This window comes from Tenrec ecaudatus, chromosome 9 (assembly GCF_050624435.1).
Source record: "Tenrec ecaudatus isolate mTenEca1 chromosome 9, mTenEca1.hap1, whole genome shotgun sequence".
NCBI classification, from domain to species: domain Eukaryota; kingdom Metazoa; phylum Chordata; class Mammalia; order Afrosoricida; family Tenrecidae; genus Tenrec; species Tenrec ecaudatus.
The window spans coordinates 127545621-127689799 of NC_134538.1; the positions used below are offsets into that span (position 1 = coordinate 127545621).

The 144179-nt window shown below is 44.9% G+C and overlaps 1 protein-coding gene across 1 annotated transcript; it reads right to left on the reverse strand.

The window, feature by feature from the left end:
• Positions 1-10027: 10027 nt before the first annotated feature.
• NRCAM (neuronal cell adhesion molecule) lies at positions 10028-114799 on the reverse strand. The gene is made up of 26 exons (XM_075558558.1): positions 114587-114799; positions 108369-108569; positions 99815-99920; positions 98284-98480; positions 97108-97230; positions 93295-93465; positions 92703-92759; positions 90527-90638; positions 85637-85821; positions 82827-82958; positions 73674-73817; positions 71406-71517; positions 69172-69338; positions 68740-68887; positions 66532-66656; positions 64473-64574; positions 58198-58395; positions 58034-58104; positions 56821-57046; positions 56288-56403; positions 53641-53845; positions 50687-50809; positions 50020-50196; positions 31534-31665; positions 28257-28335; positions 10028-11676 (listed from the first exon to the last, which is right to left on the reverse strand). The coding sequence occupies exons 2-26, from the start codon at positions 108472-108474 to the stop codon at positions 11436-11438; spliced, it is 3555 nt and encodes a 1184-aa protein (XP_075414673.1). The 5' UTR covers positions 108475-108569; positions 114587-114799; the 3' UTR covers positions 10028-11435.
• Between the last annotated feature and the right edge of the window lie 29380 nt (positions 114800-144179).

The window sequence follows — 144179 nt, forward strand, 5'->3', positions numbered from 1 at the left end:
ACGCAGGAACACTTTGTTCTAACAACCTGGCTTTCTGTGATGCTCACCATCTGGACATGATCGCTGAAGACAAAATGGGTACATAAGCAAATGTGGAGAAGAAAGCTGATGGTGCTTGGCTATCAAAAACTATAGCATCTTTGGTCTTAATGGCTTGAAGATAAACAAGTGGCCATCTAGCTGAGAAGCAACAAAGCCCACATGGAAGATGTACACCAGCCTGTGTGATCACGAAATGTCGATAGGATCAGGTATCAGGCATCAAAGACCCAGAACAAAAAAATCATATCAATGTGAATGAGGGGGATGCAGAGTGGAGACCCAAAGCCCATCTGTAGACAATTGGACATCCCCTTATGGAAGGGTCACAAGGAAGAGACGAACCAGTCAAGGTGCAGTATAGCACTGATGAAACATACAACTTTCCTCTAGTTCTTGAATGCTTCCCCCCCCCCACTATTGTGACCCCAATTCTACCTTATAAAACATGGCTAGACCAGAACACATACAAGGGTACAGATAAGAGCTGGAAACACAGGGAGTCCAGGACAGATAAACCCCTCAGGACCAACAATGAGTGTAGTAATACCAGGAGGGTAACGGTAAGGATAAGAAAGGGGGAACCGATTACAATGATCTACATATAACCCCCTCCCATGGGGATGGACCACAGAAAAGTAGGTGAAGGGAGACATTGGTAAGTATAAGACATAAAAAGTAATAATAATTGATAAATTATCCTTGTTCAGAAGGGAGGAAGGATGGGGGAGGGAAGGGGGAAAATGAGGAGTTGATACCAAGGGTTCTAGTAGAAAGAAATATTTTGAAAATGATGATGGCAACAAATGTACAAATGTGCTTGACACAATGGATGGATGGATGGATAGTGATATGAGCCCCAATAAAATGATTTTTTTAAAACTTCATATTTTGATGTTATTATGTGCCATCAAGTCGGTCCCAAGCCACACTTCCCTGCGCACAACAGAACAAAACGCTGCCTGGTCCGGCGCCATCCTCACAATGTTCCTACGCCTGAGCCCACGGCGGCAGCCACTGTGCCAATCCATCTTGTTGAGGGCCTTCCTCTTCTCACTGCCCTCACACTTTCCCAAACACAATGTTCCTCTCCAGGGACTGGTCTCTCCTGACAACCTGTCCAACGTTTGTATGAAACAAAGTCTCCCCCTCCTTGCCTCCAAGGAACACTCCGGCCTTAATTCTTCCAGGACAGATTGGTTTGTCCTTTTAGGAGTCCGTGGTCCTTTCAATATTCCTCGCCAGCACCACAATTCAGTTGTATAGATTCCTCTACAGTCTTCCCTATTCAGTGTCCAACCTTCACACGCATATGAGGCGATTGAAAATACCATGGATTGGGTTAGGCACATGTTAGTCTTCACAGGAACATCCTGCTCCTAATTCTTTAAAGGGGTCTTGTGCAGATTCACTTAATGCGATGTGTCCTTTGATCTCTTGACTGCTGCTTCCATGAGCATTGACTGCTGATGCAAGCAAGACAAAATCCTTGACAACTTCAACCTTTTGAAATTTTTACTTAATAAAGGTTTCTATGATTTTGTTGAAATACTTTTCCAGAATAAAGATACGGATCACTGAATCATCTCCCAAAGTTCCCTCTGCTGTTCTCCCCACTCCCCTGCTCCCAGCCCACACAGTCACTTAGCCTGTTTTCTGTCCTAGTTTTTCCTGTTCCAGTGTTTCACAGATATTTGTTTTTTCTTCTTTCATGCAGCTGGATGCTTCTATGTGACCCGCATCAGCCATCCATTCCTTTTAATTTCTGATTTTTATTTCATTGCTATGACTACAGGCATGATATCTCAAAATGTGTTTATTCACCCATCTCTTGATAAGCTTAGTTTGCTATTATAAGAATATTTTATTCTTTTTGTCTCAACAGATTAATCATTTTCCCTTCCTGCTGTGGGAGGAGAGTAGGGTGTAGGTGAATAGAGGTTCCTCACATTGGGGTGCATCAGTCACCCCTTGGTGTGGGGGGCTAGCTGAAGGTCAGATGGCGGTTCCCATCCCCAGAGTTGTTGATTCCGTAGATCTGGAATCCGCTCTAAATTTACATTTCTAGTAGATCCGTAATTCTGCAGGGCTTGGGAGCACGCTTTCAAAACCAGTGTTTGTGGAGTATTCTTGAGGAAAACGGAGACCTGGAGGGTCAAGCACCCTCTCACCCAGGGCTGAATTCACTGTCAGCCCCGGTTATCCTGGCCCCCCTCACGAACCTGGGCGGGGGCTTTCTTCGCACAGTTTAAATATCCTTCACATCCCACAACTTCACTTGTTCAGCACAAATTCACTGGTTTAAACATTCCATGATTTTCAGTAAGTTTACCAAGTGGTGAAGCCATCACCACAATGCACTTTGAGAGCATATCCATCACCCCAATAATATCCCTCTGCCAATTGACAGTCCGTCCTTTTTAATCCCGGCCCCAGGCAACCACTCAGCTCCTTTGCCTCTACAGCCTTTTCTGGGCATTAAAAAAAAACAAAAACCCTGAATCATCGAGTATGTGATCTTCTGAAACGGGCTCCCTTCGCTCGGCATGTTTTCGTGGGGCCTCCAGCCTGGGGTGTGCTTGGAGGACTTTGTTTTTAAGTTCTCAGATAGTATTCCATGGTGTGCCTTTTTTCTCTATCCATCCATCAGTTTATGAGCATTGGGGTGCCTTCCATTTGGGGGCTATTGTGCTTAGTTTTCTATGAGCACTGTGTGAGCATAGGCTTTCATAGCTCGTGGTATGTGCCTGGGGAGGGGGGCCTGGTGGCACAGGGCTTCCTTGTTGAGCTGCTAGCTGCAAGGTCAGGAGTTCAAAACCATCAGCTGCTCTGCAGGAGAAAGACATGGACTTGGAGTTTTGCACTTTATCCTTATTTGTGACATTGTAAGTAGGAGTCAAACTAGTTTTCTAAATGTCTGCACCGTTTTATGTTTGTCCCGAACATGCGTGAGGGCTCCAGGGCCTCCAGAGAGGGGCTCCCGGAGGAGGAGTACAGGAAAGTCTGCAACCGTCAGTGGCCGGCGGGCAACCTGTGTTCAAAATACTGCGCGTGAAATGCTGTCAGCACACACGCACGCACACGCACACGCACGCGCACACACACGCGCGTACACACACGCGCACACACGATTATGGCGATAAGTTGTTTCTTTACACTGCTTTTAATGTTGGTGCACATCAGAATCATCTGGGGAGTCTAAATAATCCTGATACCCAGGCTGTACGTCCATACAATGAACAGAGACACCGGGGAGGAGGAGTTGACATCGGCGTTGTTGAATACCTCAGCCCAATGTGCAGACGGAGAAATTCTGCCTCAAAAAGAAAGTTTTTCAGTCATTGAGACAATGGGCTAAGCAATCCCAGCTGAAGATACTTGTTTATAGAGGAAGCCAAGTGAGGGGGCGGGGGGAATGGTTCAGGCCAGCGGTTCTCAACTTGTGGGTCGTGACCTCTTTGGGGGTGGAACAACCCTTCACAGGGGTCCCCTGATTCCTAACAGTAACAAAAGTACAGTGATGAAGTAGCAACGAAAATAATGTGATGGTTGGGGTCACCACAACAGGAGGAAGGTTGAGAACCACTGTTTTGGGCTAAAGAAAGAACCAAGAATGCCCACCCTGGTCAATAGTACGGTTACCTTCACAGGGAGCCTGGCGGTGCAGGGAGTTCTGAGTTGGGCGGCTGATCTCAAGGTCAGCAGTTCAAATCCAAGAGCTGCTCCACAGGAGAGACACGAGGCTTTCTGCTTCGTAAAGATGTACAGCCTCAGAAGCCCCTAGCGGTTTTCTGCTCTGCGAAAGATTTAGCGTCTCAGAAACTCACTCCGTAGCAGTCAGAGATGGCTGATTATCTTCATTGACTTTCCCTGGTATTCTCTCAACCTTCGGTAGCGTAAGTGGAGGAGAGGTACTCGAGCGAGCGGCATGTGTGCAGTGCAGTGTCAACCATGTCAAAGGTGTGTTTGTTTGACTTGGGGGAGCCTGGGGCATGTTGCTGCATCAATAGGAGGAGCCCAGTGACATTCCTATGTGGCGCAAGTGGTAACACACGACTACAAACATGAAATTCTAGCCCACCCAGAGTTGCTTTGGAAGAAGGCCCAGTGACGTACCTCAAAAACAAAAAAAACACCCCAGGTATTCAAGGAACTAAGGAACACCTGTCTACTCTGACACCTGGGGTCACCGTGAGTTGCCGTGGACGTGACGCCGAGGAGTGGCGGTAGGAACAATTTCACCAGAAGCAGAGATACTTGGTGGATAAGGATCCACCATGGAAGAGAGAGGTTCCCAGTCCCAGAGCCAAGGATGGCCACAGACAGGGGAGGATGGAGCATGGGGGCGGCCATGCAAGATGATGGGGCAATTCCCATCAATAGCCTGTCCCTCCCTCCCCTTCGATGAGTGAGGACGTCTTATCATTTTGATGGGTGGGCGTTGGTGGTACAAGGAGGCACAGGTGGATGTGTGAGGAGAATGGAAATAGTCATGGCTGAGTATAAAAGTTTCAGTTCACCTGAGAAAAATAGGCAGGATTGAGAATTGTTTAAAAACCCCGTTAAAAACCCACACCCCAGCTGCTGAGCACGACTTCCCTGACCTGTTGGCCGAGACCACCAAGCCTAAGAACGCTATTTCTGCTTCTGCTCTCCCTTGCCCTGTCAGCTATGGCTGTCTGTCTCCCTGTACCTCAGGTTCCCCTTTACAAGAATAATCCAATGCGACGATATACCTGAATTTAAAGGGACACCAATCTCTCCCATGCGCTCTCTCGTTTTCTAGCGAGGAGGCGGAGAAAGTGGGCATTAGGCTTGATCGGAGCCATATGGTGCTACTAAAGGCAGTTAGAATTGACTGAAGGACAAAGGAGTTTAGGGTAAAGCGGAAGTGTTGTTGTTTTAATTTCCTAAAGCAGAAGTGTTTTTAAAGCTCTGCACTACAGAAGGTATGTTAGGAGGAGGGGGATGGGAAGAAGAAAGAAGCTGGAGGGTGGAGGGAAAGGAGCGGGAACAGGGGGTTTAGAGAGAGGCTGAGGACAGACAGGGTGGTGGCTTGGCTGATGCCATAGTGGAGGAGGGTCAGGAGGAGCGGGATGCTGAGGTGGAAAGGAGGAGATCATGGAACCAGTGACCGGTGGATGATCCATGCGGGAAAGGGAAAACCGTGTCTCTATTTCCTCACCGACTCCTTGACGCCAATCGGTTAGCATACTCCACCCGATCGTTATTAATCTCGTCCCAGGTGACGTCTTCTCTTCCAGCATCGTGCAACATTGCCATCTTCATTAGGTCGCTCCGCATCCTATGGCTTGGTTAACTTTACCCTTCTTGAAAGGGGCTCCTAATGGCTTCCACCTTTTCTCTGGCTCCTGCTCCTGTCTTTCTTTCCAGGTCCACCTGCCTCTTCCTGTCCATTGTGCTTGGGAATTTCTTAAGGTGCAGTCCTTAGGCTTTTTGGTCATTTCTATCGTCTTTCCATAGTCTCTCACTCCGGCCTCTTGGTTTGTATTTCCACTCACCATCCTGGAAGTTCCTCTTGAGTTTTAGGCCAATATATCAAGTCCTCTGAGTATCTCAGAGGCTTTTCAATTCCGTCACTTATGAAGCTGGATTTACAATTTTCCCTTAAATCTGGCCCTTTCCTGATGTTCCCTTCTCAGGGAATGGCAACTCCATGTCTTTACACAGGCAAGTCAGAAATGCCTATATCTAACCCATTACTCCTGTCAATTTACCTCCGAAGAACTTTAGAATCCCTCTGCTTTTCTCTAATCCCAGTGTTGGAATCCCGCGTCAACCTTGATGATCTCGTCTAGATGAAATCAAGCAGGAGAAGGCTGGCCTTTAGGGGTTCTCTTCTCGTTCTCTCTGGCTTCCTTCCAATCTGTTCTCCAGATTACAGCCCAGGATTTATTTCCCCTAAAATACACTTCAGATCTGACCGTTCAATTCTTTCTTTCCTTGAATACTTACCAAGCCCACTGAGTGGTCCACAAGAGGTGGCATGGCCTTCCCTGGTGCCTGCTCCAGACACTCTGGCTTTTGCCTGGGCAGCAGCTTTGTCCTGCTTTTTCCTCCTTGGCTCGAGAGCTTGGCCAGTGCCTCCTCTAGGAAGTCTTTGCAGCCCCCCGTCTGGGTCAGGATCCCCAGACTGTCCTGCCCTTCAGAGTCCTCATCTTGGTTTGAGACCACACATCCATGATGTGGTTATTTGATGGACCCCTCTCTTCTCACACCAGACTCTGAGCTCCAGAAGGCACATCTGGTTTTGTTCATCCTGGTATCCATCCCACTTCCCAAGCAAAGTCAGAACGGGACTTTAGAAATCGCCTGTTGTCTATCATTGTCAAGTTGAGCACATGGAGGTGGATGATGAGGAGGCTCACAGCCACACAGCCAGTTAGTGGCGGAGTTGGAGTGGGAATCCGGCTCCTGCTCTCGTTCAGTGAGTGCTCTTTCCAGCTCAAGTGAAACAATTAAAGTTTATTGTGCCAGCCTGGCCGATAAACACATGTGGGATTAATTGAAGGATGGAGGGATAAATGGCTCAGTGAGCCTCGCCTTTCTACTTCTCGGGTTTCTTACTTTGTGGTGGTCGGACCAGGGTGCAGCTGCCTTAGCCAGTTCCCTGCTTTAGCTGGCAAGGCTCACTTCCTGCAAGACATCCCTGAGGAGAAGCCACATGGACCTACCCCAATGCAGCCCTGGGTGCTGGCGCAGCCATGTGGAGATCCCTGTCAGTGCTGAGATGCTTACACATTCACGGACTCGGCTTTCCTCCTGCAGTCAGTGTCATTGAGTGTTTTGTGAGACAGAGGATTACTTTATGGATTGGTGTTGGACATATGGGCTAATGTTGGATTTGTGGGCTTGGGCAGCACTGGGTTGATGTGCACTTAACCTTTATATTAAACTCTCTCTTACACACATGGGTTTCTGCGGATTTGTTTCTCTAATGCATCCAGACGTGCACATCAAGCTAGGAACTTTGGAGCTGTTTAATGGACGCGCTCTGGATAATATTCTCCTGGCATCGCTAGGTTACCATGCTCGCTTTCCAACTAAAGGTTGGGGATTCAAGACCACCCAGTGGGGCAGTGAAAGAGAAGTCTGGTGATCTTCCTCGAGATCAACCACTGGAAACCTGGAGCGCAGTTTTCCTGGGACACACGCGGAGTCACCATGAATCTGAACAGACTTGGTGGCAACTGGTAGGATTCTCCCCCTCCCCTATTTTTGCTCGGGTTTTAAAATTTAAAATAAAAGCCGTTAAGCTCTCTTGGTTATGCATTTGAATCTCAAGTCATTCAACTCTCGATAGCAGTAGATTAAAAAAACCTGATTCTGGAGAAAGGGGTGGGGGCAAACATTTAAAGGATATGCGTCGGTCCCTCACCCTATCAACGTACAGGAGTGGCAAGGATGCCCGGCAGAGCCAGGAGCCTCTCTGCTGCTTCTCGTCTTCCGGACAAGTCATCCTCTGTGGCCACCCAGCCACGCTCCAGCTCAGAGTGCCTCGAGCTTACTCTGAACGTCACAGAGAAACATGCAACGTCTGTTTCCCCGGCTCAAGCAGAAAATCGTCTTGTGAACTCTTAGGCCACAACTCAGTACTGTTTGGGGTACAGACATCCGTCAGGGATCCTGTTGAGTCGGCCCCAACCACAACACACAACAAGCAGCCCAATCCAGTGAGTCCCACGAATCTCTGGTGACCCAGGGTGTATGAAAAGGGGAGCTTGCCCTGTGCTCCAGTCTCTTCAATCTGCAAGAGCATTATGAAAGTGGAGAATATTGTGAAACAACCAAAATATGACAGAGGCACAAAGTGTACACATACCGCTGGGAAAACTGCCCCAAGAGGCCTGCTCTGGGCAGGGTTGCCGCAAACTTGCATTCTGTAAAAAATGCAAAATCAGCAAAGCGCAGTAGCGCCAAGGACAATTAAATAAGGTCTGCCTCGTATTCCCCCCCCCCCTGCAATAAGTTTTCCTTTGCCCCTATTAAAACCGTGGGAGCCCTCTGGTGGTAACTTGTAGGAAATGCTCACAGAGGAGGAGGGATTTGCTTCGTTTGTTGCCTGCAGATGAGGTGATTTAAACCCCAGGATCAGCCTACTGGATAGAGCAGAAGTGCCCCAGAGGGGGTCCAAGGCTGAAATGTTTTCAGTCTCAGGGCACATGTAACTGCGCCCTGGCAAGCCGTCACCGCTGATCGCTTAACCACAGTGCCACCAGAGCTCCTCGGTGAGGAGAATGCTCACTCCGTCCTGTATTCTTCCCTTATCTCCAGAAGCTAATCTCAGAATCAGCCCTTAGAGCAAGCCAGGGCCAGTAGGAACCCTCCGAACAAGACGGCTTCGATGGAGCCTTCTCACTTTGTGCTCAGCCCTGCTGTCTCCAGAGCTGTGCCTGATGCCGCTCTCAGCCTCTGCGTGCTGAGTCTGGCCCACAGAGAGGCGTGGTGGGAGGTCTCCGATGGTGACAGAAATGCCCTCACGACACGTCTACACTCTGTGTTGCATTTTCCAGTTCACGTATATGGCATGATGTTAGTTATCAAGGTCAAATGTAGGCAGAGGAGCTCTGTGGCAGCAGCAGATCTCCACGGACAGAGGGCTGGGGCCAGCACAGGGGCAAGTCAGGGGCAAGTCAGCAGAGGGGCAAGTCAGGGTTGACACATGCAACCTATGCAGCCTTTAGCTGTTCAAGGACCTGGCAGGCAGGAGCCCACGAGAGGAGGGACGGTAGAGCAGGGGCAGAAGGGAAGATTGGCAAATATCCACACTGTATCCGAAGCAGGAGAAATCAGGAATCCAAGCAGCTCGTGAGTAGGAAGGGGGACAGCCCAGAGACACAGGAGCGAGGGGTCCGGGCTGATAGCTGGTATCAGGACAGCCAGCCTGTGGCGTCGGCTTCAAGGACAGGGGACACCTGGCTTTCAAGGAAGCAGCAGGCTTCCGAGATCCTTCATCAGAGAAGCTCAGAATCTCTCTTTCCGATTGATTTTCTCTAGCAAAAGTACGTGCCCTCATTTTATGTTCTGTTTCATAGTGTATTCAGGTCTGTATTTGATTTCCTTTGCATTTTAAAATGCATGACCTTTAAAAATGAGAAGAAAAACCAAGCCCACATGAGGAAATGTCAGTGTGAGCACGTTAGGAGTCACAAAGCGATCAAGACTGTTTAATAATGAGTTCTCCATGGCAATCCATTCACGTTCCACACACTTTACTCGGGACATCCACACTCCACTAGGGACAGGAGAAATTACAAAAGAGAGAGGGACTTTTAAAACCACGTTTCATGTTTCGTACAAAACTGGTTGCACGATCACAGAAGGGGCCTCTTCATGCACCGGTAAGTGGAGCGTCTGCCATTAGGAAGAGGCAGCATTCTGACGGCTCCTCCAAACATTGGCCAATGGAACTAACGCGCATCTCTGCGCTCTCGAACGCAAGGCAAGACGTGTGTCTGCTTGGAATTTCCAAGGGGCCGGTTGGTTTGGGAAAGATGAACATGGAGACCTAGAAGGGTTTGGGGTCAACTGTACCTGGAGTGACTTCAAACTGTGCTTGACCTACATATGCGAACGATGCCTGGTCACTGAGCCTCCTGCCCCCCAGGCAAAGCTTTGAAGGTTCCCTCTTCAGAAACCAGCCGTTAATGCATAGCACAGTTCGCCACTCGTTTCCCAGCAAAAGGGAAAATAAAAACAAAAACAACCCCCCACAGTATTGTAGATGCCTTCCAATCCCATGCCCTCTGTCGACTAGCTTACTTCTACAGTACAGCATAAACATTGCTTACATGTTTGTATGTAACACCTATCAGCACACGGCATCTACACTTCCAGTGTATTTACAAATTCAACCGGATATCTACATATAAAAAGCTTCCCTTAAAATCAAACTTGATGCAAGTTCTGAGAAACCAGTTTATTGGCAAATGAAACTGAGCATTCTTTCAATCATAGGTTGTTATAGAGTTTCATATTTGGAGGTAAACCATTCGATAGAGCTCATTCACGACTATGATCAACCTTATAGATTTAATTTTGCAATGGCGGATGTCGTCATTTTGATGGTTGGCCTTGTGAGCGCTTGGTCGACTTCTCAGAACTTTGCATACGCACTGCGGACTGCTACAGAAGGCACCTGGAGCTACCACACGGGGAGGTAAAGACTCGGAGACGCATTGATTACTGTTCGCATGCTGTTGCATACTTTATTTTCAGAATAACTTAAACATTTTGTTCTCTGCCCAGTTGACATCCTTCTGACAGATTCTGACTTGTTTTAATGGAAACCATGAGGCTCTAACATCGTGCGCTCTGTTGATGATAAAGCCTTTTTTTTATGCTATGGGGACAAATGCGCCTTAAAAGAAATGGTCTTCTTTCTTGTTTTCATAGTTCTTTTATTTATCTCTCCAGCATTTCATTTTTTATTATCCCTGTTTTATTAAAGTTACTTCTAGACCATGAGAGTAATCTGGGACTTGGAGGTGGCCATCCTGGCTACGCCAGAATGCAGGATGCTATGGAATGTTTACGGTCTGAAGGCTCTGCATATTTCCTGCCCGGTGTCTTCTGGAATCATTTTTTTTTGCCGTGGAATTTTAGTAGTGTGTTTCAGACTCTTTCAGTGTGGCCCAAGTCTCAAAAATGCACTGCAATGCACACCGTGTCTGCTTCGGAGCCCTGGGACGTAGAGATGCCGTAGAAGTGGAACGCTGTACTGCTGTATCACCTGATGGATTAGGACGGCTACAACATCACAGGAGCAAGGAGCAGGGCACAGCGTCTAAGTAAGCGTCAGCAAATGGAGCTGTCGTCATGAACTCTTTTAGCAAGCACATACTGTACATACTGTTCCTAGCAGTCTCCCCGAAAGACTAACAACAGCTAGACATCAAGTCACCAATTCCACAGCAATGTCCACAAAGACACTGACGCTCTAGCAAATCTACAGTAACACTCTTGACGCTGAAAACGGAATTCATAAGTAGGGGTTCAGCAGAGGACAGGAAAACAAAGCATCAAACCATGTCTCAACAACATACACAGGCATGTCCTTTAAATGAATAGCGTTTTTCATGCATCATATTGAACTGCATCCTTAAGAGGCAATGACCCGGTCTGTTGACGATGATGCGTTGTCAGTTCCGAGGAAATGAAACATGCCCCTTTGGGACAAAAACGTGTGCACTCTGTACTCCAGTTCACATTCGCGTATCCTTCGACTGAGTTATGTCCTTGCTCTGGTCTCATAGTAATAACATACAGTAGAAAATATATTTTCTCTCTCTATGTGTATAGTATGAGAGGCCTGACACCCAAGTGTTTAAGAGAAACCTTCTAGAGAAATGGGATATTGGCAAAGGGCTTAGCAGTTAAACAAAGGAGTTCATGGCGTTGACAGGAGAGGGCGCCTCTGAGCTTTCGTTGCCTTCGGCTGGTTCGGCCTCTCTCTTCCCACTGTACTGCCCGATGAAAGAGCCGTCCTCGTTGAACTGGCCGTTCACCCCCTCCCCGTAGTCAACGAGGCTGCCGTCACTCTCCTCCTTGGTGCCATCGGAAGATGTCCCACTTCCATTCTTTTTGTTTTGGGGGCTTTTGTGGTCTTCTGCATCACTGGAAAAAGAGAGAAAACACTTTTATCAAGACTGGCAGTTAAGTAAAGGTTGTTTGTGGTTGGATTTTTTTGATTATGCGTGCAAATTATGATGAAGCATGTGCAGTCTTGAGCGCCTCCCGCTACATCGAATGGTGAGGTTGCCTCCGATTACTCGGGTCTGACTGGAATGGGAACCAGGTGCGCATGTCTGATCGTGAAGTCTTCAGCAGAGGGGGTGGCTTCCTGGTGTGCGTGTCAGTTTCGGCGACAGCCTCTGACTGGGGAATGAAAGCTAGTCAGAAATAATCACAGCTCTGCCAAAGGAAGACCTGGCGGGAAAAACATTTATGGGAAATAGAGAAGTTGGTATGTTAGACTGTTGAAGATCTCAGATTCCCTGCAGATGAATGGACAATGATTGTGGTTAAAACATGAAGTATGGACTATTCCCCCCTGAACTGAAGGTGAAGCAAAACCCTGCGTGGTGCATGGTTTCATTATTGAATGCGGGCCGGCTCACCGACTGCAACCTTACCTTCCTAGAGACCTACAGATTCCATTAAAAGGATGCGGAAGAAACAAAGGAAAATTGCCTACGAAGAAAAGCAAAATCCTTAGACTGATAATATACAATATTCCTTTTTCAGAAAGAATTTTAGTTATTGGGTACAGACTTGGTAATTTGGAAAAAGACACAATTTGACTCAAGAGGCCAGATTTGGACTATGTCAACATAGTCTGTTGACACACCAATATATTCTAACGAGCGAGCATGATTAAAAACATACAAGATATTTTTGGGCACTCATTTCTACCTTTTTATTTCCCTTTCTTATATGTGTTATATGGCCTATTCATGTTAGCCAAGTCTCTAAGGAGTATAACTTAATAATACTTTTAAGGATGCTACGTATTTATTTTTCTTGCTTATTTGTTGACTCCCCGAAGCACAATCTTCGGAAGTAGAAGAGGAATCAGCGTCTTTTAGATCCCCCACCTGGGCAGCTACGTTAGCAGAGACGTACATTCAGCTATTCTTTAATAGGTAACATTCAATGGAAAACAAAATGTAGAAGGGAAACAGAGACAATGGCAGAATCTAATAATTTGTTTCATTGCATATTATTAAAAATGCAGGCAAAATAAGAACCATATACAATTCTAGTATAAACAATAAAATAAAAGACAGTGTTAAAAAGAGGCCGCCTTAGTGATAGAATCTCACCCAGGAATTAGTGTTCAGATCGCATTACTTCTTTCACTTCAGAGAGGGATGTTTCTTGCTGAGGTACAGATATTTCAAGGTACACAAATATTTTGTCCTCTTCACCTGTAATTCCTACTAGGATTTTCAATTTTTGTCTGAGGAGAAAATCTCAAAACTGGAATATAATGCCAATAGACAGACGTATGCTGACAAAAAAATTAACTGTGTCAACAATAAACAACTTCTTGCCACAAACTGAACCTATGATCATCTATGATAGTCTATGATATTATCATTTATGATTTAATGCTTTGTGTTAACTTGGCTGGGCGAGGATTCTCAGTGATTTGGCAGTTAAGAACTAGTGATCCTCAATGATAAGATCTTCTCAAGGATGTAACCTGCTTCCAATATAAGTAGATATTGTGGAAATGCTTGTTTGCTTTTGCTGGATCTGGATCCTGCATCTGGTTGGTCAGTCTTCTTTGGACTTGACTAGGGTTCTGTCTGATTGCCTGCCAGTCCTAAGAGTCATCAGTAGCCTGCCCTTTTACCTGCCAACCTTGGATTCATTTGCCTCTGCAGCCATAGCCTGACATGCTGACTTCGGATTCATGCACTTTTGTAGCCAGAAGCCTGTTGCCTGACCTGCCATCCTGGATTCATCAACCTTGGAGCTATGTGAATCAGGAGGAGTCTCGAGCCTGACATTTGTCCCATGGGCTTGGACCTTGTCTGCCTCTACAACTGTATGAGCCCTTTCCTTGATATAAAACTACTTCACCGGATTTGTCTTTCTAGAGGACCCACCCTAGGAAACCATCCTGACTAGTGAACGCCTGGGGAGGAGTCACTGCATCTTGTGGTTACCTGTGCTTGGAATACTTCAGGCGACATTGCAGCCAGTCTCCATTTTATTACACGGAGCATTTGTATAAGGTTTAATCCTTATCTCCTAGGTTTTCCCTGAATGATTCCCTTGGAAAATTGTGCATGACTCAATGAGAGAGCTAGATTCCACTGAAGAGTTCAACAGCGAGTAGAACTTTGTCATTGGATTCTAGTCATTGCTCTTATTCTGTTTCCTAGAACTAATGTCTCTGCTACAGGAATTCCACTTCTTTGATCAAGCCAATTGTCTATCCATCCATTTACTCATCCAATACATGTTTATTGAGTGCCTATTCTAAGACCAGTTTTGTTCCGGGCCCAAGACAGATCAAACCTCCGGCCTCACTGAGCTTACATTCTAGTGGAGGAAAATACAGACAATGCTCAGCATAATAAAAATATTAGGTATGTAGTCTGTTAGAAGGTGGTTAGCTTACTGCCACTGAGTGAATTCTGGCTCAGTACCCTATAGGACAGGCTAGAGCTGCCCCTGTGGGTTTCTAAGACTGCAACTCTCCAGGAGTAGAAAGTCTCATCTTTTTCCTGTTGAGCTGCTGGTGGTTTCAGACTGCTGACTTTGTGGTTACCAGCCCAATGTGGGAACACCATACGGCCAGAAGGCGATTTCTCTCTCTATTGCCATCAAGTCCGTGCCGACTCACAGTGACCCTCTCGGACAGGGTCGAACTGCTCTTGTGAATTTCTGAGGCTGTAACTCTTTTTTTTAAACTCATTTTATTGGGAACTCGTACAATTCTTATCACAACTTGTACATACAATCCATTGTGTCAAGCACACTTGTACTTTTGTTGCCATCATTTTCAAAACGTTTTCTTTCTACTTGAGCCCCTGATATCAGCTCATTTCCCCCTCCCTTCCCACACCCCCCTCACTCATGAACCCTTGATAATTTACAAATTATTATTTTGTCATATCTTACACTGTTCGTTGTCTCCCTTTACCCACTTTTCTGTGGTCCTTCCCCCAGGGAGGAGGTTATATGTAGACCCTTGTAATTGGTTCCCTCTTTCTAACCCACCTTCCCTCCACCCTCCAGGTATCGGCATTCTCACCACTGGTCCTGAAGGGATCATCTGCCCTGGATTCCCTGTGTTTCCAGTTCCTATCTGTACCAATGTACATCCTCTGGTCTAGCCAGATTTGTAAGGTACAATTAGGATCATGATAGTCGGGGGAGGAAGCATTTAAGAAATAGAGGAAAATTGTATGCTTCACCGTTTCTACCCTGCATCCTGATTGGCTTATCTCCTCCCCACGACTCTTCCGTAAGGGGGTGCCCAGTTGTTTACCGATGGGCTTTGGGTCTCCACTCTACATTCACCCTCATTTACAATGATATGATTTTTTGTTCTTTGATGACTGATACCTGATCCCTTCGACACCTCGTGAGCACACAGGTTGGTGTGCTTCTTCCATGTGGGCTTTGTTGCTTCTGAGCTAGATGGCCACTGGTTTACCTGTAAGCCTTTACGACCCCAGACACTATATCTTTTCATAGCTGGGCACCATCAGCTTTCTTCACCACATTTGCTTATGCACACATTTGTCTTCAGTGATCTTGTTGGGAAGGTGCACATCATGAATGCCAGTTTAATAGAACAAAGTGTTCTTGCATTGAGTAAGTAGTTGAGTGGAGGTCCAATGTCCATCTGCTGAGGCTGTAACTCTTTACCAGAGTAGAAACCCCCATTTTTCTCCAATAGAGAACCTGTTGGTTTTGAACCACAAACCTTGCAGTTAACAGTGCAATGCATAACCACTAGGCTACCAAGGCTCATTAGTATTATGGAAAACACTGAAGGGAGAAAAGAAGATTGCAGGCTTCAGGGAAAGAATAGAGGCTTGGGATTTAAAAAGGAAGCTCAGGGAAGGCCTCATTAAGGAATCACTTCTGATCCGAGACTTAAGAGTTGAGCTATCCAGGTGGATAGCTGGAGGAAGAGTGACCTGGACAAGAAAAACACTAATGCAAATGCCCTGAGGTAGAAGTAAGCTTAGCTTTTTCTAGGACCAAGAAAGAACGTGGTGTGGCTGGAGCTGAAGGAGTAAGAAAGAGACTGTATTTGGAGTTGGGAGAGTTAACAGGGCTTGATTAAGGCCTTGTGGACACGGCAAGGATTCTGACTGTGATGGGAGATGGGCAAAATTGGTCTCCCCATTCACTTACATATCATTTATTGCTGCTTTTGAATTACAACAGCAGAGTCGAGTCGTTTCAGCACTTGACGCTCATAATGTCTAGAATATTCACAGGAAGAATGTGTTAACCCCTCATCTGGGGGTTCACCAGAGATATTACTAGAACAATCCAGGCATGACTTGGTTACAGGGGAAGAGCAGAGACAGTCAGATTATGGATGTGCTTTTGAGTGGACAGCTACCAAAATTTTCTGGTGGATTACATGAAGAACGATAAAGAAGAAGACAAGAGAAGGATGAAGCCAAGTCGTTTGGCTTGACAATGGTAAAAGAGGAAGTGATCTTATTCTCAGATGTTTGGGAGAACTCTTGTAGTTCTGTGTTGGACATGTTCAATGTGACATGCCAGAGAAAACACTCCCTTAATCACTTTATGATGCTAGCATTGATAGATCCACTCAACAAGGGTACGCTGAGAAAGGGAAATTACAGGTGAATTTCATCGACAACTACAGACCCAACAATCTTAAACAAATCATCAGTAAATAGAATTTCATTATCCGCCAAGAAGATGATTGCCAGCTTGGGTTTATTCCAGCACTGCACGCTTCACATTAGACACAAGTCCATGTACTATACTAAATTCACATAATAGAGAAATACGAAAATAAGGACAAAGAAAATATACTAAATTCACAAAGAAAATGGTTTGCGATCATCCCAATAGCTTTACAGAATGATGGGGCCAAGTTCAACACTCACTTAAAATCAACAAAATTTAATGCACTAGGTTCTGAAAATAGAAAAAAGTTGCTGCTGCTCTATCATCGTGGGCCTTGGAGTTGACTCCCACTTGGAGTGACCCTATAGGATACAATAGCACTCTCCACTGGGCTCTCCCAGGCCGGAATCCTTACAAAGTGCACAGCCACAGTGGCTGTGGTAGTTACATAAGCTGCTGGCAATTTGAGAGGATTCTGAGTGAAGGGGTGGAGTCTGGCCTATCAATCAAGATATAACCAATAAGGCCTCTGTGTGAGCGTAGCCTTCTCCTGAGAATTCTGGGAAATCCTGGTATTTCTTCCTTGGAGGCAGGAGACACTTCTTTCTCTCTGCTCACATCCTGGGAGATAAAGCAGCTGACAAGACACGTGGATCTACCCTGATGCAACCCTGGGTGCTGGGGAAGCCACGTGGAGACCCCTACCAATGTTGAGATGCTTACAACGCCACTGGATCCAAAGACTTTCTACCCACTGGCCTGTGATCGTCCTGCATTCGGCGTCATTGCTTGTGTTTCATGAGTCTGAAGTGGACTTTATAGATTCGTATCGGACATAAGGGCTAATATCACACTTATGAGGTTGGACTGGATTAGGTTGGGATGCTTTCTTAATGTACGATTACCCTTTAGATAAAACTTTCTTATACACATATGTGTGTTTCTATGGAGTTGCTTCTCTTGTCTCCTGGGACTAACGCAGTGGCCGGTGAGTTGGAACTTCTGACCTTTCTGTTAGCAACCTTGCAGGCAGTGATGCATGATTCCATCACCATGCTCCATGGGAGAAGTGGCTTAGTCTGGCTAGTATGTAGATAAACCTGAGAGGGGCTCACAGACACAACATACCCCTGCCAAACTTGCCCACTGCTAGTCTCACAGGGCCTATCCTTTTTTGCTTCTCTATTCCACTCTCCCAGTATCAGGTCTTTGGGCTGAAAATGGTTAAGGGACTTGATGGTAAAGTGAATTGGAAGTTCCAGGCACCTTGGAAGAAAGGCCTGGCTACCTACTTTGGAAAAACTCGCTGTTGAAAACCTTATGGAGCACAGTTCCACCTTGACACACACACAGAGCCTCCATGAGGAGGCGTCAGCTCAACAGCAACTGAGAGCCCAAGTAGAAGGAACTATATTCACCGATTCCAGCGTATTCTGCAGGATGAGCAGGGGAGCAAAACAACTCTGAATTAAATGCTATCAAAAAGCAAGGACAATTCAGTCATTGTTACTCAGAAGCAAGAAGGAGCAACAGCATGTAATTGACAAAAACGCTCCAGTCACTCCGGAGTGTAAAATTGTTTAAATTCTCTCACAGTGTGGTATTCAGCGGATCTTGACCTTGTTATATTTAAAACATAATTATGAGAAAATGTAGCTGAGTCGATCATCTCTTTTTCAATGACACCATTTCAAAACTCAAAAAACAAACTTACTGCTGAGTTGATTCCGACTCGTGGTGTTCCTATAGGACAAGGCAGAACTGCCCATGTGGGTTTCCAAGGCTGTAACTCTTTCAGGGAGGAGAAAGCCTTCTCTTTTTGCTGTGGAGTGGCTGATGGTTCTGAACTCCTGACCGTATGGTTAGCAATTCAACCCATAAGCACTATGCCAATAGGGCTCCAAGTAAACCATAAGGGGCTGGGGTGGGGAAGGGCAAACTAAGGCACAGAAGAATAAAGATCTTACAGTGTACACTGATGGTCCTTTAACGCATTCAAAACCTATTTAGCAGCAAAATCAGGTTTTACATTCCTTAGGTATTGTTTGAATACCAAGATAATAGAGCTATGAAAAATTGGTCTTGATTTTAATCCTTTGCCAACAGATGAATTAACAGAAGATTTAAAAATTTTAATCTTGTGGATTATTTTTGTGCATCACCATTCCTGTTAAATTCTAATGAAGCATAATACATCTACACACTAGGAATAGAAAGCAACTGCATTATTGTGACTAAAGAATCTGCAAGAAACCTAGAGTAAGGCTCATCTTCCACGGGGAGGAGGTGGGGTGCGCGGGGGGTGGGGGATGCTGAAAGCTTTCTCTTTGACCTCAGAAATAATAGTAAGGGTGATGGCTACCATCATTCCCAAACATTGTTCTAAAAGACTATCTGTCATGAGCAAAAGAAAGACTGCACAATATGATAAAGGAAGAAAAGTGTCATGATTAATAATGGATATGATTGTGTCAATAGAAAATCCAAAAGACTCTACAGGCAAGTCTCAGACCTAATAAGAGTTTGCTAATGTTGCTTGAGAAATATTGGCATACAATGGACTGAAAAAAATGGGGTAGAACATATGGTGTGGGCCAAATTGTATTTCTATCTGAAGAAGAAGGAAACAGGACCTACAGCTTGCCCCATGGGTCAAAGACCTAACTGTCAATCTCAGAACTATACAGATCATCCTTGAGAACACAGTGACAAATGCACAGGCCTTGTCCGAGGGCAGGGACACACCATCGAATATCGCAGAGGGGACACACACAATGGGTGCCGGGACCAATTCAAATAAGAGACTATGTGCATCGAGAGGCTCCATCAAAATGGGCGTCCATGGGCTGGGAAAATTGTTTCTGATGCTCCAATGGACGAGGGACTAAACGAAACTCTACAGAAAACTGCAACCCTTCAAAAAGAGAGAGATGAATAACCCAATTTAAAAGTGGGCAAAGGACATGACAAGACCGTTCATCAAAGATGACATACAAATGGCCAACAAACATAGGAGGAAATGCTCATTGTCACTAGCCGTCCAGGACAGGCAGATCAGAGCGATGACGGGATACGAGAGACCACTTTATACCAACAATGGCAATGCATTCAAAAAAGCAGAAAATAACGAATTCTGGAGAGGCTGTGGAGAGACTGAAACCCTCGTCTGCTGTGGTGGGAATGTAATTATCTGCAACCACCGGAAAGCAATATGGCGCTACTTCAAACAAACGGGACTGGAAATTCCATATGCTCTTAGCCATCCCTCCACTGTGCACGCATCTGTCCTAGAGAAGTATGAGTCATAACATCAACAGACACATGCACGCTCATGCTCATCAAAGTACTGTGCACAATAAATAGCAAGAAGATGGAGACCTTGTAAATGCCCATCAGAAGACGTATTGAGAAACTCTGGTAAGTAGAATACAGACAATACAATACTCTGCATTGCGAAGAATCAGAGAAGAAACCGGAAGCACTTCACGGCATGGGCGGACTTGGAGAACATTCTGCTGAGTAAAGTGAGCCTATCCGGACAAATATTAGATGAGACCATTGTTATAAGAAAATTACTAAGATATAGACTTTTCATACCAAAGGGAATGTTTGGAGTTTGCCAAGACGGAGGTGGGCAAGGGTGGGAGGATAAAGCAATGGACTAGACTGTTGATGGGTGTTAACTCAAGTGCAATAGAAGACAGCAGTCCACAAAAGGAAGAAGAGCAATCCAGGATGGGGGCGGGGGTGTTGACGAGGAGTTTAAACTGTTGAATCTAAAGTTAATGATCTGAAATGTAACCCCCACCCAAATGATAATAAAAATTGTATCGGTTAGTCATATATCTGTATATCCACAGAAAATTTAAAAAAGTGATTGTAGTTTTAACAGAAACAAATCTAACAAAAAGATGTCTAAGAACACTGGGAACAAAAATAATGAGCAAGTTTATGCCTTATTAAGAACGTCACAAATGGCACTGAATACTTGAGTAGAAACTGCTGTGCACATCTTCACCAAGAACACTAAATACCATTTTTAAAAAGCATTATGTAAGAGCTCTGTGAAATAAATGAATCTCAGAGAGTTATTAAAGAAGATTTACATAAATGGAAGAATACGATAATCTATGATTAAAGTATGGTAAATATGTTCATCTTCCCCATAGTACTCTTTAGATTCAATTTCTTTCCAGTAAGAACCCAAGGTTCTTCTGTGGACCTTGACAAGTTTATTCTAAATTTTATATGTACATGAAGAGGGCCACAGGAATCAAAGGAACTCTTGACAAGAACAAAGTTAGAGGACTTGATCTACAGGTACGAGGACAGATTCGATTCAGCGTTGGCAGCTTACTGCAAGGCCCACAGTTCAAGCCCACCAGTTGCTTTTCAGAAGAAAGAAGCCTGGTCCTATAAAGATGTTCAGTCTTGGCAACCCCGGGACTCAGAACCACTATGAATCAGAATCGCGACGAATTAGAATTGACACAAAGGCCGAGGGGTTTGGTTTTGGTTTGTGGTATCACGATGGAGTCTCTGGGTCATGGAAATGGTTAATGTGCTCATCTGCTAACTGATGGGTTGGAAAGTTGAATATGCACAGAGATGCCATGAAAGAAAGGCCCGGACCTAATCCACTCAAAATAGAACAGAACACAGTTCTCTGACACACATGCATTGGAATGTATCTGATAGCAAATGGGGGGTGGTACTAATACAGTGTGGTTTTGCTGCAGAGATGGACAAATTGACCCCTAGGGTGCACCACGGGGCTCTAAAACAGACTTGTGTGTAAGAGCAAAGGTAGGAGCTCTCTTTTCTTTTTGACTTGATTCCCACATCATACTTTTATGCTATGATAACAGGAATCTTTAAAAGTGAATTTTTGTTTGAGCAAAAACGGAAATAGAATTTATTTTCATATAAATGGTTTGTTGAGCAACAATACCGAAGTCTCTTATTAATTGTGATCTTTGTCTGTAGATCCACGTGGGTTTATCTATACACAGCCTATCACTCATGGATAATGACCAGTGAAGAAGCAAGTCCCTCGGAAGCACCTTTTCCAGCTTGATTAATGGACGGGGGCAGGGCGTGGTGACGTCATGGGCCACCAGCCGCACTGCTAACTGCAAGGTCTGAAACCACAGGAATACGCTGGGCCTTTCGACTTCTGTAGCAATTGGCCGTCAGGGAAACCCACAGAGAGAGAGCTCTACGCCCTCCTGGAGGCAGGCTACGGGTCAGGTTTGGCCCAAGGCCGTGAGTTGAGTCGAGTGGACGAGAGGGTCCACGTCTGAAAGAGGAGAAGTAAGGCAATGGGGTGCTCTGGTCACGAAAGGGGGCTCCCCAGGAAAAGCTGTTAAAAGGCAAAAGCCCATTTGTAAGGCTAGTTTTTGGAAGATGTCATGTGATACACGACTATACTTTACTGAAGAGAACGGCTCAATGGGAACAAATGACAGAAGGTACCACACAGCGCCAAACACACATGGTTTCTGCTCAGCAAATATTCAGTGTCCATGCTCTGACACCCCTCTTCTCTCCATTCTAGGCCCACATCTCAGAGGAAAAAAAATCTTTTTTCCCTTCAGAGGCATCTGGGTAACATTTATCCACACTTCGAACTTTCTAGATGTGAGGAGTGCTGTGGAGGCCTGTGGATGCGCTGCACTAGCCCTTGCCCTTCTCAACTCAAAGATGCTTTTATGATTAACTAGAAAACAAATGGCTTTTGGCACTGTGATAAGGGCAGTGGCCTTGTCACGTTCAAGTGCGAAAGGGTAGTTTCCCAAGTGTGAGGTTTCTGACTGTTACAGAAGATGATTTGAAAGGCATACTAAAGGTTTATTTAGCTACATTGTATGCAAAGTTTTCCAACAACAACAGCAGCAGCAGCAGCAATAAACACACCGATGTTTTTATGACGTGATGAATGTTAAGTTAAAAAATTCAAAGTCATAATATAGTTTGTATAATTACAAAATATATGAATGCTTATATTCATGAAAAAAAGATGATTGTGCTGTCTGCAGACATGCTCCTATCATTGTAATAGAGCAACTCAGGTCCTGCATCCTTCCTTCCACTGGGAAGACTTCTGGCACCACCTCCTTGTACGCTGCTTGCTGGTGTTGACACCGCGACCCTGCTCCATGGGTATTCTGGGCAGAGCCTGTTCCACCCAGTGCTCACACGGTTCTCTTTGCTTGCTGCATCCGCACTAGCGCACACCATCCCTATGAGAGGCTGCATTCTATTGGGTTCTGCATCCTGCACTAGGGCACACCATCCCTATGAGAGGCTGCATTCTATTGGGTTCTGCATCCTGTACTAGATTACACCATCCCTATGTGAGGCCATGTTCTATAGGGTTCTGCATCCTGTACCAGATTACACCATCCCTAGGTGAGGCCATGTTCTTTTGGGTTCTGCATCCCGCACTAGAGCACACCATCCCTATGTGAGGCCATGTTCTATAGGGTTCTGCATCCTGTACTAGATTACACCATCCCTATGTGAGGCCATGTTCTATAGGGTTCTGCATCCTGTACTAGAGCACACTATCCCTAGGTGAGGCCGTGTTCTATAGGGTTCTGCATCCTGTACTAGATTATACCATCCCTAGGTGAGGCCGTGTTCTGTTGGGTTCTGCATCCCGCACTAGAGCACACCATCCCTAGGTGAGGCCGTGTTCTATTGGGCTCTGCATCCTGTACTAGAGTGTACCATCCCTATGTGAGGCCATGTTCTGTTGGGTTCTGCATCCTGTACTAGATTACAGCATCCCTAGGTGAGGCTGTGTTCTATAGGGTTCTGCATCCTGTACTAGATTACACCATCCCTAGGTGAGGCCGTGTTCTATAGGGTTCTGCATCCCGCACTAGAGCACACCATCCCTAGGCGAGGCCGTGTTCTATAGGGTTCTGCATCCCGCACTAGAGCACACCATCCCTAGGTGAGGCCATGTTCTATAGGGTTCTGCATCCTGTACTAGATTACACCATCCCTAGGTGAGGCCATGTTCTATTGGGTTCTGCATCCTGTATTAGATTACACCATCCCTATGTGAGGCCGTGTTCTGTTGGGTTCTGCATCCCGCACTAGAGCACACCATCCCTAGGCGAGGCCGGTTCTGTTGGGCTCTGCATCCCGCACTAGAGCACACCATCCCTAGGCGAGGCCGGTTCTGTTGGGCTCTGCATCCCTAGGGCTTGGCATAGAGGGGGTGCTCAATCAATACAAAGGGGCTTCAAATATTTGTAGGAAAAAATTCCATGATATTTTCATTCTACTTCCCATGAGCTTCTGGAAGCCCTTTCATACTGGATGGCTTATGTCATTATAAAATTAACAATTTTGGAAATAGAGGGAATTATAAAGAAATTTCTAAAACTTCAAACACTAGAACCACCCCCCAAAAAGCCCCCCAAAATTCAAATAGCTTCTTATGCCAGACACTTATGCCAGACAAGACACTGGCATATACTCTTTCCTTTTTCTTACCCTAAGAATAAAGTTTGGTGAGTGTCATTTATTTTTCAAGAGCAACTGTTTCAGGTTTGTCCATTCAGACAATACCCATGAAATGCCTACAGCTCTGTCATGGTAGATAAGTCTGTGATAATTCTACCTGATTTTTTGGTAGACATCACCTTATGCTCTAACGATGCTTCTGTTTTGTTGCCATTCACAACCCACACACTCTTTCTGAAAGCCCATTATTATTTATTCTATCACAAGCCAATTCATGTCTTTGAGCAGAATAGATAGATCTTTGTATCTATAGATATGAACAAATGTGACACATCTTAGCATCATTCAAGCCTTATGAGCATGGATCAACATGCATGCAACAGGACCACATTCATAGGAGTGACAGAGTCCCATGGTAAGAACCTTCATGTATGCAGTCAGTCATGAGTTCAAGTACCATGGGCAGATGGTTGGTGACCTAGGTTCACTCTGATTTTTAAAACAATGGATCTAGAGAATAAGACAGTACTTGTACAGTTGGTTGCATTGTGTCTCTGATTTTTTCTATAGGTTAGTAAGGAGGCAGATCCTACTGTCTGTATAATTAAAGAAACAAACAAACAAAGGTGCAGGCTTGCACCAGAAGGTAGGTGCTTGGCGTCGGTGTTGGAGGAAGCACCGCATTATACAGCATTGGGTGTGGTGGAGTGGGGGGGGGCATTGATGATCTGTCTCTCTTTGCACGATGTAAAAATCCCCTGGCATGGAGCCAACTAAGGAGAACGGCTTTTCTCCACAGGGTGGAGGGGGTACAAATCACAAACATTCACAATAGCTCTAATTTTGTGTCTGCATGTGATCAGCATATTCACTTACTTATATATTTTTGAAATGAAAAAGAGGAAGAATCAGCACCTCATACAGAGCTCAGCACACGATGCAGGTGCAAAGTGGAGAAGGGGCTCTGGTGACTTGGGGCTGGTAGTAAAGGTCACACGGGAAATGACAGAAAGAAAAAGATGCTGCAGCTAACAGTTGGCAGCTGCCCAATAATGGCGACGTGGAAGAAACTGAGGGGTCTCGGAATTCTTTAGGCAGGAAAGAAAGAAACCAAAGGGGAACCTCTGAGGTGGTGCCAGGAAATCATAGCATGAAGCCACATGAGGAACAAAGGCGGGTTAGGAATTTGCGGAATTGATTCCATTTGTAGACTTGTCCTGATGAACCTTGAACTTGGTTAAAAAAAGTCCACCAAGATATGTTTCAAGTTTAAGACATCCCACCCAGCCACTACCCTTGAGCTAATTCTGACTCCGTGATCCCAGAGGACAGACTAGAACTGCTCCTTAGGGTTTCTGAGACGGTTCTTTTTATTTTTTTAATCGTTTTATTAGGGGCTCATACAACTCTTATCACAATCCATACATACATCAGTTGTGTAAAGCACATTTGTACATTCATGGCCCTCATCATTCTCAAAACATTTGCTCTCCACCTAAGCCCCTGCCATCAGCTCCTCATTTTTCCCCGCTCCACCCTCCCTCATGAACCCTTGATAATTTATAAATTATTATTTTGTCATACCTTGCCCTGTCTGATGTCTCCCTTCACCCAATTTTCTGTTGTCCATCCCCCAGGGAGAAGGTAACATGTAGATCCTTGTAATTGGTACCCCTTTCCAACCTACCCTCTTGCTACGTTCCTAGTATCGCCACTCACACCATTGGTCCTGAAGGGATCATCCACCCTGGATTCCCTGCATTTCCAGTTCCTATCTGCACCAGTGTACATCCTCTGGTCTAGCCGGATTTGTAAGGTAGAATTGGGATTATGATAGTGGGGGAGGAGGAAGCATTTAGGAACTAGAGGAAAGTTGTATGTTTCATCGTTGCTACATCGCACCCTGATGGGCTCATCTCCTCACTGAGACCCTTCAGTAAGGGGATGTCCAGTGGCCTACAAATGGGCTTTGGGTCTCCACTCCGCATTACCTGCCTCATTCACTATGATAAGATTTTTTTGTTCTGATGATGTCTGATACCTGATCCCTTTGACACCTCTCGATTGCACAGGCTGGTATGCTTCCATGTGGACTTTGTTGCTTCTGAGTTAGATGGCTGCTTGTTTACCTTCAAGCCTTTAAGATCCCAGACGCTATATCTTTTGATAGCCGGGCACCATCAGATTTCTTCACCACATTTGTGCATTTTTACAGGAGTAGATCATCTTCCTCCCAAAGGGCACCTGGTGGGGTTAAATGTTGACCCTCTGATGGACTCACCCAATTCTTAACCCACCACACCATCAGAGTTCTTTAAGGCACCCAGTCACACCTGAGTTCCCTCCACACTTCCCAAATCAAGGTGATCACCTGCGTGATCAGTGTTTTTGCCTCACACATGAAACAATTAGGTTTGCACTCAACTCAGCCCTAATCAAAAGTCTCTCCTGAGAAACTCAAAGCATAAACTAATAAACCAAAGACAGCTATTTGGAAACAATTCACAAACATATCATGTATGAATTAACATTGAGACCAAAGACACACACACACACACACACACACGCATCTTTATAACCAAAAGGATGTGAACATGGTGATCACGAGGTTGGTAACCTACCTCTTGCTATGTACTGCTCTGAGATCCAAAATCCTAGTAAAAGTCGTTAGGAGAGAGCTTGTAGAGGACTTGGAATTAGAACTAGAGACGAAACTTTCAGAGACCACCTAGTCTTTGAACAACGGGTTCATTTTGCAAATGGAAAAAATAAATAAAATCTAGCCATAGCCACAGCCAATGGAATCACAGATAGTGGCCAACTTACTAGTAAATAGTCTCTTCATTCCAAGCTAGTTCCAGTTCCGCCTAGAATTTTCCCCAGGTTTGACTGAAGTCGGCAGCACAGAAAGTCACAGAAAGTGTGCTCAGATCCTGGTTTCCCATGTGAGGTGAGCAGCACATGGGCAGACGCATTTGAGCATGACAAGGTAAGGAGGGTCCCAGAAGGTCTCCATGCACTATGCCAAAACATAATTTTCCAGGCTATTATTTTAAGAAATTCCATTTCATCCCAATAAATAAGGGAGTGGTGTTCATAACCTGCATGCAGTTTTAGCTACAAGAACACTACATATGAGAAGTTATGTCCTAATTGCCAGAGCATCTGTTATGGAGGAAGATGATATTTTCTAACATTAAATAAGCGAGGCTCTCTAGTCAGCCAGTGGAAGACCTGCAGGCTGCTCGAGGGGGTGACGAAACCTAGTGGTGGAGGGGCTGGAGGCTGCTGCGTGACCCCTTCAGACACCTTCAGCCCTGGAGTTAACACTTAACATCATCTTATTTCACCTAAAAGTCTTCGGGCAAAAAAAAGATAGTCTTGACATGCCCTCAGGACAAACTTAAAGGGTTATATTTTATATCATGAACAGACTTATAGGAAAAAAAAACCAATACAGGTGCAAAGGCATGTTATAAATAGAAGAATCATTTTGGGACATGTTCCAATCTTTTAAATAAATGAGCACATGTCTTGTTTTTGTGTTTAAACATGCCTAAAGGAATCATTCCTCTCTTTTTTGGGACGACTTATACAGAGGCACCAATACCTTTGTCTGGAGGTTGTGTACCTTTCTTTTCCTCACTATTTAGTTTTCAGGTCATGTTAAAAGCTTTTCTTGGCGACAGAGCCAAGCCAAGAAGGCCAGAGGTCTTCAAAAAGTTCGTGGAGAAAATCTACTATCTTCTCATTTCATTTTTTCCCAGGAACGTTTCAAAGCTCTGTCGTATATTATCAGTTCTGAGTTAATACATCGCCTGGAGGGCTGTGATATTTCTTAATAAGTAACAGCTTCTAAAAACAACCTGGTAAGCATTAGGTGAGTCATGGGCAGGGGGGTGGGCATTTGTTTTAGAAAAACTAGCTTCAGATCCCAGTTTGAAAACCTTGTTACCACTAGCTAACGCACTGCGTAGAAAGGACAGATATGGTTTCCTCTGGAACACAGGTTGATCGGGTTTCTACATGTTGTTTTGATCTCATGGCAGCACAGGTGACGCACCAGCTTAGCCAGGCTAATCGATACAGCGAGGACCCCTGGATCATGACTAAAATGGATATCGATTGTTTCTGGTATAATGAACAGTGAGAACGCTTGAACTGTGAGGAATGTGTAAACACTTAGAATGGAAGTGTTTCTAATTTAAAGTTCTGAATAATACTTGAGGTAAATATCCCCTGCTGGGCGGATGCTCAGCATGCTCCTGGCTGAGCCCGAACTCCTGAGTCCGGAGTATGTCTGCGTGGAGTCCCTTACCAAGCGGAGATGGAGGAGCGAGTGCGAAACATAGGCTAACCTGTATTCTCCGAAGGTCCCATCATCTTCTTTCATAGGCTGTATTTCAGGATCGGCGTGGGCATCTTCCTTTTCTTTTACTGAAAATTTCAAAAGGACATTATTACTTCTGATATGATTTTCATCTGTCCTTACTCATTCATCGATTTTAAGAGCTGACTCTTGGAGATTTGCAGCAGCGGGGAAAAAGTGCATATATAGTTGGAATTATATAACAATACTGCATATATGATATACCTACTCATACATTTTGATGCTTTTGATCCTTTGGGGGCATTCGAATATTTATAATAAGTCAGCTTGTCTTACTGTGGTGGCTTGGATGGCGCTGTGATGCTGGAAGGTATACTATTGGTATTTCAAATACCAGCAAGTCAACCAGGACAGACAGGTTTCAGTGGAGCGCTCAGGCTAAGGCAGATTGGGAAGAAGGAATAGGCAAGCCTCCACTGAACAATTAGCCACTGCACACCTTTCTAAAAGCAGCGCATCTCTGTCTGATGTGCGCTGTAAGCAATGCCCTCAGGTTGGAAGGCATTCAAAACCTCCCAGGGAAGATGCACTTTCTCCAAAATGTCTCCAAGTTGGCGACGCAGAGGGAGCATAGTTTCATGACCTTCATTTGTTGATAGGGCACAACTCAAAATGAGAAGCAAATTCCATTAATATATAGAATGTGGAACTTACGAAGCAAAGTCTATGGAAATTGGAAATGTAAAAAATGGAATAGAACATATAAAGGTTGATATACTGACTTGAGTGAACGGAAATGGGCTGGCATTGGCTATTTTGAATTAGACAATCATATGGCTCCCTAGGCTGGGACTGTTCAGTTGGCCAGCAATGGGGTCACATTCATAGTCAAAATGGGCATTTTAAGGTCTATTTTGAAGTACAATGAGATCACTAATAGGATAATATCCATATCCTTACAAGGAAGACAATACCACCGTGATTCAAATTTACGAACCAACCACTAAAGCCAAGGATGAAGAAATTTACCAAACTATGCAGTTTTAAATTGATCAAACCCGTACTCGAGATGCATTGATGATTACTGGTGATTGTAACAAGGAAACTGGAAGCAGGGAAGGAGGACTGGCAGGTGGGGAATCTGGCCTCGGTGACAGAAACGACACTGGAGATGGCATGATATAATTTTGAAAACCAAATGACTTTTTGTTGCACATAACTTTTTTCCACAAAGTAAATGGCCACTTTCTACATGGACCTCCCTGAATGGAGTACACAGGGATCAGATCAGCACTATCTGTGGGCAGAGATGAAGAAGAAGGTCAATATCAAGAGCCAAAAGAAGGACAATGCCTGACTGAAGAATAGACTATCATATGCAAGTTCAGGATGAACTTGAGGGTAGCGATCATCTTAAGGAGAGGCCAGATGCATTTAACATGAGTGACTTACAGCCAGACAGGTTGTTAGATGGCACTGAGAATGTCCTCCATGTATGGATTGTGGTAAGAGCTGTAAGAGCCCCTAATAAAATGATCTTTTAATGATAATAATAAGAAAAGAACATCACACATAAAAAAGTAAAATTCGATGAAAAAACTGGGAGTGAAAGGAAAGATCACAGTGGACGTCAGAAGAGGTCCTGAAATATGCTCTTAAACAGAGTGAAGCTAAAGCGATTAGAAGAAAATGATGTAAAAGAGCTGCACAGAAAACTCCAAAGGACACTTCAAGAAGGCCAAATAAAGTGCTATGATGGAATCTGCAAAGACCTGGAGTTAGGAAACCTAAAGGGAAGAACACACTCGGCATTTCTCAATCTGAAAGAGCCCAAGGATTCTGTGGACAAAACTTGAGTGATGCAGGAAGCCTCAGGAGAAGATGGAGCGGATACATCAAGTCACTATCTCAAAAGAGAAGTTATTTGCATTAAATGATTCCAAGAGATAGCATATGATCCAAAAACAATGATATTGCAGGAATTGGTCCAAGCAGTGCTGAAGGCAATGGAGACCAACAAGACGCCAGGAATTGGGGAAACAACCCACTGATGGAGCCCTGGAGGCACTTTTTCACCTATGACACGAAAGTTGGCAGGTAGCTACCTGGCCAAGAGATGGAAAGAGGTTCATAATGGTGCTCAATCCAAAGAAAGGCCACCCAGTGAAATAGAAAGTCACATGTGAGTAAAATTTTGCTGAAGATAATTCAAAATCAGTTGCAGCAGCACATAGACAGGAAAGGGCAAGAAACGAGTCAGATTTAGAAGAGGAAATGGAAAAAAGCATATCAGTGAGGAAGGGAATCAGATGGCTCTTGGTTGAAAGCAGAGACTATTAGGAAGTTTACCAAATGTTTACTTGTGTTTTACTGACCACACAAAGCCATTCGAATGAATCATAACACATGATGGATAACATTGCAAAGTCGGAGAATCCCAGAACATTTCACCGTGCCCACTGTGCTCATGTCGAACCTGCACATATTCCAGGAGACAATCAAATGAACAGAGCAAGGGATTCTGAGTCATTTAAAACGAGGAAGGTCTGTGCCAGGGCTTCATGTGTTCGCCATATGCCTTCAATGTGTACGCGGAGCAAATAATCCAGGGAGCTGGACTCTATGAAGAACGTGGCTTCAGGATCGTACAAAAGCTCATTAACAACCTGCAAGACGCAGAAGACACAGCCCTTGTAGCCCTTGCTTGCTGGAAGCAATGAGGACTGGAGCACTTACTGACGAAGATCAAAGATTGCTGCCTTCGTTAGCGATGACACCGCACCGTACAGCAAACACTACCACCATTGTATCAATAAACAACATCCTATCAACAAGGAAAAGACTGAAGTTGTCAAAGACTTCATTTTACCACCAGCATTGCTCACTGAAGCAGCAGTCAAGAAATCACATGATGTATTGCATTGGTCAATCTGCTGCAAAAGATTTCTTTCACGTATTAAAGCACAAACGTGTCATTTTGAGGACTCAAGGCGGCCTGCTGAAGGCCCTGGCATTTTCAAAGGCCTCGTGTGCGTGGAAAGCTGGACAATGAATAAGGACAATTGGAGAAGAAGTAGTGCAGAGAACAGGCTGATCTCCTCTCTCAAATGCCTTAGGATCGGTTACAATAGTTAGGCTGTTTTTTTATATATATATAAAAAGGGACCAAAGCTTGTCTGAACTTCAAGTCCAAGTTTTTCGTTCTGGGAAGATAGATTTACAGCAATCAGCAGGATGGTACTCATGATTCCTTTTCATCTTGAAATATACAGCATTATAAAGCAATGTTAATAGTCATGGCTTACCTGGGTATTTACCACCTTTGTTTCTTCTGATGAAGCAAACAATCAGCAAAATTAGGATAAGGAGAGCTACAGCACACATGAGACCAATGAACCAGCCCTGAGTTGCGATATCCACCTGCCGGCTTGCCATTGCTGGAAGACAAATTCACAGTGTTGGTGCGAAGCGGTTAAGGAAGGGATGTGAATTGTTGCCATCCCGTGTAATAACACATTACCTCAGCATCTGAGTTCTTAAGTCAAGTTTACACCCAGCTTCCTATTGGAATCTATCCGTTATAAAGCCAGAGTTCTAGAAACACTTTGAAGATTGTTCATTAATTAAAAAAAAAATCGGGCTTTTCAAATAGTGAGATCTGAATGCTAACCACACAAACTGTTAACAAACCACTGACAATCGTGCTCATACTAATGCAGGACATACATTATGCATGTAGTCTCAGTATAAACTCAGCATTATCTACTCATTGTCAGTGTAAACATATTCTCAAGCCAATTAAGGATTTTGCTGTTGATGGGGTAAATTGCCCATTGTTAAGCACAATGATAAGAAGAAAACACCGAATTTTAAGCAGCACAGAATGTATACATATAATGGAGTATTCTTCCTTCAAAGGAACCACTTTTGGAGCTAAAATAACACTGTACTAATGCTGTCACTTTCCAGAATGTCTCACCAACCCTCTGCTCAAAAAGAAGGCCGTCCATTCACAACAACTAGCCGTATTGTTTCATAAGACATCTCCATGGCACCCAAACTGTTACTGACATTTGTTTTCCATCTGCTTGGCTAGTCGTCTCCCTTAATGAGGACCTGGTTCTGAATGACATTTGGAAAATTCTGAAAAATCAAACCTGCACACAAATGATCAGTATTTGTGACTGCTTAGGAGGAACTGAAGACTGAGAAATCACCCGTGAGCTTGGAAATTGGAGAAGTTGGAGATTCAGGGAAAGCGGCTTTCAGAGCGCTGGCCAAGACTGAAGTGTGTGGAGTGGATTTTAGAGCCAATACTGGATACGAAGGTCTATCAACAAACACATTCTCAAAAGATTCATAATTAAGAGCAGCAAGAAGAAAATTTCCTAGGTGTACAAGTATCAGGATCAACCGAATCTTGTCCCAATAACGCCTTGAAAGCACTCATGTCGACAGCATCTGATACGGCTGAGGATGAACCTCTATCACCGGCGAGCGCAAAGGCGATGCCTGCAACACCGCTCTAGTCACAGAGTCGCTAAGAGTGCCCGGGCAGTGCCCCTGAAAGGTGAGGCGGGAGGAGTCAGAACTCACGAATCTGAAGTCTCTGAAGTCATTACAAAGGTTCAACAATCTTAAGACATTTCTAGCCTTGCAGCAAGGATCACAGGCCTTATCTTAAACTTAAAAATGCGAATGAGAAGTTGGATAAGCTATTGTCTGATGTCACCTCCTTGACCTTTCAGATGGCACAATACATGTGCCCACCCCCTTTGCCAGCGACTCCACTGGAATCAAAGCAACCTGCTGCGACATGCCGACTGCCGCTTCTACGACTTCCACGGGGTCATTTTCAGGATGCAAACTGCTACTAAGACCAACACACCTTGACTACCACGTAGACACAACTTCTCACTTTGTCTGACACTGCATCACCATCTGCTCATGATTCTCTTAGGGGACTTAACAAAGAGTGTATTTCTAATGACATAACATATAGGATAGGCCTATGCTAATAATCGCGAAGATTAGTTACAATTTGTATATAGCTGCATAGATTCAAACAAGTTTAGTCTGTGCCAAGAAAACCCGCAACCAATCATGAATTTTCTGCTATGATTAGGGTGCACCTGTTTCCCTACGGACTAGCTCGAACCCTTTCAGCAGCAGAGCTACAAACAAAAGGCACGTACACAGGTGCCCCGCACAGCGATGGGCAAGAACTCCATCCTCCCCGTGACCACATGGACTACATCGGAGGAAGTTGCTCCAATGGAACACTGCACTGTACAACGACCTTCTCAGTGGCAACAAGTTGCCAGGTAGCACAAGTCTCTTCAGAAACCAGCCTCTCGGCACAGACACACAATTGACCAAGTGCCTCCTTCCAGCAGACCCAGCTCTGTGTAGAGACTCTGCATCTTATGACGGTGTCATCCTTCCTGCGGCAAACCCTTCCCAGTTCGACTAAGCCCTGGGTGCACTGCCTACTAACTGCTCTCACGTCCACTGAACCGGGTTGGATGGCTGAAGACCCTGCATCTTGGTCCGTCTGTCCAGAAGGCGTGCTCACTCCTTCCAGCCAGCATCAAGCCACGTTCTAAGAGTGCAGTGAAGGTCATTATAGAAGACTGTTTCAAGTTCACCTTTCTATTTAGTACAGTGAAAGAACCATGGAATGTCTTAAAGGCCCGAGCTTCCATTTTGGCCTTGCTGTTTATAGATTACCTTGGTGGCCCTGAAGGTAATTAATCCTCCTAAACTTTTGTGTCCTCAAGCATGCCAGCCTTCCTTCATAGGATCAACTGGAGACTAGAGTGAGATCATAGATCATTTTGAAGTTTGAAATTATAGGATTTAAATAAAAGAACGTTTGAAAAAAAAGTATTGGTTACTGCTTAGAATCCATTCAAAAGTCTTTGAAATATATCTTGATCAGCGTAAGGGTGGCTGGACTAAGCGATCTGTTTGAAGGGAAAATACTCATTCAGCTGTATACATCTTCATCGCCTGCATCTGTTTTATTTTAGTAAATCAATGGCACAGTGTGCAAGACTCCTTTGAAAACCATGGAATAAGAAACGTTTCTGGTGTCATTCAAATGTGTCACTCAGAGGGAAATGGGAGCAAGAGCAGCATCAATGGTTATTCAGACAGGCCTCTGTGGACTCTCCTGCTTAAATAAATGGGTATGAATCGTCTTAAAAGCCTTTTCTTTTCTTTTCTGACCATGATCTACTCAAGCAAAAAAGTTTTCTTTTGGTTTCATAAGTATGTCTAGATCATAAGTTTAAATTGACCGGACTTCTTCTGAATACAGTGAACAGGGTTGTGGGAGGCTTATGTGACCCCAGGATGGCGGGAAGGAAAGTGGTGACACGTATCCCAGGCTCGGCTGTGCGGTGCACGGATCAGCGCCTCTTTCTCTACACACAGTGAGAAAGTGGAGAAAAAGGAAATGCTGGAAACGACATGTGGGGAGGATTGTGAGCCATATGTGTATGTGTGTTTTTAAAAGAAATTGAATGAGAATTGGAATTACGTTGTTCTGAGTACAGATCAAATATCAAATGTCTCCATCAGGCCTTTGTGCGTCCACTTGGTGTGTATGGTCTGTGTGGGTTGAGTTGTTTGATCACCAGGCATAACTGCAGCATGAGAATAGTCAGTCCCCCCTTTCATATACAGACCATAGTAATCATAACATGATGAAGAAGAAGACGATGGTAATGACAGCGGCAACTAAACATTTTTGAACCATGACTACAGGCTAGCCACATTGTGGGCATGGTCTCATTTAATCTTTACAACAATCCTTGGAGGTAGGTACTAAGGCACAAATACAGAAAGCATAAGCTCTGAGAGGGAAAGGGTTTGCTCAAGAGTCGGGATATAATCTATGCCGGCTGCATTCCGGAAGCCTGTTCCTAGCCCTGTCTTCTCTAGGAATAGCACGCATTCCTAAAATCATGTCTAGACACAGAAGAATAAAAATTCTGGGAACTTTCCACTCTGAGAAAAAATATATTTTAAAATTTATTCTTGCAGATTCTTTGAGAGTAATTTTTATCACTTTATACATGGTCTCTGTGTGTTTCTCCTACAAAACTGAGCCAAGAATCGGTGTCTTTTGAGCATCCGATTGAAGGGAAAGAGTTCTAACTCTTAGTGGGTTCAATGTCATACCGCTTTGTCTTCAATGGTACCAGCACGTTCGTTGTTCATCTAATTCAAACACACCTGGGCACAAGGGCAACTGCAGTAAGAACCACGGAAGGCGCCCTAGCACAGGCTCTGGGTGCAGCAAAGACAGAAACTGCCCAGGCAGAATGGCTAGCTGGCAGCTTGTAACTGTGAAACCAAGAATTTTTGCTTCTATGTCTAAAGAAGAAGAAAAAAAATCACTATCCCACCACAGTCTTATATTAAGATTAAGCAGGAAATCCTTAAAATTAAACATTTACGGGCAATGAATGTACAAATGTGCTTTACACAATTGATGTATGTCTGGATTGTGACAAGAGTTGTATGAGCCCCTAATAAAACGATATAAAAATACTGATTAAATAGCATACAAGAAAAATTAAACATTTACAAGTATCAGAAAACTTCATTAGGAGAGTAACAGGAGGAATACACACAGACGAGTAAAGCAATCCACAATAACATGCCGACCAAGGATGCACCTATAAAATAAATAGGAAACTGCAGGCTCCACAAGGAGACAGGCAATCCAATGAAAACGAGGGCAGAAGACATAAGCAGGCACTTCCCCCGCGAGGACATTCAGACAGCCACCAGAGCGAGACACGCAAACCAAAGTGAGCTATCATCTCACCCCAGCAGTAATCACAGAGTTTAATATCGCAGCCGGCCACTCGGAAAGGGAGCACCCCAGGGGGTGCTGGGTAAAATGGGAGAAAAACGTGGAACAGAGCTCAAAATAATGATAATCGTAAAAACGAAGTTTACTCGTCTGAAAGACTAATGACCCGAGAGACCCTTCAAGCCTGGGACCAAACTCTCTCCCACTCAACTTTCAGCTTCACATTAAAAAGGCCTATAAGGTAATGAGTCAGAATCAACTGGAACAGCAGTGAGTTCTTTGGAAAGTGAGATACAGACCAAAGGAAGCATTTCCCTGGGGAAAAAGTTCAAAGTCAAGAAGAGAGAGGAATAAAGAAAAAAATGCAAACTATAATCACAGGAGGAAACGGGAAGAGTATTGTTACATCGTAGTGGTTGTAATCAAGGTCATGAGGCAAAATGTACATGAATGTTGAGTGGAAAACCAATTTTGCTCTGTTAACTTCCACTCAACTCACAAGAAAAAGCTTTAAAAAAAAGGCAGCCACAATGTACTAACATACAAAATAATTTAATTTATGCTTATGGCCTGAGTGATTTTAAGAAGCTTTAAATCTTTACAGGACATTTTAGAAATGATCTTCACTGCTTCATGCAGATAGACACGCAGACAAAAGCCAGGAGCACGATTGTGCGTCTCACACATACCCAGGAAGAAGCTTTGAATCCTTTGCTTCTTGAATCAAGGAACTACCCGATGTGGTCAATTCCAAGACACGCGTCCCACTGGGCTCGGGGCCTCTGGGCCAGTCCTTTGGGAGTCTTTCGTCTGGTGCTGCAAGGCTTAGCTTTGAATCCTTGCTGTACTACATTTGCGACACCCCAAAGCCATGGCATTTTCCATCATCTCATCTACATGTGAAAGTTGGACCCTGATTAAGGAAGACCAATGAAGAATCGATGCATTTGATTTGTGGTGCTGGAAAAGAATATTGAAAGTGCCACAGAGTGGCAAAAGGACAAACCAGTCTGTCTTGGGAGAAGTACAGCCAGAACGCTTCTTAGAAGCCAAATGGCTAGACTTCATCTCTGTTCTTTAGACAAGTTCTCAGAAGAGATCAGTCCCTGGAAAAGGACATCAGGCTTGGTCAAGTGAAGGAGCAGGGAAAACGAGGAAGGCTCTCGACAAGACAGATGGACATGCGGCTGCAACAACGGGCTCAAACAGAACAATTGTGGGGACGATGCAGGACCGGGTGGTTTATTCTGTTGTACCCCGTATCACCAGAAGTCAGGATTGACGTGGTGACACCTACCCACAACCATTCGTATATCCTCCAGGTCCCTGGGTTGTGCAAGGGCTTTCTCTGTGCTACTCACTGAAACTCGCCCCGTGACACCTCAGGAGCAGGGCTGGCGATCTCTGATTTTGATAATATCGGAAAGCCAAGGGACACAGCCCTACTCTGAAACATGTGCAGCAGCCACGAAGCAGAATCAATTTCATGGCAACTGTTACTGGGCTCCAGCTGGGTGACCTGGGCAGAACTCCCCCCTCTACGCGCACCCACTTGTGATTGAAGCGGAGGTTAATAGTGCCTACTTCACAGTTTGTTGTAAGGATGAATGAGACCATCCACGAAAAGCATGTACTTGATGAAGAGCAACGTCCACGGAAAGCTAGGACCGTTACTGTGGTAGCATCACACTGTATAAGGACAAGATATCTACTTGTGCTCGTAATATTTTTAAATTAAGAGCTATTAATAGTAATAAGCAAAAGCACAAAATAAGAAACACAACAGGATAGCAGAAAGATGTTTTTTTTTCTCCTTAAACATTATGATTTTAGTAAGTGAATATATTTATTAAGTTATACCTCTCATTTCTTTTTTTTTAAAACCCACAATTGTGCATTTTTCTAAATGATAAGATACAATTTAAAAAAATCATAATGTTTGGGGAACTAGAGACATAGACATGGGTTAGCTTGTGGATTCTATGGGATACATGGCATTTCCTCCAGTGCGCATGGCGTGACTGGACATAAATAACATGGGTGTATGAACCACGAAATGAGCATGCACCACACAACCCTTGCTGAAGTTTAAATAAAAAGGGATGGTTTTCAATCTTGTGAGCAAATATAAATATTCCTGAATTTTATGTGAACATTTCCCTTACATCCAGGAACTTGAATTTTAATCTATTTTGATAACAACCAAATCACTGAACTATATCCAAGCAGTCAAATTTGGTGTGAGAGACATAATCTATGAATTGTGCTATTTCTTGTTCCATAGAAATTCAAGAAAAGCTACATGAAGTGTGGTCTAAGCAAACCATAGGTCTTGCTGGGTTATACTCCATTAAATAAAAAAAAGCTGATCAGGAAGATTTACTTCGGTTTCAAAAGCATTTACAATTTTCCTTTTAATTCAGGAGGGCGAGTCTCTACATGGTAAAGACTCCTGGTACAGACAAGTGAAATTAAATATCGTAAATCATATTACCTCTGCTTTGGGGCACGCATGTGTTTGGGAGATGATTTGCTAATCCTGTAGTTCATTGGATACAAAGAACCAAACACCATTAGAAACCAACACCCCCCACTGCAGGGGACCCCATAGAAAGGCACTCCTGGCCTACGCCGGAACACAGCTCCACGAGCCCGTCCAGGACTGGAGCACCCGTGGCTCCCACCTCAGAGCGTGAGCCAGACTGGTGGGGTGCGTGCCTCACCTGGGCCCGTCTCAAACACATCCTCTGAGCTCACAAAACCAGGGGCCCCCTCAGCACCAACTCGAACTTTGTATGCCGTTCCTGGCATGAGACCCTTTAACCCAAAGAAGCTCCGAGAACCATTTATAATTTCTTTCCTCCATTCTTCTTTGCCTATGGAAATTTTGCAAAAAACAACACATTTGAATCTTTTAAAGGACTGGAAGCCATTTAAATGCTTCAAGAGAGACAAAAAAAATCTTTATAGGCTAAAAAACAAACTCTAGAATACTTAGTCTTAGTCATTCAGTGTATTATAAATCTAGTCATGCCAAATAAATCCATTAAAATGAAGAACTAAACAAAAACCCTCCAAGAAAAATAAATGACATCTAGATCTTATTAATTGCTTACACACCCATTCCATTATTTTTTATCTTATGATAAAGGAAGCTTTTTAATTGGCACAATGCCTGACTAGCATGCCTCCAAATCATTGATTCAATTTCCAGATTCAACCTTTCCCAAGTAAATGTTCTTTCTAAAGATTGAGTTCTTCCCCCAAAATACTTATTTGCACAATAAAAGGCCTAAACAGAGAGTGGTGCTGTGTTCAATATTCTGTCACAAACATCTACTGTTTATCTGTCACAAACATCCACCTTGTTCTCTGCAGAGCACTCTGCATTAAGCAGGAGGTGGGAGCTGGGCTTTCAGGAACTGCTAAAAACGAAAGCCTTGCCATCCCCTGGGAAATTTGACCAGGATGTGAGGAGAGAACAGGACTGAACCACACTTTCTGCTTGCCTACAGTGTAAATTGTCTGCAATTTCCAGTTAAAGACGGTTGGACCGTTTGGACAGAAGGACTACTTTGATTTCTGCTACTTTTAGCTCCAAGGTGGACAAAACTCATTTCCTACTGGACCTCCAGGTACAAGGAAGTAGTCATCATGACTGTTTCACGTGGGGGGTTGAGAATCAGCTGTGAAGTATCATGATAGGAAAGCAACATACTTATGAGAGCTAATCTCATCTTTGTTTTCAGTAAGATGAAGAAAGCTGGTAGTTCACTCTAGTGCCTTAGATCCAGCTAACTTATTTAATTGGATCAAATTTTATTTTTTTTAATTTTCAGGAGGGTCTACAGCAATTTCTTAAAATGCTCTTAATCTCTTGAAATGTATTTTTCCCCAATAAAAAGTCGGGACATGAAATTGTTTCTTACTGCCTGCCACACCATATTCAATATACAAGTTCACATGCTCTGGTCCCTCATATTCCCAACTGATATTGGCATGGGTCTCAGCAGCTGCAGCAATAAGATTTCTGATCCTGGGCTTTAGCACTCGAACTAAACATACAACAGAAAAATAAAACAAAACGACAGACAGTCAAATTGCAGCACCATACATGCAGATGTAAGTTCAAATACTCTGGAATTTGGCAAGAAAAATTCAGTTGGACTTTACTGGTGCAAGTTAGGGTTCACTTTCTAGGAAGTTTTTGGTCCCCCTCATGATTAAGCTAGGAGATTAAAATTAGTCATCAGAAAGCATGATGTAGGCTATTAAATGTTCTGAGTACCAAATAATAAAAACTGTTGTCCAATAGGGAGAGCTCCTGGAGACACCCTGGTCTTCGCTGAGTCTGTTGACGCATAGCAGGAAGGGAATTGCCAAACAAGGCTGGGGACAGAAGTCACAGAGTAGTACAGACTGCAAGGGGTACCCCAACACACCGTGCTGCCTTTCCGTTCAGTTTCCAGCTCCATGTAGCGACGTCAAGATTTTGTGCTGGACTGAGAAGGAAAGCTCCTTAAGACAATGGCTTTCTACCTATGTTGAGCCACTGACTTTTCTGAGGATCTGCCTCTGGGGAGTTCTTGGATCCTAGCTAAGGAAATCCTCCTTTAAAGAATGCTCAGTGGTTAGGATATGCTGGAAGAGAAGCTGCAAAATAAACTGCTAAATCTGTTTGGACAGAAGAAGAAAGAAGAAATAAAAATGATAAGAACTATTTCACTCGACAAACCCCAAAGAGCAAGACTTGCTTACCTGGTAAATGTTGGTTGCACATCATGTTCTGAAAAGTAACAGTGTGACCTAAACAACTTCTTAAAACACAAAATCATGAAGACTGTATGACGCGATGACAAAACACATCTAAAGACATTTACAAATGCTAGTTGAGTGACTGGGGCTATCAGTTCTATCAACCCTACCTCAGCAGCCTAAACTAAAAATAAACGTATTTGTAGATGTGATAGTTAAGGTTTATTGTGCCAACCTGGCCAATGAACACATGTGGGATTAACTGAAGGACAGAAAGAGAAATGGCTTGGCGAGCCTCGCCTGTCTGGTCTCTTGCTCTCTGATGGTCGGACCAGGGTGCAGCTGCCTTAGCCAGTTCTCTGTCTCAGCTGGCAAGGCTCACTTCCTGAGAGGCATCCCTGAAGAGAAGCCACATGGACCTACCCTGATGCAGCCCTGGGTGCTGGAGCAGCTGCATGGAAACCTTGCCAACACTGAGATGCTCACACGTTCACTGATTTGGCTTTCCTCCTGCATTCGGCACAATGTGTGTGTTCTGTGAGTTTGAGGAGGACTTTGTAGATCGATGTCGGACATATGGGCTAATGTCGGGCTTATGGGCTTGGACTGGACTGGGTTGGGATGCTTAATGTAAAATTACCCTTTATATAAAACTCTCTTTCATAAAATATGAGTGTTTATGAATTTTGTTTCTCTAGTCTACCCAGATTAACAGTCGATATGTTAACTTGGGTAGTTAAAATAAGTGATTAGGCCAATTTAGTATTCCAGAGGGGAGAAAAATCCTGGGACAATAAATAAGAAATTGTTAACAAGTTTAATCAGATTTTTAAATTAAATCCTGAAATATAAAAGCTAAAGACCCTTAATAAAAATAAATGTAAAGAAATAGTGTTGCTGAGGATCAAAAAGGGAAGAAAGTGAAAAAAGTTAAAAACAACGACTTTCCCCACTGGAATGCAGGTTGGTGGCAAATGCATGCCGAGTGGCCTCTGTGCTAATCACAGAGAAACAACAGGGAGAAAATATGATCAGTGGATTCTACAGGATCCTCTGTGAACCTAATTAACTTTCGCTTTCTACAATTTTTCCTAAGAAGGAATTAATCACAAGAGGAATATGATCAGACATCACAGACAGTAAATACATACACATATGTACACATTAGTGGAAAGAATCCAGGCAAAGCACTAACTTAAAAAAATATTTTTTGGTATCCCTGAAATTAGTCCTGGAGTAACTATGGAAGATGTTCAAGACTGAACTAAGTGAAATACTTCCAACATAGGTTATTTATATGGTTGCTAAAGAAAGCCAGAGAAGATGCCCCAATTCCCTATTATTTTGGTGGTAGGCCACCTCATTTTCAGAGAGAATGCAAACCTCCTGCCATTTCATTGCTGGTCATCTACGTTCTCATTCACTGAAACAGCCGTCGAGCACCTTGGCGTGGCGGATAGAGGGAGCACTGGGTCATCTCTCTCCTGGGCTTCTCCACAGTCCTCTTTCTTCCTATTGTGAGTAGGTGGAGGGCAGGTACTTAGCTCCGCTTTAGGTCCCTAAACTACAAACCTAAATGTGTCACCTCCCTGCTTGAAACCTAGATGACTCTCCTCTGCTCACAAGTAAGCCCAAGTCCCTTAGCAAGCTACTGCCGGCTGTGAGCGGCTGTCCACACCTGTGCCTGTCCTCATTGCCACTCCCTCTGGCGCTTCTGTTCCTTACACTCTCCCTGGACTGCTGCCAGCAATCCAAATATCCTCCAGGTTGTCACACCCCATGCCTTTATTTCTGTCCTTCTGCCACGGGAATTCACGTCCCATTCTCCCACCCATCAAAAATTCCATTCGTCCTTGCAGACCCCGTTCAAAATTACCTTCTTTGTGACATTGCCTGGCCCTGTTTGGCACAAGAAATGGCCACTCCTCTATGTTCCGAGGGTTCTGTTCAAGCTACTAGTTCTTTTGGTTCAGGTTGTGTGCCAGCCAGGTTGGGTGATGATTCTCTAGGCTGGCAGTTAATGAGGTAGTTATCCTTTATGATGAGATATAATACAGTGTAATCACATCCATGATGAGATCGGCGATCTTTTCACTTGAAAGGGAGTTTCTTTTGGAAAGAAAGTTTGTTTTTTTAAAAGGATCTTTCACTTGAAAGGAAGTTTTTTGGGGAGTATGGCCTGTATCAAATGCAGATGAATGTTCTGGTAAACCGCTTGAGCTTTCTGCTGAGTCCGAATCCTGCAACTGACTCTTCAGCATCGGACCTTCAGTTCTTTGGACTTAATCCAGCAGCCTGCCTTCTGACCTGTTGATCTTGGGCTTGTCAGTTCCGGCCGCTAATGAGTCGGGAGAAGCCTCCAGCTTGACGCATGGCCTTGGTCTTATCAATTGTGTGGACTATTTCCTGGAGATACATTTATGGGTGTATGTAACAATTGTGAGGATGGCGCAAGACTGGACAGTGTTTTGTTATGTTGCACAGAGTGGACACAGAAATGACCCGATGACACCTAACAACAATCTATATCTGTGTATCTCTATCTGCTTTACTGGTTTTGCTCTGCTAGAGAACTTAGCATAACATACAGTTTTTGTATGTTGGTTCTTTCTGTCATATATGAGCACATCAGAGTCAGGGCCTCAGGCTGATGTGTTTTATGCAACAGGTACATCTTCTCTATTGAACTGATTTCAACGTTCTATGCAATCTCCCTGCCTTCTTCCTTTCTTCTTCTTCTTTTCAGACTAAATAAAGTTGTGAACTTTCGACTTGATTTACTGTTAAGTTTTCCTTGCTTCTTAACCGAATTAGCAGCAGTGGGACCAATAGCGCCGGGTATCTGGCTATGCACCTGCTCTTCCATGTCTTCCTCTCCTTGGCCCAAACTGGGTGAACAGTGCAGGCTCCTAATTCGGTCAAGGTTCTGAGTTCAGCTCCTGTCTAGCAACTTGGTATCTCCCTGTTCTCCTTCGTTCTCCCAATTTTCCCTGTCTCTGCGTCTTAGGCCGTCACCACTCAAATTGTTCTAATGATTGATCGCAAGATGAGAAAAATGCTATCGATTAAAACTCAAATCCATTAACCGCCTGTTAGAAAACTCAATGCCTTCACAGGTCTATGGAAAATCTCCCTGGAATACCAGACCTGAAATTACTGAAGTGACAAAGAAACTGGACAAATATAGTCAAACAACTACAGTTCTTATACAAATATTAAGAAATTTCATCAAATAAATGAATGGTTCAAAATGAATGATTCCTGATATCTCCAGGGTATTTCCATGCTCAGTTTAAATAAGAGAAGGGGAAGAAATGGTTAGCATAACAAGGTTAATTGAAGTCTCCTAGTCCCTGCTTTATGGTTTAAATAACCCTTTTGTAATTATGTTTCTGAAAGCTTGGTTTCATTAGTATGTCTTAACTTCTCTCAAAATAAATTTAGAAAAAATAAACTCAAATGCATCTCTTCCCCTCTTTGATTGGAAATAAATTAAAATCAAATTAGTAGCCGATGTTTCCATAGCTAAGGATGTCTTCTCTCAAAGATACATTTCTTATTTATTCAATTTATTGAATAGATGAAAAATATAAATATGAATTGTGAAGAAATTTTTCCCTCCCCTAAACTCATCTAAACTTGGAATGAAGACATGAAATGAATTAGAGTAGAGGGCACAATTCATTCTTGGACTGGAAAAAATATTTTTAAGGAAGAAAAACCCAGGATAGCAAATTATTTTTGAGCAGTTTAAAACCTTACCATAGTAAACTTATATCATTTTATGCTAGTAATGTTCCATTACTGCTGCATTATGAAAAGAAACAATGGAAAAAATAAAGTCAGATTTAACTTTTGTTCTTATACACGATATCAGAAATCCTTAGATTTTACCACTGGTGCTCAGTGAATGGTCCAACAGTCTGGTTTTGGTTGTGCCTGTAGCCCTAGGGAACACTGGTGGGGCAGTAGTTAAGTGCCTGGCTAAGTGCAGACCTCGAGGTCAGAAGCTTTGACCCCACCAACCCCTCTGCGGGAGAAGACACAGCAGTCTGCAGAAGCATCACAGGCTTAGAAGGGGATGGTCTTTGTGAGTCCAAATCAGCTCTGAGGAAGTGGATTTGACTGTTTTAAAAAATAAACTTAAGTAATTCGCCATTCTATCTGGCAACATTAAATGTTTCAATAAATCTTCTTGATTTGGTTTGTTAAAAACAGGGGTGGGCTACAAGTTTTCTTTCTTGTTGTTGTTGATTTTTTTCGTCATTGGCTTGTTGTTGTTTTGTTTTATTTTGTTGCTTGGTTTTGCTCTGTCTTGTTTTTTTTTTTTTTTTGCATGTAATTACCTCCGCTGCCTAAATAAAATAGGCTGGATGAACAATCTGGAGGAGAAAACAATGGGACTGAAAGTTTTGGGGGGACATGGGAGAGGGGGAGGTGGGGGGAAAGGTAGTGGTGGTAACAAACCCAGGGATAAGGGAACAACAAGTGATGCAAATCGGTGGTGAGGAGGGTGTAGGAGGACAGTTAGGGCATGGCCAAGGGTAATGTAATAGAGAGGAATTACTGAAACCCAAATGAAGGCTGAGCATGATAGTGGGACAAGAGGAAAATCAAAGGAAATAGAGGAAAGAGCTAGGAGGTAAAGGGCATTTATAGAGGTCAAAATACAGGCATGTGCATATGCAAATATATTTATAAATGAGGATGTGGAAATAGATCTATGTGCATATATTTATAGGTTTACTATTAAGGTAGAAGATGGACTTTGGGTGGGCCTCCACTCAAAGTACTCCCTCAATGCAACAATAGTTGTTTCTATTAAACTGGCATTCCATGATGGTCACCTTTTGACACAATTACTGAAGACAAAGCAGGTGCATAAGCAAATGTGGTGAAGAAAGCTTATGGTGCCTGGCTATCAAAAGATGTAGTATCTGGGGTCTTAAAGGCTTGAAGGTAAACAAGCGGCCATCTAGCTCAGAAGATACAAAGCCCACATGGAAGTAGCACACCAGACTGCGTGCCCATGAGGTACTGAAGGGATCAGTTATCAGGCATCAAAGAACAAAAAATAATATCATTGTATGCTCACCTTCCTGATATGATTGCTGAAGACAGATGGGTGCATAAACAAATGAGACGAAGAAAACTGATGGTGCCTGGCTACCAAAAGATATAGGATCTGGGGTCTTAAAGGCTTGAAGGTAAACAAGTGGCCATCTAGCTCAGAAGCAACAAAGCCCACATGGAAGAAGCACACCAGCCTGCATGATCATGAGGTTTAGAAGGGATCAGGTATCGGGCATCATCAGAACAAAATTAATATCATTGTGAACGAGGGGGAGTGTGGGGTGGAGACACAAAGCCCATCAGTAGGCAACTGGACATCCCCTGACAGAAGGGTCGTGGGGAGGAGATTAGCCAGTCAGGGTGCAGTGTAGCAATGATGAAACATACAACTTTCCTTTAATTCCTAAATGCTTCCTCCCCACCCACTATCATGATCCCAATTCTACCTTGAAAGTCTGGCTAGACCAGAGGATGTACACTGGTCCAGATAGGAACTGGAAGCACAGGGAATCCAGGGTAGATGATCCCTTTAGGACCAGTGTTGTGAGTGGAGTTACTGGGAGGGTAGAGGGAGAGTGGGTTGGAAAGAGGGAACTGATTACAAGGTTCTACATGTGACCTCCTCCCTGGGGGACGGACAACTGAAAAGTGGATGAAGGAACATATCAGACAGGGTAAGATATGACAAAATAATAATTTATAAATTATCAAGGGTTCATAAGGGAGAAGGGAGTGGGGAGGGAGGGGAAAAATGAGGAGCTGATTCCAGAGGCTTAAGTGGAGAGCAAGTGTTTGGAGAATGATAAGGGCAGTGAATGTACAAATGTGCTTTACACAATTGATGTATGTATGGATTGTGATAAGGCGTCGTATGAGCCCTTCATAAAATGATTTAAAAAACAACAACAACAAAACCCGGGTGAGATCTTTTTTTCCAGTCGAATAAGTGTCCTCTTCTAAAAGAAACAGTCAAAAGAGGGTGCACACCCATCCCATGGGCACTTGTTGGAGGCCACGGTCTCTTGGCAGCTCTGTGCATGGTCACAGTGAGCTGTTCACTGGAACAGGTATAGGGGGCAGGTGCCCACTGAAACCCTCCAATGAGCGGCTGAGATGGGGCTACAGCCGGAAACGGCTGTCACACAACCGAGGATCTCCGTTGCTGTGTAAGGATCTCAGGGCTGAAGCACACACATCAAAGAAAGCTTGACTTCTTTCTATAACACTGTGGGCTTGTTATAACTGTCCTGTTAAGTCTAAAACCACACATGTAACTTATTACGTAGCTTACTGAAAATGGCTACAGTCACCCCCACATTTAGCTGACTGACAGTTTATCAAGGCTACAAACGTTAACAAAACCATATTTGCTTCCATATGGAATGGACGTGTAGAATTTACCATACAATAAGTATGCTTAGAATCAACATTTATTTGATAAGAAATAGAAGAAATGCATCACACGTAAGCTCACAGATTCGGATAATTTAGGACACAGCACTTATTTCGCTTTGCCCTTTTTAACTTCGTTTCCCTTTCATTTTGTTATATCCCTTTAGCCCATCAGAGCCAAGAAGACCCCGGCCACAGGTACAGGCAGTCCCTGCATTACAAACAGCTCCATTTCCAAATCTGCCGCTGTCTAATTTGTACATAATCGGAAGAGTCTGATAAGGTTTGTCAGTTAGTCAAAAGTTTAGCTGAATATATAGTGTATCTTTCCATGCATACAAAATGGTCAAGAAACTTCCAGATAAACATAATGATACAGGAATAATAATATGATATCTCGATGTGTTAAAAAAAGTAGCACCTGTTTTGTTATTATAACATTCTGATTTTATGAACGTTAAGTATTTTAATATAATAGGCTTTATGTGGCTCCGTTCATCCCTGCGGGTTCTAACATAAATCGAACCTTTGTAACCCACGGGCTGCCTATGCGCCTCATGGAGCCAGCGCTTTGTGGCGGGGCTATCCCGCTGCCCCAGAAGCTGTCCTCCCAATCAAGAGCCAAGGGTCAAAGGTTGTGGGCGCTCCAGGAGTACCACAGCTAGAAGACACATTACAAGTTATCCAAGCACCATTCGCCCAACCAATCTTTCTCACTCAGAAATAAGGCGGGACAAAGGCAACGAACTGTGGGCTGTGAGTTAACCCCAGTGTTTGCCACAAGGAGGAGACCTGAGCCGGTGGGTGAAGACAGGATGGAGTCACACAACTGAGCAGAGCACGCAGCCTGAAGGGGAGACTTGCCCAGAAGGGCTCTGGAGGGCTCCCGGTGGGGAGAACCTTTGTTCCAGGCCACGGACAGGGTGTTGCTACACTGCATTTCCACATGGACCGCGTGGTGTGGTGCAGCTGGGTGGACACTGTGTCTCCGTAGGGTGCAGCTAATTCTGATTAGAATGAAGAGCTGTCAATCAGCTTTCTCACCAGCTGCTTTATCCTGGGAGTGAATGGGCGGTGCACATGGTGGCTAACCTAAAGGCGGATGTTAGTCTCAGAAGCAAGCTCTGGTATTACAGCTGAACAAGCAGCCACGGACAACTGTGTGGGGCGTGTGTACTCTGACACACCGGGTGGCATCATGGGATGGAACTGACTCTCCTGCAACTGGTCATCCGTGGTATATCTCGCTAGACGTCATGTGACGAATGTACCCTGTTGTCCTGTCTGATCCAGCCAACCCTCCATCTCTCAGGCCATAAACATGTACAGAATACATTATTTAAAGTCGCCATCGACTTGATGGCAGTGAGTTGGCTTGGGAGTAGGGGTAAGCTTTACACTGGGGACGACTTGAGCAAAAACATTTTGGAGGGTTCGGTGGGTAGCCTGCGATTTTTGAAGAAGACTACAGATTTAGTTTAGAGCCCGGAGCTGCCAAGATCTTCTCGTTTGATTATTTTCCTTCAGTATTGCAACGCACATTTCAGCCTCCCCTTTTCACCCATGCTGCACTTCCCCATGGCTAACATGGCAAATGTCACACACGTATAAAGTCATGCAAGTGAATTGTTTTACCTTTGCCTGCACCTGCACCAGGTGGAGGAATACCAGCTTTAACGAAGGGAAACAGAAACAGGACACTATATAGTTAGATGTCACACCCATGAGCATGCATAGCGAGATCAAAATACTTATCGAAATGCTAACGCATGCAAGGAAAATAAAGTCCACTACACCAGGTAGAGGGCGCAAAGATGGGCTGGTGTTCCCAAACCTACCCAGTCATCAAATGGCTATACCTTATTTAGGGGGCATTACTCATGCTTGCATATTATCTCAGGAGACTAGTTCGAAGCATTTGGGGGCAGAAATGTCCATCCTTATGCTGTGGAAGATCATCTAATGCATACGCCTTAAAGAACTCTATGAGCGAGAGACATGCAGGAGCACACAATCGTTTGCAATATATATATTTATCATTTTCATGGAATCCAAAGTGTTCACGATGAATTGAATTCCTTTTTTTGGGTCCTTCAGTCAGGTGAGTTTGCTTTCTTGATACACCAGGTGAAATACCAAAATATATAATTCCTCGCTCAAACACAAAACAAATGCACTATTTAATGACTGTTGTAATTTCCTTGAACTAACCAATCATTTTCCAAGAAATCAGGCCCAGGACTGAAAAGACACATGTATATGTAAGCGTATATGGCTTAGGTGCATAAATAAGGGGGCATATAAAAGTTCATGGAAAAATATTGCTTATCTTTGAATTCCACTTTCCCAAGAACTTTTTGAAGGCCCGCCTTCATATATATATGAATGTGTATTTATGTACATATGCATATCTATATAATTAAATGTTAGCCTAATAAAAATGGCTTAAATTTTGAATTAAAACATGGCAAAATCCAATTTTGACTGCAATATTTTAATGTAAGTATAAAAGTTTCATTGGGACATGCCAAACAAGTATCAGGGTTACTCCTAGAATTAATCGATTCGTGGCTTTTTATAAAGCAGACTGAGGACTTCTTGGGAAGATCAGGACTTATCGTTGATTACGTGAGAGGTGTTTAAGGCCGCGTTATGGAGGAAGGTGGACCCAGACGTGTGTAGTACAGTGTTTGCTCCCGGCATTCCTGATGACGGCGCTCGCTTTTATCCGCGCCCTGCTTACCTTCATTCACAGTTGTTACTGCCTCCTCTGTGATTTGACTTCCAGATCCTGCTGCTGTTTGTGCATAGAAATAAAACTTATATCGAGTGCTGAAATTCAAGTTTTTTAAAGTCCAGCGAGTCTTGTTGGCAGGAATTTTTACATCGACCAGCGGGCCTAGTTCATGTGTGCTGTTAACTGTCAGCAAGAAAGGACAAACAAGCACATTCACCATTAATTGACGCAGGGATCCCATTTTAAATACAAGGGGCCTTCAAAAATTCGTGGAAAGATGGACTAGAAAGATAATGGATATTTTCCACGAATATTTTAAAGCCCCCTTTGTATACAGACACAGAGACTCTAACCCACTTCTATAGATCCTGTCCCACCTCCAAGCAACGCTATGAGACACTAGAACTGCCCCCTTGGCTTCCAAAGCTGTTGCTCTTTCTGTGAGCAGACAGCCTCGTCTCTGTCCCGTGGAGAAGCTGGTGGGTTTAAGCTTCTCAGCTAACAGCCCGTCCTAGCCCATCATTGCTGCCAGGGCTTCAAATGCACTCTAGGGAAAGCTAAACACACACATACCACACACAAACCAAAAAGAAGAGTTTGTTTTTTAAATGATAACAGGTCCCCCCTCCCCTTAAATCTTTGATTTATCTTCCCTTCCTCCCAAGTAGCTTACTTGGCTGGTATTTCAGGGTGTACTCAGTCAACACGCCATTGGGGCGACTCGGTGGATCCCATTCCAACGTGAGAGAGTCCAGTGTGGGGTTCACGATCTTCAGCGAGGACGGAGCGCTGGGGACTGGTAATGGCAACACACAGTCGGCACAAGCTTGGTGAGGGCTCTCGAGTGGACTGAAATAACACAGCCCACCCTACCCACGGGGCTGGCTCAAGGTGTGTTGCTGCTATTCCCGAGTCAGCCCAAACTACTGTAGTGCACACCCGTGCCAGGGCCCCGTTCCCTTGATCTCTCCTCTATTTTTACCTTTAGATTCTTTCCAACTATCATCCCCAAATACATAAAGACTCTGCTTTGCATATGGGCATATATATATATATAAAACATATTTTGAAGGCCTCGTTTCACTGATGGTATCAAGTAAAGCAAGCAAGTAACTAAGTGAAACCATTTTGACCACACCTTTGAATGCAGCTATGTTTTGAGCCATTAAGAATGTTGCCCCCCCCCAACAAACCATGCATCCCCAAACAGTCAAGGCACACCACCTGCTGGACTTTGGACATGGGACGGCCTGCCCGGGTGCACCGCTGTTCTCACTTTGAGAGCTGACAACTGTCCACAAGGCATGGCAAGGGACAAAGCCCCAAAGCTGACACACTGCTGAGTTGGGGAGAGGGCCCTGGGGCCTCACTTTGCTATAGCAGACCTTGAAAACCTCACAGAGGAAACACGCCCAATCCTTTCTGTACTTCCTTGGGGAGACGATGGGTGGCAGCAGCTCCCCCTCATGAATCTACCTCCCGTCCGTGACCTACCATATTCCTGAGAATGTTAATAGCACCATTCCCCCTGGACAGAAAACAGGGACTCAACCTGATTCTCTCTCTCACTGCATTTCCACCACTTCCTGGGACACTGTGTCATTGTGATTGTTAGGTGCTGTTCAGGCCAGTTCTGACTCATAGCGACCCTCTTAAAACAGAAAGCAACACCACCTGGTCCCTCACCATCCACACGATTCTTCTTTGGTTTGAGCCCATTGTTGCAGCCACCCTGTCAATCCATCTCGTTGAGGGCCTTTCTCTTTGTTGCTAACCCTCCTGCCAATCTGCGTAGGACCAGTAAGCACTCACCTATTAACCCAGAGACAGGCACTTCAGACCCACCCAGGGGCTATCAAAATCTGCTTCCATCAGGTAACAGTCAATGAAACCCTGGTGACACAGTACTACTGTGTCACGTGGGACCATGAAGAATAGAGAGCGACATAATGGGGCCTAGAAACAACAGTGTCATTCACATCTATCCCCTCATCTCTCTGTCCTCTCTGCTACTGCCCCATTTCAAGTCTCAACAGCCTTGCCCTTGGCCTACAGAAGTGCTTGATACATAATTGGCAATCAATGACGCCTTAGCTTTTCCAACCCAATCAAGTGACTTTTAATTTTAGGCGGGGTGTTCACAAACCCCTGTGAGGATCTCATGACATCCACAAACTTGCCCCCCCCCCAAATAAGACACATTCTTCACACAATTTAAGGAGGTTCATAAAAATCCGGAGCCCATTCATTGCCCTCCTAAGAGTCTGTTGCTAGGGGTCTGGATGAAGAGCCCCTGAACTGTAGGTAGGAGCCCACGTGTCATGGTGGTTACCAGTTGGTCTGCTAACTGCAAGGTCAGCAGGTCAAAACCATCAGCCCTCCCACGGGGGAAAGACGAGGCGTTCTACTCTCAGAGAGTGTTAGAGTCTTGGAAACCCACAGGGGTTGTTCTACCCTGTCCTCCAAGGTCTCTAGGAGTCAGAATCGACTCGGGGCCATGGGTTTCATTTGCAGCTTTAGCCAACAGGTTCACACCCACATCATGAAAGCCTTTTCATGATCTGGCCCCCCTCTAGTTTGCCATTTCTCATTATTTTCTGCCACGTGGGATGAGGTTCCCTGAAGAAGCCATGATGTTTTATAGCTTGCTTGCCTCCAGTATTCTAGGTAGTTCACTTCCTCCCTCTCTTATCTTTTAACACCCTGGTCTTCTCTTCTGAGACATCTTCCCCTGGGCCAGCTAGAGGCCCAGTGTGGGGGTCTTACTAGTGAAAGTCTCAAACAGAAGGAACCTGGACTCTCTGAGGCAGTTGAACATCTGCCAGCACAATGAACACTTACACCACGCAGGGCCTGGGCAGGGGATGCGGCTCTGAGCTGCGCGAGCAGCAAGATCGAAGGCGTCACTGGACTTGCTTGGCTCATGCTCGTGGTAATGCCCACCTTGGCACCTTGTTAAATTCCTATCTTTCTTACCAGGAGCCCTGGGAGGGCAAAGGTAGGTGGCTTGGCTGCTGTCCTAAAGGTTGGCGGTTCTAACTGGCCCAGTGGCTCTGTGGGAAGATGCAGCACAGAATACGGCATAGAAACCCCAGGGCAGCTGTTCTCTGCCACCAGGGGTGGGGTGGGGGTGGGGTCTCTGTGAGTCGGAACTGACTTGATGGCGCCTAATAATCACCCCAGCAAACATTTCCACGTGGTGTCCTCTCTCCCTTACCCACCACGCTCGTAAGCTCCGTGGCACAGGCCCCGCCTCTTCCCTTGACAACTTTGCATATTTGACCCTAACTGGGAGCTGCGCAAAGAAGAGCTGGCGACCGACGGGAAGCACTGCTTGCCGGAATAGGCCCCTAGCTCTCACGCCTTTCAGATGCAGCGAGCGGTCCTTTAACTTGCTCTAGGCTCCGACCTCGGCATCACAAGTTGATCTCAGACCAGGCAGAGATAAAAACATCCTGAGTCAAAGGCGATGGAATGCCAGGACAGTATTTTGCCTTCTGAAGCCGCCCATGTATCCGGTCAAGGCTCGAGCGAACCGTCCCTTGGCCACCTGTGTGCGTGCTGTGGTCACCAGGCTACGCGTCCTGCGGAGCGCTCCCAGGCACTGCCGTGCGGTCCCTACTGTACCTCCTTCCGGCGTGTCGAAGACTCTGTCGGCGCTGGCTGGGCCCTCTCCTTTCCCGTTGGCCACTCGGACATTCAGAGCATAGTGGCTGAAAGGCTCCAGCCCGGGCAGCATGCCGTGAGTCTTGCTGCCTTGGAAAGCCAGGACCTTCTTCTGAATGTGGTGCTTGCTTCCTTTAGCCACACTCGGTGCCTTCCAGCAGTAAATCTGAAATGTCAGCCAACAGTCAGTCCCAGACAAAGGGCCACACGGAAGTCCTCATATGCACAAAATTAAAGTTTTGACCCTTTCCCCCCCCCCCCCCGACAATTCCTTAGTGCACTTTATAAGCAAATGACCAGCAAAATCGATGGATATTGATTCTGAGGCAAGAATGATTAGATAAATAATGAGCGATAATTAAGTTAGGGATAGGTGATGTAGTTGGGCTTTATAATTTTGTTGGAATAGATTAAGCAAAGAAACATAATGGCATAAGATCCATATAGTTCTTTCTAGATCATAAGAAGAGATTAAAGTGTCATATAAAAGATTCTAAAACAAAGATGACTGCCCAGCATCTACTTTTCCAGAGTTAATCCAACTTCATAAACAATGATCTCTCTTAATTAATCCAAACTACCAAACCAAACCATCAAGCTGATTTCAATAGGACCATTCATTCTCACTTCCATGCAGTCTATTGCAACTCACAGTGCCCCTGCAGGACTGGGCGGAACTGCCCCCGTGGGTTTCCAAGACTGTAATTCTTTAAAAACTTTTTCTTAAATGATCACTTTATTGGGGGTTCTCACAACTCTTATAACAACCCACACATCAACTTTATCAAACATTTTTGTACATATGTTGCCATCATTCTTTTCTATACATTTACTTTCGATCAAGCCCTTGGTATCAGCTGCTCTTTTTTCCCTCCCCTGCCCCTCATGACCCTTTGATAAATTTTAAATGATTATTTTTATATCTTACACTGACCGCTGTCTCCCTTCCCCCACAGACTCTGTTGTTCGTCCCCCTGGGGTGTGTGTGGTTATGTGTTGATCATTGCGCTTGGTTCCCCTTCCTCTCCTCCTCTCCCCACCTTCCCCCTACCCTTCTGGTATTGCTACTCCCATTCCTGTTCCTAAATTCTGTGTGTGGTGAGCTGTGATCTCTTGTCTGTATATATGCACATGCTCCCGTCTAGCCAGCAGTGAAAGGCAGTTCCACTATCAAGACAGTAATTCTTGTTTTTTTTTAAAGAGACAGTAATTCTTGAAGTGAGTAGAAAGCCTATGGCTTTCTCTCATGGTGTGGCTAGTGGTCTTGAACTGCTGACCTTGTGGTTAGTAGACCAACATGCAACCTATTATGCCATCAGGTTTCCTGACTGAACCACAGTGAGTCCATATTATTACCTATAGTGTGGATTGGGAATCTGGGTGGCTCAGTGGGTTACACTTTGAGCAGCTAACGACAAGGTCAGTAGTTCAAACCCAACAGTCGCTCCTCAGCAGAAAGACAAGACGTTCTGCTCCTGTAAAGACTTCCTGCCTCAGAAACCTACGGAACAGTCCTACCCAGTCTTAGTGTCCCTCTGAATTGAAATTTACCCCACGGCCGGGGAAATTTTCTTTTCTATTTTAATAATTTGGCTTAAGCAGCCCCAGTGGCAAGGTCAGGTAAACACGGGCCTGCTCACTACAAGGTGGGGGTTTAAATGCACCAGATGCTCCTCAGGAGAAAGACGAGACCGTCTGCTGCCATAGAGATGCACGGCCTTGGACAGCTCCTGGGTCTTTAGGAGTCAGACTGGCTGGCCCTGGGTTTGGGCTGGTTTGCGGATCAGCTCGGGACCGAGACCAAAGAGCAGTCAAAGACCCCTGCACCCGCTTCAGGGTCTCTTCCACCAGACTAAAGTGAATCACTTATTTGAAAATTCTATTTTTTTGGAAAATGCTCATTTTTATATTGATTGTTGGTATAATTTTTGGAGAGGTGAGCCTATTAATCCTGGTTACGAACATAGAATTGTCATTTATGACATACACCACAAATATTCTTAGAAATTTAAAGACATTTTAAAGACAAGCGACACTAACATCCACTCAGGAACTTTAGCAATCTGGGAAAAATAAAATTGAGCATGCTGTTGTACAAAGCCTGACCTCTAGGGGTCAGGGAGAGCCGATCAAAGTAGTGATGTGTGGTCACGTGCACAGGGCTCCGTGGCTCCCCATCAAAAGTCTCCATGGATTAGTCGTGAGTGCTTCTCACGAACAAAGATTATTGATGCACATGAAACGACCTGCTTGGCACTACCTTGTCTTAAAGGATCATCTGAGCTATTTAAGTAAGTCGAAACCACTTCCAGGAGAATTCTGTGAGCTCAACCAAGGTGGTCAAGCTTGCTTTAAAGTGCTGTTTGTTAAGTTTTAGTGTTTAAAAATGAATTGCCCTCATCTGGATCTCGAGGTGGGAGAATGTTCAGATATGTTTGGGGAAGAGGGGGAAGGCTTTGGCCGCCTAACTTGGGAGGCTCTTGATTTTTCATTCAACCCACGTTGGGGTCCTCAGGTCTGCCAGAAGCTAGAGAGCCAGTGGCCCTCCCAGAGGCCCCCTCCAAACGGCTGCTACTGAGGTCGGAACCAGAGGTGTCATTCCACTTGCCCGATAGCCTTGAAGGTGCCCACGGATGCTTTTCAGGGGCACGGGGTCCCAGTGCACCTCGGCCAACGTACTGTTCACCACGCTCACTCGCACATTGCCGGGAGCCACCATCGGGACTGAAGGGAAAGAAGGGGAGGGGGGGGGAGCATCGATGTTATTCCACGTTTCACGCCGCAATGTCACTCTCTCGAAAGCTTTCGGTTCAAAGCGTGCCTCAGCCCTAGCCTAAGGAGTCTCAAGCACTGAGCGCAGTCTCAAGTACCAGCTGTCTGTTCGCTGGATTTGACGAGAGCAAGAGAGTTTTCCAGAGCTCTCTCTCTCTCTCTCTCTCTCTCTCTCTCTCTCTCTCTCCACAGCTGGCTACTTCAATTCAGAGATGCTTAGGAACGTCATGGCCACCCTCCCTCCCACCCCCACTCCCCCAACCTCAGTCCCTCTCTTCATGGACTTGCCACGCACTGTCGTAAGTTTGTTGTGCTAAAAGCAAACAGTGTTTTCCATCAAAGTATAAAGGAGCAGCACCAGTGACTTACGGTCTTCTCCGGAATGTCCCATGACGACAGCTGGCTCTGGAGCAAACCCCACGTCATTCAGGGCCTGCACTTTGACCAGGTACGGAACAAAGGTTGGCGTGCCAGAGACAATATATTTGGACACATTGGCCACGACCACAGATGTCCACTCGTCGTCGCCGTCTTTCTGGCGCCAGCTAACTTTGTACTGAAGGCCCGGCCCGTTAGATTCAAAACCATTCAGGGGCTACGAGAAACGGCAGTAAGCAGAGCTGAACCACCAGACTGCACAGGCACTTATTGGGACGGCAAAGGCCATCAGTCCCCAGACCCACAGGACTGAAGCGCAAGCTACTAACAACGTCCTTCAGGGAGCTTTTATGCCACACACCGCCCGCCCCAGCCTTCTGTTTGTGATGAGACAGAGCTTGTTTGGGACCAGCGAGTGCAAGGTGGCAAATCCCATCAAGCAGTAAAGCCCACAGGTGTCCCCTGGCCAAGGGCGGTGAGTCTTCAAGCACTTCCACAGTGCTGCTGTTGTTCTCACACATGCCTGTTCGTGTGGCCGCACACCACTGCCCCGCTTACTTGGAGAATACATTTTGTGAATGATTTCTTTATTTTTTTAAAAAGGAGAGATTGGGCGGTCACTCTGTCTTGCTTATACACATGTATGCACATGTGTATGTGCACAGGGGTTCGTATAGATGTGTTTAGATGAGTGTATGTAAAGGAGGTCTTCTTAAGCTACAGAAGTAAATATATATACCCATTTACAAAATCCAGAAAATACAAGTAAGCAAAAATAGACAAACAAAGGCAAGTTGGCTGTTGGGAATAGCGGGGTGCATACTCTCCAGGTGGTTCTCGACAGCGATGCTATGGCAGTTAGCATCTGTTGGGCACCCACACGGGTCAGGCACCGCCTAGGTGTGACACCGTTTGCGTAAGGCCATGCAGTTACTACATGGCACAGCCAGGATTCACAACCGCGCATCTTGGTTCCAGGGGCCTGGTTTTCAGTCACCACATCGTCCCGGCTTCTTAAATACAACGGGGCCTCAAAAAGGTCTGTGGAAAAGGGACTGAAAAAATCATGGAATTTCCCCATGGACTTTGGAAGCCCCTTCCTAAGTATCTAAACACAAGTAGGATTTTAAGGCAGGAAATGGTCTTAAAACTTTTCTTTTTTTAAACTCTAAAAATATATGTCGCTCAAGGCTTCATGGCTCACCTTCCAGGTAATCACCAAATTATCAGGCTCTGATCCCAGACCTTCCACCGTTGTGGGATTTTTATCCGGTTCTGGAAAATAAGCAGCCACACATGAGCATGCTTCTCCTGGCACGTGGTGACCAGCGTTGCTGTTTAATCCCACGCCCCGTGGTCTCGCGTTACCTGCTGCTTTAGTCAGGTACTGTTCAGATGCCTCGCTGGGCCGGCTCGTCCCGATGCCGTTCACCGCCGTCACTCGGAAGGAGTAGTTCACGTAAGGAGAGAGCTTCAGCTGTGCTGTGGTCTGCACTCCAGAGACTTCTGTTTGGTGGCGCCACAGGCCTGCTTCATGCAGCGAATCTTCGTATTCAATGATGAATCCTGGCCAACACACACACACACACACACACACACACACACACACACACACACACACACACACACACAACAAATGCAGGTCAGTGAATCCAGTCACCCAGCAGGCTGGGTGCCAGCAATAACTCAGTGGGTAATCGAAGTAGAGTAACGAAATATGAATGGCTTCGCTTATTCCTAGTACGGACGAACACACCGAAATAACTGGCCTTCTTTTTTTAGTGTAGTGAATTGAGTTACTTAAAACTGGTTAAGAGTGATCCATGTATTTGGGGGGCAAGTTATCATTAGGTGGCTTGGGGGTGGTTTTTTTGGCGAGTCTCAGAGTGTGATCTTGCGTGTTAGTTATCAGCATCCTTATCATCAATTTGTCAAAAGTGAAATATAAGTGGTCTGTCACCTTGAGGTTTGGTAGGAATGGGTGGGACCTTGTCAGTGATATCAAAGTCTTCTCTCTTTCAAAACCCCAAACCCACCACTGCGGAGTCGACTTCAACCCACAGCAACCCAACAGGCCTGAAGAGAACTCTCCCAGAGGGTTTCTTTCCAGGGTGGCAAACCTTCCTGGAAGCAGACCATTGCAGCTCTCTTCCAGAGAGGCTGAGGGCTCACACTGCCAGCCTTTCCTTCAGTGAGCTGCGGGCTAGGGGCTCCTCCAGTGGCATGGATGATCGAGCATTGAACATCAAAGGGAATGAGGCATCACTAGAGGGGCTAGTTGCTAGAAATAACTTGACCCAAACCCACTCCTGTTGAGTCGATTCTGACTCAGAGCCTCCCTACAGCACAAGGAGAACTGCTCCCTAGGGCTTCCTGGGCTGCACATCTTACAGGAGCAGCCAGCATTGCCTTTCTCCTGCAGGAGAACGGGGCAGTTCTAGTCTCCACCTGGTTCTTAGCTCAATGCTTAACACCAGCCCCTCCAGGGTTACTCAGAAATAACTCAAAGGGACTATCTTAATAAGGGTGGATGGCAAGAATGGTTTTATTCCCGAGTCATTTCATCAAAGTATTTTGATAGCAGAGTTCTAGCATTATCCCTAATATTATTGATATACAATAATATTTTAGAAGTGATCTAATATTTTGAAGTGAATATTTAGAAGTGATTTGTTTATCCCTGGGAAAATGTGAACATATAAAAAGATCAGTTTGCTTCATAATAAGATGAAATGAAATGAAATCCAGTGGATGTCATTTGCCATGTGACAGATTGATCGACATCAGAAGGTTTAACAAGCTTCGTTGTCTGGGATGCAGGGAAATGGGCAGGGTCACACCTGGTTTTTGGGAAGTATAAATGATGCGCCTTCTCTAGAGGTCAACCTGGAAGCATCTTAAAATATCTGACATTACAGAGCCTTTGATTAAGAAATGATACTTCCAGCCATTTATTCTGAAGAAATACGTCTGCACGCATGCTTCAAGACACGTGGAAGAGAATCTACATTACAGCATTGTTTGCGATTGAAACAACCTAATTGCAAAAACCTAAATCAATAGGCTGCTGATTGAGTAAATGATGCTCCGTTTACACAGTGGAATACTCTGCAGCTTAAAAGAGAATAAGGCCGCTTTGTCAGTACTGAAGTGGAATGATTTCTATAAGACATTGTTATGTAAAAGCAAACAGGAAAGGGAAGACTGCATGCTGGACACTAACTTGTATAAAAGAAGCTGCACTGATTGTAACAGAATAGATGCTTGCATGTCTAGGGTTTACTTCACAGAGTGATCACACAGCTGTCACCAGAAGAATGGGGAGTCAGAGATGGGAGGAAGACTTACTGCCAGGGTATACCATTTGTATTTATGAAAATATAGTAGGTACAGGTTTGTAAAACAATGTAATTAGATATTCATTGACTGCCTAATCAGTGTCAGGTACTATGCTGGGCATTAGGGGCATCAGGAGGACACAATTGAGCTGGAGAGCTTATATATATTGTGGTTCTCTAGGGCTAAGGCTCTAGAGTTGGAGTTCTTTCCAACCACACTAATTTGCTGGTGGTCTCCAGTCTCCTAAGCTGATAGCTTCTGTCTTTATATTTGCAGGCCGAATGCTTCCCTGAACTCAGACTTGGTGAGCCAATGGTTGACCTGCCAGATCATTTAATTGTCTAAAGTGTCACTTCACATGGGAACTGACCAGAACTGAGTTGGTTCTTCCTTCCCTCTCCTTTGACAACTCAGGTAAAACAGACAGACAACCCCCCACCTTGAAGTTCTTGCCTCTTTCCCTTCTTTCAAGCTTTTAATAATTCTGTTTACAATACTTTGAAAATATATCTCCACTCTGATCATTTCTTGGCACCCCCAACCATCTCGGTCTGTTCCTGCCCTCATCTCTCCTGTGTGAAATGTTGGGCAACCTCCTGACGCAGAAGGTCCCAGACGTTCTTGGTTAGTGACCTACTTTAAGGTCTCAGTAATTTGGTGCAGTGGGTTAGGTGTTGGGCAACTAACTGCAAGGTCAGCAGTTAGAACCCGCAAGCTGCTCCAGGGGAGCAAGCGAAGGCTTTCTGCTCCTGTACACGTACAGTCTCGGGGTGGTTCTAGTCTGTCCTGTAGGCTCACGAATGAGTTAATAATAAGCCGATGGCAGTGGGGGCTGGGTTAAGGCAAAAGAAATACTCAAATTTTCCTTTTATGAAGTAACCAGACACATACAATTTCATAAAGAGTTATGTCTTAACACCATAGAGCCTGTTGGCACTGCACGCTTCTCAATCGCGGGGACTCTATGAGGTACGGCCGCCCCCCTCGCCTGCTCCATGCGGAGTTCCACGAGGGATGGGGTTTTCATCACAGCAGGTGCTTTTCATCAACATGGCCTGATTAACGTAGGGCAGCGACCTCAGGTGGAAACTGTAAAGGGACTCAAGTTCATGTTTCTCAAGCTTGAAAAACTCCGAGGGACTCCTGCAAGTTTGCTCTGACCAACCAGGAAGTCCCAGGCCAGTGATCCCAACGGGTCTCCTGTTTCTGCTCTGCTCTCCTATAGTCAGAAAGATCGAAACACCACCCGTGGGCTCCTCTCCCTCCAAACACCAGCCCTCAGCTCCTCTCCTCCCCAGCCCTGCCCGCTCCCCACTGTGGACAGTCACATTCTGCCACCGCCCATCAGCCTCCCACGCTCTGCTCTGCCTGCTGGCCTCCCCTCCCCTGGCTCGCTGCACTCCACCACAGTGGCCACCTAGCAGCATGGTGCTGCCTCAGGACCCCTGCACTTGTTCTTGCCTTTGCCTGGAAAGTTCTTCCTTCAGATAACTGCTGACTTATCTCCTTCCTCAAGTGCTTACTCCTTCCTGTATTCAAATATTACCATTTCCGTGTGGCCTGGCCTGCCCATCTGGCTAGTCATCATTATGCCTTCTCCATATTTCTCCAGGCCCTTTCCTGTCTTTTTTTTTTTGGGGGGGGGGGTGTAGAATTGGTGCCTGTAAACACACACACACACACACACACACACACGTACATAATCTCAAGCCAAACCATGTGTGTGTGGACATATAGGTGTTTGAGTCCACTAGAAAGCAGATTCCATGCCTGAATGGGAAGTACAAGATAAATCTTGGAGAATTGCCCGTGGGTGAGAATGAGAAGAAGAGGCAGAAGTAGGCAGGGGGACCTTCCTGCTACAATGCAGGCTGATGTCTAAAAAGAGAGGGGGTAGGCAGGGGAGGATGGGAAGAGCCTCCTACGGCACTGTAGCCCTGAGGAAATCTCAGACTGCCAGCAATGAGCACCAGAGCCCTGCACTAGGTCTGGCTCCGCTCCAGGGCCTCCCTGTTCTCCGGCACTGGCTACTTGGAACACAGGGGGAGGGTGACCTCAGGGAGAGCAATGCACCGGATCCCTGCCACCCAGCAGATGGAGCCTGTCAGTGACTTCTCAGGATGCTTTTCTGAGCTGTGTGTATGTGTGTGTGTGTACAAGCCACACCAATCTATTGACTTAGAGGAAGACTCAGGATAGCTGAATGAGTGTTCTAATCAAGTACACACACACACACACACACACAGTCTATGTAAGCCAAAAAGTATGACTGCAAAATCAGAAAAATGTTCCTTTAATGACAATATTAATATGACGGCTATTGTTTCTTGCCACATTCTCTCTCTATCATAGGTTCCTAAACTTCTTTGACCTACTTCCCCTTTCTCAGAAAGAAATATTACTCAGTGTTCCTTCGGTTCTTAGAAACCCCATTGTCCAGGTTCAAGTGGAGCTATCTGCTTTGGCAGCCCAGCACCCCCAGGGGGCGGTATTGCCCACACTGGGAGATCCAGATGTTTCCCTCTTTCTGTCTCCCTTGAAGAATTCCGGCTCTCTCATTGATCACACCCCGCAGCACCGGTTTGGGCCTCCTCAGGGAATGACGCGTGTTCCCTGCGACTGTTGAGTTTGAGGAACAAAGGGAAGCCGGATAGGACAAGCGTGGAGCTGCAGGGTGTGTGGTGTAAGGCTCCTCTGGGAAACTTCTCACAAGACAGCTCTTGTTCTGTCCTTGAGAAATGAGCAACGGACAAAAAAATGGCACAACGTTCTTGCCCTTTAATCACTCATGCAGTTTTCAATTCTTTTAAAACTTCTTTATAATAAGCACCAATGTTTGTCCAGATCATTGGAGAAAATCTACCAAGATTACCCTTTGAGAGTCCCCCAAGCCAGTCTCCTTGTGAGCTGACCGCTCTGCCTTGAATTTAATTGGCCTGCAGATCCTCTTGGAAGCCAGTTTTGACTCCATTTCTTTTAAAGCCATCTTAGTGAGACTGCCACAACTTGTCCGCAGTTATCCACGGATCACAGGGACATTTAAATACATTTGTCTGGAATAGATCTGTGAGATTTGAACAGGGAACCCTGCAGCAATGCTGTTATTTGCCCGTGTCGATACACACACATTTAATACCTTTACTCACAGCACGATCCATTATTAACTTTACCTTATTTGTTCCAAATAAAAAAATATGGCTTCATAAGGGCAGAGGTTGCTTGTTTGCTTTTAATTGTTTTGCTTTAGAACTCTCCCTGGCACATATTTAAAACAAAACCCACTGGCCCTAATTCTGACTCTTTTATTGCTGAATAGATAACCAAATGAACGAGTGAGTGGAAATGCTTTGAAATCTCATGGCACTGCTTTAAGAAAGGGAAACGGAATCTCAGCATTGCTGGCAGCTGGCCACAGCAGACCATAGTGAGGACCGAGGAAGCCTCAGGCTGGTCGAAGGAGGGTTCTGATCAAGGACGCCGCACAGGAGAAAGGGGAGCCACTGGATGAAACAAGGCACACAGGAAGCTGCTTGACATGACTGGAGACGCTGGTGTACTGGAGGTGCCGTTAGTCAACACCAGCATCACTCTAGAACATTGTTGGGTAGTCCTCCGAGAGGTATTTGATCTTCCTGCAGCTTTTACCAGGAGGTAATACAGTTCTTCAGGCCTTTGGCTGGGCTGTGTCTACTCTGCAAGAACCTTTCAGTTTCACAGGGAAAACTCGACCATGACCTATAGTCAAAGCATTTAAGGTCTTTCTGTGCCCTTACTGCCTGTCTGCCACCTACTTTTATTTCCTAGCGTTACACCATGAAGCCGAGGAATTGACTCTGTGCCATTTTGTTGATGGATCTGACATCTTCACCCTGTCTGTCACCAACTCTGGATTTGAAATGCCACTTTATCCACCGTTCTGAATCTCCTTGGATATAAAATGGGAATGCCAGCACTCCCGTCTCCCATTTTTCTCCCAGGGTAATGGGAAAAATGAATAACTTAAGATTCATCTCCTGGTCATGATGGAAAGCTAAGGTGATACGAATGGATCTTAAACAGCAAACAAAATTATATCTGTGTAGTGAACATTGTCAGAATTAATTAGTGCCACCTGCCATAAACTGTAAACACGAACCAACAACAAAACCACCCCTGACTCTGGAGAGAAGAGCACCCATCAATCAACAGAAACCCCTTGGTCTACCAGTAGAGAGAATGTCGGCAAATAGCTCTGTAAGGCATTTGAATTTCAAACTGGCCATGACGTGTGCCAGCCCCCCCCCCCACCCTCCGAGACCACATACTTGTAATCGGGCTGTTGTTGTCATCGCCTGGTGTCCATGAGAGCTGCACACCTCTGTCGAGGTGATTTGTCAATTCTAAATCAAAGGGAGGATTCGGGACGTCTGCGGACCGAAAACACAACGTGGTTACCCGTCAGCCTCCTGAGGCTCGCCTCCTTTGCTGGCGGTGCTAGTCTAGAGGGGGTGTCCCACAGACACAAGGCGCAACTGAGGGCCGATGGCATGCGACAGGAAGGAGAGGGAGACGACTGAGGCTGCCGGGAACACACAAGCCCACTCGAGGGAACCCACGGCTGAGTCCTGTGGGCTCGTGTTATCAATGGGGCCGAATCATCTGGAACCCCCACCCCCCTTCATAAAGCAAGCATATGCGGCCCCTCAGCCCTCTCAGGATGCGTCTCCTCATAAACACAAGTAGACACCAAGCACGAAAATAATGTCGAAGCTTAGTCCCCAGTAGATGGGAGATGGAGAAGAGCAGACGCTGAGAAACAAAGACAAATCAGAATGTGCAGTTTCCAGGGGGAAAAAAAGAGGTTCAAATAATTTGGGGGCACATGTTAAGTTATAGATCTTGGTAGTAATTTGGCTCTTAGGCAACCAGAAATCATATACAAATATGGAAAAGTTTTTTTCCTAGCCATCAGAGGTTCTATTATACGTGCTTATAATAGAATCTGTCTGTTCATCTTTAGCTAGTTATAGTTTTATTTTTCAGTTTTGCTAAATGCAAGTGAGAATTCTGCCACACAATTAATTTTTGTATTTGTGTGATAAATAAATTTAGTTCTCTGGATATAAACATATTTTGGAAATAATTCCTGATTTATTTTCTAGACTCAGAAAATCATACAGCATGGCTCCACCCGTATGCGGGCCTTTCTGTAATGACCTCTCTCAAGAGCCCTGGGGGTGCTGTGAGCTAAGAGCTCTAAGGGGCGCTCTCCTAACCGCCAGGTCAGTGATTGAAACCCAGCAGCCACTCTGTGGGAGGGGGCTGAGGTCCTCTGCTCTTGTAGAGACTGACTCCCTCTAGGGACAGCAGTGAGTTGGTATTTTCCTTTTGGGAACAGTTTATTATTATATTTCAATATCACACAATGCAATAATTTCCTCTGATTTTGAAAGCCAAATGCTCTCAACGTCCATATTTGTTCCTATGTAAATTATTTGAAAATGGAATCCCCAAACAATGTTTATTCATTAGACTGAAGTGAAAACCTAAAAACCTAATTGTGAAATGGGATTTTAAATAGTTGTTTCATTTGGTGAAATGGAGATGATGGCTTTGGGGAATGTGACTTTATAAGGAAATGATACTTGAGAGACTTTCAGTAGATGAAACGATTTTATAATAATACATGAAAGATTTAGCAATGTCCGGCATTACACCCAGGGGAAGATTCAGGGCTAGCATGAAGGAGTGACTGACAGCAGTAAATGGGCAGCCCAGCCTAACACAGGGCTGAGCTCTCGTCCTGAAAGACACAGAATGTCAGGGTGGCAAAAACAAAGGGGTCCATGTCTTACTGCAAGTATGATATTGTTGGACAGAAAATAGAGAAAGAAAGATTCGTATTAGTTTACCGTAAATGGGAGCTGGAGTTGGAGTAGGAGCTAGAAAGGACATCAATAGAAAGGATTTTAGTCAAAATTAGTAAGGAAAGCTATAAAACAGCACACGGAGATAGATTTCCCGGTATGAACATTATAAACTAAGCTCTATAAGAAGCTGTGGAGACATAGCATGCAGCAGTAATCTAGGGGAGGGGTGGGTGTGAGAGTCTCTTCATTTTAAATAAGTAGACGACTTCCCTTGTGTTTTATAAAGAACATCACCAATGTGCACATCCCCCTGTGACCCCAGTGCTGCTGTGGAGTCCATGCACACAGAAATCACTGCCTTAAAGATACATTTTTTAAAAAGAAGGAAAACATGTCTAACTCACCAATAAAATCGTAAGCAGATAATAAGCAAACATTTACTAGTCATCATTTTTCTTTTCGACCTAACACAGAGCATCTGACTGTGCTGTGTTGTGTGTGCTCAAGGCCTTACCAACAACGCTGAGCACGGCGCTGGCAGAGACGTCGTCCAGAGTGGTGTTGGCCACACACGTGTAGGTGCCTCCATCATCATCACCTACGTCAGCGACCACCAAATGGTCCTTGTCGATGGTGAACCTGTGGAGTGACACATTCAGGGCCGCTGAAACGAGCATTTGTGACTGGTTGAGAGAAACTCCTTGATCTTGGTAAATGAGAAAGCTATTTCCAGGGCGTTCGGGTTGAAACCATATCATCTGTATTGCTTTAGTAATGATGCCTGTTGGAGAAGAATGGAAGTTCTGGAAGTAACATCTTGGACTCGAAGGGGAAGGGCGTCATCTGAGAGAGTGCTTTGGAGCCACGCCTGTGGAATCGTTCTTACTCTCAAAACTAAAACTCACCTTTGGAATCTTTTTACTCTCCAGTTTTATCATGAACAAAAAAATAAATAAAACTCAAAGCTGTCAAGTGGATGCCAACACACAGTGACTCTGTTCGACAGGGTAGAACTTCCCCTGTGAGTTTCCTAGACTGTAACTCTTTACGGGAGTAGAAAGCCCTGCTTTCTTCCACCAAGTGGGCTGGTGGTTTTGAACTGCTGACCTTGTGGATCACAGCCCAGTGAGCAGCCACTACAGCCTCAGTCTTCAGGGCTTCATTAAGGCTCTCAGGGGCTTCAGAGGTGAGGTGGGGCAACTCTATCGTTGCTCTAGGACCTCATGAAGGCCTCTGTTGCCAAGACACATTTGAACACCAGCCCAATGTCTTAACAAAGCCATTATTTAAGAACAGTGTGTTCTCTAGCGCAGAGCTGTGATCCGGGGTTTCCAGAGCTACAATCTGTAAAGCAGCAGACTGTCTCACCTTCGTCCTGTTCGAACCACCAACCTTTCAGTTATCAGCTAAATTCCTAACCACCGGACTGCCTCGTAACCTCTCATGGGAGAGGGCAAAAGCAAAGCTGAGGGTCTGTCTTATCAGTACAAACAGGAAGGTTTAGATCAGAGAGCTGTACTCGGGTTTCACGGAGGTTACTTGTGAGGATGAAAAATTGCTCAGCAGGCCAAACATCCATGCAGGTGGGCTTCGTGTGTGGTTTTCATGAGGCTGCATAAATCATCGACTGCCTTCTCTGGTAACTGCCGAGGGAAAGCGTAAGCGACTAAGCTTGCTTGTCCATCCCGATGCTGACGATACAAATATAGCTGGTGTGCTGAACACAGAACTAGATGAAAAACTCTGCTCACACAGAGGAGCTGTCCACAAAGCTTTGGGGGGCTGTTGATAAGGAAATCCACGAGCAGCGCAGTGACACCCTTAACTGCCAACTAGAAGGGCTGGCAGTTTGAACTCACCCTAGAGCTCCTCAGAAGAAAGGGCTGGCTGCCTGCTTTTGAACTGTTACAACCTTGAGAGCCCGGTGGGGTGCACTTCTAGTGGAAAAAAACATCGGGTTGCTATTTGATAGCAAATGATTTTCTGTCCGCTTGGTTGTTTTGCAGTTAGACACAGAGCTATGGACCAAGTCATGAGAACCATCGGATCCACTGCCACCAGAATACAGTGTTCCTTCCCAGGCAGGACAATGCCTGTGGCCCCTCGGCTACTGCCCAAACTCACTCATTCAGCTCAGTGTTCTGACGGCGTGGGATGGGAGCCTCACCTGAAACCTGACCTGGCCTCTCTCCCATTCCAAACTCAAGGGCCGCAGTGTGTTCAGCCCCTTCTCCATGCTCTACCTTCTGGATTGCCTTTCCCCTTCCACTGGCTTTAGATAAAATCATAATAAAACCACCGGTGCAGCTAACAACCCAACGGCCCGGTGTCTCACACAGACGAGGGCCCAGGCCCGCTCTGTGATTAAGGAGCTGGTGTTGGGCTTATTGGTAGAACGATAATGAAAACATCGGTTGAGACCTCGTTGCACTGAGTACAACACATTGCCTGAGATCCGCAGGGTTGTTCCTACGCCAAGTGAACAGAGCGAGAAGACCGACACCGAGAGACACGGACATGCTCAGTGTCTTAGGTCAACAACTTGATGGCTGCTTTCGTCCTAACATCGTACAGTAGGGAGCAAAGGCGCCTCTCTATTTTGGAAACGGCAGGCTTCAGGAGCATACAGAAACCTCTCTGTTGAGTCGCTCGACAAGACCCCCGGGGGTTAATAGCAGCTTAAAGAGGAAGACGAGAAAGGAAAGAAATCATCTTCAAATACCTTCCGTCATTGGGCAGCTCACCGTTGTCCTTCAGCCACAGGACAGTGGGGACTAAGGTATGGTCGTGTTGCACTTGGCATTCAAAGGACACCGTCCCCCCTCTTTGCACCACTGCGTACTCAGGCTGCTTCGTGATCCTTGTTGGATCTGAAATGTGAAGTTATTGTTATCTGTTGCTCAAAGTCCTCACCCCAAACCAAATCCAAACCCAGTGCCATTGAGTGGATACCAAGTCATGGAAAGTCTGGATACAGAGGGCTTCTAAGGACTGCAGGGTGCCCACGGGTGCAGACCTCATCTCTCTCCCCCAGGGAGGTTTGAACTGCTAACCTTGCAGGTAGCACTGGACTCAATGCTCACCCAGCAGCGCCACCAAGGCTCCTCTAAAGTCGCCAAGCAGTTGACAAAAGAAAGCACGCTCTCTGCCTTACCTTTGACTTCTAACCGAATTTCATTCTTTGCCGTCCCCAATTTATTCCTTGCGACGCATGAATAGGTTCCCGTACTGTCCTTTTGTGCCACAGGGATTTCCAAGGTTCCATTTTCATGTAAGATGTAAGTATCTTCACGAAGAGCACTTCCTTTGACGCCTTTGAACCTGCATTCAAGATATTACCCCGATGAGAGAAAGGGAAAGAGAAAGGCTCATCCCTCAAAAGGCTACTTTCAATGTCAACGCCACATTTAAATGCCAGAGTCAGAGACAAGGGCCCCAGCACCGGGCAGGTGGCTTCAGTCAGTGGGTTAAGTGCAAAGACAAGGACATCAAGTTGGAAATTCAAAGAGAAATGGTGCTTATAGAATGAGCCTGATAATACAACATCTTTACAATGGAAATTTTGTTATGGGAGGTCCTTAAGTTAATATATATATATGTTATTGCCTATTTCATCTCTAAATAGGTGATCAAGCAATGAACTTGGTGATGCAGTGATTATGAGCTGGGCTGTTAACTGCAAGGTCGGTAGTTTGAAGCCATCGGCTGCCCCAAGGGAGAAAAAGGAGGCCGTGTCTTCCTGTAAAGACTTCATAGTCTTGGATACCCCCCAGGTTCTATGCTGTTCTAGAGGGAAGAGTCCGAATCGACTCAATGGCCGTGAGAGATTCTGAATGATGTACTTGTAACTGCAGAATACTGTTCTTAGAAGGATTTTGATTTCCAGGAGGCCCTTCTGAAAGTATGGACTGGAAGTGACCCGAGGAGCAACACGAAGAAAAAGTGCAGAGTAAGCTCACATTCAGCTTCGTGGCGCCTGCCAGCCAGGGCCAGGGAGGGTGGCAAAGGAGGGAGAGAAACCTGGCAGGCTGTGTGCACTAGAATCAGTGCGTGTCCTCCGTGGCCAAGGCAGGATGGAGACGCTTCCCTGTCGTTCTCCTTCGTGTTAGGGGAAGTGGAATGGATCTTTGGCTCACAGCCACCCTGGATGACAGAGTAGATCTTCCCTGGAGGGCTGCTCCTTGGCTGTAACCTTTATGGAAACTCATCCCCACATCTTCTCTGGTTGGACTCAAACCACCAACCTTTCAGTTGCAGCCAAGTGCTTAACTTGGCTTTCACCACTAGGGATCCTCCTCTTAATCCTAAACCAGTCCTTCATCTTAGGACCCCAGTGGCACAATGGTTAAAGCACTTGATAACTAACCAGAAGGTCCGTGGCTGGAGCCTGCCAGCTGCCCTGCAGGATAAAGATGGGGCAGTCAGCCTCCATCAGGGTTCCATCCTTAGACACCCTACCCTGCCTATGGGTGAAACATGCTCATGGCCACTGAGTTGATTTTGACTCATAGCTAACCTGGAGTAGTAGATTTCTGAACCTTTACATGTTCACAGGACTAGACAGCCTCACTTTTCTCCTTCAGAGTGGCTGGTGGATTCACACTGCTCACCTGTGGTTAGCTACCTACTGCACAGCCCACGGGACTGCCAGCACCCCTCTGTCTGACAGGCTAGCGATGAATCAACTCCATGGCCACGGGGTGGGTTTGGAGCCTTTGTTCTCACAACGGTGTCTGGAGCCCAGCACACCACCTGGCAGCTGATAGATGCTCAAAAAGGGAAATGCTCTGGAACGATTTCACTCCATTCTGTCCTGTCTCTCCCAGCTATGTGAAAATAATCATGGTGTGTGCGTGTGTGTGCGTGTGCGTAGAATTTAATGTCAGGAGATGGGTATGAAGGGAGGGGGCTCCCGTGAAAAGACACAGGAGAGCTTTGCCAGATCCACGTCAGGATGATCAAGGGAAAGATACTAGAGAGAAACCCTAGGAATGACCAAATCTAGTTTGTAGGTTACAGAATCCAGACTAATATTTGTTACCTTCTCTTCACCGCAAACACGATTTTACTATCAAGGAATGCCCCCAAACCACTCTCTCAAATCACCATTTAGTGGGGTCAGGTGATACCCACTGTAACTCCAGCAACCTAAAAGCGAGTTTTAAACTTTCACCTACAGCTCTGCGGTTGACAACAGGTGCCTTGCATGTGGCTCAAAGCAGGCTGTGAGTCAAGATATGTGAAAGAATGAATGTATTTAATAATTAGCAGGTGATGGGTTCTTCATGGTCTTGTTTCTCTCTTTTCTTTGATGAAAACACAGTATGGAGACATTGGGTGGCTTTCCCAAAAGTAGGGTATTCAAGGAGGAAAAGGGCCATGACTCACCACTCAATGGTAGGCAGAGGGGACCCAAAGAAGGCACAGTCCAGGAGAGCAGGCCTGTTGGCGATGACCTGATAGAGGGTGTTTGCTGATGTGAGGATTCGTGGCGGCTCAGCTACAAGTAATGTGAAGTCAAAATAGCTTTAGAAGGTAAAGTCAACATGAAAAGTCAAGCATACATTTTAGGCCCGCAGTGTAGGGACTACACTTGTTTTAATCTGAGTTGATGTCAAGCACAGCCAACAATTGCGTCCCTTGCCTCCCCATCAGCCATACGTCATCCCTCAGTTTCCAGGACCGGCTCCCTCAGCTTTAGGCCAAACTTGGCGGGGACGCGGTCTTGGTCATTGCTGCTCTTGTTCTTAGTGGATTAATTCTTAAACATTGGGATGACTGCGCGAGAAGGACTCAGCATGTGCACAGAGAAATTCCAGCATCATTTGATCCCACTTTCCCACCAAACTCTGCATTTCAACATTCTTATGACATGTTCACTCCAATGACATCAATTGCTTTCTTGTCTAGGGCATGGCATTTAAAAAAAAAGGTATCAGTGTTATCATTCAGAAACCATAATGGGTTATACAGAACACCTTAAGGAATTTACTTTTAAAAAACCCCACAAGAATGAAATAAGTGAATTCAGCAAGAGGAAAGAGGGACATACATGGCAGCGATCTCAAATCAATTGTACTTCTATATTCTTGCAGCATTAGCACAATAAAATGCTAAAGCAAATACCACTTAAAATAGCAGCCCCCCCAAAGATTTATTAGCTAGAAGTGCATTAATCAAAATTACATGGAAGCCCTGTACATTGGAAACCACAAAATATTGCCTAGAGACAGTGATGGACTACCAAGCAATGTGGAGGAATTTCAGAAGCACTATGCTAAGTGAACGAAGCTAGACATTATGTGGATGTCTAGTGAATTCACGAATGAATGAAGACTACCTGCTGTGTAAATTCAATTATAGTTATTCCTGGTGTACCACATAGGGTAATCCCACGGGATAAGGGACAGAAGGACTGTTGGCAAACAGGAATGAGGTAATTTGGGGGTGGGGTGGGGCGGTGATAAAAGTTTTCTCTATCTTGAGTTCTACCTCGACAGGTATATACATTTGGTATATCCAACGCTGTACTTAGGTACACAAATATGTATTAGATATCCATATAACTGTGCACCTAAAAGGCTATCAATGCAAGAAAAATGTATAACTGTTGATTTATTCAGTTGTATTCTCTACTATATTGTGAGTCCTTTGCTGGAGGAATGATCTTTTTTTAAAAAAAGTATTTAATCCCCAGCACAATGTCTGACACAGAGGCTGGCCAAATCCATTTTGTTGAATGACTGACCCATCATAAGCCAAGGCTTGCGGGGAGGGCGGGGGGGAGCGTGCTGGTGGACTGCAGGAAAACACTGGATGGGAGAGAAGAGTAGAGGGCTGCTCGGTGTGCTAGAAACAAGCAGACCCAGGAGTCAAGCTGATGCTTCAGCACCTACCCCACTGCTACTGCTCAGCCCTGCACGCGACTTCCCGAGTTCCATTTCAAGCAGGAAGCAACCGTATCATGTATTGGTTGCCTTCTTCATTTTAAATCATTTGAAGAGGGGGCATGCCAATCTTAAGGGGTGGAAATATAGATCCCTGACACCATTTCTCACAAAAATTTTAACAGATTTGTTTTTTTGTTATCCGAATTTGACAAATAAAAATGTCCATGTGAATCATATAATGAAGAATATGCCAGAGGATGGCTTTGATGGTTTCCTAAACATATTGCTATGGATTAATAAATAACTGTACATCTCCGCATTCAATGAAGGTTGAGATTATGATTAATGGTTTGTGTCTGAAAAGCTAGAATCATGGAAATTGTTACATCAACCTGTCAGGCCCCAAGGATGGAGATGGCAGTCTTATTCAGTTGTGATTACAGGCAAATGCTATTTTCCTCTTCTGGGTTAGCACTTAGCCTAACCATCTGGGGACAAACAGTGCGGCCTGACTAGCTGGCTACTTAGACAGCGTAGAACTTGCCAGCTCAAAACCGTGCTAAGAGAGACCGTTAAGACCAGTGGGTGATATACGTGTGGGTGAGGTTTGTATCATCGATTTCACGTAGCTCTCACAGCTCCTAGGCCTGTACTTTGCACATTAAGACAGGCTCAGCATAAGGTTGCTGAGTGAAGGGGCACCCCTAGCGTTCACTAATTTAATTTGCCATGTTTTCCGTGAAACCTTCAGGAAGAGGAGGCTTACCAAGCACATTTACAAATGCGTTTGCCAGCAGGTATCCATACTCATTGGAGGCATTGCACTGGAACACCGCACTTGACCTTTCTTGAACATTTGAGAAGATAATGGTATCCCCATCTATTTTTCTGCTGGGGTCATCCGCAGCAACTGTTCAGGTTAGAAACAAAAAGTGTATCTTTAATCCATTTTGCATAAATGATGTAAATTCATCATGCAAGACTCAAGGTCCACGTGGTAGTAAGTAGAACAGTAATGCAGACTGGTGGAGCTACAGGATAAACAACAACAACAACAACAACAACAACAACAACAACAACAAGAACCCAGGCAAGACCAGCAACTTTTTCCTCCTGAGGACGTAGTTACGACTTATCAGCAGGGGTACCCGTGCCCTGCTCATTCAGTCTTCTTACCGGCATTGCATCAGCAGGACTGAACATGATCAGAACCGGAGAAGATACCGGGGGCAGGGGTGGGGTGACGGGGGCGTGGAGCATCATTTTACCTGGAAATTACTATGCAAATTCAGGACATCATTGTCCTGTTACAAAGACACTGGGGTTATCCATGAGGAAGCAAGTTCTTTACTGTTTAATGCTCTCTTTGCTTTCATAAGACATGTGTTAGTCTGGCAGGCATAGCTCTGCTTCTGTGAATGAGCGCTATTGGAAGGCTTGCCCTATCTCAGAGCCCCATAATTCATGTAAACAGTGTCCAGTCACATAAGAGTTTGATCTGTTCAAATCAACAATTCATGTATTGTGAGCTGAAAAGCCAGTCTATACTTATATCATTTCTTTTTCTCAATAGTGTTTTAAACACTATACCATTGGCTAAACTGATAGCAGTATCAAAAGGATTTCCTTGAGCCCCAGGGCGATGATATATAATGTTCTCTATCATAAAATGGTAAAAGGTGAACCAGAGACATATATAAACCATAGCTAAATGAATGGATTTGGGGAGTGTACTTAATTCTAGCTGTATCTAAGAATAATTAGTTCTTTTGACATGGTCTTTTTTTATACTTGTCCTCATGAAGAGATCGCAGAGTGTGGCAAAGAAGCTAGATGGTGCCTGGCTGTCAGGAAGAATAGCATCTGGGGTCTTAAAGGCTTATCTTCAAGCAAGCAGCCATCTCAGGGAGGCACCGACTAAGTCTACATGGAAGAAGCACACCAGTCTGTGTGATCCAAAGATTGTAAATACTAAAATCCAAATATGGAAGAGGAAACAGTGTCAGAGCTTAAACTGTGGCCACCTGGTTTGCAGAGAGCAGTGGATGACAGTGGACACCCAAGATCCATTCGCAGGGTCCCCATACGGGTGAAGCCTGTGGAGAATTCCCTCTGACCATAGTTCAGGACGTGAACAGCCTCCATGTCAGCTACAGAGCATTGTACGGTCGAGTATAGCAGACGCAGTTCAGTTAAAATCTATCACCTTCTTCCTTTTGACCAATTTTAACCTTTTTTCAGTTTTCAATATCTTCTGCTTTCCTTTAGATTGCGGTTTTTCCTCTGTTTTTTCATTGTTATTATTTAGTTTGTTTTGCTTTCTGGTTGTGTTTCTACGTTTTTCTGTATATATATAAATCTATAGAGACAGTGTTAAGATTAATTATGACCTCAGGACATGGCAGGGGAGGTTAGGGGAAAACATGGAGCTAAACCCAATGAGCACTAGAAGAAAATGCTCTGAAACTGACTGTGGGGATGACTGCACCACTCTGCTTAATGCGATTGAACAATTAGATTGTATAATATCCAAAGTATCTGACAATAAAACTTAAAAAATGTTTTTAAAGAGGAGTCCATAAGAGTGGGGAGAGAAGTCAAGGTATGGGTGAAGGGTTGAACTACTAGGGGCTTGATTATTAGTTTAAACTGTGGAATCCAAAGCTGATGCTCTAATATGTAAATCCCACCCAATGTACAGTAAAAATGGTTATGTATAAAAAGGACAAAATAGAAACAGATAATTAAAAAAATCTAGCGACGTCCTAGCTTAATTAACAAAAGAAGATAGACTAACTTCTGCAATCCTGTTACTTCTAAGACGAGCTTCTTAATGAGATGAATGAGTGACCCAAGGTGCCACATTAAATATGAAATACCATTTTTCTTCTATGGAAATTCCTGATGCTATCGTAGAAATAAACGGTGTAAAATTTCACATAGAGATCATGTTTTCAGCTAAATCTCTTAAATCCATAAAAAAATAAAGTTAAGACCAGGATTGAGCCTTGTTCAGATGAAATGGAACCGGCTAGGATAATATGTGAGAATTCAGTCGGAACCATACCCCACTCTTGGGAGTTGCTAAGCGAGTGGAGATAATTTTCATTTGGTGAGTGCCAAGCACTACCTGTGACCGCACACTGCGGTAAAGGGGCAACGGTGCCTGCCTTAGCACGTTGGGCAAAACCAAACTAATCGCGTCCCTTTCCTTAAGTGGCTTTGCTTTCGTCCTAGATATTCTTCCTTTCTTTTGAGGAGTAAGGAAAAGATGCCTAAGACATCCTTGCCAATGCATTTAAACTCCTTTCATGCTCAAGGGGGAGGGGCCCTAACCATTTCAGTCACGTTAATGAGAAGAAACTGTCTGTGGTTGTTCAGCTTTATCCCCACATCCTCATTGTTCTGCACATCCAGTCTGTGAGCCTTTCATGCTGCTGCTACAAACGGTCACCACTCGTGGCTTAAAAACAATACACATTTATTATCGCTCAATTCTGCAGTCTGTTACAAGACCGATGGGGTCTCCTGGAGCTAACACATCTCTGAGCTCCCGAGCGAAAGCCAAGGTGTTAGCAGGGCTGTGTGCCTTCCTGGGTGGGGGGGGGGTTCCCAGTTTCTAGAGGTGGCCCACATTCCTTGGCTCGCGGACCCTTTCTCCACTTTTAAAGCCAGCACCATCCAATAGTCAGATCTTTCTAGACCAGCCGGGATAAGACGCATGTGATTACATTGGGCTCAAACGGATAATCCAGGAAAATCTCTCAAAGTCTGTAACCTTACACATCCCCACAAATCCCTTTTCCTGAGTCAGGTTACATAGTCATAGGGGGCAGGAGTTAGGTGTGGACCTCTTTGGATGGGGGTGGGAGGTGAGGCACGATTCTGCCTACTGCACATTCTCGCGGTGTGTGACTTAGGCATCTGGCCGCTGATGGCAAGGTGGGCAGTTCACACACGCGCCGCTCTGTGGGAGAGAGAGGAGACTGCGCCTTTCAGGACTTGGTCGCAGAAACCCTGACGGAGTTGCTCTGAGTAAAAGCTGACTTGAGGGCAGAGGGCTTTTCTTTATTTGGACACAAAGTTGAAATGGGCCCGAGAGCAGTGGGTTTTTAAGCTGGCTTCCACGAGCTACCCCCAACGTGTGTGCACACAATGCACTTGTGATTAGAGGAGGCTTGATGTCATTTGCATCCCCTTCACTGCCTTCCCTCCTCATCTCTGAGAGGAAAGGGGCCTGAACCCATGATACTAACGGGACCCGAGCTAAGGAGGACCAGAAAGCGCTCACACGAGCTACATAGGGGACAATGGAAGATCTACAAATATCTGGCTCTGCGCTGAGATGGGTGTCTGGGTCAGAGGCCGGAGTCATGCCGGCCAAACTGCCCCGGGTCAGCACATGGACCCTCACACGCCCCCTCCCAGATCTTGTTGTACTTGGAATATCTCCAATCGTTATTTCTTTATAGCAAGAGTTACAGCTCATTTCGTCCAACTGTTGCACCCGTAAAGAATCAGCCCCCAGAGCACAAGTCGCTCCACTGCCGTGACCAGAGAGACCGAGACGAGAGCATCTACGGAGAGGGCTTGGATTAGAAGATGCTGCTGCCCAGTGTGCCCATCACTGTGACCATAACCCCTCCTTTACGGGGCAAGGCCTGGAACCCCCCACCTGCCACCACGAGTAAGCATGGCGCTTCCTCTTCACCAGCCCCTTGATAAACTTCCCCTGATCCTTGTTCAGAGCCATACAGCTTGGGCTGCCTTAAGGACCTCCATGTCTCCCCCATCTGGGCACTTTCTCCTTTAAGCAATCTCCTTGGGTGACAAGCTTGACTCCAGCATTGCTATTCCGGCTGAGTCCGGGAAAGGACTCTGAACCTGACAGGCAGTCAGGTGACACAGGATGGGGAAGGCACAGAGGAAGGAGGAGGACTCCTGGAAGCGTCACCTCAGGCTGACTCTGCAGGCGGGAAACAGGGACGCCTCGCCCCATCCTGCTGATAGCACCTTCCTCTCCTCCTGGCCCTGGGTTGCACTCCACGGGCACCTTTACAGCAAAACACGCTTCCAGCGAGGCTCTCTGCTGCCAAATTCTTCCCACAGATGAAGATTATTTAAAAATATGTATTTAAGTCATTTGGGGAAAATTCCATATTTAATGCAAGCTATGTTTTGCTTCAGGAAGAGTTTAATGTCAGTCAGTCGGTCCTGGTGGCACAGTGGGTTGTACAATGAGCTGCTAACTGCTAGGTTGATGGTTCAATCCCACCAGTCGCTCCTCAGAAGAAAGATGAGGTTGTCTGCTCCTGTAAAGACTGCAATTCTTGGAAATCCTCCAGGACAATTCACCTCTGTGCTACAGAGTGGCTGTCGGTTGGAACGGACTTGAAGGCAGCTTCTTTGTTTTCTTTCTGGTAGAAGTACCTCTGGGGAGACGGGACTGTAGAGGATAGTGAGCTCAAGAAGCCCGGTGCTCTTTGAGTGGATTCTCCTAGCTTGCGCACAAAAGGCTACAGGTCTGAATTGCAATGTTCCAAATCAAGGACACTGTTGCGCTAACGGAACCCAAGTGTCTCCCCTCACTTTCCCGATCCTATTTCTCCTTTTCCAGGATTTGTCTGCTCAGCAGCCATAGCCTGAAAAGAGGGAGTAGGGCAGGCTCCGACCTGATCACCCATGAGGAGTTGGGAGGCTGTGCGTCTGGCCGTATGGGCTCCTGACTGTCTCCATTGTGTGGCTCCTGGCCAGGACACCTGCAGCTCCATGCCTGCTGGTGTAGAACACAGCTGCTCCCACCCCCGTCCATGGCAGCTGCTCCACCCACAGTTTCTACAGCTTCTTGGGTGGGGGGTATCCTTAGCAAACTAGCTTGTGCTGCCAGCTACCTTCTGTGGCCAACCCTAAGTCCTGTGAAAGTTAGGAATTCTAACCACGCCAATTCAACACCATATATCCTGGGGCTCCACTGGCTCTCTGTTCCCTAACCTGACCTGTCTGTATGTCTCCACCCTTCACCCCCACACCAGTACTGCTGGCTGTGTCTGTGTGGTGCACCACTCAGCAAGCTGCAGGTGGGAAGCCAACACCAGTCTTCTGTTTCCCGCACGGAGTTCAAACCTCACAGGCCAGTGGTTCTCCACCTTCCCAATGCCATGACCCTTTCATACAGTCCCTCAAACCTCGCCGGGCGGTGCATTTTGGTTTCGTGTCACTTGGGTCTGGGCGGTGTTAAGCGCGTGCTCTCTGGACTACGCGGGGCTGGCCAGGTTTTGCCCACCAGAGTGACTGTTCTGAGGCAGACAAGGGGCCCTTGGAGCTAGCGTCTGTAGAAGCGGTGGCGTTCTTACGGATTTTTGCCTAGTGTCCCTTTTTCCTTCCAAAGGGACTTAAAGAATATTTTGGGGATGGAAGGAATCAGCTGATTTGAAACCTGATTTGAAAGACTTGGGTCTCTTTCTGCTTTGGACTCAATGAGTCAAATTGGGGGTACAATCAAGGGCTTAAGGTTTCTCCCAGTTCATCACTGTGATCCCACCCCACACCACCACCACCAAAGCAGACCTTTTGCAAATCACCCACCCCTAAATAATTTGTTTAAAAGGAGAGGATCTATGAATGGCCACCCCATGTGTCCCAGCATAAACCCGAGCTCCATAGGCTTTCCCCGGCTGTTCTCTTCACAGAAAAAGGAAAATCGCCAGGCCTTTCTTCTGCAGCACTTCTGGGTCAGTTCAGAACCATCAACCTTTAGGTCAGTAACCCAGGGAAAACTCCCCATAACCAACCCACACAGTGCTGTCAACATGCTCTTGGCACCACTCGGTCACATGAGGTTCTTGTGAGTTAAAACGGATTCAAGCGCAAGAGGGGTGTGTGTGTGTGTGTGTGTGTGTGTGTGTGTGCGCGCGCGCGCGCGTGTGTGTGCATATGCACGTGTGTGACCATCAGGGAGGATCCCCTGGGTGGTGAAAGTGGGGTCAGTTAACTGAAAGACTGGAAGCCGAGTTCATCTAGAGATGCCTCAGAAGGAAAGCCTGCCAACCCACTTCGGAAAAGTCACCCTCTGCTAACCGTGGGGAGCGCAGCATCCTGTGGGTTGTGGTAAGTAGGGATCCACTGTTTTTCTTTTGTGGGTTTGTCTATATTTGCTACCTAGTAGCGCATTTTCAAGGCTCATACCATGACCAGTGACATGGCTTTCTGTGGGGTAGTGCCCAGGCCGATGGCAAAGGGTGTGGCTGCCCAAAAGAGGCAGGGTTGCCCTCAATTTATTCTCTCCCGTTCTGTGTCACCAGCCCACCCACCTGTGTTCCCATGTCACCTGCCCGTGGTTGCCCTAGCTACTCAGCTCGAGGCTCTGTCTTCTGGACACTCTCTTGAGCTCCAGTGTTCCCTGTTGAGTGGCGAGATGAGCGGCCTCTCCCACTTGCCACTTTGACGGAGTCTAGATCTCAGGAATCCCCAAATCCATAAACTGCAACCCAGGGAACGGAAGTGCGGAGCCTGTCCCATCACGCACTGCTGTTCTCTCTGTATGTCTGTCTCAGAAGTTCACAGAACGCCCACTGCCGTCTCCCTTCTCCCGAGCTTCTTTCCACGTCTTCTTAGCCCTTACGCACTTGTCCCCAAGAGTGGCCGCAGCTTCCTGATAGCCAGGCCACAGGTGTTCTCCTCTGGTGGATTCTGGTTAAAACTGGGAGTGGGACACTCCGAACCCCACTTGCTGGCCTCTTTGGAGTGTGTTCCCCCAGGAGCATGTTTCCTTTCAGAGTAAACACAGCCTGCCTGCCTCCGAGTGTGCACAAACGTCCCCCAAATCCTTGTGGGTCAGGGTGCCGGTACTTAGACCAGACCTGCGATGGTAAAACCTCCATGGGGAGAAGCAGGAGCTGGTGACATGCTGAATCTGCCAGTAGTGTTTGGATCCACATTTAGGAGGAAGGACAATGTCAAGGTTTCCTTTCAAGTTGAACCTATATTTGAGTCTGGCTCTGAGGCACAGAGGAGCGAAGGTGTTCCCACAATCAGCCTGAAAGCGGCCTTTATTATCAGTGCAAATATCTCTGTAGGTTATGCTGCTATCAGCCAGGTGGGCGAACAGAGGCTGGGTTTTGTTTGAAGTAATTACTGATTTCTTCTTTATTTTGGTCTGAGTACCATGGAGTGCTAAAAGATAAACAGATGTGTCCTGGAAGAAGTACGGCCAGCATGCTCCTCAGAGGCAAGGATGGCATGACTTCGTCCTACATCCTTTGGACATATTGCCAGGAGAGATCAGTCCCTGGAGAAGGACAGCATGTGTGGCAGAGGGGCGGTGACAAAGAGATGAAATGACCTAGTGGTTACAACCATGGGCTCAGGCAATGGAACTGAGAGGGTGGTGCAGACTGGGCGGTGTTGTGTTCTGTTGTGCAGAGTCGCTATAGGTCACACCTGACTCAGTGACACCAACCAACAGCAAACACAAGAGGGTTGTGGCCTTTCCAAAGGAGACGTGATCAAAGATTATCCTGTGGGTAGTAGCTGAGGGTGGGTGGAGTCCACGAGGAGGAGACTGTGGAGCGGCAAGGTGCAATCTCTATCTTTTTTCCTTTGCTGCAATTCCCACGGAGTGGGAACCGACTCCTTGGCGTTTAACAACTAACCAGAGCAAGTCCCTTCTACTAAGCCCACACTTCAAAAACAATAGTTTTATTGGGCTGTACTTCACACGCCATATAATGTAATCACTCAGTCATATTGCAAAGAGCTGTACAATCAAGTTCAGAATATTTTCTTCATGTCCTCGTTGTTGTTAGCTCCCTATTTCCATCAATCCTCCCTTGCCAGGCCCCAAGGCAATTATCATACAGTCCCCAAGCTTTTAACCCAAAGCTTGTTAAACAGATTTCTGTTGTCACTTAGATGATTAATGGAGTGCGCATGGTCACACTGTGCGGATTGTGCAGGGCAGTGTGACGGCGGCCAGAAGCTGGCAAGGTGGGCAGGGAGGACGAGTGAACAGGTGATGCCACACTATTCTTTCTATTATCCAGCATCTCTGTTTGCTCAGCACCCAGATGGGATACGTACGGTGAGAGGATGCAACCTCGATGCGCACTTGTCCTGATTGTAAGCCACGCAGCGTTCCCGTGCTCTGTTTCCACAACTGCCTCTTGATCCAAGCACAATTTACACATGAGCACGGTTTATTGTTCTGAAATCCCCATCCTTCTCAAGGCTGTCCAGATTTCGTTATGATCCATGGAGATGAATGCCTTAGCACAGTCAATAAAACACAGGGAACCCCCCTTCTGGAATCTTCTGCTTTCAGCCACGATCCATCTGACACCAGCAATAAAACATCTCTTGTTCTCTAGCCTCTTCTGAATCCAGCCTGAACCCCTGTCGATGTGCTGCTGCAACCGTTGTTGGATGATAGTAAGCAAAAGTTTACTTTTATGTGATCGTAATTATATTGTTCTACAATTTGTGCATTCTATCGGGCCACCTTTCTTTGCTTGTCCATGTAGCTCTCTTCCACATTCCTTGGCATAAATGAGCGAGGGCTTCCAGTGCTTCCACAGCTTGTTGCAACACTTAGACTGGCATCCTATAAATTCCTGGGGCCTTGCTTTTGGCTATTGCTTTCAATGGGGCTTGAACGTTTAGTTTTATGTTTATTTCTGCCTATGTCATTTGGCCCATGATCCATGTGGAAAAAAAAGAAAAAGGAAATTTTGAGAGCTCCCAATCCACATATAGCACCATGTCCACAGCCCAAACCAACTACTCAAAATCATCATAAATCCGCTATCACCTAACAGTAATTTGGTGCACCTGTTCCACATCACCAGCTTTTCAAATGTTGAGACACACGATGTAGATAATCCTCTTAAATTGACTGCTGCCGGAGCCAGTCAAGGCAACTTACTTTCTATCGGGACTCCATTGGTCAGCCAGCTAACCTTGGGCTTGGGGTTGCCATTAGCTCTGCAGACGAGACTCCCATCCTCTCCTGGGGACAGCACAAGGTTCCTAGGTGCCATGATCCAGTACGGAGCCGCTTTGAGAGAAGAAATAGACAAAACAGCAACCGGAATCAAATAAGTGTTTTAGCAGAAGATGCTACTCAATTATTTTAATAATTAAGTATTTTGTAAAACATATCATCTCATTCTTCAGAGTGACTAGATGCCTAATACCACTTTAGATATTCAAACACATGTTTACAGAGACTCACTGACATGTTTCTGTTCTTTCCAGATTCTTTTGATAGAAATGTCTTCAGCTCATCTGACATGAAAATTAGTCAAACATCTAAGAGGTGACAGATTTAGCAAAGGTCTCCAGTGAATTATAGGTAAAAAGATTAAGAAACACGATTTTACATTCGGAGTCCTTAGAATATATCTATTTATAAAATTAGAAGTCAATTTAAAAGTTTTGCTTCTGAAACATTGCAAAGACAGTAAAAGTTTTTCCCGTGCACCCTTCCCCCAGCTTCTTAATGTTCACATTTTATCTAGGTATGGTAGCCAAAGCTCATTCCCATCAAGTTGATTGAGAGCATCCTTGTGGTGGCTGGATCATTTTGTATCAACTAGACACTCCTGGCTAGAGGTGGAGCCACACCTGTCAATCAAGTCACAGCGTTGGGTATAAGAGTGTGAGACCCTGGAAACTGCCCTCTCTGCACCTTTGGCTCCCTGCTTGCTGGGGCTCTGCCACAGATCCCGAGAGCTTCTGGGAGGGGGGGCTGCCATGTTTCCACGGACCTTGGATCCACACGACTCTGCACCCAGCAGCCTGTGATGCTGCATTCTGCATCACTGCATGTGGTGGTGTGAGTCTGAAGAGGGACTTGTGGGCTAGATCGGCTTTATGTACTTGAGTTGGGCTGGGCCGGGGTGTCTTCTTCATAGACAATTGTTTCTGAACATGAAGCTCTTTCTTATATAGAGATGACTGTCATCGGCTTGGTATCTCTAGTCAAGCCGGCCTAACATGATTCCTATAGCATCCAGCAGAAGTGCCCCGTGGAGCTCTCCAGGCTAGAATCTTTACAGAAGCAGACTGCCACCTCTTTCTCTCTTGGAGCAGTTAGTGGGTTCAAACCGTATACTTTTGGGTCATTAGCCAAGTACTTAAAGGATTTAGTTATCAAGCTAAATCCAGTCCCACCATGATTTAGTTATCAAACAAAGAAATTAATAGTAGCACCACACTATTAACTAGACTGACCCCGGACTTCATTAGGGTTTCCCCAGCTTTCCCATGAGTGTCCTATTTCTTTCCCAGGATCGTATCCTGGCTACCACATTCTGCTCGTTTGCCATGACTCCCAGTCTCCTCCAATCTGACAGTTTCTTGGTCTTTTCTTGTCTTCTTGTCACTTTTGAAGAGTACTAGCCATTTATCGTGTGCAACAGTTCTAAACTTGGGCTTATCTGCCATTTCCTCATGATTAGACAGACGCTACAGGTTTGTGAGACCAATGACACAGAGGTGACCGGCCCTGCTCATCACATCCCATCGTGGAGTTGGCGATATCGGCCTGACCTAGAGAAGGCGGCGTCTGCCAGCTTTCTCCCCCGTAAAGCATGGTTTCCCTTTTCCGTATTCTCTTCCTTAGAAGTGAGTCTCCAAGCCTAGCTTACATTCCTGGGAAGGAAATTAAGCACTACCACCTTGATGACAAAGGGTCAAGGAATTTGTGGGTTTATGATAAACCCGCCACAAGAATTAAACAAATACTCTGCTTTCTCATTATCATGTCACCCACTTATCTTCATTTGCATCAGTGGGTTTCATGAGGGGCAGTTAAGACCGGAGCCTTGGTGGTGCAGAGGTTATACAGTGCACTGAGAAGCACAGGTCAGGAGTTCAAAACCACCAGCGGCTCTGTGGGAGAAAGATGACGTTTCTACTCCTGTCAAGAGTTTCCAGTCTTGGAAACCCAGCTGGGGCATTTCTACTCTGCCTGACAGCGTTGTCACGAGTTGAACTCGATGGCAGTAAATGTCTCTCTTTTGTGGTCATAGTTGGTTCCCATTTACCTCCTTCCTCCTCCATTTATTCATTTGAATTCTTCTGCAAGGAAGATAAAACAAACAAAGACACAAAGGTCCTTTCGACAGTTTCTGCAAGTACACTTCAGGGGCACCGAGGCTGTTCTTTGAGCGAGGCAATCACTGTCAACCTCCTCTCCTTGAGCGGCTGCTTGTCACTCACAAACTTAGTGCTTCTATGGTTCCCACCGAGTTGTTGCCACTTGATCATATAGAGATAACTTTTTAAAGGGCATATTGCTCAAGGCCGACTCATTTTTCCAGCAAAGCTACAACATTGGTTTTAAGAAGATTTCAGGGGGTAATGTGGGTTTGAAGTTGAAAGGTGATCCCGGGGCAATAGTTTCAGAGGCTCATCTAGACTCTGTGACGGCAGAAACTCTGAATTTTATGCAAGTTTGTAATTCTGTTCTGCATTTCCCCCTGTTGATCAAGATTTTCTATAAATTTGGTCATAGTAGCCAGACACCATCTAGCTTGTAAGAAAGATGTAGGGAAGCAATATTTTAACTTGATTTGATTTCACTAGATATAGCAATGAGATGACATCCATGGTCCCATAATGTTGATATAAACTAACAGTTTTTATTGAAAACACATTAAAGGTATATTTAATTGAAGTTGTCAGGTCTCTCATGAAAGCAAGAACGATGCATCTTAACCAGCGATCTACCTTTAACTGTGACAGATATGGTGTGATGGATAACTCCTAATGCATTTTTGGCTATACACTGGTATTTTCCCGAATCGGCTTCTGAAGCATGAATGATCTGCAGCGTTTTCCTAAAGTTCTTATAAAATGTCCGGTTGATGGGTAAGGTTCCATCTTCTTTAATCCAGTGAATAATAGGTGTAGGTCTGATAGGATAAACAAATAACAATGTTACCACAAAAACGGTCAACTGTGACAACTCTGAAGCATACAATTTCATGCAAGCTTATAATAAATTACTGACAGAGATCATAAGAAACATATAGACAATTTAAGTAAACATCACAGTTTAATAAATACTACTCTGCAAGTTAGCACCTTCCCCACTTACAGGGCTAAAGTAATCTATGGCACACCCTAAACTTGGACTTCAAGGATGCAGTAAGAACCCTACCATGATGCGATACTGAAGGGACTTAATTATCCTCCTTTAAGTTCTGAACAATGAGGGACTCGTGGGAAAATTTTTAAAAAATGAATGTGCTGTGTCAGTCAAGAAGTTAATGATACCACGCTTTACATTTTTATCCCGCAAGTTTAAAATTCATTCAAAGAGAGCAAGGGAAGATTGAGGTTCAGACAGGAGAGGTGCATGCCAGGGCTTAAGCTTTCATCCTTATTCAATCTGTGCACTGAGCAAATCATCCCAGAAGCTGAGCTCTATGGAGACGAGCCCAGCATCTGGACTGGGGGAAGGCTCATTAGCAGCCAGAGAGATATGCAGATGATACGACCATGCTTGTTGGAAGCAAGGCGCACTATTGTAAAGATCAAAGCCTTCAGTGTGGAGGGCAACTCAGGGTAAAGGAAACAAGAATCTTCACGACTGAACCAATGGACATCATCGTGACAGACAGAGGAGAGATCCACGTTTCCAAGGACTTCGCTTTCCTTGGATCCACAAGCAACTCATGAAAGCAGCCGTGGAGAAACGAAGGGGGCATCGCTTTGGGAAAACCAGCTGCAAAACACCTCCAAGGTTTGAAGAGCAAAGACGTCACTTTGGGCACCAAGGAGCGCCTGGCTCAAGCCGTGGTAAGGAAGGCGGCACGCGAAGCGATGCCTTTGAACCACGGTGTTGGCAGAGAACATGGAACGCTCCATGGACTGCCCGGACAACGACAACAACAACAACAAATCTGTCTTGAAAGTGGAGTCAGGATGCTCCTTAGAAGTGAGGATCTGGTTTCACGCACTTTGGACATGTTACGAGGAGAGCCCAGTCTCAGGAAAAGGGTGTTGTGCTTGACCCCGTAGAAGGGCAGTGGAAAAGAGGAAGACCCGACAAGATTGATGACGCATGGTACTGCCACCAGGGTCCCCTTCATGGGAACAGCCGTGAGGCTGGCATAAGCACAAGGGCTTAGCTCGGCCTCCATTGGGTCGCTATGTGCTGCAATGGACTCAGGGCACCTAGCAAGTTAGAGACGCACAGAAAAAGAACTGACGTACACATCGGAGACCTTGAACTTTCACCTACATTTCCACACTGAATAGAACTGTTCAATTACACCACGGGCCACATGATGATATAAATAGTGATTCTCTCCTTAATTTCATTATTAAGATATTTTAAATTGTTACACTCATTGATAAGAGTCGATCAAATTCATGTGCTATGCTATTTCTCATCCACCTGCGTTTCTTATGAAACTATGGACTATGAACATGGATTAAATGTAAGAACACAGGCTTTGTGATAAAACACCTGCTACAAAGACCTAGCCCTGCCCCTACATTGTTCTCTGGCTTTGGATACCTGACTTCTTTGGGCCTCAGTTACCTTTTCTGCCTCAATGGGGACAAAAGTGTTCAGATGGATCTGAGGCCTTCCGGAAGCTTCCGTGAGGCTGAAAGTAAAAGTATATCCAGCACAAGGATTTACCACGTACTGAATTATGCAACAAGTACTCAGCGAGATGTTGGGAAAATAAAGGCAGAAAGGTATTGTGTAGATCCTCAGGAAGATCACAATACTTGCCATCAAAAATGCAAGTGGGATTGTTTATAGTATTGTTTTTGGCTTGTTTGATTTAGTGAAAATGATTGAGCCTATTTATTTGATTAAATGATAGCTGCTAAAATTAAACCATGCTGTGAGTACATAAAATAAGATTGTGATAAATATGAGATTATCTTTAAAAATTGAAGATACTGTACACATGTGGAATGTGATAGCATTATGATGTTTCCTTACAGTTAGACTTTGTATCTCTTGACTTGGGTATGGGAGGGGGAGGGGGATGGAAGCATGAACGCCAACCATATCTTACACACCACAAAGCCATGTATTATTTTCTGTTTTTAAGAATAAAAAAATAGTATGAATCTTTGAGTAAAATGCGTATTGTTTTATAACAAGAGTCTTGGTCTTTCAATATTTCAAGGCATTTAGTATTCCTTTGGGAGTTTTATAAAATTTCCCCAAACTGACTGTATTTTAGTTTTTAAGAAAATATCCTTTGTGTAAGGTGGGGGTTCACCAAATTATGAGAACAAGTATTGTCATGAATTCGATTGTGGTCTCCAAAAAGATACGATGAAGTAGTAACGCTCAGACCTGTGAACACGTGAGGTTGTATGGGAACTGACTGGGCTTTTAAATATTGGGATGGGTTCTAATCTCATCCACGTGGTGTCTTATAAAAATGTTAGACCTGAGAGAAGACATTATTAGAAGATGAATCAATAGGCCACAGAATGCTTAGGATTGCTCACGGCACCAGAAGGTGGGAGAGAGGCATGGAATAGCTCCTCGTATCAAGAAATTCAACTTGTCTGAAAAGAGGGTTTGCTAGTTTTCAGTAACTTGGGGAAGTCAGTGGAGTGGTGTGTGATTTCCTGTCGTGGCCAGCAGAGGCCTCCGTGCACCGCTTGAAGTCAAGTTATTCCTGGAAGCCTATTCTGGGCAAGAATGTGGGACCAGTGAGTGACCAGCTCACAGACAGCCTGGATCACAGGCTGGGAGGGGAAATCTGAGAGTCCACTCAAAGTAGTGAGCAGATATGCTCATCCATAGCAGCTGTCCTGTACCAGACAAAGTGGGAGCTATATCAATGCTGACTACGGATGTGTACCTAACATACCGTGAGAGCATCTCGTATTCAGCCAAAGCCCCCATGTAATCGTGTCAAAGGCATATCAGTTCGGGAGTGTGAACAATGGAAACATTTGCAAAGAATGCGGGGTTGTTCTTGTGACTTGCCACTAGGAAATAGTGGAAAGGGAAGCATGCCAGTTCCTAGCTTAGATCGGAAGAGTCTGTGAGCTTCTGCTGTCTATTGGGTGTAAGAAGCTCATGGCCAAGAGCTCAGGTGCTCCAGCCAGGAGCTTGCAGACCCTGATTCCCAGCAAATGCATGGTGAGATCCAAAGAAATTAACTGGATCCAGTCTGTATCGGGACATACTTATAGTCCGGCAGATAAACGATCAATAATAAATAGCTATTGTTTTGAGGGCACTAAATTTTGATGAGGCTTATTACACAACAGTAGCATAATGATACAACCTAATTATAACCATAGTAATCATCAGGTGATTACTGATATTTATTTCAGGATCAATACTGCTGAATGAACAAATTATTTTAGCAGTAATACTAGATTCATATTACCTATGTTTAAAATAATCATTAAAATGTTCATGATGCCTAGGAGGTAGTATGAGGCAACTCTTTCTTTATGACATGAATGCCTCTCTCTCAGGGTTGTATACTTTCACCATACTTATTCAACCTGTATGCTGAGAAATTGGGCTCTCTGAAGAAGACTGCAGCATCAGGATGGGAGGAAGGCTTACTAACAACCTATAATAAGCATATGACACAACCTTGCTTGCTAAAAGCAAAGAGGACCAGAAGCACTTGTTGATAGAGATCAAAGACTTCAGCCATCAGTCTTTGATCAACAACTCAATGTTGGGATTACAACTCAATGTAAAGAAAACAAGCATCTTTACAACTGGACCAATCAATAGCCTCACAGTAAACAGAAAAGAATGAGGTTGCCAACAATTTCATTTTGCTTGAATCCACCCATCCATGCTCAAGGAGGAAGCAGCAACCAGCTACACTGGGCAAATCTGCTGCACAAAGCCTCTTTAAAAGTGTTAAAGAACAACGGTGTCACTTTGAGGACTAACGGGCTCTTGACCCAAGCCCTGATATTTCAATGGTTTCCTACACATGTGAATGTTCGGCAAGAAATAAGGAAGATTGTGGAAGAATTGCTGCCTTTGAATTATGGTGTAGGCAAAGGAGACTGAAAGTACTGTGGACTGCCAGCAAAACAAACAATTGTGTCTTGGAAGAATGACAGCCAGAATGCTCCATAGTCGTGGACCTCGCAAGACTCCATTGGCTATATTATCAGGGGCAACCAGCCTCTTGTGGTTGGTAGAGGTATAGGGAATGGCCTTCCAGGAGGTGGGCGGAGGCTCAAACATCACGAACACGGGGAGGATGGTTCAGGACCGGGCAGGGTTTCATTCCGTTGTCCAGAGGGTTGCTTGCTATGAGATGGAACTGACTAGAGGGCACCTAACAATAACAATTAACCCACTCTCTTCTCATGTGAAATGTGAAATATAGAACCCAGCACACAAAATGTACACTCACAGCCCAACAACAATATCAACCTGCTGTCTTTTCATGTGAAGTGTGAAAATAGAACCCAGCACACAAAATGTGCACTCACAGCCTAACAATATCAACCTGCTCTCTTCTCATGTGAAATGTGAAATATAGAACCCGGCACACAAAATGTACACTCACAGCCCAACAACAATATCAACCTGCTGTCTTTTCATGTGAAGTGTAAAATATAGAACCCAGCACACAAATGCACACTCACAGCCCCTCTGCGATGCACTCTAGTGAGAGAGCATTTCCTCGTAATTCCTCTTTGCTGCTTGCATTGCCCTCTGGAGTTAAAAATGTTGGTGGCCTCTCTTTACTTGATTTAGCTGCAAAAAGGGAAATCAGGATGCATTAGAAGTTGTCAATTTCTAGGTATGCATACCCCTAGAACTGCATCTCACTATCACAATAGCTGTCTAAACTGTAACCCTTTCAAAGCCATGTAACAGAAGGCGTGCAATGTGTTAAGCTACACATACACTCACTTGGCCTTGAAAAATAGTCATCACTCACTCAGTTAATGAAAAACAGAAAGCAATTTGGGTTATATGAGCGCGGATAGGAAGGTCTTACTTTCCTTTTGTACATTTCCTTAATTTGGGTTCAGCTTTTATGAATTTTCAATGGGTTGGAATATTTCCAAAATGTGGACCAAAAGAGGAAAATCCTGCTACATCGCATATGATTATGGCTCAAGTCAAAACAAAAATTAACTGTCTATCCTCTGGAAGATGTTAGGTTTTTTAGAAAAGATATAATCATGGAAAAGGTATTGTGGTTACCACGGGGGAACAAAGTACAGCCAATTTTGTCAGATTCATCATGCAGATGCCATATTTCCACACAAAGAAAACACACGTTTGTTTTGTGTCTGTTTGGCCACTTGTGCTGTGCCGGAACTACCTCACTCCACGTAGCATTCTCTCTGGTAGGTAGGTGAGAGCATGTAATTTACATGGGAGCATCATTGGTGGAAAACTATCGTAATTTGTGAGGGATACCTAACATATCAAGACCCCACACTACAACATGTGAGGGACAATCTCGATGAAGATCTGGCAAATTTCACAGCATCATTAAAATAGTGGTGGAATTAAGGACATCTGGATTGATTCCTTCGTGAAAACATAAAGAAGACCCCAAGATATGGAGATGCTACTGTGGAAGCGCAAGCTCTTCGGGGGATTTGGACAGCTGCCTTCGTTTATGGAGGCCTTTGCGGTCTGTGTCTTATCTCCTGAAGGCCTTCCAGGAGGAAAACACAACCAACTGAAGTAGAAAATAAACTGTCTTCAAGTTCTATAGCCTTTTACAGTTTTCAAAAACACTTTAATGCATGAGCTCTATCTGATGCTCACAGATCCTGAATGAAAATGCCATCTGGGAATTATTCCATTATTTCTAAGGGAATAAAACAAAAACCCCTGAATCCTAGAGCGGTGACTGTAGAGACATTCGAGCTTTCCTATGGGATTTGATATTTTAGAGGGAACCTGTTTCTCTGAAACCACCCAGGGCAGGGAAGGGGGTGACCTGAGGGGGGTGGCTGGGGGGAAGGGAGAATGATTTTGAGATCCATATTTTTTCAGAAGTACATTAAAATAAAATAAAGGCAGGGAATGTGGAATCTATCCTGGTTATGGAGGGATACTTCCATTTTTTTTAAAAGTTTGATCTTCAGGATAAAAAGTTACCCTAGCAGATCATCTATCTTACAGATGATTAAACCAGCCTGATATCCAAAACCTGCTATTTTCATCGATACACTCTATGTTTTAGAGTCATTATCCTCTTTAGGAAATCAAATTCTTTTCTATTTAAAAGAGTGAGATTAGCTGCTGTGTATTAAAAATTCGGATATCTCAAGATGCCAACTCAGGCTTAAACAACACCGAGGGACATCTTCTTGCAGCTTAGACTGGTCATGTCATGTGGGAACACTCGGGCAGTGGGATGATTTACTATGGACGTTCACTGAAGTTAGCTGCCAAAGGTTATTAAGAATTTGATGAGCTAGTAATCGAGCAGACTAAAAGACTGCCAATTTTTATTTAGACCACAGGAAAATGTTAATGGATAGGACAAAAATGAAAAATACACTTCCAAATATACATGAAAGATTTTCTTTCAATTCACGTGAAATGGTTCTTTACACGGAAACAGTTAAAATGCGCTTTCATTATCAAGCATACATTGTGGAAAATGTTTTCGTGACAGATGTTTGAAAGTTTATAACTATAGTCCCACCAAGCATACATGTACTCTAGTGGTACTAAACATGTAGTTAAAGACTTTTTAAAGAATAAGGTTAAATAGCCATGGAGGTGAAGTTAGTGAACTAAATTCTACAATGAAGGAGAGGGAAATCAGTTACAATCACCATGACTCACCACCATAAAACTCAGTGTCACTCAAATTAGCAGCTATAGTGTCATTCAATTCATCCACTGAAATAAACAGAATATTATGAAGAATGCACACAAGTAGGGGAAAGATCAAAAAAAGCACTGGGCAGTAAGAGCAAAGGGGTCGAACTCTACTGACAAAGCATCATCCCAACTAAGTAAAAACAGTGCATGACATTGTACATGATAAACTCATGGAATCACTCACCCCAACCAGTAATGTGGGCCCTTTCTCTATCTTAGGCTGCAAGACTGACCAATGACTGGCATCATGTGGCATAAAGCACACTCAGATGCTGACAGCAGGAAGTATATTCCAAAGCTTAATACAGAAATAGTATTGGCAATAAAAGTTGCTTATATATAGCAAAAAATAAAAAGTAATATGCTGTACTGAAATAAACCTGTCCTGTCTAAGCTGTATGCCAACACTTCTACAATTATTTGCAGGTAGTTTCTTCAATGAACCACCTGTTTCCTCCAAAGTTGGTAGTCTGCAGTATTGAATTATTATTAATCTATTTGCCTCAGGCTTGCAAGCATCACGGAAAGAGAGGTAAGGAAGCGGAAGTCTTACCTGAAAGCACCCTCACGGAAATAGGCTGTTTCTGCTGGATGGTCTGAGTGTGATTGAACCTGGCGTAGCAGATGTAGTCCTCCCGGCTGTCCTCTGGGAGGACATTGGAGAAATAAAGGTCTCCGTTGACACCCTGGGAGACTCTCTCACTTTGCGGAAGCCGTTGAAAGGCTGGAGAAAAGCAGAAAGGTCCCCCGGATCATCCCATCATAGAAGTCGCCTCTTTCCCAACTCGTGAGATAAACGTGTCTACATAAATATTTCTTTCGCTAACAGTGCTGTGACCATCCTTGGGATACTTTCCTTTCCTCCAAATCTCTTTGAACAAAAGTTGTTAAAAACACACACAGACAAAACCCCCGACACTTCAAAACCTCACTGGCCAACCCTCGTTTCTCTGGGTGGGAATAGAGGCGAGATTAGGATTATGCAGTCAAGCTGTTTGATTAACCAAATGCAAATTAGAATGATTTAAGTGTATTCTATCAAAAGAGTTGGTATGACTTTTTCATATTTAAATTAGTATCTACTTGTAAACAACTAGGATTTCTTCTTGCTTGGATCCACGGTCAATGCTCGTGGACGCAGCAGTCAAGACAGCAAACGATGCACTGTGCTGGGTACATCGGCTGCACAAGGCTCTCTTCCTGGTGTTGAAAAGCAAAGACGTTACTTTGAGGACTAGGGTGCACCTGACCCAAACCATGGTCTTTATCATTGGTTTCTAAGCCTTTTGAATGTTAGACTTGAATAGGGAAGATGGAAGAGTCTGCATTGGAATTGCGGTGCTGGTGCCGAATACTGACAGTGCCATGGACTGCCCAACGGGCAAACAATTCAGTCTGTCTGGGAAGAAGTATGGCCAGAATGCTCTTCAGAGCAGGAATGGCGAGGCTTCACAACACAAGCTGTGGACGTGTTATCTGGGAAAGGACACCATGCTTGGTAGAGGAAGACCGCCAATGAGATGTACTGACACAATTGCTGCAAAACCGGGGTCAAACGTAGGCACAATTGTGACGATGGCAGGATGGGGCATTGTTCCGTTCTGCTGTGCATAGGGCCGCTTTGAGTCAGAACAAACACGCAGACACACACGTACCTTAGAATGTGCGTTCAAGGAGCGTCCGTGGATGTCTACACAATAGCCAGGAGGCAGATCCTTCGAGAACACGTCACTGTGAGCTAGACCTGTGCTAGGTTTGAGCCCCGAGAGCCCCTGCCCTGTCAGGCAGTAAAAAGGACCACAGACCGCCATGTGGTTCAAAGACGTGGCTGTTCAATGTTGTGCCCTGCCTCTACCTCGTCTCCCCCACCTGTTCTACTTTTTGTCGCCGGAACTACATATCCATTTCTAAAGGAAATTCACTTCCCTTGAAACCCACCAAAGTCAGGTGTGAAGACCTATTTCTAAAAGGTCGAAGCTTTGAAAACAAACACCAGGAAGCAGTTTGTGCACATGGGGTTGTCAGGAGGTGGAAGTGACCTGGCAGCAGCCACCACCACCACCACCACCAACCAAATGACCAGTTCGCCCGTTGCTGTGCAGTTGTGCACTCCTGGTCACGCTTGTGTGTCAAAGCAGAATCTAGTGCACACGGTCTCCCATGGCTGGTTTTTGGGAAGTAGACAACCAGGTCTTGCTTTAGGTGGGCTTGAACCTCCAACCTTCCAGTTAGCAGCTGACTGCCTCTGTACCGCCCTGGGCCTCTTAGCCTTTCCCATCCACAGCTTATCGCCCGACTCCCCACTAGACTTTGAGCTGTAGGAGGATGAAGCCTTCATCGGCTTGGTCCACTGTTGTGTCCCGGGAACAGTGCCTCGCTTTAACAGGTTGCTTGTTAACCGTCGGAGTGACTGGCTGCCTTTGCGGTTCCCGGCATGGCCACTTACTTTCCTTGTAGATGTTATGACCTGGGGGATTTCCCCCCTCCAGTTAGACTCAAGCAGCTGTGCTTCTCCTACCGCAGCCCCCTTCTCTGTTTTAGAAAATGCACAAGGCTGGCTAGAAGCTGGCTCTCTCGGGAAGGAAAAGGCAGGGAAGCGTGCAGTCAGAGCTTGAAAGTAAGTTAACGGAGCTCTTGGTCAAGATGAGGTTTTGATTGGCGGTTATAAGCGAACGGGGTTAAGGCTTAAGCCCATTAAACTGTAAGCCGTTTAATCTCGAGGGAAAGGGCTATTTAAAAAACCTTTCTGAAAAATAATGAACATGTATTTAATGAATCCTTAGAGCTGTAGGAGGGGGGTGGGCTCCTCTGGGGGCACTTTGCTCTTTGAGTTTCTTTTCTTTCTCTTTGAAAGACGTGCACAGGAGAACAGGCGCTAGAATGCCACCTTGCACGCAGAGTGGTGGGACAGATCTGCACGGTCCTCGTATCCCAGGTGTAACCCCCCTAAACATTAGAGTTGTTTTGTCAAGCGCCAAAAACCTGATTCATGTAAATGATGTTGCCAGCCGTGCCATGGGTGACGATAGTGACGTCTAGTGATGATTTGGGGATTCACATGTGCGCTGTCACCGACCGCATTCAGGTCAAAGCCCTTTCTTTCTTTTGATTTATCTATTTTTAGGTTTGCAAAGAGGCCTTGCTTTATCTAGCTCAAATAGACACCATCACACCTTTTGCTAAGAAGTTACTCCTTTTACTAAAATAGTTCAAATCGATGTCTGTACTACCCTATGAAAAAAGGCTGCTTCCCAAATCAAAGGGATTCAGTAGGAGGTGGGCACAGGTACCGGAGCCAGTGGGCGGGTGGCCAGACTCGGGCCACTTCCAAAGAGCTGCCCGAACCCCGAGATACGAAAATAGACAGCCCTGCTCCTCACCTCTTACGCAGCACACAATCAGGAGTATGTATGTCCTCGCAAGCCTCAAGGGACAAGAAAGGTCACCTCTGAACACTGCTGTGTAGCTAAGAACCGGGGTCTGACTGCTCAGAGGGGTGCAATGGGGCTGGGGCCACCGCTGCAGGAGCGGGAGGTCAGCACAGTTGGGACAAGTCAAAGGGCAGCCTGAGGATGCAAGACCCAGGCACATGAAGCCACGGGCCCTTATGAAGGGACACCAAGGTCGGCAACAGCCCAGCAGCTGCCACCAGGCACTGGCCTCTTCAGCCACCTCCCATCACCACCCCACACCCCAGGGGGCTGTGAGCACCTGGCTGGGTCCCAGGGGCAGGTGGGCTCACTGCTGGCTACGGACAGCCCAAGGCCCTTTCTATTGAGCCTCTGTGGCCTTTCTGACCTGGTCCATTGAGGCACTCAGCCTGGCCACGCTGGCCTCCTTTTTCTCCACATGCTCCCGAGGGATACACCCACTTTAGATTTGTACTCAGACACCTGGGGCCCCTGGTTTGCTCATGCATTTCTTTAGGTTTCCAAAGCCTTGTTATGAAGTCTTTCCTGACCATCTTACTTAAAACAGGACCCATGAGCATTATTCTGATGTTCCCTCATAGTACCCACCGCCACTGACACGGATTTGCTGCGTGCATTACTGTCTGTTTTCTCATCCCTCATTCTCGGTACTCTTATTGCCAAGAATGCGAGCTCAGGGAGTGCAGGGGGTTGTTTCGCTTGTTGCAAGCAGTACCTGGTACGTGGTGGGTGCTCAGCAACACTGGATGAGTGAGTGGGCGAGTGAGTGAGTGAGTGAATAACAGAGCAGGTGGTTGCTTTCAAAGAACATTTCTTTTCCAGAGCATCTCTAAAGCAGCCATGAACATTTTATAGAGCACAGGACGTTGAGATCCATCATAATAAGCCAGCAATCTGAAGACTCTTCAAGAGAGTTGAGATTTTAAAATACTTACAATTATCCATCCAGAATATTATCGGTGGTGGTAATCCAATTGGGGGCCTGCAGGGAAGCACTAAAGACTGACCGTTTCGAAGTGTCATTGGTTCAAGTTTTTCTTTGGTCCACAACGGTGACCCTATTAAACAGAATATTCACTGCCAAGTCATCACTGCATTGGAAATACAAAGATCAATTCTTTTAAAGTTTCATCTATCTAACTTTGGGGTGAAATTCTGGGTTTGTAGACATTTAAAAATAATACTTGTAACTAACTCTCCTCATTACCATAAAAAAATCCACCGAGTCTATGAATTTACACAAGTAAATGACCACGATGGCACGTAATGATTCCGTTACAAGCAATGCACTCCCTGCCACACAGAAAACACTTAAAGGTCAAAAGATGTATCACTAAATAGTTATACAAGTATACATTTTATATAGCATGAGATATACTACTTATTTATAATATTGACATGTAAATATATGTGATATGTTAAGCCAGAAGAGATTATAAAGTTACACTTCACAATGGGCTCCTTTTTAAGCACATACAAACATAGAAAGAAATGTGAAATAACATTAAAACAGTGATTAGGGGTCATGAGCAATTTTAAAGTTTTCACTCTAGTATATGAATGATGTTTTCTCTACCAGGAGCTCATATTATATAGGTAATATACTTTTAAAAAATGACCAGAGCTGCTTGTGGTCATTGTTCTCTTAGTACGTCATCCTGAGATGACTGGGGTAGTCACTCGTGCCAAAAAGCCATGATAAGTTCAAGGTGTTGGGGCCACTCTTATGTCTCTAGGGAGATTACAAAAGACGTTTAAAGAAATGGCCCTTAGCCCTCAACTGCCCATTTCATACTGACTAGCTCTCTCCGCCTGACTAGGTAAAGGCTAGCTCATAAAATATTTGAGGACTAGCTAATTAGATTAATGCTGGCCAAAATATATATTTTTCTTAACTTTGCTTTTAAAAACCAGTACCTGAATAAAAGACACATTGGCTTAGCAAAGCAAAGTAGGAAGAAGCAATGATTTTTATGCACATAAAGCCAAGCTATTGGAAAACACCCCCTTCCCCGCCCCCCAGTAATGGTATTTGGCTGATGCATAACAGATGCTGAATCTGGGAGCAATGCTTTAAAAGGTGGCATGTTTGGTGGGCAGGTTTCACTTACTGGATGGACGGATGACAATATTATTGGAGATGGCAGCCCCACGCTCATTCCTTGCTGTGCACTGGTAGACGCCTTCGTAGGTCTCTGCTTTCCCCTCACTCATGATGTTGACAGTGAGGGTTCCCGAGCCAGGGCTCATGGTGACCAGAGGGTCCTTATCTATGTCAAAGTGGGTCCCATTCCGTGTCCAGGAGAAGCTGCCCAACATAGGAAGTAACGGTTAAACTGGGTAAGGCCTAGAAAACAAGGATTCTCTTTGCTCTTGTAACAGATTTCTAGATGGCTTGGGGGTTTCTAGAAATAAGTACTAGATTTACTATTCAGCAAAAGAGCAAACCCGAAAACATTTCATCGAATTATGACTTAGAAAAGAAAGTGTTGGCTGTAAGGTTTAAGGGCATGTTTTCATTAGAACCAATCCAAATCTGACTCAATAAAGAAATCATGCAAATTGCCTGTCAATAAAGAAATCACAAATTGCCTGTCATTTTTCAAAAGGGTTGGGTCGGGGGGAGGTAAGAGCAAGGGAGGGAGCAGGTCTCCCGGCACACGCTCTTAGAGCTCTATTAGCATTTTTATTGTAAACTACATTGTTCATTGAGTTGATAACCTGTCCATAAAACTTTGCTCTGGGCTACATTGTGACAAGAAAGTCACAGACATATAGAATTGATTGGACTAGTTTCAAGTCACGGAAGGAGAGGAGAAGACATGAAGTCATTGCTGTTTCAAATACAGACAGTTCCTGGGTTACAAAGGAGATCAGTTCGTAACTGTGCTTTTCAATAGAATTTGCAAGTGAGTTGGAAGAGGAGCAAGCAGTTCTCTTTGATCTAATTTCTGGTGCAGTAGGGTAAGTATTGGGTCCCTAACTGCAAGGTTGGTGGTTCAGACCCACCAGCTTCACCAAAGAAGAAAGTTGAAGCTCTTTGTTTCCATAAACATTTACAGCCTCGGAAATCAGATGGTCCTGCAGGGTTATCATGAGACCACGAGTTAGACTTGCCTTGATGGCAGTGAGTTTGGGTGTTTTTGTTTGTTGCTATTTTGGATGGAGCTCCAAGAACTCTTAGAAGTCGCCATATGCAACCTCTTTGTTTTACAGATGAAGGACATGAGGTCCAGCGGGCAATAAGGGTATTTATCGCCCGTGTCATGAGGCCATTTATTTCCATACCACAATTGGAGGGCTCTTTTCCCATCTGTCCATCATACTCAAGCATTTTCCAGAAGAATGTGAGCAAGGAAAGAGAACGTTCCAGGTTTTTAAGAAGGGGAAACGGATGGTTTTAATTGAGCAAAAAGATAAAATCGTGGCCTTTCACATGTGACACATTAAGGATGAGCAGGGCCAGAGAACTTGATTTCAGTATCTTTGAAGGGATTGAGGAGTTGGTTGGGCAGACCCAGGGGCAATCTGCAGTCATTTGCATGGAGAACGATCTCCCCAGGTAGTGCTTGGTGAGGCCCCCCTCCTCAGCGCAACTCCCCCTGCGAGCCCGGCACGGGAACAAGCAGAGAGCATACCCACCTTGGAGGAGGCTTCCCTTTGGCCTCACACTGGATGACAATATTCTCCCGAGGGTCAATAATATAATCTTTCGGAGACTGTTGAGTGATGGTTGGGGGTTGTACCACTTAATGGGAGAAAGAAGAGCAATGTAAAACAAACAGAGAAATAATTGAACACCAGAGCAGGAACTACAATGGGGAAAAGACTTTCCCCGAGGCAAAATACGCTGCCAATGGATGTAGTAATTTCTACTGGGCTGGGACACAGCTTCAGTTCAAACGTGACTTACAACTGGGATGTCACACCCCAACTTCCTTTTGATGGGTAACTTTACATACACTCACAAATACCGGTTCCCACGCTGAAAGTTTGGACAAACGATTATCAGCACAAGCCTAACAGTAAGACCACTTATTTTCTGATGTAACAATGAGAAATTCCTCTGCTTAGTACATCGTTTCAGACGGTATCTGTTAGGGGAATTTAAGCAATGGAAGAATCGTGTATTTCTTTTAGGAAGAATGACTCACATATGGTTCATCGGGGAGGTCATGTAAATTAGTATACTTTGCCGACAAATACATTTTGAGAAGTTAAAGATCAAAAAGGTTATTAAATTGGAAACTTAATGTGCCTTATTAAAGGTAGAGGGCAGAGGAATTAAGACCAAATAGAAAGCAATCTTATTTTGAAGGGAAAACGGACATCTGTAAGATATTTGTTCTAGAAGTCAACATTTCCATTGCCCTTTCCGAGATGCGGTCTGATCACTGACCAACTTAGAGCTGCAGGGGTTCTGACCCAGAGCAATCTGATCTAAAAAACCCTGGCCTCTGTGCCTCCAACTCTCCTCAAGGGGCTTTAAGAGATGAACATCAGCGTGTTAGGGCAGGAACGGACCAAGAAATGATCTTTCCTACTGCCGCATCCACCACGCCTGTCAGTTTGTCATCCTGTGGTGGCTTGTGTGTCGCTGGGATCCAAGGGCTAGGCCATTGGTATTCCAAACCCTGGGAGGCTCACCCTAAGTGAAGGTTCCAGCAGAGCTTCCGGATGAACAACAGACTAGGAAGAAGGAATAGGCGGCCCACTTCTGAGGAGGAGGCCACGGAAAGCCCCCGGATAGCATTGAAACAGTGTCAGTTACTGAAAACCTCAGGAACCAAAGCAGAACGTTATCAGCTACAGTGCCGGAAGACGAGCCTGCAGGTCAGGAGGCAGTGAAAATATGGCTGAGATAAAGCTGCCTTCTCAAAGTAGAGTTGTCCATAATGATGGTGATGGAACTAGGGGAGCTAACGGCCTTTGGGACCTTCATTTGCTTATGAAGCACGACTCAAAAAAGAAGAAACAGCTGCAAACATCAATTAATAATTTGAACTTGGAAAGACAAAGGATGACTCTAGAAAATTGGAAGTTGTTAAAAATGAAATAGGCAAAATATCGAATGTTGTGGGAAGCATAAAAAGAAGATGGATCCCCCCAGAAGAATTTACTTTAGAGAACGGAACTGAAGCTGCAGCTAGGGGAGAGGGACATGTCTGGGAGCAAAGGAAGCAAAGGAATGGGGAGGAAGAGAGTGGAGCACATCCTGGCCCACGAGGCCTGGAGGAAGATCTCCCCGCTCTGAACAGCCAATGCACAGAGTGGACCATCAGGCTGATCCCACTATGAGACACGACATCCCTCACTGACCCATGGCCCTACGGGGACAACACTGGAGACTCAGGGTCGGGATTGGCCTGGACTAACCCTGCAACACAGAGGCAAAACACTAAAGGTGTGCGGCAGAGCAACAGGGGGAGCAGAGCAGGGAGCTCCCAAGGGAGTGCAAAGGATAGACTCTGGGGCCAGAGTGTGGCACCCCACTGGACTTGACTGGAGAAATGCCTAGAGGTCAAAATTAGACCCTGATCTATTTACAGGTTTTTCTTTCTTTTTGAATTTTTTTCTTTTTTTAATTTATTCTTTTATGGGTCACTGGCTTTCTTTTTTAGTGTCATGGTGTTCTCATTTATCGTTCTGTCTTGCTATGCCTTGATTTTTGGTGCATATTATTATCTCTACAGATATATCTAGAGAAGGTAGGCTGGATGAACAGTCTGGCGGAGAAAACAACAGGACCGATGGTTCTGAGGGGACAAGGGAGAGGGGTGAGGCGGGGTGTTAGGAGGTGGTGCTGACCAACCCAGGGACAGGGGAGCAACAAGTGATCTAAAATTTGTAGCAAGGAGGGTGTGAGAGGTCTAGTAGGGATTCAGTAAGGGCAATGTAACCTAGAAAAATTACTGAAACCCAAATGAAGGCTGAGCATGATAGTGGGACAAGAGGAAAGGAAAAGGAAATAGAGGAAAGAATTAGGAGAAAAGGGGTATTTATAGAGGTCTAAATACAGGCATGTACATATGTAAATATAATTACATAGGAGGGTGGGAAAATAGATCTACATGTTTATATTTATAGGTTAATATTAAGGCAGCAGATGGACATTGGACCTCCACTCAAGTACTTACTCAATGAAAGAACATGTTGTTCTATTAAATTGGCATTCCATGATGCATACCTTCCCGACACGATCACTAAAGACAAATGTGTGCATAAGCAAATGTAGTGAACGAAGCTGATGGTGCCCAGGTATCAAAAGATATAGCATCTGGGGTCTTAAAGGCTTTCAGGTAAACAACCAGCCATCTAGCTCAGAAGCATCAAAACTCACATGGAAGAAGCACACCAGCCTATGTGACCATGAGGTGTAGAAGGGACCTGATATCAGGCATCAAAGAACAAAAAAAATCATATCATTGTCAATGAGGGTGCGTGTAGAGTGGAGACCCAAAGTCCATCTGTAGGCAACTGGACACCCCCTTACTGAAGGGTTGCAGGGAGGAGATGAGCCAGTCAGGGTGCAGGGTAGCAATGATGAAACATACAATTTTTCTCCAGTTCTGAAATGTTTCCTCCCCCCCACCACCCCACTATCATGATCCCAATTCTATCTTACAAATCTGGCTAGACCAGAGGATGTACACTGGTACAGATAGGAATTGCAAACCCAGGGAATCCAGGACAGATGATCCCTTCAGGACCAGTGGTGAGAGTGGCAGTACCTGGAGGGTTGAGGGAAGGTGGGGTAGAAAGGGGGACCTAATTACAAGGATCTACATATAACCTCCTCCCTAGGGGGTAGACAACAGAAAAGTGGGTGGAGGGAGACATCAGACAGTGTAAGATATGACAAAATAATTATAATTTATAAATTATCAAGGGTTCATAAGTGAGGGGGGAGTGGGGAGGGAGTGGGAAAATGAGGAGCTGATATTAAGGGCTCAAGTAGAAAGCCAATGTTTTGAGAATGATGATGGCAAAAATGTACAAATGTGCTTGACACAATGAATGTATGTATGGACTGTGATAAGAATTGTTCGAGCCCCCAATAAAATTATTTTTAAAAATAACTATTTTTAAAACGTTCATATGAATGTGTTCGTTTAACAAAATTTTTGCAATGTACTTTGAATTTTAAATGATGGAAAGAATACAGAGTCACTGCACCAAAAAGCATATGAGCAAGAACCAATGGTACCAAAGGAAGAAATCCAAGTTGTACCAAAAGCATTAGCCAAAACCAGCCTCCAGGAACTGATGGAACACCAATTGAAATGTTTCCACAGCTGATGAAGCCCTGGAAGCACTCATTCTCCTGGGCAACTCGTTGGCCAACTGATAAAAAAACAACATAGCTGCACCCATTCCAAAGAAAGGCGACCCAATACAATACATACATTATAGAACTATATCATTGATATAAGATGCAAGTAAAATGTTGCCGAAGATCATCCAACAAGGGATCCAACATTGACAGGGAGCTTCCAGAGGTTCAGGCCAGATTCAGAAGAGCAAGAACAACAACTTCCTCTTCAACTGATCAGTCCAGAAAAATGACTTGCCTACAAAGGCACACAACAGAGAAGCAGAGTCTCCCAACGGGCTCCTACCAGACAGCAACCACTTTGCCCAACTCTAGGGCCAGCCACTGACACAGACTCTCTACTCCACGCAACTTCTACTGGTTCTCAGCTGGGAGCGAGCTCGGCAGCCATTGGTAGCCATCACAATAGAGATGCTCCTGCCATCTGGCAGGTGGAGACCAGGGATACTGCTAAACAGTGCCCAGGGCAATGGACACCTCCTCCCCATCAAGCAAACTCGGTAAGAAACGCCAGTAGCGCCGACATTGAGAAACCCTGACACCAACCATAGTGTGACTAGTGCTCCCAAGTCATGTGACTTCTCAGAGCGCTCTCTCCCAGACTTCCTCTGCCTCCTTCTTTTTACCGTTGTGGGGAGCACTCAGGATCAGGATCTTTCCTTGCTCCTCCCCATACACGCTGCACCTCCTTTCCGAAACCACTTCTACCTGCCACCCAGGAGTGTCCCAAGCATAAGCATCACTCTTTGTCCTGGTCCTTCTTCTACGCAACCCATTGTTGCAGTGGTTAGTTCATCGCCTCCCGACCATTGTCTTCCCCATGGTTCTGTTCTCCTGCCTTCTCATCAGCGTCACTGCTGTCTACCAGACACCTCTTCCTAAATATCACCAAGCAACACGCGGCTTAAAGAATCGATCAAAAGCTCAACTCACTATTCCTATCATTTATTGTGTACCAATAAGTACACTATTGTTATTATTACAATTATTATTTGTCGTAGGCTACTGTTCCCATTAGCAACATCCTACCATCCCTAAGCTCCAGCGAATAAGCCAGTTGATCTTCCCAGCCTCTGAAACTATGCCCGGAGCCCTCATGGCCTGGGTCCTGCCAGCTCCTAAGGGTGGAAAGCAGTTTGTTCTGTTGGTTAAGGACGGATCTGTTTGGTTATTACTAGCTGCAACACCCAAGCAAATTAAAAACAAAACAAAATGCTATGTCTCGTGTTCTGTAGGGAGAACTACAGTTTAAAGGTAGCACCCTACCTCCGAGCGTAACTCCGAAGAGTTACATAAAACAATCTGTAAAATTCGTACTCTTTATAGCACTGCCAATGTTATAATAAAATGATGCATTTTTTGCATTATTATTATGACCTTATTTACTGGGAATAGTTTCACAGCTATGTGATCCTTGAGACTCAGGTAGTGTAGCACTTGAAACGGCAGAGAGCTGCCTGCTATTCCTAATGTGCATTCTCAGAGCTGCGCAGGCTGATGTCTTATGCTCTGCTGGGAGTGCCACAGGTGCAGACACAGTGGTTTCAGCTCAGAGCTTGTGGTTCACACGTCTACAGTCGAGCTGCCTTCAATGTCACACCCAATTTGCCATCTGGATAGAACTTTTTAGATCATAATTAGGTTGCTTGACAATTAACAAGTGCTTTGCAGCAATATGGGGAAAAGGGAGCTGACAGAACTTTTTGGGTTGATGCAGTATCAAAGGAATGTTTAGATGCTTGGAAATGAATGCATTATGCTTTTACCCAGATAACAGATGCGGCCAAATGGCTGGAGGCAGCAGACGTTGTTGCTTTGAGGAAGATGTTCAGCGATGAAAGAAGCCAGGGCTGCATGCTTGCCTTTTGTACATTTTTAAACCACAGTCCAATTCGCTGGGCTGTGGGACTAAGGTGCCCAGAAACACGAGTGCAGAGGCTGGAGGCTCAAGAAGGGTGCAGGGCATCCAGCTGCCAACCCAGGTGTCCCTTTCTGCCTGTGCTCTCCTTCCACAAGGACACAGAGAGGCATTTTTTTTATCCCAGCAAGTGCTTCATAGCCTTTAGAACCAGAAAGCCATTCTCAGAAAGGTTGTGGATTTTCTCATTGTGTTACATCAGATGTGAATAAAGCTTGGTGCTTAACAGAGCAGCACAGGGGAGAAAGAAAACAAGGGCCATGCTTGTGTCTTCAGAATTCATGCAGGTAACATATTACATGTGCTTTGTGCTACACACTGACAAGGTTCAGCCGCAGTAAACACACATGCTTAAAAACACACCAGCCACAAGCCATAAGGTCGCACACTCAATGCACAGCATTCACTAGAAAAAAAGGCACGATAAGTATTTCACACGGCCTGGTAGCTTGTAGAAGGACACTTACAATCTTCAAGAAGGTTTGCTTTTCCCCCATCAATAGCAGCAGGTGAGTGGCAAACAGGATTAAAGAAAATGGAACGTTAGTAATAAGAACATTAGAATCCAGAGGTAAAGGGTGCATCTCATCTATGTGATGTAGTCTTCAAACACACACACACACACACACACACACACACACACACACACACACACACACACAAACACCCAAACCAATCAACCCAACAAAGACTGGCCTCATGAGGTTGCAAGAGAGAAATTCACATGAATGGTTTTCCCTCCTACAGCATCTACCCACATAAACATGTGGGAGAAGAAAAGCAATGCTATAGGCAGTGATTCTTCCAGGCACAGGAATGGCTAATTTCATCCCGCACACGTTGTGTGAGGCAAGTGACTGTGTTCAATTTGAACAATTGCTGAAATGGACAGTTCATCTGAGTGGCCACATACTGTGCAGTGTCTGCTCCCTTATCCCAGACAGCCCCAGGCACGTGCTCATCAGACCTAACCATGGGACACCCACCGGGCATCGATCCACCCAAGGCAAGTCCAGGCAGGATTTGAGAATTTTTCAGGTTGCTAAGGTTCACTACCAAGTCCATAATTGGACTTTGTGGCCTGTTAGCATATTCTTGTTTCAGAATGTCTCAGTCTCCTGCCCACACTAAGGAGCAGCTCCAGGCTGGACACGTGATGAAGGGACAGGGGCAGGGAGAAATTGCATTCGCATGCGCTTCAAAGGGCTGCTGAGCTGCCTGTCAGTGCTCCTCACAAAGGTTAACGGAGTGCCTGGGTTACCACCCTCTCTCTTCATCAGTGCCCGCCTGCTCTCCATTAGCAGCAGTAATTGAGTTAGCCACAGGTGATTGTTTCCCTCTGATTGTCCCATTGGGCAGTCAGATTAAGGGAGGACATATTTCACAGGAGAGCCCATGAGAGCGTTTCTCTCAGGAGCGTTCCTCTGTTCCTTGTCTTCCACTAGGGCTCGCGCGAGTGGGCATTTCTACTCCAGTGGACTTAAGGAATCATGTATGCAGACATATACCTGATTTGAATAACTTTGTCTTTGTGCAGTCAATGGATTAACTATTTTTGGAACGTAGGAAAACGTTGCATTTTATTGTACTTTGGACTGTAACAGGACAGCAGAGGAAGTCAACCAAATGGGGGGGGGGGAGGGAGCAAACCACTTCTCCTCTGAAGGCCTTCCTATGGGCAACGACACCCGCTGTAGCCACCCCCACCCCCACCCCCGCCCCGACATCCAGTAATCACACAGCCTTTGGAAAGTGCTCTCTTCCTTGCTCCTTGGAAAGCCTGCCAAGCAGATGTTCTATTCAGGAAGCTAATGGATCTAAAGAGGTCATGCAGACCTGGGGTACAGGATCAATCAGTTCTGACATACAGTCATTGTCCGGATTTGAAGTCCTGCGCTGCCTGGCAGGGAACGTGACCAATTGGAACCTAGTATTATTTTCATTTGTCACAAAGGAGCCGCCAGGCCAGGAGCGAAGCATCCACTTTACTATGAGGAAAAGAGTGAGCTAAAACAAGAGCTGTTGTTGGCTCCATTTGAAAGAGTATTTTTGAAGATTGTTCCTTGCCTTCAAAAACTCTCCAACCCAACTGCCCTGAGTCCATTCTGACTCACAGAGACCTTACAAGGCAGAATAGAACTGTCACTGTGGGTTTCTGAGGCTGTAAATCTTCATGGAAGCAGAAAGCCTCATCTTGCTTCCTCAAAGTGGCTGGTGGTTTCGAACTGCCAACCTTGTGGTTAGCAGCCCAATATGGAATTCCCTCTGCCCCCCAGGGCCCCTTACTCTCAAAATTTACACCCTGGTCTCTTGATCACGGTTTTTGATCAAAGAGGTCTATCCACTGAGATTTACATAGATGCATTTCCTCATCCCAGCTTTAAATTTAAAATTCATCATTAATGTGAAATTTGCACCACTGTCCGATTTAAGAAGAGTGAGCTATGGGTGGAGGGTTGACAGGGTGTCCATTTCCCATCTTTTCCCGGACACTCTCAGCCTGTGAAGTGAGGGCGTGAAGTGGCCAGTGGGGGTGTGGAAAAGTCGGCAAGATCACAAGATCATTTCCAACTGATTTTTATTTTCTTGAAGAACTGCTTCTAAAAAGAGCTGCCAGTGAGAGAGCCAGGAAAGCCTCAAAACTCACTTCTTCTCAGGCCCAATCCTGTCCCCTCTCTCGCCCCCAGCACCACTACCACAAGCACCCTGCACCACCGGGCATAAGAGAGGCACCCGATGCAGGGGCTGGGGAGGGGGAGATAATGACAGGGAGAGGACAATAGGCCGAGCCACATCCACGGCCAGGTGTGGAAGGTAAGAGCCAAATTAGCTTTGATTAGCTTTCCAGCATCACACAGACTTCCATTCACACCATGTGGACAGGGTGGGAAATGCCGGGTGGTTTTGACTCCTGGGCCTAACAGCTTTGAAACGTTAATACTTACGATCAAGAGGTACTTCCAGGGCACTAATCAGCTGGCACAGGCAGAGAACCAGGGGCACTCTGCCTGCAGATAAGCACTTCTGTCTCGGCATTATTTTAAGCTGCATTAGCTTAACTCCTGCTGCGACCCACACACCGAATTCCCTTTTCTTCTTTCACAAAAGACTTGGGCGCTGCGTTCAACTAATTTTCGTTCAGGGTGCTGAAAAGGGATAGACGAAGAAGAAGAATTATAATGTGTCAAAGAGGAGGAAATGAAGAGCGGAAATCGGGAGCACAGGAAACCAGTCCTTTATTATACATGAGCGCTGAAAGAGGGGCCTAACACTTTAATATTTAACTCTCAAGGCCGGAATGATTACTTATCCATAAATCAGCTAAGACTAGCCAGAAATATTGGCAATAGGGGAAAGTAAAATCCTGCCTTGCCTTCCCGATGGCTTTCCCAGGCTAAATTTTTGTATCGTCAATCCTCTCAGAGGCCAGGACATCTGTCTGAATTGAGCAGGAGAACTTGGCCTTCAAGCCAGGTGCCCAGCAATCACCTTGCAACCTGTAGAGAAAGCCCAAGCGGAACTCACTGCCAGGAACTCGACGCTGACCCACAGCGACCCTTACAGGACCGGGTGGAACTGAGCCCGGTGAGTTCCTGCGACTGTAACTGTTATGGGCTTTGAAAGTCCGTCTTTCCCCCATGGCATGGCGGGTGGCTTCAACCTGCTGCTGTTGTGGATTGTAGCCAAAACTCATAACCATGACACCACCAGGCTTCTAACCCTTAGAAGGGGGAGCTGAGTGGCTTCTCCAGTCTAGAGATGACCACAGAGAAATCTCAGGGTTTGCTGAAAATTGGCTTCAGGCTCAAAACAAACATACATTTACAGCTGACCCAGCAGCACTTCTGGCCTCCCTGGCCCTCACCTACACAGCGGAAACAGACCTCGCTGGGCTTCAACACGGTAGTCATTCTCCTTAACTGTGTCGTTTTAACTTTTTTCCTAAAGGGTTTTACAACAGACTAAGTTAGGGCCCTCCAAAATATGTCAGCCGGGCCATGATGCTCAGAGGTTTGGCCGTTATGTAAAGATGGAGTCTTTCCTCTTGATGTGATGGGAGGTCATCAGTCAATCAGTCGTAAGGGGATGAATGTGGGATGCAACCTCCTTCTCAGGTCACCTCTGATCATCTGTCTTCCCTTATTACAACACGCGCACATTCATGCCCAGGAGTCAATGAGGACGACAGATAGGAGTTCACCCAACTACTCCAGACTGAAATGCAAATCAGACTGTCTTTCTTTGTGTGCAAAGGATGTTTACATCATTGGACTCCATTTACCTGGGTATCACCTGATTTTTCTGTTGTAATGCTAAATTCTGGCTTCACATGTAGTTTCAGGGGAAATTAAAATAAACACCACACTTCCAGATTCCACTAAAGGGAACTACAGTTGGAGTGAGCGCATTGCGCATGAGGGAAGAGTAAACATGCGTAGACAGTGTAGAACGTGAGGAAATGAGGAGCAGGGCCGGCGGATTTGCGTGCCATGCGAGGGCCACTGATTCGATGTCAGTGTCTCTGGATGTGTGCTGGGGAACGAAATACTTCCTGAAAGATGTATTAGTAATTTCTAAGTATTGTAATATCTGAAAGTTACACAAAATTTCTACATCCGAATTTCTTCATTTATTATTTATTTTTCCTGGATGTCTACAGAATAGAAAAAAAATTAGGTAACTTCCTAGAAAAGAAAACATCATTCACTTTGCTCTACCTTTTCAAAATGATAACTAAGGAAACCAAACCCCTTGGTTTAAAGTCCATTCTAAAGCACAGCAACTCTATGGACAGAGTATCACTGCTCTATAGGGCTTCAAAAAAAAAAAAACCCAAACCACCAACTTTTTTTTCAGGCAAATTGGATTGAAAGTAATTGACTTAGGCCAATTTGGGGGTGATTTCTCTGAATTAGGTGAATGGTTACAGAGCTAGCCAGTTTTCCACTCAACCGTTCGTACACAGTTTGCTTCATGTCATTGAGACCATGTGACATCACGTGCCCCCCTCGTTCTTTGTGCTTCCCATTTCCTTTCCCTAGTCCTTCTAGCCTCCTTTAGGAAAATCCTACGCCGTTGAGCTCAGATAGTTGGTTATTCTTAGGAGTGTGTGTTCCCTGGTGTTATTGTTCCCTGTAGAGACCTGCCTGTTCTTTGGCTGAAATTGGGCCATGGCATGAGCTCATTTCCAGCCCTGAAGGCTGACTGAAGGCCTTGTGGGTTCCACCACCCTCCATACAACCAGGACGCCTCGTCTGTTTTTAAATTTATGCTTCTGAGTTTTGTTCCACATTTTTGCCCCCTTTATCCAGGCCCCTTTAATGTGATGCCTTCCAGAGAACAGGCAGTGTCAGATGGGCACCATCTAGTTCTCTTGGTCTCAGGGTCTTGAAGGCTGATGTTTGTACAGTAATCCATTAGGCCATTGGAGCTGTTTCCATCTTGAGTTTTCTTCATTTTTTTCTTTGCTTAAGCTTTCGATACCCCACTCACTAGCACTACTCACTGAAGTAAGATTTAGAACATGGTCTTCGTGGCTATGTTAAGCCCATCGACCCAAGGCTGTACATCTTTACAGGAGCAGACTCTCACATCTTTCTACCACAGGCAAGCTGGTGGGTTTCAACTTCCAACCTTCCATTTAGCAGTTCAGCCCTTAACCATTCTGCCACCAGGGCTCCATTTTCAGAGCTGACATGGTAGCAAATGTTGCACCTTCAGTCCCCAAACTGAAAACCAAACTCGGTCCCACCGAGTTGATTTCAACTCACAGTGATAGCATGTCGGGCTTCTGAGATGGTAACTTTTCCCCAGAGCCAACAGCCATGTCTTTCCCCTAAAGAGTGGCTGTTGTCGATGAACCGCTCCTCTTGCAGTGAGCAGCCCGACACCTAACCCAAAGCACCACCAGGACGCCTTACATTAAACTATAGTGCTTTATACATGTCAACAGTTGAACCTCTGAAGGAAACTCGAGAAAGCATTTATTTAATAGGATGGGAGTATTTGCTTATCATTTAATGAGCAAATTTGATTTGCTTATTATTGAATGACCTCTCAAGGTTAAGAGGTCTTAGACTGAGACAAGTAGAGATGTGGTCTCCCTTCAGGAGTGGACAGTTAACTGCTTCATGAGCCGCAGAACCATCTTTGTGGGGAGTCAGAGAACTTCTGTGTGGGGAAGACTAAGCAACAGTCCAGCCCAGGCTCAGACTGCTGCCCGTGGAAAATCACCCACTCCGCCCACACATGCCACTGTCCGTGGAACTCTAAATGCCCAAAGACAGGATGCAAATGGAGCACTGCCACGGAACAGGGGCTTGCCTGCAGGAGGGGGGATGCACCTCTCACATCGGCGCGCTTGGTAAGGATGCGAAGGAAGGCCTGCCCCTGTGAGGAGCCCACCCAACTTATTCCTTACTTCATTCTCCTCCAGGTGAGAGTCACCTGCTAAGGTGAGATTGTGCAATTATGCTACAGTGAGTACAACTGCCATTTGAAGCAGCAGCATCATATGCGGTCAAGGTCAAGAGCATGTTAATGCAACCGAGCCCACAATTTGCAGAGAGTATCTGCCACAGAAATTTAAAGCTCATGCGAACGAGACACGGTCAGTTTGCCTTCGGAATGTAAATTGTCCTGGTATTAAAACCACAGCTATGTACAAAAGGACCCAGCATGGCAGTAAGCAATGATCGTCTTTAACCTGTCCCTTCATTTAGCCCCTTTCAGAGTGCTGTCCACCAGTTACCCAAAGAAGCTGTAAAACACAGAGCCAAACAACCAAAAGAAAAACACAAAACCGCCTGCTTCATTAAACTGTTCACAATTCGAAAGTAAATAAACGTCAAGGATTCCTTTACTTCTTGGTGCCTAAAAGGAACACTAATCCAGGGAGTAATTGTTCCCCTGGGGGATTTACTCTATATTTCAAAAGAAAACCTATAGTTTTGATCAAGGATTCAGACCAAGCCTGAGGAAAGTAGCTCGCTCTCATGGTAATTACTTAAGAAGTTTTATCAGTAGAAAGAAAATTAAATCCATGTTTCTCTCCAGTGAAAGACGATGTTATTTTAATTTAAAAGAAATTAGCTCTCTACCAGTATTGAATGGGCACAAGGTATTTAACATTTCATTCTGATCTGTTTGTGCTTTTCAGCAACCTGGCATGGGCAGCTCACCGCTGACAGCACTATGTAATATAATCTACTGGCTCTTGGAGCCAACAGACAAAGATGCTTATGTGACTAGTCACCCTATGACACACCAATTATGGTTCTGATGACCCATCAGTGGGTGGCCTCATCAGCTGGATAACTGGATATAACATCAGCGAGTCTGTGAAAGGCGCTTTTCAGTACTCAACTCACTCGTTCTCTTTATTTAAAAAAAATCATTTTATTGTGGGGCTCATACCCCATGTGGGTTTCTGAGACTGTAAATCTTTATAGGGACAGAAAGCCTCACTTTCTTCCTTCGGAGGAGCTGGTGGTTTCAAAGCACTGACCTTGTGGTTAGCAACCCAACATGAAACCCACCACCAGGACTCCCTTGTTTTTTTAACCAAATAACAAATGACCCTAATAAGAGTGGCGTGTCTGATCAGCGCACATAGGAGCAAACGAAGAGAGAAGGAGAGAGTGGAACACATCCTGGCCCACCAGGCCCAAAGGAGGATATTCCTGCTCAGAGCAGCCAATGCACAGAGAGGATCATAGGGCCGACCCCACCACGAGACAACCCTGGAGGCACAGTGTAGGAATTGTGCCCGATCTGACCCCACCACACTGGGGTTAGTGGGAATACCAAAAATGGACTTTGGGGACAGGACATGGCACCCCATCAGACTCGACCAGAAAATGCTCCTAAAAGTCAACAAACAGACCTGCAACTATTTATAGGATTTTCTTTTTATGTGTGTCTTTTGTTGTTGTTGCTTTGTTTTCTCTGTCTTGTCTTGTGCTTAATATTGTCTCTGCATGTCTAACTAGCTATGATAGGTGGGAGAAACAATCCAGAGGAGAAGACAACAGAACAGACATAGAGAGTACTGTCTGAGTGCACTCCCTACATGAACTTTTCTCACCCTCTGAAAATCCCAAAGATGATCACCGCCAGACGTTTCAGTTCCCTGACAGTGCGGCTGGGGCACAGGGTGGGAAAGCCACCTGCCTAAGGAGGCCCGTGTGGTCTGTGAAGACGAGGGCTAGATGTCTGTTCTCCTGGAAAGCTCTGGGGTGTCTAGCCCTCTCACATGTCACACCCTGAGAGACTCAGCATTTCCCTCCTTTCATTGCCCCTTAATTTGTATTTATCCAAAAAAGCAAACAGAATTGTCCAATTGAATCATTAGTTAGAATTTTTTTTTAAGCTGGTGATTACTGACTATCTGTGGTTGCTCTTCTCCAGGCTGCCCACAGCGCAGCCCCAGAGCCTTCTCCACTGGAGTCCACGTGGCCAGCCCTCCATGAGCTGGACCGCCTGTGGGTCCTCATCTTCCAAAGGATCATCAAGGATGGACCATTTAGAAAAGACACACTTTAAAAACCTTCAGTGTAAAACTAGGTGTTTGCCCAAGTGGATGATACTGCCCCCCGGGGATGCTGCACCGGTCCAGAGGGGCTGCTGAAGTGGGTGCCCACCCTCTATCCCAAGCCACAGTCCAAAAGGTCTTAATTGCTAGGGAGTTCCTGAAGAGCTTTTTTTTCCTGACAAGGGGGCGGGAAGTCAAATAAGTCTGAGAACCATGAGCTGGGCATATATATGTGTGTAGTAGAGCAGTCCGTGTAACCGGCAACCCAGTTTCTCCCTTGGGATGTAGTCACTTTTACCAACTTCTTGTGATTCTTTCTGGAGAGATTTCAAGCATAAAAAAGTAAAAAATATATGTCAAACAATTAAGATTTTAATACCTTTAGTATTTAGAAAAAAATAAGCATTTAAAAAAATATATAAACCTAGAGCATCAAAAGTGCCAAGAACATTCTATGAAATTGAGTTGTTACATGTGAACATTTTTTTGAATACCAGTTTCTTTATAGATCTTCTATTTAACAGTAAAGTTATATTACAGAAAATAGTGTAATCGGAGACACTAATATAGCCAACAGATCTAAGACACTGTCTAATTCCCAGTTAATAATAATTGATTAAAAAGCCATACCTCCAAGACCAATAATAACGCTCACCAAGGAAGGCACTTGCTCTGTTTGTCCAGTCAGGGAGCTGATTGTAATAGTCAGGATGAGCTTCCGTGGCAGGAGAACTAACTGGAAATGAGAGGGGTTGCAGGAAGAGAAAGAAAATCTTTCTCAGACGAGAGGGGATATACCCTTCCTGAGTCCCCTGCCACAGCCAATCACAGCGAGTGACACAGAACGGGGAGGAAATGCCCACTCGGAATGCCTGCCGTGCGCTCCGCCTGTCTCTTAGGGATGGAGCCCCATCATCCTGACCAAGCTGGAACCATTCCGGGAGGGTGTCTGACGCACAGGTTGGCAGCGATCTAGGGTCTGGCCACCAGCCTTCGAGGTGATGTGGTCACGAGAGGGACTGAAGAGTGACTAAGTGGGAGAAATTCCTCTCTCAGGAGGAGGAGGGTGAGTGTGAGGGAGAGAGAGTCAACAGTCTGCAATGAGAACAAAGGTCAGAGGTCATACCAAGGGCAGGCAGCGGGAGGGATCATGCAGAAGTGGTGACAGGAGAGGGCAAGGCTAGAATGTGGCCAGTCGGCAGCAATAGGCAACAGAGAGTGGCTGGGGGACCAGGGCTGGCACTTCACAGGTGGGACACTTGGCAGACAGAGCACCTGATACATCCCGGTTGAAACAACCAGGTCTCTAAAATGCTTGGAATGCCAAATGATGTTTCAACTCTACTCGGTTTGCCGAAATTGTGCTCATGGTGGAGCGTTCTGTCTTTCTTCCTTGTTGTGGGAAGGAAACATTCCTTAGAATATCCTGAGACCAATATTCACTCTATGTGCACACAGACTATTACCTTGGTGTCCCACCACCCCACCCCATAAGCCCCGCTCCCACACCTGTGTAGGCCCCTCTGACCATGACTCTGGATCTAGCCACAGGACCTGCTTTGTTTGGGCCATGGGATGTTGGCAAGTACTGTGCAAACAGCGGCGTGTTGAGCATTTGGGGCTTGCTGCCCTCCAACGTCTCCTCTGGGAACCTCAAGCTGTACCGTCGAATGCTGAGAGGCCAGTGGAAAGATGAAAGACCACCTTGGGCACCTGACCCCAGGTGAGCTTCTCGCTGGCCGAATGCAATTGCGTGAATGACTCAGTCATACGTCACGCAACAGAAGAGCGACTGCTGACCCTCAGAACTATGAGAAAGGATAAGTGTTTGCTGTTTGAGCCCACACAGAATGTTGGCCCAGGTTAGCATGTAGCCGTCCTCACTGCCACCGCGCTAACTCCAACCCCCAGGGACCCGCTAGCACAGAGCAGATGTGCCTCGTAGGCGTCCAGAGATTTAAATCACCATGAAAGCAGACGCCACACCTTTCTTCTGCAGTGCAGCCAACACGTCCATTAGCAGTCAAGCATTCAGCTACCGTGCCACGGCGGCATTTTCAGGTAGCGCTGGCTATCGATGCCTGAAATAATTAGCCAAGACGATCTGAGATGGGCGTGACACCTTGCCACTAGAAAAGCCCTAAAACACACTTTTGGAAGGATTCATGAACCAAAGACACAGGTCTCTGTGCAAGAGCCTGGCTAGAAGCACAGGAATTCTAAATGCATGGTAGTCTGGTGATGTAGATGTTCCCGCTCAATTGATGCAGCCTTTCGTTCTGTTTTATAGACACATTAAAAATCATTTTATCAGGGGCTCGTACTGCGCTTATCATAATCCATCCATCCATGCATCCATGCATCCATGCATCCATGCATCCATCCATCCATGTGTCAAGCACATTTGTACATTTGTTGCAATCACCATTCTCAAAACATTTTCGTTCTACTTGAGCCCTTGCTATCAGCTCCTCATTTCTCCCTCCCTCCTCCACCCTCCCTTCCTCACGAATCCTTGATAACTTATAAATTATTAGCTTTTCCATGTCTTACATTGTCTGCTGTCTCCCTTCACCCACTTTTCTGTTGTCCACCCCCCCAGGAAGGGGGTTATATGTTGATCACTATGATCAGTTCTCCCTTTCTCCCCACATCGCCCCCTTCCCCTCTGGGTATTGCTAGCCTCATTATTGGTCCTGAGGGGTTTATCTGTCCTGGATTCCTTGTGTTTCCAGTTCCTCTCTGTACCAGTGTACATGCTCCAGTCTAGCCTGATTTGTAAGGTAGAACTGGGGTCAGGATAATGGTGGGTGGGGGGTAGAGGTGTGGGAGGAAGCATCAAGAACTAGAGGAAAGTCGTATGTTTCATCGGTGCTATACTGCACCCTGACTGGCTCCTATCTTCCTTGTGACCCTTTTTGTGAGGGGATGACCAATTGCCTACATATGGACTTTGGATCTCCACTTAACACTCTCTCTCATTCACATCAATATGATTTTTTGTTCTGGGTCTTTGATGCCTGATACCTGATCCCATCGACATCTCATGATCAGACAGGCTGGTGTGCTTCTTCCATATGGGTAGATGGCCACTTTTTAATCTTCAAGCTTTTAAGACCCCAAACACTATATCTTTTGATAGCTGGGCACCATCAGCTTTCCTCACCACAGTTACTTGTGCACCCTCTTTGTCTTCAGCACTCATGTGGGTAAGGTGAGCATCACAGAATGCAGGGTTATTAGAACAAAGTGTTCTTACGTTGAGAGAGTCCTCGAGTAGAGTCCCAATGTCTGCCTGCTACCTTAATACTTAACGTATAAATATATGTAGATAGATCTATTTCCCTAATATATATAAATATATTTACAAATGTACATGCCTGTAATTAGACTTCTGTAAATGTCCTTTGCCTCCTAGTTCTTTCTTCTATTACCTTTTACTTTTCTCTTGTCCCACCATCATGTTTGTCCTTCATTTGGTTTTCAGTAATTCCTCTCAGCTACATTGTACTTGATCAAGCCCTACCAGGCACTGGACGCCTTCCTTGACATTGATTTTAGATCATTTGTTGTTCCCTTATCCCTGGGTTTATTAGCTGCCCCCTTCCTTTTCCTCACCTCCCCCTTTCCCTTGTTCCCCCAGAACCATTGGTCCCATTGTTTCCCCCTCTGGTTTGATATACTCCCTGTGGTAGCTACATAATCTGGTGTCAATTTGGGATTTGAGAAGATTAAGAGTGAAGGGGTGGGGTCTAGTCTGTCAATCGGGTCATAGTCAATGAGGCCTGTGTGTGGGCATGACCTTCTCCTGAGGATTTTGGGAACTCCTTGGAGGTGGGAGACACACTATGTCTTGGCTCACCCCCTGCAAGGCATCCCTGTGGAGAAGACACATGGAGAGAGGCTGAGGGAACCAGATCTCTGGAGCTGGAGAAGCCACATGGAGAGCCCTGCCAGGTCTGAGATGCTTACAGTGCCACTGGATCCACAAGACTTCCCACCCATTGGCCTGTGATCTTCCTGCATTTGGCATCATTGTGTGTTTTGTGAGTCTGAAGAGGACTTTATAGATTGGTATTGGACATATAGGCTAATATTGGACTTATGGACTTGATCTGGACTGGGCTGGGATGTTTTCTCAATATTCAATTGCTCTTGTATATGAAGCTCTTTCTTATACATGTGTGTCTATGAATTTGTCTCTCTAGTCTACCCGGAGTAGCACACTCCCTTATACATATGTTGGTGCAACCAAATGGCACAAGTCACCATAGAGAATGGGTTAATATTGATCTCAAACCAATTGATTAAAAATAAAAGATTTATGGATAAAATATTTTATTTATTTAAAATGAAAGAAATTATGAAATTTGTTTCTAGTGCAGCAATGCAAAACTTAGACTTCAACTGGACTCACTCTGTGTTAGAACAACCAACCATTTAAGATCAAACAAGCAGCATTTGTCCAAGGACACAGTGCAGAGAGTTAGAAAAGGAGGGGTGGAAATAGGAAACACAGGGAAGAAGTGGGATAGGTGAGAGTCTGAAAAGGGGCTGAAACACAATGTGTTTGCACTGCTGACCACAAAACAGGTGATGTATTCTGCAAATAGGCACCTAACTCACAATAAAGAACTTGAAAAGAAAACCTCACCCAAACTAAAATAACAACCCCCTCCCAACCCTAAGACTTCTCATTCTAGGGAAGAGGGTAAGATAAAGTCTACCACTCTCACATTCCCACGTCCGTAACTTAGATTAGAATTCTGGAAGAGCTCTGTTGCAGCTTCTCCTAGGATCCAATAAGGCTCCTGCCAGATAGCTAACCTGGAGAAAGAGGGGAGGGGGGAGGGGTTAGAAAGCCACGGAGAGGAGCCTAGTCTCACACCATACTGTTTACCCCCCAACCAGCCTCCTGCAGAGTACAAACACAAACCCAGGCTTGCCTTTTCCAAAGATGGCAGGTAGAACCCTGCTCTAAAGCTGAAATAGGAAAAGCTTCAGGCTTCTAGAAAGTGACTGGAGAAAGGACTTCATTTAATTTGGAGTACAAATTTAATTCCGATACAAACATGATTTGGAAGTATTTGGAAAGCCATTAAAACAAAGTTATGTGCCAATCAAATGGTTGGGAAAAACAAAGTATTTCATGACTCGAGTGTGGTTTCAGTCAGTCAGTGATGAAGGTTTTACCAAAAATCTACAAAAAAAGGAAGAACCATATGGCCTTACCATATTAAAAATCAACAACAAAAAATCCTGGCTCTATATTACCTTCTTGCAAATTGTCGGGATGAAATAACTTATGAAAAACTATTTCCTAGGTTATTTTTAAAGGCCATATGGGATATTAGTATTCTATGTGTGCTATACCTTACCTACGTGTCAAGAAAACAACATACGACAAAAGGACAGCCATGTACCAGCCTATCGTGTCATCTGGAGTACTTACTCTGCTAGCAACTTCAATGACATTTTATGTCACGTGTTAAAGATAAGAGGCTGGGGTTTTAAAACCTGGTTACCCCTGCCGAGTGGGATCAGCCATTCAGGGCGGAGATGCAGGGCACTGACCACAATCGCAACGTATGTGCCTCTGTTAATGGGCATAGGAGGTGTTGTAGCTACCAAATTGACCATGGTAGGCCAAGTTCTACCCAGAGGTGTCTGTGTTTAACACAAAGCCGTTGCTACCTCACTCGTGTTTCTGTCCCGTGCAGGCGGCAGGGATTCAGCTCTAGGCCTAGTGTCTCTACCATTTTACAAGGTGCCATCTCAACACATGGCTCCCAGCGTCCTGCGGCCAACCGGAAGTGAGACACACGCACACACATGTCTTTTGCTCACAATGCACTAACCAAAAGTAGTCAGGGTCCCCCACGATGGAAAGGTAGCATGGCAGGCAGCACCTGTATGGAGCTTTACCATCTCTGCCACAAGGAGCCCTGGTGCTGCTGTCGGGCACGCTTTGCCTGCTGACCTCAAGGCTGGCAATTCGAACCCACCACGTGCTACAGGAGAAAGGTGGAGCCATCTGCTCCCATAAAGATCCACAGCCTCACAACCTCTGCGTTGCACCGCTCTGAGGCAGAACCTCCTAGCCGGTGATGGGCTGGGCTTGGTGGTGTTTAGTTTTGGTTTGGTACTCTCTGCCACTGGGGGTGTGCTTTGGTCATGAGGCATCTGCTGGCGTGTTCTCGGGAAAGTGTTTCTGAGGCAACACTCTGCAGGAGGGCAGCACCGCTATCTGATCTGAGTCAGGGAGCTGGTGGATGGTGGTGGGGAAGGGCTGGTGGGTCCTGCGGGTGCTCAGTGGCTGAAGGGGCCTCCTCCGCTTCCCTCCCTGCTGCCTTTTGGACCCACTGCTTCTTGTGACTTTGACTTTCCCCAAACGTGAGCCTGGGCGAAAGGGGCTGGAGGGGCCCAAACCCGGGGGCATCACTCCCTCCAGGTTGCAGTAGCAATCATCTTCCCAGCAACAGCTCACGATCTCGCTTGCTCAGGCAGCCGCGCTCTGGGCAATCTCAACAGGGCCGTGGAAACGAGAAGTGAAGGCTGACAGGACGTGAAGAATTGCATTTCCTGCTTGCTATCAGTGCTGGGGAAGGTCTATTATCCTAAACTACATAGCTGGAAATACTTCATCGGACCCAGAGGCTGTTGCAGATAAAGAACCAATCTCAGGTACAGCAGAGGACAGCACAGTAATGAAGGAAATCTTTAACTCCAGGTGCATTTAATTTTCCTTACAGAGATCAAGGGAAATTTGCATTTACCAGAAAAATAAATCAACTAGTAACTGTTTATTTCTGAGAGAATTTCTCAGATTTGCCCCAAAGAGGAGCCTCCTCCTGAGTGTGTGTCATACACTTCCATTTCCAGGGAGCGTGCGTAACAACAGCGAGAGGTGCGCTGGTGGCACAGTGGGCAGGCCCTTTCGCCGATGATGGAAAGGCTGGCAGTTTGAATCCACCAAAGGATTCTCTACGGAGAAGAGACCTGGAGAGCTGCCTCATGAGATGGCCACCAAGGTAAACCCGTGGGCCGGTCCACGCTGTGCCACAGGGAACGTATCCATCAGAACAGACTTGTCGGCAACCACGAACAACAAAAATGACACGCAAAGTCACGCAGGTTTGAAATAGCATTCTCTGTGAGGTTTCCTGAACCCCTGAGGGTCAGGGCAGAAGATTACACCTAGGGGGAATTTCCACTCTCTCTTATAGGATCACTATGAATTGGAATGGATGCCATGGCGATAGGCTTTATGCAGATGGGTGTGTGGGCTTATGGGGGCAGTCTGTACATCCTAGGGGGACAGGGCAGTCCAGCATGGACAGGAAAACATTCTTACAGGCCTGCCCAGCCTGCTCAGCCGGCTCAGGATCAGGAGGGAAACATGGGGCGATCTGTTCAGCCCGTCACATCTGAGCAAGCTTGTGACAGCTCAGATTTTGACATCAACGTTCTGTAGGTCCGTCTGGAGGGAAAAGCACAGGTTGGTGGTCTTCACCAGCTCTCCCAGGCCCAGGAAGGTCGGAGAGAACGAGGGCTGTGCTTTGTTTTGTCGTGAGGAGGCTTCCGTTCCCTGTGGAGTCAGCTTATGCGATCAGTCAAGGTTCACCGGGGCTAAGTGTGGAGCTCTGATTTTCGTCCGTCGGCTCCAAGAACAGGGTATGTCAACTCCTCACTCTTTTATTCTTCCCCCCTATCTTAAACTCACTCTAGAGACCTAGTTGCTAGGTATGTTGTGAGCTGGACAGAGATTAGGCTAATGACAAGATGCAAGATCACAATGCGAGCCTCAGCCCAGTCCTCCCACAAAAATGGAAAAATGAAACAATGCAAAGCAAACAAACAAACCCAAACACCCCAGCATATTTGAAATATGTGCTTTGGCTTCATTTGAGAATAAGGGTTTAACTGGGGACAGGCTAGCTTGGGGACATGCCTGAGGAGGCTTTGCTGAGAAGGGGACGTGGGCAATAATGGGCTCTACATTTTGAAGCTGGCCATTTAGGTGGCAGACAAGCCTACGAGCTTGCGAAGTGCCTGCTCCTGCACAGAGGGAGTGGTGCCCAGGAGCCTGGCAGGCGCGGCCTTTCTAAAGTGAGAGAACTGAAAGGGAGCATTCTCCCTGTAACGTAGAACTTTTAAAATGGCATCAGCAGAGGCCTGTTTCAGTGCTCATGGATAGGATTCTGCGTTAGGTTTGGTTTCACATATTTTATTATTAAACAAACTCTTTATGCACACCAATTAAGTTCCACATACTGTGGGGAATTCAAATTCAAATGTGAACTTGACATGGTCTGTGCCCACGAGGAGCTCAAGTCTAGACTGCGAAGAAGGAAGTGAGTTGTCATGAGACCACAGGCAATGGCTCAGTCAATGTAGCAAGGTCTGCAGGAGCAGAAGCATCCCAGTGCTGTGGGGGCACTAATAGGACTCAACCAACCTCACTCAAGAGGAAAGAGGACGTCTTTAGAGGAGCAAACCTTGACCTCTAGGGAGTATGGGGAATACTCCGTGAAGGAAAGAGTGTAGTCACAGGAGCACCAGGAATCAGCGTTTTAGCAAGTACCTGGACGGGGGAAGGACAGTCAGCAGGCGGAAAGGCAGGGCGGAAATGACAAGTTAGTGTAGATTCAGTGAACTTAGTGTTGTGTTTTTGAGTTCTGACTTTATCGTGGTATTATTAGATATGCTTCAAAGTATTAAGCTGTACAGGGCATGAGCTAAAAGATCATTTATGTTGGCTTCTCTTAAAAAAAGCAGCTGTCTAAGTGAGGGGCGAGCTCAATCAACACAGAAGAAAGAAGCACACCAGACTGTGTGATCCAAGGATTGTAAACAATAAAATCCAAGACCAGAAGAGGCAGTGGTATTAGAGCCTATGTTCTCAGCACTCAGTTGGCAAAAGGTTATAGTTGACCTTGAAATTCAAAATCCATTTGCAAGGTCTTCACTTCGAATAAGCCTCCGGTGATCATTGATCAGGGATGTGAATAGTCTTGCTCTCAGTCAGAGTGCACTGGAAAATGGACTAATGGACAGGTAGTTAGGTTACAATATAATACTTTCTCATTTGTTCTCCCTTTTGACCCATTTTAAAATTGTGAGCAGTTTTTATTATTTTCTAATCTCTTTTTAACTAATGATTTTGAATGTTTTATTTGTTATTGATGTTGATTCTTTTGTTATTCTTTTTGCTTTTGTAAGTTTTTCTTTACATAAAATCAGGATAGGTAACTGTATAAACAGTCTCTTGGAGATATGTTAGGGAAGGCTAAGGGAAATGGGGAGCTAATCATAATGATTATAAAAATAGAATAAAATGCTCTAAAGTTGATTGTGGTGATGATTACACAATTCTTTTTAATATGTTTAAACTATTAAATTAAATTATATATGAATTAATGTCAATAAAACGATTAATATGTAAAAATAAACAGGGGAAAAAAAGACCTTTTATGTCAAAAATCATTATCAAGAGTGCCATCTTCTCACACGAGGAGTAAAATGTTTGGGAAAAATATTTAGTAATGACATACCAGATAAAGGGTCAATTTCAAAATTTTATAGAAAACTATAACACCTTAATAAGGGAAATACAAATAACACAATCAAAAAGTGGATGCAAGACATGCATTGACAATTGACTAAAGATGACATTCAGGCAGTCAACAACCATATGAAGAAATGTTTGAGTCCACTAGCAATAAGAGAAAGTAAACACTGGACAGGAGGGGAGGCTGGGGAGAGACTGAACTCTCATACATCGCTGGTCAGACCATGGAACTGTACAACCACGGCGGAAATCAATACGGTGTTTCCTTAAACAAATGCAAACACAACCCCCTTATGAACACGAACAGACCTGCGCACACCTCTGTTGGTTGCAGCAATTTCATAATAGTAAAAAGATGGAAACAGCCCAAACCTGGGAGTAGAGAGGAATGCAAGCTCTGGTTCGTTCATGCAACGGAATGGTCTGGATCAGTAAAATGACGGCTCTGTTACACGCCGCAAGACATGCAAGACCAGAGAGCACTATGCTTAGCAAAGTCAGTCAATCTTATAAAGGTAAATATTTAAGGGCATCCTTATTATACAGAAAAGCAAAGAAAAGTGTTTTCTCGCCCAAGGATAAGCGTTTGAAGACTACATGAAGGCCAGAGACAAGGCGGGAGGGCAGAGAGAGGGAGGGATGAGGTGTTATGGAAGGAAGGTTGAAAAACCAAACCGAACCAAAACAACAACACACATTTATTGTGGGGGTAGCAGGGCACGGTGACTGGCTTTGCCTGAGGTGGGCTGGGCGACTACACAAAAGACATTTTTCTTTAAAAATGAAAATAAAGAAATATCATATATACTCGTGGATAAGCCGAGTTTTCCAGCACATTTTTAATGCAGTTTTTGTGGTAAAATTAGGTGCATTGGCTGATATTCGGGTTGGCTTACACTTGAGTATATACGGTAAATACAATTTTAAACAAAGAGTGCCGGCTTAGACCCTTAAAACACCCCAGAAACCCTAACCCTCGGACCTAAATATTTGTCTGAGTGGCTATAAAAAGGAGGAAAAGTCAAACAGAAGTGGACTTGTACTTTTTAGTAACATACAAGTTCATTTCAAAAAGTTTTTTAAAAAAGGAGCAAAATGTATGGAATTTTAGAGGAGTCTATTACATTTAGTCCATTAATTTAAGAATCAATTACGTACTGAATATAGTGCTAAGCAGTATTGATGATAAAGGCTACCTGGGGCCAAATTATAATTATTTCAAATGATAATTGCACCTGGTCTCCTGCCACCCATCAATGTCATGATCACTTAACCATAAAATTAACAAACAGAGACTGCCAAGCCCCTTATTATGGCATTCAGATTAAGTTTAGGCTATATTTTATTTATTTATAGAAATTTTACATTTTGAATCTGCTAAAGATGCATGGTGCAGATCGGTTTTCCATTCAACAATTCCAATGCAGTTTGCTTTGCGTCATTGACTGCAATTCCCAGAAGGTAACATCAGATATTCCTCTTCCTCCATGGTTTTCATTGTCTCCATTCCGCCTCCTTTCCTAATGCTTCTGAATTTAGTCCTTTGGTTAATGCTGTCCCTTTGATCTCAAATGGTTACATATTCTAAAATTCCTGTATTTCGCTAGTGTGAATGTTCCCCATCTCGCCCTGTATATTGTTTGGCTGAAACTGAGCCTCAGTGGTGAGTTCCTTTCCAGACCTGAAGGCTGACTAAGGGGTTCCACCGGACTCTGTGCAACCAATAATCCTTGTCTTTTTTGTGATTTTTGAATTTTGTTAGACATTTTTCTCCCATTCTACCCAGAACATTCTAATAGGATCCTTTCATACAGTTGGTAGTGGTAGGGCACCACTGAGTTCTTCTGTCTCAGGGTTGAGTTCACATCGCCCATTAGGGCATTGGACCACTTGTTTCCACATTGTCTTGGATTTTCTTCATTCTTCGCCCTTCTGGCTGAGTGAGAACAATAGTTGCACCTTAGAAGGCTATTCATGAGCTTTAAAGACTCTAATTGCTACTAAACAAAGTATGATTTAGAGGATTGTCTCTGTGGACTATGTTATGCCAAGTGACCTTGGTGTCCCTTGAACTTGGTCATAATTTTAGAGAATAAAAATCAATGGTTTTTCTATTCTTAGCATAAAGGTAATATATTACATGTTAACAAGCATTTGAGATAAAGCTAAAATTATAAATCTTTTGGAAGAAAACTCAGAAGAATAACTTCTTTACATTCAGTTTGGCACATATTTTTATGTATGACATATGATCCATAAAATAAAAAAAATAAGTTGAACATTATCAAAATTAAATGCATTTTAGCTCTAAAAGACAACAATAAGAAAGTGCAAAGACAAGTCACAGAGTAGGAGAAAAAATATTTTCAAATCATATCTCTGATAAAGGACTTTTATCCATAGCATACGTATAAGACTCTTACAAGAATAACTTATTTTTTTAAGTTGGCAAAAGATTTAGATAGACAGTTCCTCAGAGAAGATATATAAATGGCTAATAAGCTACTGAAAAGATGTCCAATCTCAGGCCTCTACTCAAGTACTCCCTCATCACAAGAACACTTTGTTCTTATAACCTGGCAGTCGTGATGCTTAGCTTCCTAACACGCTTGTTGAAGACAAAATGGGCACATAAGCAAATGTGGTGAAGAAAGCTGATAGTGCCTGGCTATAAAAAATATAGTGTTTGGGGTCTTACAGGCTTGAAGATAAACAAGGAGCCATTTAGCGGAGAAGCAACACAACCCACATGGAAGAAGCACACCAGCCTGTGTGATCAGGTATCAGGCATCAAAGACCCAGAACAAAAAAATCACATCATTGTGAATGAGGGCGAGTGCAGAGTGGAGACCCAAAGCCCATCTGTAGACAATTGGACATCCCCTTACAGAAGGGTCACAAGGAAGAAATGAGCTGGTCAGGGTGCAGTGTAGCACCGATGAAACATACAATTTTCCTCTAGTTCTTGAATGCTTCCTCCACGCCACTATCATGACCCCAATATTATCTTACAAATCTGGCTAGACCAGAGCATGTACATGGGTACAGATGGAAACACAAGGACTGCAAGACAGATAAACCCCTCAGGACTAATAATGAGAGTAGCAATACCAGGAGGGGAAGGGGAAGGTGCGGGTAGAAAGGGGGAACTGATCACAATGATCTACATATAACCCCTTCCCAGGGGGATGGGCAACAGAAAAGTGGGTAAAGGGAGATAGTGGTCATTGTAAGACATGAAAAATAATAGTAATTTATAAATTATCAAGGGTTCATGTGGGAGGGAGGGGGGCAGAGGGAGGGGGGAAATGAGGAGTTGCTACCAAGGGCCCAAGTAGAAAGAACATGTTTTGAGAATGATGATGGCAACAAATGTACAAATGTACTGACACAATGGATGCATGTGTGGATTGTGATCACTGCTGTGTGAGGCCCCAATAAAATGATTAAAAGAAAGAAAATAAAAGATGCCCAATCTCATTAGTCATTCAGGAAAGGTCAATTAAAACCAAAATGAGATATCACTACATAACCACTTGAATGACTATAGTAAAAAGTCTAATAAAACCAAGGATATTAAAAACTGGAATTCTCATATATGACTCACAGATTATACAAAGGTAGAGCCATTGTAGAAAGTCATTGCATGATTTCTTCGACTGACATACACTTACCATAAAACTAAGCACTCTAGATTCATTGCCATCAATTTGATTCTGGTGCAAAGCAACCCGTTAAGACAGGGCTGAATTGCCCCTGTGGGGGTCTGAGACTGTAACTCTGTACTGTGGCAGAGAGCCTCGTCTTTCTCCTGCTGAGGAGCTACAGGTTTTCAATTACTGACCCTGTGGTTAAGCTGCCCAATGGCAACCCACTGAGCCACCAGGGCGCCTTACCATACAGCCCAAGAATTCTATTGCTAAGCATGTATCCAAGGGGGAAAAAGTCTATATCTACACCTATTTGTATGAAAATGTACATAGTGCATTGATTATTATAAAAATTCACAATAATCCAAATGTCTATCCACTGTTGACTTGGTAAACAAAAGATACGACGTAGTCAGGTTATCAACTATTTACTCAGAAATAACAAAGAATAAACCATTGGCACATGAAACAATATGTATCAAGTCTCAAAATTATGCTGAGTAAAAGAAGGTAGACACAAAGGACTACATATTATTGCATTTATAGGAACTTTCTAGAAAGGATTAGAGTTTGATGTTAGAAAACAGATCAGAGGTTGCTTGCACCTGGGGCTAGGGCTGGGAAGAGCGATTGCTAACCGACTGGAGGGGGTTTTTCAGGTGATGTTAATGCTCTAAAACTAGATTGGGGTGAAGGTGGTGTGGGTACTGCACACACTTACTAAAACTCAGTAAACTGTGCTCTTAGAATGGGTAGTCTTGGGGGCTGTGAACCACCGGAAAGCTCTTTTAAGAAACCACAAAACATTTGAGGATTTTCCAACTCATGTGGCTCATGTGGCTTTAGAGGACACACCACGCTCCCATTTCCCCTGGTCGGGACTCTCCACATAATGTTCACGTTAGTCCTAGTATGAGCTAAATACAAGTATATCCGTTTCTGAATGAAGAAAACGGAGCAAACCTGCTGGAAATGGCAAACAGTAAACTAACTGGATTTTTCAAGGAGGAATTTCAAGAGGAAAAGTTTTAGATCGAAGTCTATGCGAATTCAAATAAAATAATGTGATGAAAATAAGTTCTCGTGTTCATAAAAAACATCTCTATCACCATCTGCAAGTATATTTCTTTCATAAGAGTTCTGACAATTTTCAATATGTCACAAAATGCTATATTAAGAATCCCACGGAAGCCTGATCTGAAATCAAAATTACTTTTCATGTCCGATTCACTTCTGCTTCATGGAAAGTAATAGAGATATTAAAACATAAATCAGGCAGAAGGTCTCTGCTTCATCCAGCATCTGCGATGGGAGCTTTCTCTCTTTTACACATGCCATCGCGCTGCTTCCACACTGCGTAGTATTCTGAGGGTACAAACACCCCTAAAAGTCAGCGATATTGATTTCTGTCTCACTAAGCAAAAACACAGTGGCTGCAACAATGGGCTCAAACCTAAGAACAACTGCGGGACGGCGCAGGACCAGGCAGTGTTTCGCTCTGTTGTACCCAGAGTCGCCGTGACTCACAGCCGGCTCGATTGCACCTCATGACAATAGGCAGTAAGCATGCAATCTACTGCTCATGGGGTCGCCATGAGGCTGAGCCTGGGCCCACAGCAGTTAACAATCCCATTCAAAGGGTGTCCTTGTAAGTGACGGCAGACACAAGAGACAGAGGAAGGATTCCATGTGACCTGTAGCTACAGCCAAGGGCCACGGTGAAGTACCAGAATCTACAGGAGAGAGTCATGGAACAGATGCTCCTTCAAAGCTTCTGATGGAATTGAAAGAGTTGACACTGAGATCTCGGGCTCCCAGCCTCCAGCACTTCAAGATCATTAATTTCTACTCTTATAAATCACCTGCTTTGTGATGTTTTGCTATAGCAGCCTATGACGTCCTCACACCTTTAAGAACATGAAGCCCAACGCTTCATCCTAACATACTCAGGTGGCATTCACAAGACTGACCATGTGGAAAAAGAGCCAGATCCTAGTTCAAATCCTGGCATCACCACGTAGGGGCTGTGCTGCTTTGATTATGTTAAATAAACTCTGTGTGTCAGTCTCCTGACCTGTGACATGGGACTGGGGGGAGCCGAGGTGAGATAAATCTGTAAGGTTCAGAGCAACGCGCCAGGAGCTTGGCGCATCCTTTGTAAAGAGTGGCCTTTAAGATCGCAAGGCCCATGATGACAATTAAAAACTAACGGTAACAACAGATCCTTAGTTGCTGAGTGGTTTCTGACTTAGAGACCCTACAGAGTACCCCTACAGAGTAGACTAACTCACAGCGCTTTCCTAGGCTCTGGAAGCTCACTGCCCTGCGTTTCTCTCACAGGGTGACTTAAGTGTCTTAAAAAAAAAAAGAAATGAAAGTTTGCTCTTTTGATGCTTTATGAAAAGCATGTGTCTCTAGACTTGCAGTTTCACCTTTTCTGGGTCATTTCTTCTGGGGACTCTGCACCTGATTTTCCCTCTATGCTTTAGGGGACCCAAGGTGACTTGCTTCTCCCAATGGCTTTTGCTGACCCTCAGTGTGGAAAAATGTTTTGGTTTGTCGACTCGGATGTTTTTCCTCCTCGGATTCACATTCTTCCACCATGAAGCCCCTTGGCTTAGCTGGCCATTTGCTTTAACCTCCTTGGAAACAGAACTACAGATGTCTTAGGGGAAAACTCCTTCATTCTATACAGGCATGCTTACTCCATTTTCCTAAGCCCTCACATGGAGAATCATCTCTCAGAGACGTGTAAACCCCCCTGAAGTTTGGCTACCACCCCGCCGTGGGGGAACACACCGGAATGAAGGCAGACAGCGCAGGAAGACCGAAGAAATGACTCTCACCTTCCAAGGGGCTTAGTTAGACTGGGCTCCCCCTCTCCTCCAGTGGGGGTTTGGTGGTAGCAGTCTTGCCCTCCCTGAAGGAGGATTTCGTTTCTACCCAGTACACCTCCTGCACAGCCACCACCTGTCTGTCCATGGGGGCTTGTATCTTGCTATGATGTTGGAAGGCTTCAGAGATATTTCCAGATCAAGAGACCTGTCAATCTCTGGTCATTTCCAAAAATCAGCCAACAAAAACTCTATGGATTTCCAAAGATCCGATCTGCAACTGATTGGCTCACGGAGGTGGCGCAGGGCAATGGGAGTGCTTCCTTCCATTGTGCCTCAGGATGATGACTTGGGGGCCACCCTGATGGCAGCTCTCAACAACCTCATCCTGAGAGCCCCCTGGGGACCACCTTGATGATTTCCAGCAGCAGAGCCCACACTCTAGACTCCAGTAGGAATAATCATATTATTGCATCTGCTCACCTCAGTTCCCCATTCTCATTAGCCTCTTCACAGAAGGGAATGCCACTCCTTTCCCAGCCTGTGAATGTGTCTGTAATAATAATAACCGATGGTCTTTCCCTCTAACTGTGGGATGCGAATAACACGAAGGGTTGGGAAAAAGGAAGTACTTTGCATGGGATCCTAACAGGTGCAACGTTACAGATAAGCCAGTGGTACTTTATTGCCCTAACGCTGAGCTTCCTCATCAGGCAGTGCTGACAGGAGCTCCCTTGGTCCGCCTGCTTCCTGCCAGCACCATCTGGCAGGTGCTGGAGTTTCCCTGCCATGAACTGGGCTCTGTAATTGCCTCAAATGATGGGGTGTTTCTCTGAAGCCCTTACCCCTGCCATGAGCACAACTGTCACACAGGAATCACTTAGGAAGCCAGAAGCCATCCATCCCCACAAAGGACCCTCTCCACCGTGGTCAGCTTGTAGGCTTATGGGCTGACTCCATCAGAAAGGCTCATTTCCATACTGGGTGGGTGCCAGCGGATAGACAGCTGACAGCGAGCTCATCCAGGCTTTATTCTTGACGAGCTCCGGAGTTTTGTTTACTGTATCATACACACCGGTCTCCCCATATGCAGCTTTCCCGAATTGTAGTACCTGCTGTGCTAAACACACACCATAATATTATTACATGAAATGTCATGTCTTTGGAAATATAATATGGTTTAACATCTCCTCTTGAATTTCCTGTGTAAAGTTCTTTTATTTTTTTTCACTTGGCTGGGAAGACGGGTTTGGGGCTGTATTACTTTATTTCTAGTTTGCGAATATTCTGCAAAACGGGGCTACACTTCTTGACCTGATTGTAAAAGATAATCCAAATGGCAGTTCTTGGAGGAATCACACAGACCTCAAGATCACAGAGTGCCAGCAATCATCTGGATGGCTTTCCTACCGCATTTGAAATAATTACTCCAACAATGGCCTAACTATTATAACCAAAAGAGATCTCAGAGAAAAATCATGCTTGGTTCTCATCAATTCAACATTTACCTACAACTGGCATCAATCATTTATACAGTCACCATGTGCAACTCCATGATGGCAGGCCAGTATTTATTATTATTTTTTATTTTGGGTGAAAATATCCACAACAAAATATAGGCGAGGACTTCAAAACATTCCGTGAAAATGGGATGGAAAGATAATGGAATTCTTCCAACAGCCTTTTGAAACCGCCTTGGATTCCCATTCCACAATTTCTGCAAATGGAGTTCTTTGCACTTGGGTACAGTCTTCACATTATGTCACCACTTTCTAGTCCTATTATTTCACTACCACTAACTTCTACTCTCTACACTCCTTAAAAGTCTCACCTGTGTTTTAGAGTTATTGCCATCCAGTTAGGATAACAGCTGCTAAGGATCTGACAGCTCACTGAAGGTCAGCAGTTCAAACCCACCAGCTATTGCGAGGGAGAAAGAGGAAGCTGTCTGCTCCCATAAAGATTTAGTCTCAGAAACCAAATATAGGTCACAATGAGTCAGAATTGACTCCAGGGCAGTGGGTTTGGAGGGGAGTGGGATAGTGGCTTCCTTGTTGCAGAATCCACAAGCTGCTCCCCCATGAGACAGACAGATGGCATTGGTAAAACGCACAGCGTTGGAAACCCCAAGGGGCTATATTTAATTTAAAGATTTCAGTGGATAGTAGTTAGGTTTTCTTCTCTGGCACAGTTCTGCCTTACAGAGGGGCTGGCAATAGCAGGTTTTACTGATTAATATAAAAGCGGCACTGTCAACGCGTCTCCCTCCCTCCGGCAGCCGATGAGTTATAAGCATCTCCAGTTGTTGCTGCTGTCAAGGCGGCTCTGATTGAGAGGAACTCTACAGGACTGTGGAGAAGTGTCCTACAGGGTCTGCAAGGCGGTCATCCTTATGGGAGCAGAGTGGTAGGGCTTCTCTCCAGTACAGCTGCTGGGGGGTTAAGCTGAAGACCTTTGGCTAGCAGCCAACCATGGAAGCACGGTGTCAAGGGGTCTCCTACCAGATAAACAATGCATGTTGACCTTATAAGGGGCAGAGACATTGGACCTTCCAATTCCACCAGGTATGCCCAGGAACAATCGCAGCCACCATCCTTGGGCCTTTTGAATCTCCTTTGGCCCTGATCCTATATCTCATCTTGGGTTTTACAATCCTGATGGGGTTAAATCCCCAAGATTCCATCTCCTTCCTACTCAAGAAAGGAGCCCTGGTGGCACAGAGGGCCAAGCTTTGGGCTGCTAACAGCAAAGTCAGCAGTTTGAACCCACTAGCTGCTCTTTCGGAGACAGAGGAGAATATTAAGCTCCTGTTAAGATTTCCAGTCTCAGAGACTCAAAGGAACAGTTCGTCTCTATCCTAGGAGTTGCTATGAGTTGGAATTGGCTGGGTGGTCATGGGTTTGCTCACCAAGGGAGTTCAGGCACTTGGCATCAAAGCGTAGTGCTGTTCATCCTGCTTGCTCATACTTCAGGCTCCTGCGCTCCATTGACTTTTAGCACTGTGTTAGTCCAGGTTGACTAGAGAAACAAATCCAGGGACACTCATATATGTGTAAGAGAGAGTTGTTTATCAAAGAACTATTGTATATTGAGAAAACGTCCCAGCCCAGCCCAGCCCAGATCAAATCCATCAGTCCAATATTAACCCATGTTCAAATCTAGTCCTCTTTAGACTCACGCAGCACATGCAAGGATGTTGAATGCAAGAAGAACACAGGCCAGTGGGTGCAAAGTCTTGTGGGTCCATTCAGTGGCAGTGGACGCATCTCAAGGGCTCTGGCTGCCATCAACATGGCTCCATGTGGCTTGTCAATAGGAAGGTGAAGCAGAGAGTGACTGTGGCCTGCTTCCAGGTTGAACGAAAGGAAGTTCACAGAATCCTCATGAAAAGGTCACATCCACAAGGATGCATCATGAGTTTATGACCTGATTGATAGGCTAGACTCCACCCCTTCACTCTCAGTGTCCTCAAGTTGACACTCCCACAAGCACACATCAAGATCCTTTGCAGGGCTTGTTAAACAAACTCTGGGGCTTCCCAGAGAGTCTTATTCAGTAAATTTGGGTTGGGGCCCCATGGTTTGCCTTTCTGACAAGATCCTGGGTAATATTGCTGCTGGTCCATGGACCACGTTCTGAGAACCAATGTCGTTGTAGTGGTTGTCCACTGAGCATTGCTAGATAAGAAACTGGCAGCACAGGGGTTAAGTGCTGGGTTGCTAACTGAAGCTTGGTTATTTGGACCCTCTAGTGGCCCCAGAGGAGAAAGGTATGAAAAATTGCAGCCCCAGCAACCCTGTGGGGGAGGCTCTAATCTGATTCACAGAGTCCCTGTGGGTCAACATAGACTCCATATCAATGCTCAGGATTAGCATGCGTAAACTTTCACTCCAAGACACATCGGAGTGGCTCATGAGGTGCACTGGCCTGAAATCGAACCTGCTCTCTGACATGGAAGGTGAGACTTTTGTCATGGACCCACGATGGTCTCAGTATTCAACTAAAAAAACGCTTGTTAATGCAACGTTTCATGGAAGGTTTGTAGGGTTCACAGAAACGAGCCACAGCTTCTTCAAGAATGAGCTAGTCCCTCATACCCTGCTCAAGGCAGTTGCCTTCGAATCAGGACCTTCTTGTTTGCAGCAGCTTTCGTCAGATGCACGGTTAGCCTGTAGCCAAAGAAAACATGCCTTTTGTAGAAGAAAATCGGTGAAGGAGGAAGAGAGTGGTCTTGAAAGGGCTTGGATCATATTCAACAGTTTCGATCGCTCCGCATTAGTTAAATCATTTGCAATATGCTCCCCTGGACATCAAATCTGGTTTTCATCACGTCGTAGCCTTTACCAGCCTCCCCCAAATTAATGCATTGTGCCTTTAGAGATATGAAATATGGGCTCTTATATAGGAGAAGTACAATTGCACTGTATTCTCTGTAAGGTGTCCCGGCATCAGTGTTTTTAGTGGAACTTTGTTACTGCCAAGCCTAATGAACTGTGATACACATTATGAGGCAGCAAAGAGAGTTGGGCTCCCAGACCCTCACTAACCAGCTGGCAGTGGCTTCATGGAGACTGAGCCTGCTGGAGTCTGAGAGCGGCCTTGCGGGGTCAGCAGGGATGCCATGGGCGATGCAGAAGGGGCGTGTGTGCGTACGTGTGTGCGCGCACATTTGCCTACATCAACACGGTCCCACGCTGGAGCAATTTCAACCAACAGGAAAGAAAAGCGCCTCTTTTCTTACAAAGGACCAAATCATGAAGACGGCCGTGTATTTCTGATTGGTATGATTCTGCAGTGGGCCCATATACATCTTCCATCATTTGCTGAGTCAAAACTATGAGCAGAAAGCCTAATCTTTCTCCCTCAGTGCAGCTGGTCGAGTCCAACCACTGACCAGGCAGTCAGCAGCCAAGCTCGCAATCCAGTACACTCCCACGCTGCACTTAAAGTTTAGTTTATTAAAGGCACCATGCTGCATTTCAATCCGGGTCCTTCTTAAGAGGCAGAAAGATACTTACATTTACATATCATTTTATACAGAATATAAAAAGAACTCAGCAATAAGAGAATACTAATTCTAACCAAGTGGCCCTCTTTCTACAAATTGCTAATTCAGAGCTTGAGGGTAAAATTGGGTGGGGAAGGGGGTGGGAACAAACAAACAAAAAACACATTTATTCTCTTTGAGATAAAGCTTGTTTCTTCCATCATGTAACATCATTTTCCCTAGGGCTGTTATGATATTCATACACAGATCCTATTCCAGCTAAATATTACCTGTTTAATCAGAACTATATACAGATCATTAAGTGCTTGCTTGGTCCACACAGTTGCCCCCCCCCCAGCGTCTTGGAATAAATTAGTGCACTCCAGAATTATTTTTAAAAATTGAAACTTGTATTCTGCCATTTTCAGAGTAATATCTTGAAAAAGTAAAATGTGTGTAAATTACATTTATTCACCTTTTAAATTAGATTTTGTCTGTTTCCTCTTTGTACTATGAAAGGGTAAACACAACACATGTGTCATCAAGCATCAAGGAACAAAAATCATATCATTGTAAAGGTGGGCGAGTGCAAAATGGAGACTCAAGCCCATTGGTAGCCAAACGGACACTCCCTTACTGAAAGGCTGTGGGGAGGAGATGAGCCAGGCAGGGTGCAGGGCAGCAACGATGAAATGTTCTTAAATGTACCCCCCCACTATCATGATCCCAATTCTACCTAACAAATCTGGCTAGACCAGAGGATGTACACTGGTACAGATAGCAACTGGAAACACAGGGAATCCAGGACAGATGACTCCTCCAGGACCAGTAGTGAGAGTGGCGATGCCTGGAGGGTGGAGAGAATGTGGGGTAGAAAGGGGGAACTGATTACAAGAATCTCCGTATAACCTCCCCCCTGGGGGATGGACAGAAGAGAGGGCGGCGGGGGAGATGTTGGACAGTGTAACATATGACAAAATAATAATAATTTATGAAAGATGAAAGGTTCATTAGGTAGGGGGAGTGGGGAGGGAGGGGGAAATGAGCAGCAGATATTAAGGGCTTATGTGGAAGGCAAATGTTTTGAGAATGATGATGGCAAATAATGTACATATATTCTTGAAACAATGGATGTATGGATGGATTGTGATAAGCATTGTATGAGCCCCCAATAAAATGATTAAAAAGTAAATAAAATAAAAGCATATTATCTTTAAAAGTACCTTCTCATAAATAAGGAATAGATCAGATTTTGTAGAAAAACAGTGGACAGAACTTAAAATAGCACTAGACATTAGTGTGAACACAAACCTGGCCGCACTCACCCCCTCTCCCCCCAAACCCAAACCCGAAGGCACGGCATCAATTCCACATCACAGTAACACTGTAGGACCAAACAGAATTGCCCCTTTGCGTTTCTGAGGCTCAAAGTCTTTTCATACGCAGAAAGCTTCATCTTTCTCCCATGGAGTGGTTGTTTGGTTTGAAATGTTGACCTTCTTACCAGCCCAACACACCACCAGGGCTTCTGGTGCTGCCGGCAGGCACAGGAAAAGACCAATGGACTGAACCAATGGGGATCTTGACTGTTATGGACTGAACTGTGTTCCCCCAAAGATGTGTTGAATTCTTGCCCTTTGTACTTATGGATGTGGTTCTATTTGGAAATAGAGATTGCATTTTATGTTAATGGATCCAAATCAATGTAGGATGAGTCCTAAATCTACTCACCTCTGAATTATCAAAGGACCAGAATAAACAAGGCTGTTAAGTGGGGTGGGGAGACAGACAATGTGAAGATTGTCTATGAGCTTATGAATGGCCTGAGCCTACAGACAAGGAAGGCATCCACCTAGCTGGGACCTTGATTAGAAGTTTTTGCTGCCCCAAACTACAAGACAATACACCCTGTTCTTTAAATTAACCCCTGTGGTATATGCATTACGCAAACCAAGACTGTTTCATCAAGCGCATCTCTCTGAGAGATGTAGATGAGAAATCCGCTGGTGGCAGGGAGGGGCAGGGGCACGAAGGCTCTAGTAGGACATGAACCAAACTGCAATCATGCACAAGCGGTCACAGCCTCAGGGTCAGAAGAAGGCAGCCCCCTGAAGTATTGCACTATAAGACATGCAGGAGGTTGAGGGTGATTGTGGACCCCACCCTCTTGGTTTTTTTTTTTTAAGAGTAAAAGGACAAGAGGGGGAAAGAGGAATTACAAAGAGCAAGGCCTTCACCTTTTAAATACATAACCACATTAGCTATGTGACTGTTCTAAAGTGCACATGAAAATTTAGTTAAAAAAGAAAAATGATGAGAAAGGTATCCAAAACCCTGATAGCAACCTGGTGGAATTGGGCATATAGGATGTAGCTCAGGACTGATGATTCAGTACTACAGGCGTCTTCCTTTACTGCAGGCATCCTCAAACTACAGCCTGCGGGCCACATGCGGCCCACTGAGGACATTTATCCGGCCTGCCGATATCTGGTCTACCGGGTGTTTTGGCCCCATTTGGTTTTTTACTTCAAAATAAGATATGTGTAGTGTGCATAGGAATTTGTCCGTAGTTTTTGTAGAAAGCTTAATGCTGAGCATTGCTCTACTGTTTTGTCAATAGTAACTTATTACAATTCTCACAACTACCTTACGAGTCTCTCTCACTCTCTCTCTCTTTTTAATCGTTTTATTAGGGGCTCATACAATTCTTATCACAATCCATACATACATCAATTGTATCAAGCACATTTGTACATTCATTACCTTCATCATTCTCAAAACATTTGCTCTCCACCTAAGCCCCTGGTATCAGGTCCTCAGTTTTTTCCCCTCCCTCCCCGCTTCCCCCTTCCTCATGAACCCTTGATAATTTATAAATTATTATTTTGTCATATCTTGCCCTGTCTGACGTCTCCCTTCACCCACTTTTCTGTTGTCCATCCCCCAGGGAGAAGGTCACATGTAGATCCTTGTAATCGGTTCCCCCTTTCCAACCCACCCTCCCTGTACGCTCCCAGTATCACCACTCACGCCACTGGTCCTGAAGGGATCATTCGCTCTGAATTCCCTGTGTTTCCAGTTCCTATTTGTACCTGTGTACACCCTCTGGTCTAGCCAGACTTGCAAGGTAGAATTTGGATCATGATAGTCGGGGGGCAGGGGGAAGCATTTAGGAACCAGAGGAAAGTTGTATGTTTCATCGTTGCTATATCACACCCTCTCTGGCTCATCTCCCCGAGACCCCTCTGCAGGGGGATCTCCAGTGGTCTACAAATGGGCTTTGGGTCTCCACCCTGCCCAATCACTATTCCCCCCTCATTCACTATGGTAAGATTTTTTGTTCTGATGATGCCTGATACCTGATCCCTTCAACACCGTATGATTGCACAGGCTGGTGTGCTTCTTCTATGTGGGCTTTGTTGCTTCTGAGCTAGATGGCTGCTTGTTTACCTTCAAGCCTTTAAGACACCAGACACTATAGCTTTTGATAGCAGGGCACCATCAGCTTTCTTCACCACATTTGTTTTTTCACCCACTTTGTTGTTAGCGGTTGTGTTGGGAGGGTGAGCATCGTAGAATGCCAATTTAATAAAAGAAAGTATTCTTGCATTGAGGGAGTACTTGAGTGGAGGCCCAATGTCCTTCTGCTACCTTAATACTAAATCTATAAATATATGCACATAGATCTATTTTCCCATATTCATATATAAATATATTTACATATGTACATACCTTTATTTAGACCTCTATAAGTGCCTTTGCCTCCTAGTTCTTTCCTCTATTTCCTTTTATTTTCCTCTTGTCACACTATCATGCTCAGCCTTCATTTGGGTTTCAGTAATTCCTCTCGGTTACATTACCCTTGATCATGCCCTACCAGGTCTCCTATACCCTCCTCACCACTGATTTGGATCACTTGTTGTTCCCTTGTCCCTAGGTTTGTTAACACCACTTCCTTTGCCCACACTTCCCCCTCTCTCATGCCCCCCCCAGAACTGTCAGTCCCATTGTTTTCTCCTCCAGATAGTTAATCCAGCCTACCTTATTTAGACAGACCTGCGGAGACAATAATATGCACAAAAACAAGACTGAGCAAAACCAAGCAACAATATACAACAAAACAACAACAAACCAATGATCTCTCTCAGTTCCTGTCTTCTGATAACTTACATATATACTTATATGTATAATATATATGGCTTTTTATTGTGATTTAGGTGGTAATTTACACTTCAGTCATCATTTTTATATTCAATAATTTAAACAACTTTTCAAGGCATATTTATTGACTTTTGTGGCAGTCCATGGTACTTGTCATCTTCTTCAATACCATGGTTCAAATGTATAAATTCTTTGGTGGTTTTCCTTATACACACTTAGCTTGGACGCCCCATTAATTAGGTAAATAACCAAAGGCCTACACACCCACGCAAAGGAGCTTTGAATAAGAACCCACTCCATGGAAATGTGATACCCATGCCACAAAAGAAAACAAATTGGGATGAATGCAAATTCATTGTAATTAAAACTGAAAATATGATCCAGACATTATTTCATCTTGTAGGTGTAGGATCCTACTTATACTGCCAAAGTACTTGTAGAATTAGGAAGGACTGAAAAGAATTTTGTAGATTATATGTTTTGAAAACACTGGAATTCTTAGCAAGATTCCTGGGCTTAGTAATCAGGTATGCTAACTGGGTACTTAAAGTCTCCATGGCATGAAGTCTGCATAAAAAGCCAACACATTTAAAGATGAGACATTTCACGATGTCACTGACACGGGTGAACTTCAGAACTCCAGTATGGTACTTATATGGGTTATCTGATTTTACATCTGAAAGGGTTATCTGATTTTACATCTGAAAGGGATCTCTGAATTCATTACGGTTAAAAATGCTACAGATAAAGATTCTCCTACCTTCCCAATCTATCGTGAGTTTGAGGAAAAGATTCTTTAGCCTGTTTCCTAAATCTCTGTTTTCCTATTTTATAAGGAGGCTTTTTGGCGAGTTACTTGAGGCTTGACAGATGAGAACAGGCAGTTAGATAAAAGCAATCAGATCACACACTGCTCTTCCGAGTTTGTCATGATGCTGAGGGTTGATTGAGCTGGCAAGTAGGAACGCGACTGTGGATAGAGACCCTGCACAGGCCCCTAGAACACCTCCTTTTCAAGGCTCCTTCATGTGGAGGCTGACACCTTAATAATCCACACATGGGCAACAGGGCTAACTGCAGGGTCAGCAGTCAGAAACCACTAGCCACTCCTAAAGGGAAAGATAGGGTTTTCTGTCCCCAAATTCACTGGGGCAGGTCTACCCTGTCCCATAGGGTCATTATGAATCAGAATAGACTCCCTGGCAGGGAGTTGGCTTTGGGATGGGAGGCAACCAGTTTAAACATCAAGGTTCCCATTAAATTTTCATTCCTGAGCTTAATATGAGTAAGAAATTTCAGAGTAAAATCTCTTCCCCCATATTTTCCATTTAAACATTAAAAAAATTATTTCCCTGTTGACTAAGAATATCGTGTTTACTGGATGCAGTTCCTTTTATTCCTTTAAAATAGTTTGCTAGTCTGGGTAGACTAGAGAAACAAATTCATAGACATGCTCATATGTGTATAAGAAAGACCTTTATATACAGAGAAGTTGTACATTAAGAGAACATCTCAACCCAGTCCAGAACAAACTCAAAAGTCCATTATTAGCCCATATATCTGATACTGATCTATAAAGTCCTCTTCAGATTCACAAAATCCATGCAATGATGCCTAATGCAAGAAGATCACAAGCCAGTGGGTGGAAAGGCTTGTGGATCCAGTGGCATTGTAAGCATCTCAGCACTAGCAGAGGTCTCCACGTGGCTTCTTCAGCTCAGGGTACTAGCATAGTTCCATGTATCTTGTCAGCAGTAAAGTTTCTCAGGGAGTGAGCCAAGAGAGTCTCCAAGGGAGGAAATACAGGAATTCCCAGAATCCTCAGGGGAAGGCCATGCCCACACAGAGTCCTCGTTGGTTATACCATCATTGACAGACAAGACTCCACCCCTTCACTCGTAATCCTCTCAAACGGACAACGGATTATATAACTACCACAAATAGTTTTATTGGCATATAATTCACACATCATATAATTCAATAGTTCAATCATATTAAAAAGGGTTGTATAATCATCACTATAATGAATTGTAGAACATTTTCTTCTTTCTTGTACTTATTGTTATTGACCCCCTTCTTCCCTACAACCTCCACTGCCAGAGAAAAATCTTGGATAAGCCTTAACAACACAATAGATTACAAGAAAATTTTTTTACAATGCGCAGTGATTGTCTCATCTCAGTTGACACCTCTCCCTATTTTCGGCCAGCTCGATATGTCAGCATACAGCTCTGTCGTCTGCTTGACTTTCAGTGATTTCAAAATTCTTGACAGAGAGAGTTGAAGTTCATTCCTGTTAGTGGCATGAAACTCCCTCCTTAAATATATTAGCGACTTATGCAGAATTTCTGCTATTGAGACTTTAAATAGCCTCGTTAGCTTGCTCACACACTTGTTTTTAAATAAGATGAGCATCTCGGAAGACTCAAGTTATAATTGCTCTCATTCAAGACCAGGGTAATTACAAACCACAGTGAGCTTTTAAAATGATCTTTTTCAAATGTGCACAGCAATAGAAGGATGACAATCTAACATTTTCATGGTCACTGGAACAGAGGCTGATTCACTTGCTTGTATGTTGTTTTTTTTAATGTGTTAACTCTCTTGCCTGGACACAATGGATGGCATTTTGTTCAAGATACATTCCTGCAAGATACCTTTTCTCTTTATTTAAGAAGTGTGGGAGTTACATACTTCCATGTCAACTTGATAAATAGGTTCTGGGGTGGAGTCTAGCCTGTCAATCAGGTCACAGCCTGATTGATGCCTCCTTGTGGGCGTGACCTTCTCATGAGGATTCTGGGAGTTTCCTCTCTTCCTCCCTGGAGGCGGGACACACCTTCTCACTGCTTCACATTCCTGTTGACAAGCCACATGGAGCCATGCCGATGGCAGTCAGAGACCAGGACATGCTTCCACTGCCATTGGACCAATAAGACTTTGCACCCACTGGCCTGTGATCTTCCTGCAGTCAGCATCATTGCATGCAGTGCGTGAGTCTGCAGAGGAATTCATGAGCTAATATTGGACTTATGGGCTAATATCGAACTTATGGACTTGATCTGGACTGGGCTGGGATATTTTACTGATGTATAATTGCTTCTTGATATCAAGTTCTCGCTTACCTCTATATGACTGTCAATGAATTTGTTTCTCTAGTTAACCTGGACTAACACAAGATGGTATACTAAAAAACCTAAGAAAGTGAGACTGATGCTCTCTTATAGCAACCTTATATCTTACTTGTTGATTGTATTCATTTAATCGTTTACATACAATGGTACTTTTCCGTTGGTTAAAACTTCCTGCAAGAAAATGTGTGCCTACTCTGCTAGAAACTTCTGGGCTTAAAGTCCCATGACGCATAAGCTACCAAGTAAAATGCAGCGTGTACAAACATAAATCATTTTAGATGTCCAGCACACTAGCTGGGCGGCGGAAGTGATTAATGTTACCTCCTCAAATAAGAGTGATGGTACCAGAGAGAGAACGTGTGATACCAATTTTAACCCTGTGGAATGGGAATTTAATTTCCTGGACTAAATGTATAATTCTGATCATATCAATCATCTCCAAGCAAAGTACCATATCGAGACCTAAAATTACTCCAGAAGGTATATGATACCATCTTGTGAAAATTTTCTCCGAGAGTGAATTTCACCCCCATTTTTATATAGCACCTTTGATGATCTACAATTCACGTCCTGTATTTGAAGTACACAACTCATTTGAAGTTCACAGCTCACTGGTTTTTAGAAGCGTCACAGAATGATGCAATCATCACCACAGTCTGATTTCCAGCACTCCCCCCACAAGCCTGGACCCACTGGGCGTCACTCGGTATTTCTCTCTACCTCTCTCACCTAGGCACAGCAACACGCTTTCTGCCTCTACAGATTGGACCACGCTTTGTCACAGAAACAGAACCAGACTATTTGTGCCCTTCTGTGATTGGCTTCTTCACGCGGCATTAATGTTTTCAAAGTCCATCCGTTTTGTAGCATGAATAATATTTCATTCTCTTTAATGGCCAAATAATATTTCCTTGCATGGAGACACCACATTTTGCTTCTCCATTCATCAGCTGATGAGTCTTTGGACTGTTTCCATTCTTTGGCTATTTTGAATAATGTTGCCTTGACTATTCACATACATGTGTTTGTGTGTCTGAGTGCTTTCAATTCTCATGCACATTCCCCTGGGAGTGGAAGTATTAGGTCACATGGTAACTGTGTTCAATATTTTGAACATCTACCAGACTGTTTTCCAAAGAGGGTGCACCACTGAACATTTTTATTTTTTGCATTTTAAATCATTTTATTGGGGCACCTTACAGCCCTTATCACAATCCATACACACATCCACTGTATCAAGCACATTTGTACATTTGTTGCCATCATCATTCTCAAAACACTTTCTTTCTACTTGAACCCTTGATATCAGCTCCTGATTTTCTCTCCACCCCACCGCTAGCTCTTTCATGAACCCTTGATAATTTATAAAGTTTTTTTTTCATGTCTTACACCAGCCACTGTCTCCTTCACCCACTTTTCTGTTGTCTGTCGCCCTGGGAGGGGGTTATATGTAGATCATTGTTATCAGTTCCCTCTCCCCCCCCCCTTCCCCTGCCCCTCCTGGTATCACTACCCTAATTATTGGTCCTGAGGGGTTTTTCTGTCCTGGATTCCCTATGTTTTGAGCTCTTATCTGTACCCGTGTACATGCTTTGGTCTAGCTGGATTTGTAAGGTAGAATTGGGGTCATGATAAGGGGGTGAGGAGGAAACATTAAAGAACTAGAGGAAAGTTGTATGTTTAATCAGCGCAGCATTAAAAAATTTTTTTCTTACTTTTATTGGGGGCTCTTACATCTCTTATCACAATCCATACATTGCTCCAGTGTGTCAAGCACATTTGCACATATGCCACCATCATCATTTTCAAAGCATTCTTTTCCCACTTGAGCCCCTGATATCCGCTCCCCATTTCAGAATGCTTCATAAGTTATAGATTATTATTTT

Coding starts and splice junctions, on each gene's coding strand:
- NRCAM (XM_075558558.1), bottom strand. CDS start 108,474: ATGCAGCTTAAAATAATGCCGAGACAGAAGTGCTTATCTGCAGGCAGA. Junction 90,639..92,702: donor TGACACTGAGTTTTATGGTG/GTGAGTCATGGT, acceptor CCCTTTTTGCAG/CTAAATCAAGTAAAGAGAGG. Junction 58,105..58,197: donor GTACCTGACTAAAGCAGCAG/GTAACGCGAGAC, acceptor CTTATTTTCCAG/AACCGGATAAAAATCCCACA.